General features: G+C 45.6%; 3 protein-coding genes and 1 long non-coding RNA gene across 5 annotated transcripts; 1 reads left to right on the plus strand and 3 right to left on the minus strand.

The window, feature by feature from the left end:
• The first annotated feature begins 5,818 nt into the window (after positions 1–5,818).
• On the plus strand, positions 5,819–11,169 carry RNF222 (ring finger protein 222). 2 transcript variants are annotated; one of them, XR_004691925.3, is made up of 3 exons: positions 5,819–6,066; positions 6,731–7,575; positions 9,321–11,169. XR_004691925.3 is itself a non-coding variant. In XM_035104714.3 (2 exons), exon 2 carries the CDS (start codon positions 6,762–6,764, stop codon positions 7,401–7,403), a length of 642 nt encoding a protein of 213 aa, XP_034960605.2. In that variant the 5' UTR covers positions 5,819–6,066; positions 6,731–6,761; the 3' UTR covers positions 7,404–8,457. The 2 variants fall into 2 exon arrangements, 1 of the variants encoding a protein (XP_034960605.2); XM_035104714.3 differs by lacking the exon at positions 9,321–11,169 and having other exon boundaries at positions 6,731–8,457.
• A 776-nt stretch (positions 11,170–11,945) lies between these two features.
• Positions 11,946–27,395, minus strand: LOC132591742 (uncharacterized). Its single transcript, XR_009557175.2, has 3 exons — positions 27,265–27,395; positions 20,082–20,140; positions 11,946–12,076 (listed from the first exon to the last, which is right to left on the minus strand). It is a non-coding gene; the product is annotated as an uncharacterized LOC132591742 (long non-coding RNA).
• A 15,050-nt stretch (positions 27,396–42,445) lies between these two features.
• Positions 42,446–52,426, minus strand: TMEM238L (transmembrane protein 238 like). Its single transcript, XM_060271784.2, has 2 exons — positions 49,560–52,426; positions 42,446–43,015 (listed from the first exon to the last, which is right to left on the minus strand). The coding sequence occupies exon 1, from the start codon at positions 50,513–50,515 to the stop codon at positions 49,994–49,996; it is 522 nt and encodes a 173-aa protein (XP_060127767.1). The 5' UTR covers positions 50,516–52,426; the 3' UTR covers positions 42,446–43,015; positions 49,560–49,993.
• A 13,469-nt stretch (positions 52,427–65,895) lies between these two features.
• Positions 65,896–74,398, minus strand: PIRT (phosphoinositide interacting regulator of transient receptor potential channels). Its single transcript, XM_035104715.3, has 3 exons — positions 74,260–74,398; positions 69,019–69,086; positions 65,896–66,874 (listed from the first exon to the last, which is right to left on the minus strand). Exon 3 carries the CDS (start codon positions 66,838–66,840, stop codon positions 66,415–66,417), a length of 426 nt encoding a protein of 141 aa, XP_034960606.1. The 5' UTR covers positions 66,841–66,874; positions 69,019–69,086; positions 74,260–74,398; the 3' UTR covers positions 65,896–66,414.
• Positions 74,399–116,965: the final 42,567 nt, after the last annotated feature.

Here is a 116,965-nt window from a genome sequence, read left to right on the forward strand (position 1 = left end):
AACGCTGGGCTACTTTGAGTCCCACAGAACCTTGTGTCAGTATCTAAACCTGTTTGACTGACTCAGATGTATTTCTCAAATTTCCAAATAAGTTGACTAGAGAAGAGGTAGAGTGTATGTATTTATACTCCTGGAGAATGGGGACACTACCCACTCTAGCCTGCAGCAAGGAGGTGCCCACTTGATGTGCCAAAACGTCTCTGTTCCCATTGTTGCTAGAAGTAGCAGGAGCTGACGGGCCTGTTTAGCCGGAGACTATAAATATGATGGTGAACTCATAGTTTCATTTTGGCCTAGTTCTCACTGAGGGTGTAAATCCTGAATCAGGACTGTACCACTTTGGACTGCAAGTGAGGTGCACATGATTAAATGTTCCTCAGCCAACAAACAGACAAAAACAAACAAACCATGCACGTGGAAAATTGGCACGCTGGAGAGAATCACCCTAGTCCAGGCTGCTCCCCAACATGCTAGTTTTCTATGAAGCAGATTACATGGTATATAGAAGCACGGGAAACTGCCTTATAATGAATCAGGCCACTGGTCCACCTATCTCAGCATGGTCTTACCCCAGTGCTTTTTCTTTCTGGGGAGACGCAGGGGGACGCATACCCCTAAACAGTTTGTGAATCTAAGTTTGGCCTCATTGAGGGGCAGTATTTCAATATGAGTAGGAAAATGAGAGTACCCCTAAACACTTTTAAAGGGAAAAAAGCACTGGTCTACCCAGGGTTCCAGGCAAGGATCTTCTTCCAGCCCTACTTGAAGGTGTCGGGGAATGAACTGTGGACCTTCTGACTGTAGAGCAGATGTTCTACCACTGAGTTATGGCCCTTCTCCTTCCATGACTGGATACCCTGGTATTGTGTAGGTATTGTATATCCAGCCACCAGTTTTCCCCAGTGGAGCAAAGAGCAGCTTGGGAGGCGCAGATTAGAAAGGGGAAATGACCCAAGGGAAGCATTAAAGTCCCCTCCCACATGTCAGGATGCTGTCAGCGGCTCCAAGCTAGTTGCCCAGGAAATTATAATGACAAGGAAAAGCTTCTTACAGTCCTTTTTTATTTCAGTCTTTACAGAGAGAGGCTATAGAACCCAACCTCTTGGATAATGGCGTTGTCCTGAGTGAATCTCCACCCCCCCCATCTCTCCCATTTCCTCATTCGTCATCCTCATCCTCTCCTCTATGGGTGCTGCTAAGTGCCCTCTGTCTTTGAGCTCTTTGCTCTCCTACTTTTAAGGCTCTCCGGGTTCTGGGAGATGGAGGGTCTGGAATGCTTTCTAATGACAACGTGTTAGCCAGGTGTTGCTCTGGCTCTCCCATGATTTCCCAACTTTTCCCCTGATCTCCGTCTGAGCTGCAGCCTCCCTCCCTCAAGCCCCTGTTGTAAATCTATTCTGTCTTCCTCCTTCCTGGAAGGGTCAGGGTGCCCAGTCCCTGACCCTGCTGCTTCTGTCAAAACTGGAGCACCTTCATGGGTGCTTCCAACAAAAAGATGAGAAGATCCAATTGCCAATTCCATGTGGGTCATGTAGTTTGACCCAAGGAGGAGGGTCAAAGGCAGCCCTGTTTAGGGAAGTTTTTAATCTGTGATATTTTAATGTATTTTAATCTTTGTGGGAAGCCACTCAGAGTGGTGGGGGAAACCCAGCCAGATGAGCGGGGTATAAATAATAATAATAATAATAATAATAATAATAATAATAATAATAATGGTGGAATATTCCATGCTTCAAACTGTAATTCTGGATAGTCCAGAGACACAGGCTCACAGCCTCTGAGAGAAGGAATAACCCACAGAGAACGAACTTTATCCAAATAATCAGGCAGGCATGCTTGAGTACCACATTTGTAAAAAGGGAAGAAATTGGCTCAAAATGATGTGTCTTCTTTGTGTCCTTCAAATACACATTATTTGGGACTTAGATGGACTGTGGTGGGTTCCATTTCTCATTGGATGACCAATGACCTAACTGTGGAGGGTGCAGGAAAATTGGCATTAGGCTTCAATTAGCTGCAAATCCTGACATGCTGCTTTCCTTCTCTGTGCTTTAAGTTTCCAGGAAACTAAACAGGGTCAAGGATGACGAAGTTATCTCTTCATTCCAGTACCTTCTGGGAGGCTGGAATGCTAAGAGTATTAAGGCACAGCCCTTGCTGGACTGTACCACTTCCGATTGCAGGTCAAAGATTGCTTGTTGAAATGTCCCTCAGAATAAAAGCTCTCTGTACATAGACAATTAGTAGATCAGAGGTGAATGAGTTTATGCTAGCCTTCTTCTGGGCCTGATAGTTTTCAACATGTAGCTTTTTGTGTTGGGACACATTTAAGGTTTTTTTTTAAAAAATTAAAATTTCTACGCCACTTTCCTCCAATGAGCTCAAGATGGTGGACATGGCTCACCCGCTTTCCATTTTATCTTCACAACAGCCTTATGAGGTAGGTCAGGCTGAGAGATGGTGACTAGCCCAAGGTCACACAGTGAGCTTCATGACTGAGGAGGGATTTGAACCCTGTTCTCCCAGGTCCTATCCCAGCATGTCCCACCTCCCATCTGAAGTGGGGCAGTCTAGCAACAGCTGCACCTTCAGATCTGCTGGTCTGGAAGCTTCCCCCCCCCAAAGCAGCTCCCTTTATTGTAGGGCTTTTTGCAGTGGGGGGGGGGTGATAATGATAATTTTACTATTTATACTATTTATATTAAAACTTCCCTATTGCCTTGAGATGGCTTGGGGGTTGCATAACTCCATACCCTCTAACATTTCTCCAGTGGAAATAGGGACATATTAAAGAAAAGAGGGACATTCTGGGAGCAAATCAGAAACCGGGATGGCTTCTCTAAATCAGGGACATCCCTGGAAAATTGGGACACTCGGAGGGTCTGGGATCATCCAGTGCAGACAGGAAGTTTATAATAGTGCCACATTGAATTCCACCCAGGAGTTCGGTTCACCAGAGACAAGCAACAGAAAAGTGGATAAACTACCTTTGAAAATTAGGGACAAGTGGAGCATATGAAGTCACCATAATCCAGGAGTTTCTTTGGTTGAAGCGCAGGATTAAAAACTGAATTGCTCTGAATCAGGGGTTGTCAACCTGGTCCCTACCACCCACTAGTGGGCGTTTCAGGATTCTAGGTGGGCGGTAGGGGGTTCCACGGCACAAGCTGAATCCTCCTTCCATTGAGCACAGGTGGGCGGTAAGGAAATTTTACCATCAAGAAAGATGCATTAGTGGGTGGTAGGTATAAAAAAGGTTGACTACCCCTGCTCTAAATAATAAAATAATTTTCTCTTTCTGAGTCATCTCTTCAGAAGTCCTGATACTGTTGCAATCCTATCAGGAAGAGCTCAGCTATTCTTCGTATCAAAATGTACGCCTTAACCTACATCTCTCAGAGGCAGAACAGACCAGGTATAGCTGGCATTCTGTGCTGTGAACCAGTTTGGTTCTTTGTCAACTAGGTTATTATTATTATTATTCAATTATTAGCCTACCATTGGCATAGTTTGTGGCCTACGAAAAACCTCCCCTCTGAAATATAGGAATACTTTATTGAGTTACCTTCCTGCGTTCTTGTAAGAATGGATTGCAAGATGGCAAACTATGCAAAGCAATTGGAACACACCAGAACCCGCTCTATAAATGTTTTTTTTTAAGATTTAACTTTATTCAGATTTTTTTTTAAGAATACAAAAACAAATATAATGACGTAAATTCAAACTTAAGCCACCCAACATAAAACAATACATAAATTAAACCAATGGAGAATGCACATTGGTTTGCCAGCCTAGTTGCAGTTACTTGCAATTTAATTTAACCTTGATCACTATGTGAATTTAGAGCTTTTTAAAAAGTCAAATTGTATCTTCTCCGTTTGCCTGGGATAACAGTGTTGGAACTATCCTTATTCTTAGAAAATATTATCAACCTAAACTTTTTTTTGGGGGGGGGGTTGATATGCAGAGCAGATCCTCACCAAATGCCAAGGGTGTGGTGGGGTCTACATGGGAGGAGGCAGTGCTTGAGGTAGTCACAGAACTGGCCAATTACAGGGTTAGGGAAGCTTTTAATGTTTAATAGATTATTGTATCTTAATATTCTGTTGGAAGCTGCCCGGAGTGGCTGGGAAAACCCAGCCAGATGTGTGGGGTATAAATAATAAATTATTATTATTATTATTATTATTATTATTATTATTACTGCAATTGTTTGCACAATTACTGCCATTTAATGCTTAAGTGACTTCCTTCTGAGAAAACATGCAAGCAAAACCTATCACTGATCTGTGAAACAAACTGGTAACCAAAATGGTGCACTCTTAATACTGGTCTTATTTGTGATTGGTGTTAGTCAGGTAGGTATATTTTAGACCAGACTAGGAAACCTTTTTGCCCTCAAATGCCATGTGGCAGTGGATGGGTAATTGGGGCCCACATACCACAGGTGTGACTGGAGCTATCAGTGGGAGGAGCCACGAATGCGCACATTCAAACCCACACACATGCATTCACACACTGTTGGGAAGGACACACAGGTGGAAGGGAGGATCAACAGCTGTTTGATGGGCTGAAGGAGCACAATTTGCATGTCCAGGATGGTGGAGCAGGGGTTTCCCATACAAATCAGGGAAGGCTATAGATGTAAATTGGACTGGCATAGCCTAAGTTCTGTTGTCTATGCTCTGGTAGGTTAATTACTGCAACATGTTAAGTGTGGGGCTGCCTCTGAAGACAGCTTGGAAACTTCAGCTAGTGCAGGACACAATGGTGCAAACTCACCAGGGCAAGACAGTTTGTGCATATAGTGCCAATCCTGGCTGGACTTCACTGGCTGCCAGTTGGTTTCCGGGCCCAATTCAAAATGCTGTTTTTGATCTATAAAGACCGCCTCTCCGCATATGAACTAACCTGGACCCTGCCGTCATAATCCGAGGCCCTTCTTTGTGTGCCTTCCCCACAAGAAGTCTGGAGGCTGGCAACACAAGAACTGGCCTTTTCTGTGGTGGCTCCCCATTTGTGGAATGCTTTCCCCAGGGAGGCTTGCCTGCTGCCCTTGTTACATATCTTTAGGGGACAGGCAAAAAAAAACCTCTATAACCAAGCCTTTGACCTTAAACTCTCTGTGGCCTTTTAAAAGTTGATGGGATGTTTTTAATATATTTATTTTTTTTCTTGATTTTTTAAAATACTTTTGTTTATGCATTTTCCATTTTTCTTTTTACACATCATGCTTTCTCATCATACAATATTTCTATGCAGACTTCCCTCTTTCCTCTTAATTTTAATGCATCTAGGCAGGTGGAAGAGGGAGGAGGTGTTCTGCCTGTTTGTAAGTCACTTTGGGTTGCCCTGAGCAAGATAACATAAAGCAACCAACAAATTCAATAAACAACAACAACAACAATCCCTGTGGGTGCTCTTGTAATATAATTGCCTTTGAGATTCTTGAGGACAGTTTGGTATTTCTCCTTTTTGTACATCGTAATGGCAGATCCTCCTGACTATCTCTCTCAAGTAAATTACAGGCAAGGTGAAAAGTTTAATAAACCCAAAAGATCTGCATCTTCATTTCAGTATCTCATTCACTAGGAAGTCCACATGATTTCCATGCATCTCACAGCCTGGCATAGAAAGAGGTTCTCAAGGCGTCTTGGAGGTGCTGTGATTCAGACACTGAGTTGTGGTGACTCCTCCCCAAGTCCTAAATCGGGAAAGAGAAACCTTCGATTCACAAACGAGTTCCTCCACATTCACTCCTCGGGGAACCGCCCTCCTGCCTCCTTAAAGATCTGACGCAAGGCAAAGGCATGGATACAGAGCGAACCAGCCAGCAAACACCCATTGCTCTATAGCTAGGGCTTGTTCACCGTGAGCTTGGGAAGGTCAGAGGCAAAAACACCAAATGTTTGGAGAGGTAGCTCCTGGCTGGTTTTGAAGAAGGGAGGTATGGTGCTTGGGAGGAAAGTGGCAGGATGCTGGTGGGAAAACTCCAGGATCTACGGGAAAGATGGTGTGCTTCAAATGATCTCCATGGACGAGACACCTCTGCAGATCTTTTGACCTGTACGTATCTGTGTAGCATATCCATGTGGTTTTGTTTGTGCTTTTATGCATGTGGTTTTATTGTTGATTTTATACCGCTTGCCACCAAGACTTTTTTCTTACCATGTGTTGATGGCACAGAAATGTTTACAAACAAACAAAACGTTAATGAGGGGAAGGGTTGAATTTTTGTTTTTGTTTTGTGCTCAAAATGGCTTTGCTTCTGCTTCTAGGTGCATTGTGCCCTTATGTTCTTGGATTATTTAACCGCCTTGAATGTGGGATAGAATGGGTTGCAGCGTATTCACATCTAGCTTTCGCAATTTTAAAGTTTCCTTTCCCCAACCTAAATGGCAAGAATCTCTACAATCTCTCTTAAAAGTTAATTTCTAGTCCCCTTGCTTGTAGGAAAATGTTTGAAAGGCTGTTCAAAAAGTGCTTAAAAACCAACAACCAGCCCACTATTATTATTTTTATTATACTTTGGGGGCTTGTTCCTTGGTGTTTCCATACTAAGGTTATTAATTCTGCCCCCAGTCTAAATCTACATGGGCTAATCTATGTATCTGTAGAGGGACTGAAAGGGGCCATCTCCATGTGTATATACAACTCACACTTTCTTCTCCTTCTCACCTCATCTTCTTCTGGAGTTCTTAAAAGTATTTGTGTTCTGCTTTTCATCCAGCTGATGGCTGCATGTGAGCAAGTGGACAAGGATGGCTGTGACCAAAACCAGTAAGAAGATTCCTGCTGCTGCCCCTTCGACGGAGTGCCCTGTCTGTTATGAGCCATTTCAGTCTCCGAAAGTGTCGCGCCGGGTGCTGAGCTGTGGGCATGCTTTTTGCCACGACTGTCTGGTCAAGTGCCTTTTGGTGTCGCGGGATGAGGGCCGGCTACAGAACTGCCTCACCTGCCCCATCTGTCGCTTTGTGACCTTCCTCTGCAGGAAGAGAGCCTCCTTGAACCCTCCACCTTTGGAGCTGCCGCTCTCACCTTCTTTGCTGTCCTCGGGGCTGGCAAACACTTTAGTGGTGCCTGGCCATTTCCTGATGTCCTTGCGTGGCTACGACAGCCACCAGAATGTGTGTGGCTGCCCTAGCATGAACTCGATGGTGGACCCTGGTGGCTTGGAGCGTCAGTCTCACGTCTTCATTATCACTCAGTGTGGGATGCCGCTGATCGAAGAGAACATTGGTGTCACTGCTCCAAACCGCGATGTGGAAGCTGCGGGGTCAGTGGCGTCTCACAGGTCCCTAATAATGGGCTGCTTCCAATCACCCATAGTCTTGGCAATCATCTTGGTCTCCACTGTTGCTCTGTCGGGGGCTGTTCTCCCCTGGCTACTATTTCTGAAATAGAATGAATGGACACGATGAATGGACTTCCCTAGAGGCCTACTCTGCACCCCTCCCCTGCATCTCCTTTTGGGAACTACATTATGAAAAAAGTTATCCCTTTGGCACACCTGCAAAGAATTGCAAGATTCAGGTCGATGGGAGATCCACGAAGGAAACAGAACTACAGGAAATGGTATTTGTACAACCCCCCCTGTCATGCATGATGGTATTGCCAAAGTATGGTTCAGAGGAACAAGGAAGGTCACCTAGACTAGAGACGGGGTCTAAATATCCTGCTGAGGATAATTAGTGTGTTTATTTAATTGTTACATGCATATCCTGCCCTTCAAGGAGCACCTCCAAGGAGCTCAGAGTTGTATTAAAGTTTCCCTGTGAGGTCAGGGTAGATGGAGAGGTGACAACATTTCTCAAGACCAACCAATGAGCTTCACGGCAGAGCAGGGATCTGAGCTCACACCCAAACTCAACATTGTAGCTGCCTCTGGTGCCAGTATTGCATCCAAGGGGATATAAGCTGTGGTGTGCTTGTTTGGAAAGGCTCACTGAAGCGATCCAATGGCATTCCACCTCTTACTTCAACACTCATGGTAATTTAATGCGGCATAGCCTTTGTGATAAGCCAAGGGCGTCTTGGGTGGTTCCAGCATCATGGGAATCCTTGTTCCACCCAGGCAAATCCAAGCTGTTCTGTCAACATTGCTGCACGTTGCTACCGGTAACACAGACGGATTCTCATCCTGCACACCATATGCTCCTATTGCATTTAATTCCGGGCACACTACAGGTGAGACAGACCCTCCCAGCTGAGATGGAGTAGAATTCATTTAGGTCTCCTGCTCCAGTCATGAGCAATAGCTGCTCTTCATCTGTTATTGCTCTATTATTGCTGACCCCCCCCCCCCAATCATCTAGCATCAGTCTTCATGTTGTGAAGATTTCAATCACTTGATGGAATGTGTTGATTTTGGTTTCATTTTATTTTTGTACCTTCTGTCCGGTTTTCTACTTTTGATATTGTTGTCACACTGAGATTAATAAAAAGATTTCATTCCTACTCCTTAGCAAATGGACTTCCTTAGATTTCAAGGGTAGTTTTGTCAGATGGTCTTATTACCTCCCAGGCCTCCTCCTCCTCCTTCAAAATCTGCCCTTGCTTTTGCCTAGGCCTGGGCAGTTGTGCATCTAGCTGATGAGCACACAGGTCACAAGCACCCTCTTCCAGCAATTAGGATAACAAGCAATTTATCATCTGAATTGCTCAGCCTTAGGTAGGGCTGTGGATTTTCAGTGGTGGGTGGGACTAAGCAGAAAGAGTCCAAGGGTGAGTTCTCACAACGTCACCACTATATCAAGTGATGACTAGCAGGTACACAACAGCTATTGCAGGTCAAAACACCACAGGGGTGTGTGCAGTGGGGATTGTGTAATGGGAAGCGAAGTCATGCCACTCATGCATTTATTTAGTTGAACACGACCCAGAGCTTCAATGACACATGGCACCACTCAATACTTTTCAGTGGTGTCCTGTTCACACATTCGGCAGACTGTGACGGAAGAGTGGCTTATGTATGTTCAGACGTGGATCCACTGTGAGAATCATGGTTTCTAGGCAGGTATCCTGGAAGGTGCTTTCAAGGGCTCTAACATTGCCCAGGTTTACATTTCCCTTTTCTTTGCTATAAGGAGTGGCTTGATTTATGTGCTTTTAAAAAAAGTGTTGTGACCTACTTCTCGCTGGTGTGACATGGGGAATGTATCATTGTTATTTCCCATGGGCGGGTATTGTTTTTTGTTTTTTCCTTTTAAAGAAAACTAATTAGCAGCTCTATGTAGCTGCTTCAGATATGAAGTAGTGGCATTCTGGGTGTTGCCTCTCAAACCCTTTTACCAATGAATCTCTCTCTCTTACACTCACAGGCATATACTGTATACACACACGGGCTGCCATTAGTTCCACATGGAGAGAAAAAAGCCAGTACAGATGTTCTCTAAGGAGAAAGAGATAAGTGGAGAGAAACAACAGACAAAAAGTTGTGTGCAGTTACTAAGCCCTTCTGGCTTTTCCTGAAATTCCCAAGGGGCAGAATTAGGCTGCTGTCAAACGGTGAGCATAATTTGTAGTCCAACCAAGTGGGCTTGTCTGAGACTTCCTGGTAGCTTAAAAAAAAGAGAGTAAATATTCATACTAAATTCACCTACAACTCAAGAATTGGATCAAAGAGTGACTCATGGCTACATCCGTGTCACGGTGTGGAACACTAATTTGGAGTGTGTAATCCTGTCTCCCAAAGTGTGCCAACACTAATTTGGAGCGTGGCATCCTCTCTCCCAAAGTGTGCCAACCAATGTTTTGTTTTGAGCAACAACCTCAGCAGCACAAGGGACAAACCAAAGTGAAGTAGGGCAAAGCTAAATGGGGCAAGGCAAGAAGGCCACCATGGACACCTCCATTTGGGATTCAAGCTGGAGACTCCATAAGAGCAGAGCTCCAGTGATATTCTAGGGCAGGCATAGGCAAACTCAGCCCTCCAGCATAGCTGCCAAGTTTTCTCTTTTCTCGCGAGGAAGCCTATTCAGCATAAGGGAAAATCCCTTTAAAAAAGGGATAACTTGGCAGCTATGCCCTCCAGATGTTCTGGGACTACAACTCCCATCATCCCTGACCACTGGTCCTGTTAGTTGGGATGATGGGAGGTGTAGTCCCGATACATCTGGAGGGCCGAGTTTGCCTATGCCTGTTCTAGGGGCACTCATCCTGAGCCTTAAACAGGAGCTGCAGCTCTATCTGTTTAGCTAGTACCACATTCTGTGAGCAAAGCCTCTTCATTAAAGGGGCCTGCTTTAGTAGTCATTGACCCTGATGGAAAGTGGGAGCCATGAAGGTGTCTGAGCTGGAGTCCTCAGTGTCAGAGGAGGGCCCCCTGGTGTCCTCAACCCGGAAAGGTACTGACATAAGAGACTTCTCTTCTGCAAGTACTGTGGACTTCTGGAGGCTGTCCTTAGGGGAAATTTCCTCTCCCACTTCAAATCCACAGCCTCCCGCTCAAATAGGAGGAGCCCCAACCCTGGTTCATCACATTAGATGCCCCTGGGAAGCCCACAAGTGCAACAGCCCTTTCCCACTCAGGTTCCACAGCACCTATGTGATATGTGAAGTATTTCCTTTTGGCTTCTAAGTTTCAGCTTCACTGGATGGCCCCAAGTTCAAGTATTATGAGAGGGATTTTAAACAACAACAAAAACATTATCTACTTTCTCCACACCATGCACTGTCAAACTTCTGTAAAATTGCACATAGTATGGAGGAAGTGGATAGAGAAAGTAGGTACGTGTGAGAGAAGGACTATGAACCTGTCCTGGCTCTGCCTGTATCCAGTCTGATGAATGGAACTATTTCTGGTAATGAAACTAGTGAGGAAGACTAGAGCCAACTAGGTAGCAGAGGCCTTTTCCCACCTGGCCTGGGAGGGCAGGAGTTGGATTGACTCCAACTACAAAAACCGAGGCTGCTGAACCGACTTGTGGCATGTGGTATTGTTTAGGTGAGGTTGTTTCCTGTAATTGATATTAATTTCTTGTATCTTTATTTTAGATATTCTTATGATTTATGTTGAAATGGTTCAATGTGTACTTTTTGATGTTTTTATTTATTGTTCATAACTACTTTTGTTAAGTTTGTAATTATGTATTTTTTTACATGGTTGTAAGCCACCTTGAGAATGGTTTTAAGGCGGCATACAAATAAAATGACTAATTGATTGGTCAACACTAAACATACTATTGCTAGAAATGGGGGTGGCTTCTGGGGGTTCCCAAAACAGCATTGGCAGTGCAACTCCCCAGTCTTGAGTGCCTGCTCTTTGTCACTTGCTTTGGATATCAGCACATTCAAGCCAGCTTTTCCAATGTTGCAAAAGAGCAGACCATCTCAGAATGTGCAAAGCTGGCCATAGGAAAGACTTCTAGATGTTAACCAGTCTTAGAAAGCACCAGCTGCTAGGCTTAGATGAGCCAGTGGGACAGCAGGGGTGTCTATACCTCACCTCCCTGCAAAGTCAAGCTTGGCAGGAGAAACTTCCTTTTTCCTATTGCACTGAGGCTGGAGGATGCACCAAACTCCCACACAACTGCAGTTCTAGAACATCAGAAAGTGTCCTAAACTGAGCTAGATCATTGGTTCATCTAGTTGAGTACTGTTGACATTGACAGGTGCTCTGGCCCTGAGCTCTGGCCCTCCCTCCAGGTTTTCAATGTGTTGTTTCTAGAAGACCAACAATGGGAGTACCTATCATGTTCCAGTGGTCCTCCAAGATTGAATGTGACTTGATACAAAAAGCACAAGCAAAACTGTCTGATTTCATGGCTTTTAAATTACAATTCATTAGCTTCTTCTTCTTCTTCTTCTTCTTCTTCTTCTTCTTCTTCTTCTTCTTCTTCTTCTTCTTCTTCTTCTTCTTCTTCTTCTTCTTCTTGGACACACATCCCCCCCTTTTCAATAAAGGCAGAGGTCAAATTCATTTCCAGTCTGTCCTCAAGTCTTTCCTGCAGGGAAGTTCACGGTGTCACGCACTGACAATGTTTCGCTTAGATTCAGCCTTGTTTGTTTGAGCAGGTGCCTCTCAAGCAAATCGTACAGCCCCATTGCCTCCATTCGGTCCAGACGCTTTTGTGTTCTGTGGGTAGGGTAGAGAGGAAATGGAAGCAGATGAAAGAAGCCTTTTAGGGGTGGGGGACACAGTTCAGTAGAGCTGGATGAACTCTATAGTTCTGGCATTGCAGTGTGGGAGGTATGCAGCAGAAAAGAAAATTTAAACAAAAGATTAAAGCAAATGTTTGACAGGACAGGGAAGGGAGACAGCCTTCCTCCTTTTTTAAAGTTTTGGATGAGCTCTTTATCCTGGTATGCAGATACTATGAACATGTGTGTTCATATGTGTGTACAGCACATTTTGAAACATGTTCTTTCTCTCAGAGGATTCTGGGTACTGTAGTTTATCCCTCACAGAGGTACAATTTCCAGCAACCCTTAACGAACTACAGTGCCCAGAAATCTTTGATGGGGACATGTGCTTTAAAGGTATAGTGCATTCACAGTCCTTACTTAAATGTCTTTAAAAAGTTGACAGAAAAGTGAGTGCCTAGGTTGTTGCAGTTGTGTCTCTTAACACTTACCGGTGCTGGCCAACAGATGTTTCTGATGCTCATGTATTTCCCCTGCCAATGGGAAACGCTTGCTGGGGAAGAAATTCAGTTCCCCAGTAACAAAACAGCGAGCTGGGAAATGCAAAATGTCAAAGAAGTGCAAAAGTTCTGAATCACATGCAACAGACAAGGTTCAACTGTGCATTTATAATGCAATAAGTTGATCACCCATGAAGTCAGAAGGCGGCGGCAGTACATGCAGAAGGGCAGAACAGTGAGAGACTGGTTTTGCTTTCATGCCCTGCCTGTCAGAGTCCTAGAAGCACCTGACTGGACTTCTGAGGCCTTTCGGGTGATCTAGCAGGACCCTTCTTGGGAATTTATGAGAAGAGGAACAGTAAACAGCTAGCCAATCTGGGAGCTTCAGCCCTTTTCATTCACCCACCCACCTACCCAGCGCCCACTTAGAGACATCTTGCTTGCTTTGCAAGTGTTTCGGTGTGAAACAGTTGGGAAGGGAGTGGTTCAGGACTTCGGTTATCACAGCTCCAACCCAAGGGGAAGGTTGAAAAGTACACCGTTATCTCAGAAACAAGATACACCAAGGTGCAGGATGGCAACCTTCCTTTGCTCGGCAAATCATATGACTTGATTGCAACATGGCAGGGAGCCAATGCTAAATCAACTCCTAGGATTGCACGGCATGGATATAACACCCTATCAGCCATCTTCCAGCTGCTGTTATCTGTCTTGTCTCCAGACTACGTGCAGGCCAAAGTCTTGGATCTGATATTCAGATTCTGCAATGCTGGAGTAGCTTTGAGCATGTCCTTTCCAGTCTAAAATATTCCTCCCTCTGATGGATGCATTCTATTTGCTGCATTCATTCTCTGCTTAATCCGCCCAGCCTAACTCAGTCAGCTGTTTTTGCAATACGTGGCTGCAAATACTCCTGGAAGCCACAAGGAGGTGCCAGTGTATTGTCATGACGGCTCCACTGATCCTCCTAAAAGCTTTTAAAAAAAAGAATAGGTACCGGTACTAAGCTGCAAATATTGACCCACAGGCTGATAAATGTAGATCACACAGATCTCACTTATTTTGGAAAACCATTTTCTTTTGGAGGATAATAGTTTTCTCTCCCACATATACAAGCATACAGTACTTAGATGCTACTGACCCTGAGCTGCCTGAGTCTTAATGGCAGCTGCTACAGATGTGAGTGAGTCTCTCAGTTAGGTCAGTTATCAGTCAGGTGGCGCTGTGGGTTAAACCACTGAGCCTAGGGCTTGCTGATCAGAAGGTCAGCGGTTTGAATCCTGTGACGGGGTGAGCTCCCGTTGCTCGGTCCCAGCTCCTGCCAACCTAGCAGTTTGAAAGCACGTCAAAGTGCAAGTAGATAAATAGGAACCGCTATAGCGGGAAAGTAAACGGTGTTTCCATGTGCTGCTCTGGTTTCCCAGAAGCGGCTTTGTCATGCTGGCCATATGACCTGGAAGCAATACGCCGGCTCCCTCGGCCAATAATGCGAGATGAGCATGCAACCCCAGAGTCGGTCACGACTGGACCTAATGGTCAGGGGTCCCTTTACCTTTACCTCTTACAGATGTGAGTGAGTCTCTCAGTTAGCTGCTGTAGGTGCTAATAAGACTAAGAGATGCAAGGCTGCAAAAGCAAAGGTTCCATTGGGCAAGCCAGTGGCAACACAATCTGAGATGGCATTGCAAGCTAAGTCTCTTTTTTTATACTTAAAGTTAAAGGTAAAGGGACCTGTTAAGTAAATGTGCAGTGTTGGTTTAATAATGGAGGGAACTTTGAGAAAACACCCCATTCAGGCTGCACACTGGACTAATGCTCATGTGCGTGTTTGTGCATATGACTGGTACAGGGCCGGATTTAGGTTTGATGAGGCTGTAAGCTACTGGACGTAATGGCGACCTTTATATGTTCAGCTGTCCTTTGTCAACAACAAATTGTCACTGTTTTTTTTGTGTGTGTGTGTGTTGAATATATGTTATATGGTAATTTATGGACCAGTCCATGCAGAATGTAGGCACACTATATACAGAAGTGAGCAAACCAGTGATATTTTAGGGAGCAGGCTAGCAGGTGGGGCCCATTACTTACATTATAGGAGCCTACACAACACAAAACACTGTTGCTTTATTTGTTGTTGTTTTTTATCTTATATTTTGGAAATGTGCATCCAGGTTTTTTTTCTTTAATTTTTTTGGAGGCCCCAAGAGAGTGGGGCCCTAAACTTGTTTAGCTTATACGTAAATATAGCACTGGACTGGTAGCATCAAAGCTCAAGCCCCAATAGCTGATCATTAATCCCAGGAAATGACTTGGGCCTATTCACAGTATTTAACTCAATTGATGAAATGTTTGCTTATGCACCAAGGAAAGGAAGGTCATTAACATTCTGGTAATTGCCTCTCCTAGTCAGGCTGATTGGGTTATCTGCCATCTGCCATAATGGGCTGTGGAACTGATGTTCTTTGCTGGCATACTGTACTCCCTCCAACCAGAACACTGCTGCCCACTCAGACATGGCATGCATTTGTCAAAAGTGGCTTAAAGATGGGCAGTAGTCAGAAAATGAACAGAATCCTAGTGCCCACCTCAATACAAAAAGGAGAAGGTAGCAGATCCACACAGCATCATTCAGAGACAGAAAGCAGCACCGCTGAATGCTGACTTAGGGAACCTTATTCAACTTCTCGTAGATTGTATCTACCTGGAAAAACTAGGGATCGAACCTGATACTTTCTACATGCAGAGCAGCTGCTCTACGCACTGAGCTACAGCCCTTCTTGCCAACCTGCTATATTATATGCTATAGTGTTTTCCTGTTAGGTATTCAGTATAAGACAATAAGCTATTTTTAATATGTGTGTATTCAAACACCAGGGACCCAGGTGGCGCTGTGGTTAAACCACAGAGTCTAGGGCTTGCTGATCAGAAGGTCGGCGGTTCGAATCCCTGCAACAGGGTGAGCTCCCGTTGCTCAGTCCCAGCTCCTGCCCACCTAGCAGTTCGAAAGGACATCAAAGTGCAAGTAGATAAATAGGTACCGCTCTGGCGGGAAGGTAAACGGCGTTTCCGTGCGCTGCTCTGGTTTGCCAGAAGCAGCTTTGTCATGCTGGCCACATGACCCGGAAGCTGTCTGCGGACAAACGTCGGCTCCCTCGGCCTATAGAGCGAGATGAGCGCCGCAACCCCAGAGTCGGACACGACTGGACCTGATGGTCAGGGGCCCCTTTACCTTATTCAAACACATCCACATGTGCAAATGAGCAGCAGGCTTGGATTTGTGCAGGTCAGCAAGAAATATAGAACTACACCCATGTACAGTACGTCAATCAGTTGGCCATTCCTTAATAGAGAATGTGTGGGAACATCTCAAAGCACACTTACTTCCAAAAGGTCCCTGCCCCCTAATTGTTCACAGGGAGTCCAAGGGAAAAGGGCTCATCAGTCATCATAATGATCCACCTATCGCGATTCCCACCTAAAGATGAGTTAGTCTAGGTAGTTTAGGTGGAACTACCAAAACTGTGTAGAACCTTAATTCATGTATGCGACTACAGCGGCAAGAATGTTATTTGCCAAAAAATGGAAAGAAGAAGAAGTCCCAGCAAAGGAAGAATGGATACAAAAACTTATGGGATACTCAGAAATGGCGAAACTTACCGGAAGAATAAGAAATCAAGATAACAGACTTTTTTATATAAAAGAATGGAAATGGTTTATTGAATATTTACAGATATCTGTAAACAGATAAAAACATTGGCAGGATTATTGTAATAACCTGCAGTTTCACAAAAGTATATATTTAAAGAAGATGAATAAATGAGCAAATTAATTAAGGTATACAGAAGATATTAAAAATAAATTTAAGGAACCGCAGATAGATGGGGAAGGAAGTCAAGTTTTGAAATGTCAAAATGATTGTAAAATCAGTGAAATGTATAAATCTGAAAAGTATAAATAATTTTTTTTTAAAAAAAGGCAAATTAGCCAAAAGGACCACAGGGCAAACCAGGACCAAGCAGCAAGTCAGAACGAGAGGTTGAGCCAGGAACAAAGCTCAACAGAAATGCACCAGAGCTCAGGAAGACCTTGTTCATAACGTAAAGCTCAACCCAGCACAGAGAGTATTCTTTCCCGCCCTAAGGGACCCAATAGCCAAACTGGATGGGCAGAGTCAATCCCCAGCTTGGAGGAACATCCCTGAGAAGCTGCCACCTGAACTTCAACGGTTCGCCACACAGTGGAGCTGTACACATACCCAGCAGCACCTGGCAGCTCTTTTTGGCAATTCCTGTTGGCACAGGAAAAACTCCACAGTCTGTGAAAAGCCAGGTGGAAAAGCTTTGCTATAAGCAGCACCTGCAGCAGGGAGGAGAAGGAGTGACATTGATGACTGAGAAATGAGTATGTATGAGAGATACAGGAAGGGAGGGGAGGGACAGGAAATAGATGCACAGGGAGTATGCTTTGGGAAAGAGAGCTGAAGAACACAGGAAGAGCCCTGCTGGATCAGGTCACAGGCCTGTGTAGTTCAGAATTGTACCCCCCCCCCAGTTGCCAGCCTCTTGAACCTGAGCACAATAGCTTTCTCCTGCCGTTGGTCTCCAGCTTCAGATATTGATACTCAAAAGCAGGCTGTTGTTGTAAACACTGTCTCTCATCCTGGAGCAGTGGCGTACCATGGATGCAAAATTTCAACACCTGGTGCTGCCTCAATATTGCTGTGCACTTCCGTTGCTGGGCTCTATTGAAAACAGCTTCTCCATGTGAGCCAGGAAGTGACCTCTCCAGACAATGGAATGGCTCTTCTTTTCTTATCTCTGCAGCTGCAATCTTTTGGGTGATGCGGACACTGTTAGGCGGTTGAATCTGCATGAATACTCCATCTGTTTCCCTCCCCCACCTCTCTGCATGGCCCTGGACACTGGCAACCCCTGCTATGCCACTGTCCTGGAGCCAATGTATAGCCATCATGACCTTTAGCCTCCAAGAATCAGTCTAATTTTGAAGCAGCCGAAGTTGACATTGGTCACCACACCCTCTGGCTGTGAATTGCATAGTTTTAGCTATGTGCTGTGTAAAGACTCGTTGCGTCCTGAATCTTCCACCTTTCAACTTCACTGAGCAATCTGCAGGTTCTACTATTACAGGAAGGGGAGAAAAACTTCTCTCTGCCCATTTTCTTATAAACTTCTATTATTTCTTCTCCCCTCCCTCACCTTTCTTCCTTCCTTCCTTCCATGGCCCATTGATTCAGCAGCTACTTTGGGGTGGAGAGGTGGGGTAGAGTTGTATGGGAAGAAATCTGCAAGGCCAAAACACCAGCTGAAGCATGTAGGGCTTGCATGCTTGTGTGAACAGGCACCAGACCCACAGAGAAATGCATTGCTAATGGCTTGGTACTTGGGGCTCATAATGGAAGGAGTCGACTGTTGAGAAGAAGGCACTGCTTTGCAGCCTGCCAATGGCAGGTCTGGGAATTGCATGGAGCCTGGAAGTGCTTCCTTGCTCACTCAATGGCAGGAGATGCGCTGGAGAGACCCATTAGGCAACACTTGGCTTGCTTGGCTTTACAGCTCAGCTGCTGAATAATTGAGCAGGAGCTCAGCAGGCCCACTAGGCCAGCAGCTCAGCAGCTGAATCGCAATAAAGGCAAATAATTCATCATTTGGCTTAATGAGATACTTCCCAAAGAGCCTCATAGACATCACATGGCTATGCTCTACTAACACAGCCGGAGGCAGCATGCCTTTGAATACCAGTTGCCAGGAAACAAAAGTTAGTTGTTTTGCTCACATCCTGCTTGCAGGTTTCCATACCCTCCAACATTTCTCCGATGAAAATAGGAACGCCCCATTCCATAATGATAATTATACTATTTATACCCCACACATCTTATTGGGTTGCCCCAGCACTCTGGGCAGCATCCAACGTATAATAAATAAATAAATAAATAAATAAATAAATAAATAAATAAATAAATAATAAATTATTATTATTATTATTTATACCCCACCCATCTGGCTGGGTTCCCCCAACCACTCTGGGCGGCTTCCAACGAAACATTAAAACACAGAAATCCATCAAACATTAAAAGTTTCCCTAAACATGTTAATAAAGCATTATAATAATGTTAATAAAACATTAACATTAAAAAACCCTTCCCTATAAAGGATTGCCTTCAGATGGCTTGGGGGGCTAGATAACTCCACACCCTCCAACATTTCTCCAATGAAAATGTTAGGGACACACACCTAAGGAAAAGCGGGACATTCCAGGATCAAATCAGAAACCGGGATGGCTTCTCTAAATCAGGGACGCCCCTGGAAGATAGGGTCACTTGGAGGGTCTGGGTTTCCCACAGGTGTCTGGTTGGCCACGGTGAGAACAGGGGGCTGGGCTATATGGGGCTTTTCTAATGTTCTTAGCCTGGGCCTTGTTCACAAGCTCTTGCCTGAAGCAGTTCTACACTCTTTCCCCCAAGTTTCTGCCAGAGAGAGACAGATCAGGATCTGAATCACTTGGGTGTCATTCTACTGCCATCACAGAGACACGTCCTCACTTATTGCCCTGGCATGACATAGATGATGTCTATGGCACAGACACAAGACTGCAGTCCATTGTCCCTGTGAAATCAATGAGAGACTCACTTGGGGTGTGTCACAGACTTGCAGGTCCTGTCCTAAGCAAAAATGTGGGTGTCACATTTTTGCTATCCTGCCGGGCTTTCTTTCTTTCTTTCTTTCTTTCTTTCTTTCTTTCTTTCTTTCTTTCTTTCTTTCTTTCTTTCTTTCTTTCTTTCTTTCTTTCTTTCTTTCTTTCTTTCTTTCTTTCTGGTATGTATACTGAGCTCTTAACACTCCCACATCCACTCCCTGCTACAAGGTAGGCTGGCAGCTACCATCATATCTGCTGAGCTTCTCTGCTGTCCAGGGATGAGTCTTGCATATTCTTTGCAAACGAAGAGCAATTAGCAGCTGGCATTATCGCCTAAGCACCCATTTGGCTCCCTGCCAGGTTGAGGGCTGCTGTTGTTGCTGCTTCTGGTACTTCCTGGGGGCTCTGCCTGGTGATTAAAGATGCATGACCACCGCAAAAGAGCAGTGATTACCGATGGTGGGCCAACCCTGCTAACTACAATGAGAGTATACGGTGGGGGTGCTCAGTTGCACTGGTGTCATTTAGTCACAGGCACTGAGCTAATGAAGCTGTGGTGCTGAGCTGTGGGAAAGAGTCTGTAAAGGAAAGGGACCAGTTAGCACAGCGAGTTTCTCCTCCTACTGCTGTACAGTTGCTGTTTTGGATGGGGCCACCTTCACAGATCCTGCCGCTGCTCAGTTTCTAGCAGAGATCTACATGAAGATTGCCACAAATTCTAATGTGTTTTTGTTTTTTTAGTACCAGGCAGCACATTACATGTAAATGTGGACATACATTCTAAGTGCAATAGAAGCTACTCTTCCCGAAAATGTAGCAATTCTGTGTTCAAATCATTCTTACCATGTTTTATTCCTGCATTGCAGGGGGTTGAACTAGATGACCCTTGGGGTCCTTTCCAACTATAAAAAAAAGAAAAGAAAGAAAAGGTAAAGGACCCCTGGATGGTTAAGTCCAATCAAAGGTGTTGTGGCGTTGATCACGCTTTCAGGCCAAGGGAGCCAGCGTTTGTCCACAGAGAGCTTTCCAGGTCACGTGGCCAGCATGACTAAACCACTTCTGGTGCACGGAGGACTGTGACAGAAACCAGAGTGCATGGAAACACCACTGCGGTACCTATTTATCTACTTGCACTGGCATGCTTTCGAACTGCTAGGTTGGCAGGAGCTGGGACAGAGCAATGGGAGCTCAGCTCATCACAGGGATTCAAACCACCAACCTTCCGATCGGCAAGCCCAAGAGGCTCAGTGGTTTAGACCACAGCGCCACCTGTGTCTACAGTTCTATGATTCTAGAGAACATGGGCATCTGGTTTCCATGCTGCTCCTGTGTGCAGGTTTTGTGCAGCAGGCACACCACATCATTCTTGTCTACATGCCATCCCGTATTATTTCCCCCATTTAATCCGTATTATTTCCCCCATTTAATCCAGATATATGGAAAACCCATTAAGTTTAACCTACCAACAACACACAGAGGAAAAAGTAAATAGAAATTAAGTCTGTGTTGGGGAGAGGGGGAATCTGGGGTGCAACTCTGATGGGGATGATGTTGTGTGGATGCAGGAGCTGCACCAACAAAGCACAATGTGGAAGAGCCCCATGTCTGTCTTCACTTTGGATCACTGTGCACATGACATGCCACCAAACCTTCATGCAGAAGTAGATGAGGCTTAATGGGAAGAGAGGGTGGATTCAAAGTCTACCAATCTTGAATTGTTGACCAGGTTTCCTGCTTCGTAATCTCTAAGCTTTCATTTGTTATGATCCCAACAGATAGTGAATTACAGCCATAAAATGCTCTGAGCCTTCCAGAGGCCAACCAGAAAGGCCAACCAGAAACATCATCACCAGACACTGGAGAGACCTGTCAGGAGTAAACATGGACCAATGGTACCAAACAGTATGAGAAGCAGCCTTACTAGAAAAGTTAACCAATAAGCTGAAAATGGCAAGGGGACAAACAGAAAAAGACGCCTTCACCCCGGTATGGCTCCCCTTCATCACACATACAGCCCAACAAGACAATGACAAAAATCTACCAACAGCATACAAATCAATACAGTGGTACCTCGGTTTACAAACACAATTGGTTCCGGAAGTCTGTACTTAACCTGAAGCGAACTTTCCCATTGAAAGTTCCAGACGGGTCTGCGGAGTACTTAAACTGAAAATACTCAAACCGAGGCGTACTTACACTGAGGTATGACTGTATCGCTAACCTGATCCAAAACACACACACACCCCACTCACACATGAAAACAAAGACCACCACAGCTAACCGCAAATGAACAACCACACCCTAGGCCAACCCCAACCTCTTTCACGGAAGGAACACAAGCAAACAAGAGAACCTACACAAGCAATGCTGACATGAAACTCTACAAATATTAAGTAAAATAGAAGCATCGACACCCAACCTCCCCCCATCCACCTCTCTTCCCCTCTTCTTCCCAATGTCTCAACAAATGAAACTGATTCGTAAAAATGATAAATGGAAGAAATACGCGAGACAGACATTGCACTTACTTTTGTAAATCAAGAAACCTTTAATAAAAATACTTTTTTAAAAAAAGAAGAAGAAGTGGGGCTCCTCAACGAGACAAGAAACAATGTCTTGTGAAAAATCGCACATTAAAAATGTATAAAGGTGCAAAGGGGGAAACTACAACATAGACAGTTTTTTAAAAAAAATATATATTTGGGCTCACTGTACATTTCCCTCATCCATGTACAATCATGTTCTTATCACACACTGTTGCAAAGTAGAGCATGAAAGCAGGACATGGGCATTTAGGAAAGGAAAATATATCTCTGACCATCTGAATTTTTTTAAAAAGATTTTCAAAAACCAATCAAAACGTTTGTGTGTTCTGTTGGGCGAAGTGGAATGTGATCTTTTTAATCTTTCGATCTAACCCTTATCTGCATACCCAATAAAATAACCCTGGATCGAACTTTGTACTGATACACACCTTTTATTATTGTTGCAAGCTATGCAGCTAGATTGTTTTTTTGTTTTTTTTACAAGGAAATGAATCTTTAAAAGTTATGTATTCAGTAACTATTTTCTCCAGTTGTCAATAAGAACTGCAACTTTGCTCTCAGGTTTCAAATTCAAAACATTCAGATACATTTTTATTTTTATTTTTTTGCTAGTTGTTGCTGAAGACAGAAAACATTTTAGAACTTCAGGGGAACTTCTGATCCAGCAGCAATTGTGAGATAGTTACTAAATATTATGGTGTTTTAAGGGGAAATCTTTTTGAAATAAGAAGCTGGCAACTTGAAATGCAGTGTGCTTGACTCTTTGCACACACGTGTGTACACACACACACACACACACACACACTGCATCTCACTTTCAAAACCGCAACTCCTCCTTCATGCCAAGTCGTAAATAAGTAAACAGAGAAGGGCCGGTGCTTATATACCTCTCTAGCTCATGATTCGTGCCTGGTAATTCCAGATGTATGGGAAATGTCTCAGCGGTAAAGGAAATGCACACACTCAGAGGCTCTGTACACTTAATTATTACTACTCATGATCCAGGACTGAGGGTGTGTATTAAGGGGGACAGTCTTAGCAAGTCCAGGCTCCAAATTAAACCTTAGCCATGAGTATTTATTTCCCAGATGCCAAAGCTTACTCTAAACTCAGCAAGACACCCTGAGCAACAGATGGACAAATAGGCAGATAGGACTTGTTGAAAGGGATTTCTGCATAGTCATACTGTGCATTTTCCTCCTCACACAGCAAGCGTGGCACATAGGGAGGCTACTCACAGTGGCACAGTGAGGTTGAGAGCACTATGCTTATCAAATCAAGCACCAGGTAGCTATTTACATGTCAGGGTGCCGCACCACCTACCTGAGACCGGCTCGGGCTAGTTTTGATTCCATCAGATCAGTTTAAAAGAAAGGAGGGAAAGGTTTGTGGTATTTGGAGGAGAGGCGTTCAGTGGGAATTGTTTATATACATTTAATCAAATTACCATATATCCATTCAACCTTCCCATCCCACCCTGTCTGCCATAGGCCAGAAATTTACAAAGCATTAGTGTCCTGATGGGCTCAGTCTCATCAGAAATATTTCATAGCTCCACAGAGCAAGGAGCTTTGATGCCCTTTCTAATGGAAGCTGTGTGACATTTAAGGCACATGGGACTATCTGTGTATACCATTAGGCCGCTCTCTCCCTACACTTGTTCCTTCCCCATGCAGTCACCGATCTGAAAAGGGAGTTAATCAAATGTTGGTACGTGCCCCTAGTCCAGTGATGGCGAACCTATGACACGCGTGTCAGACGTGACATGCAGAGCCCTCACTGCTGGCACGTGCCCCATTGGCCCATACACACAGTTGTTGTTGCCCCCCCCATTTGTTCTCCCGCTCCTCCTTCCGCTATGGCTTGTCTCCACTGTTATAACCCATTGTCTCCACTGTTAAAACCCTGATCCTTTTGTTGTTGTTGTTGTTGCTGGTAGCCAGAGATTGGTTTTTTAAACCCTTTTTGTGCTGTTTTTTTCTGGCGCTTTGGCAGACAATGATTGGGTGTAACAGCGTTCGTTTTTTAACCTGTTCTGTGCTGGTTTTTTTGGTGCTTTGGCAGACTATATCTGTGCTGCGTGTTAGTTCCAGCTAAGGTATTATTCGTCATTTATTTCTGTTCTCTTTACCCCCCCCCCAAAAGCGCAGCAGCTTTAGGGCACCCCCCCAAAAAAAGCAAAGCAACTTTTGCACACCCCCCCCAAAAAACTCCAAAACTTTGGTCAGCAGCTCCCCCCAAAAAGCTCAACAACTCTGGGCACTTTGTGATAAATAAGGGTTTTTTGGTTTGGTTTGGTTAAATAATTAGTTTTTGATTTATTAAATACAGTTATATATTACAATTATACATTTTTGTTATTTAAACTATAAATATCGCGAAATTATGGTTTTTTTTCTTGAAGTGACACACCACCCGAGTTATGCAAACTCAAAAGGTTGCCCATCACTGCCCTAGTCCTTACATCTATAGGATGACATCTATGGATGTTAAGCACATTCTACATGTAAGGAATGACCCTAGTCTAGAGACAGTGATGCTTAAGTCCCATGTATTTCAATGAAGTTAAGTGCCACCAACTGTCTTTGAATCAGGCCCCTTCTCTATACGTTGCTGTAACTGAGTCTCTGGTAATATGTGAAGAGTTGAAATGCTCAGTATAAATGCTGGTTATTGATACTACCATGTAGTATAACTGGAAAATCTATCCCACTTCCCCAATTTTTATGGGGAGCAAATGGGCCATAAAACGGGCTTGCTTAAGGCCTCAGTATTGCTGCCTGCCCTGTATTTATATTTTATTATTATTTATATCCTGTGGGTAAAGACTGGAATGCTAGTTTCAGTTTGGGACAGGGTTCTTGTGCATCTAGAAGGGGGAATTTTCATAGCTGCCAAGTTTTCCCTTTTCTCGCGAGGAAGCCTATTCAGCATAAGGGAAAATCCCTTAAAAAAGGGATAACTTGGCAGCTATGGGAATTTTGGCAGAGCCATATCTCATTTTATAGGATTACTATTCCAAGGGCTGCTTTACACTGAAATAATTCCTACAAAGACATCACTAGTGTGCAGGAAAGTGGCACATTCGGTGCATATATGCTAACATGCAGGCACATTTGTCCATTTTGTCACCTCTGTACATAGCTGTGTCCGCAGTGGCTTTGGACATTATTGGATTTTTCTTGTACACAGAAATGTACCTTACTTTTCAGGAATCTCCAGTCTTAGGCATGCCTCAGGAGCTTGCACCTATATCTTTAAAAAGGAATTAAAACAGCTGCTGACCCAAGACAGGAAAACCCCTTCACGATATTGTAGGGTCTCATCTGCTCTGCAGTTCTAGCTTCAAGACTTCATTCCCTTCCCATACAAAGCTAATATTTACTTTTCAGAAATGGTCAAAACCGAAAGCACCTATTTTGCAAGGCCATAAAGAGGTACAACAACTGGCTTGGGCCCAGCACAGGTGTGTGTGTTTGCACTGGACGTGGTACACTAGACATTTGTTTGAGCATGGCAGCTGGATAGATTGCCAGAAAATGCGCCCACAAAGCCTATTAATCTCCATGCGCTTGCTTAGGTCTTGGAGCACTGAGGCCTACTCATCCCACCCCCCAAAATGGTTTCCTTTTCTACTACCAGATACACCTGCTTTTGTACGTGTGTTGTTCCTTTTTCCATGATAAAGGAATACCTTTCAGCTTTCAAAATCTCTAGGCAAAACCAAACCTGGCATCAACACGTAGAACCCTGGGCTACAGCTTGAAAACATTTTGTCAGGAGTATGGGCAGGAGTCAGGCTCTGGGGCCTGTAGTGCTTTGCAGGACTGGGGCCTGTCTCAGCTTGTGCAGGAGAAGCAAGGCGTGGCCACTCAGGTGAAGACCTCAGCTTGTGCTGGAGAGGCAAGGAGTGGTCACTCAGGTGAGGCCACTTGATACCTCACTGCACCTGGTGGCAGGAGCTGGGAGGGATAAAAGCTCAGCATTTCCCTTCAGCTCTTTGCCACAGCAACACTATCCCTGCCTGGTTGCCTCTGGCCTCTTGCTCCTTGGACCCTTGCCTTGCCGACGCCTTGATCCTCGACCCTTGGATCTTCGCCTTGCTCCTCGACCCTTGGACGTTTGCCTTGCCGACGCCTTGCTCCTTGACTCCCAGACCTTCGCCTCTGCCTTGTTCCTTGACCCTGCGACTGCCTGCTGCTGGACCCTCAGCCCTGCACCTGCTCCTGCTTCTACACCACCATCTTGCCTCTGGTCCTGACGTCCTTAGCCAAGGCTTCAACCGCCCGCCGACCAAACCGTGACACATTTTTCCTGGTGTTCTGAGCAGTACTGAGCAGCTGGCTCCAGGAGCCACAATGCCTCTAATTTCCCACAATCCCTCTAACATAGTATTACTCCTGAGGCATTGGGCAGATTTAAAATTCCAACTACCCAGGCCTGTACAGAGCACTGCTGTCACTCTGGCTCAGTCACTGCTGCCACATACACCCACTAATTCCCACTGTTGGAAGGGACTCCACAGGAGGGCACATCACTGTAGGCCTTCTACAAAACTCCCATTGGGACTACATTGGATCCTCACCAATGCATTGCAAGCCCTTTAGGTCTTTCTAACTAAGACAATTTCACCTGTCATATGTCCCACACCAAACTTGGGAAGTAAGAACGAGCTAACCTTCTATCTCAATGAAAGCAAGCATTTTTGAGGACAGCTGAGATCTTAACTAAACCCAGAATCTGCACTGTTGCCTCATCCTCTGTTTAGCCAAGATGTTAGCTTCTCCCCACTTTCTGGAGAGGGTTTTGCTTACCTGGAACTTCTCTTACACAAGCCCAAGGGGAGAAGAAAATGGGAATTGATTCACACCAGGATTGCCCCCTCCAAGCTCCAGGTGGATTCTGTCTTAATTTCCCTTTCCCTTCTCCATTAGTTGAGCAAAACTGCCTTTCAGAACTATCTTCCTTTATTTCACCTCAATGAAAAATGATTGTAATGTTGACTGAATGGACAACCAACATATTTTTAAATAAAGGCTGTTTCTCCAAAGGTAAAAATAAAATTAAAAATTGAGAAGCTATTTGTGCTGAGCTGCATCCGACTAGTGTAGAAACCGCTGGGTTCCCGCTCAGGCTGGTGGGGTTTTATTTGAAGGCACACTGTTACCAGTTAAGATGACCAGGCAGGTGGTAGGGACAAGGAATGCTGTGGGGCAGGTTGTGCAGCCAGCCAGCTAGAGACATCAATGTGCAAGATGCTGTAGTGCCCTGTTTTGCTTCATTCTCTTCTAAATGTCTGCAGGGCAGGAAGCCAAACAAGGAAGAGCAGTCCTGGCCAAAGGTGATAACCCCCAATCTGAGAGGAAATCAGCCAAACAAAAAAGAAAGGGCGTGGCAGGATTACTGGCAACGTTGGGGGAAACAGGGTATCCATCTCCTAGCAGCCTTCAGTTTCATAAGATGCCACCCTCTGCACGCACCTGAACAAAGCACACCATGAAATGACATGGGCTTGCTTGGCACGATCTCCTCCCAGCCTACAGCGCTCTAGCATCATGAAATGTTGCACTGCACAGCTTCCTGGAATTGCAGGCATCTACAAAGCTACTATTGATGTGCAAAATGATTAAGCTCTATATAAACTGTTTCCCCAGTTTCAACTGTATAGATTCATGCAAATACAGCACCAATAATATCCGCACGCACATACAGCTCCCCTTGCGGTTCTAGTCAACTTTTAAAATCAAAGTCCATACGTTATTCAAGGACACAGCGTGGCTTGGTGATTGCAGTGGGTAAAACCAGGGCGCCGAATAGCTGTGCAAAGCAAAGGCTTAGAGCGAGATGTTGGTGTAATGTTCAGACTGCATGCGTTCAACCCAATAAGCTGCGGAGCTTCAGACAAGGAGTCTCTGAATGCACAGGACTCGACATAGCCTAGTTTTCCTGGAGGAATCCTGTGAATTCCAAATGTAGGCTGGCATGAGTGTCCATATTCGCTGCATCTTCCCTTCATTCTCATGGGATAATCCATGGTACATCATCAGCTTTTAAGTGCACTGAACAAAAACACAAAAGAAGAAAAGTTGCATTCAATCCACCGCTGAATGAAAGTGGTATCTGGGCATGTTCCAACTCATTCCTCTTTCAGCCCTTCCTTGCTCAGGGAAAAGGCTAATGAAGCTGAACCTGCATCTTTCTGCATATTGTCACATCTGCACAGGAGATAGATGTTTTATATAAACAATGGATTTTAAAGAAATCCTGTAATTAATGGGCTTTGGGGGAAAGAGTTCAATTACTAATCAGGATGCTTCGGCTTTACCACCAACCCCCACAATTGAAATTTAAAACCATGTGCGTTCCAACCAAAGACATGTTTATGAAACTGTTTTGCAAAGATAAGCCGGCATGTTATAGGTAAAGAGACCCCTGACCATTAGATCCAGTCATGACCAACTCTGGCGTTGCGGTGCTCATCTCATGTTATTGACCGAGGGAGCCGGCATACAGCTTCCAGGTCATGTGGCCAGCATGACTAAGCCGCTTCTGGCAAACCAGAGCAGCACATGGAAACACCGTTTACCTTCCCGCCGGAGCGGTACCTATTTATCTGCTTGCACTTTGATGTGCTTTCGAACTGCTAGGTTGGCAGGAGCAGGGACTGAACAACGGGAGCTCACCCTGTTGCGGGGATTCGAACCGCCGACCTTCTGATCAGCAAGCCCTAGGCGCTGTGGTTTAACCCACAACGCCACAGGCATGTTATAGCAAAGGCAAATGGATCAGTTCACAAGGGCTTTTACTGTACCAGCCAGTGTAGTTTGAGAAGCATTCTGGCCTCATGCATTATCAGTTTCATGTTGTTATGTATGCCTGGAAGTTCTCCATCCTCGGAGTGATTGGAGCTGAAGCCCTATAATATTCATCTGGGAGTCTGAATTGAATAGGACCTACTTCTAATAGGATTGCGCTCTGGGATATGCATTAAACACATTCCATATTCTGGAGGATCAGAGTGAGTTTTGTGCCACCTGCCATGGCTACGCCATCTTATAATGCCTAATAAAGAATAATTACAAGCCACGTATCTGGCAGCTGCCCCATCAAGGAAGCTTGTGGCTCTGGAAACTTTATGGTCCACAGTTAATGATTAAACACAGCAGGCCATAGTGCCAGGCTGGTCACTTTATAACTTGCCCGGTTACTTCTCCCTGTTGTAGAGAGACAGATGTTCACTTGCTCTTCCTGCTAGTCTGGGCACGATGCCAGGGAAATGCCAGGAATAATGGCATACGCAGAGAACTCTCTCCTAGCAGACATCCGTATATTTGTTGTTGGCGATACGGCATTGCAGTCAATGTGAGACAGGGAGCAGAAACTAGAAAATGAAAGAATTGGAGGACTTAGAATGCAAGGAATAATCTGAACTGCGAGGACATGAGGAGCTGTGGTCAGGATTCAGGATTTGTCAAAACAAATGTACAGCTGCTGGGGAACAAGGCAAAGCTGGTAGGGGTCACTTCTAGTGGCTACTACTACTTGACCATCCAGGAATAAGTCTTGATCAAGGAGCATTCCTGAGCTGTGAACCTGATTTTAATTTAGGGAGAATGCAATCTACTTCAAAGCAGATTATGCAGTTTGTCCTGTGGCACCAAAAACCCCGAATGTGCCCCACTTCTATTAGCATCTAATAAAATGCATGCTATTGTTAAAGCAGTAATGAGATGCCAGAAATATTCCCTGTATGTTTTGTTTTCCTGAATAATAACAATAACAATAACAATAACAATAATAATAATTTATTATTTATACCCCACCCATCTGGCTGGGCTTCCCCACCAACTCTGGGCGGCTTCCAACAAAATATTAAAATACAGTAATCCATCAAACATTAAAAGCTTCCCTAAACAGGGCTGCCTTGAGGTGTCTTCTAAAAGACTGGTAGTTGTTGTTCTCTTTGACATCTGGTGGGAGGGTGTTCCAAAGGCTACTACCGAGAAGGCCCTCTGCCTGGTTCCCTGTAACTTGGCTTCTTGCACTGGTAGGTAGCCGTGTTGGTCTGGGTCGAAGTAAAATAAAAAAATTCCTTCAGTAGCACCTTAAAGACCAACTAAGTTTTTTATTTTGGTATGAGCTTTTGTGTGCATGCACACTTCTTCAGATACAAGAAGTATCTGAAGAAGTGTGCATGCACACGAAAGCTCATACCAAAATAAAAACTTAGTTGGTCTCTAAGGTGCTACTGAAGGAATTTTTTTTTAAAAAAATTTGGCTTCTTGCAGTGAGGGAACCGCCAGAAGGCCCTTGGCGCTGGATCTCAATGTCTAGGTAGAATGATGGGGGTGGAGACGCTCCTTCAGAACTGGACCGAGGCCATTTAGGGCTTTAAAGGTCAGCACCAACACTTTGAACTGTGCTCGGAAACGTACTGGGAGCCAATGTAGATCTTTCAAGACCAGAGTTATGTGGTCTCGGCGGCTGCTCCCAGTTACCAGTCTAGCTGCCGCATTCTGGATTAGTTGTAGTTTCCAGTTCACCTTCAAAGGTAGCCTTGCAGTAGTCCAAGCGAGAGATAACCAGAGCATGCACCACTCTGGCAAGGCAGCCCGCGGGCAGATAGGGTCTCAGCCTGAATACCAGATGAAGCTGGTAAATAGCTGGCCTGGACAAAATGACTCCCAGGCTACACACCTGGTCCTTCAGGGGCACAGTTACCCCATTCAGGACCAGGGAGTCCTCCACACCCACCCGTCTCCTGTCCCCCCAAGACAGTACTTCTGTCTTATCAAGACATTTCAAGACATGTCAAGAGACATAGCCATACCTGTCAAGTTCCTCTCTGAAAAATAAGGGACCGGACCAAAATTAGCATACCGTAAGTAGCGCGGCGGCCATTTTGGAACTGGGCGGAGCATGCTCAGAAGTGACTTTTGATGCTGCTGTGCCCAGTTCCAAAATGGCTGCCGCACCAGAAGTCGCACTGCAGCCATTTTGGAACTGGGCAGAGCAGCATCAAGTCGTTTCTGAGCATGCTCTGCCCAGTTCCAAAATGGCCACCGCGCCAGAATAAACCGGGGAAAAAACAAAATAATCCGTTTTTTCGGCTGGGGACAGCTGGAAAAATGGGGGTTTCCCGGGGAAAACGGGAGACTTGGCAGCTATGAGTGACGCGGAGCTTTGGTTTGGGGATTTGGTTTCGCTACAGCAGACATCAGAATTCTCTGACTAGAATGCAACAAAAAATAAATAAATGTTGTTTCATCTCTGCGGGAAGCTTGACACAACAACTGAATTATCTAGTAGGCTTTTTAGGCAGCTGACTGCCTCTTCTGCGTTTGAGACTGTAGTCCTGCTCTAAGACACATATTTCATTTTTGCCCTTTTGTATGCAAACGTGGATATATTTGAAATAAAGCTTTTCAGACACCAGACAAGCGTCCAAGGTTGTGTGTGTGTGTGTGTGTGTTTAAATTCTGCTAACAAGATAGGCAAGCATAATGAGCAACACCCCCCCCCAAAAAAGATAGCCAAAACACAGGAACTGGACACCATGCTGAGAACAGATGTGAAACAGTAAAAAATGGAAACAGACACAACTGATCACATTCCCACCACCACCATCACACCGGCCGTTATTATCTGCCCTTTCTCTAATCTTCAAAGTAACATGCAGGCCACTATATTCTATAATGTGCAGTACAATCCTGTGCAGGACCAAGTCCTCCTCCTAATTTCAATGGCAAGTGGGTACAGGATTGCAGCCTTAATGTGGCAATTATCAGAAGCTGGCTTCTATGACACCGGCGATATTAACAATCACAACAAGGACTTGCTTATCTGTGACAACTTTTAAGAAGAGGTAGTTTGAGTTCAGTAACTCAAGTCACAATGGGGTGTGTGCAGATGGACCCTGATGTACCATTCATTCTCTGGAATTCTGTGATCTCTCACACACACTAACCCTTAACCACCATTCCCTTGAAGTACCATCATTCTCTGGAATTCTATGACCTCACACACGCCTCATCACCCTTTCCCATTCATAATTCTGCTAATGTGATGTAACATGTTTTTAAATCACTCGGCTCAAATGTATTTCTCTCAAAGCACAAATGTTGGAAAACTCAGATTATTTATCTGCCTAAAACAGGAGGGAAAAACAGTCTTGGTACATACCTTGCTGTGGGGATGGGTGGGCACTGACTCTTGTCATTTCCTTCTACTCTCCAGGGAAAATTTCAGGTGCCTCCAGGAGGTGAAACGTTCTTCGCTGTAGTTTGACGGTGCCACCTGCACAATCCTCTGGTTGTAGATCGACTCAAACAGCTAGTTCTTTAAGGGAGACTTCAATGTTGAGCGAATACCAAAATGTCCAGAATAGGAGACTAAATGCCAACAGCAGGGCTCCCGAGTAAACAAAGAAATCCCAAGAGCTCAAAAGGCCAAAAATCCCTAGAAGCAGGAGGACCAATCCAGCCAAATCACAGACGAGAGCCAAAACTAATATGAAATAACACCGGCCCACGTATAGGGCAAGGATCGTGGCCAAAGTCTTCTTCATGGGGGGCTATCAGCCAAGAGGCAGACTGAGCTTTGGAAGCCTGTCTTATTGTCATGCTACCTGCCCAAACATCCAGGCTGCCTTGCCATCAGAAGGAAGTAGGTATAAATGTCAGAGCACACCTCTGAGGACACTAAGCAGGTAGACCAGGTAAGCCTTTAACTCCTTCCTGCCCTGTCACTGTCACTCTAGCAGTCAGGTAGCTGTGTTGGTCTGCCGTCGAAACAAAATTAAAAACAAAATAGAAAAATTCCTTCCAGCAGCACCTTGGAGACCAACTAAGTTTGCCATTGGTATGAGCTTTCGTGTGCATGCACACTTCTTCAGATACACCCTAGTAGTGACACACCTTTGCCTGCAAGGTGCCGCACTGCATGGATCTCTCCACCTGAGCTTTGGTCCTCTTGGGGAACTTTTCTTTTTGTACTCGGAAAAACTAGTACTGTAACGGCTTACTTAGCCCATGTCTATTATTTTTTATAGCTTCTACAGCACTTCGAAATCAAGCCTTCTTAGACCGAGGGGGTTGTTCTGTTAAACCAGGAAAACTATCACTAAACATTATTTTAAAAGTGTCAATAAGATCATTCAGCGTAAAGTTGTGTGTTTTTAGATAGCCACGGTAAGTGTCCTTTTAATGCCGAGCTGAGGCACAGGCATGACATACCCATAAAATATCCAGGTGTGGTCTTTACTACAAACTTCAAATTATTATAAAAACTTAATTACACAGCACTTACAAAAAAATAAAATAATAAAAAACCTACAACGATGGAGCAAGATGAATATAACATAGCTTGGAAAAACCAGTTCCATAAATATGAATATTTTATAATGTTAGACTTACCGTAAGTTTTCCTGGTAGGTTACCTATTTCTATCATGATGGAAGCACTCCAAAATTGGCAGGAACTTATTAACATATTTATGCATGGTGGTAAAAGGTCAATATTTTTAAAAATCAAACTATCTGAAGACAGAGGGCTAGGAATACCTCACTTATAATGATACCTTGACATTTTTGAACCTTATGCAGCATGTGCCTTCATTTGTAGGGATTCAGGCAAACAACAGGCACAAATGGAATGCACGGATGAAGAACATGTGTATCTTTAAGCCATACTATTTTAAAAAACAACTTGGTCTCTAACCCTTTCTTGAAACATGCTCTGCAGGTATGGCAAGAGTGGAATAAAATCTACTGTACAATCACTATTAGCCCCTATAATTGTTCATCCTTTGTTCTGTGGAACTGATAAAATTCTGTAATGTTAACACTGGGAGTCTAAAATGCCTCTGTAGGGTGAGGGACCTATCCAATGGGTTAGCCTCATCCTCAAACTAAAAAAGAGTTTCAAAACACACCCACCATGGTTTGAACTGCATCAAATTTTACATTTCAGCAATAATGTCCTTAACTGAAATGGAAAATTCATTAACTGAATATTCTTTAAGTCTAAAAAACAACAACCCCAGTTTCTTCCATCTACAGGATATTTATAATCACAACTCAGAATTATTCTGTTTTTTCTAAATAAAAAAAGTTTTTCTTAACAGATTTAAATACAACCCTTTCAGATGCATAGTGGAATGCTCTGTGGAGTAAAAAGGCACTGAAATCTGTTTCTGCAGGCATCTGTGGAAACACTCTGAAACTGAGTTAAACGTAGAACCTTACACTTGTCTTGTTGAGCAGCATCAACAAAATACTGAGGAAACAATGCTGGAGAGGCTGTACTAACCTTTTGTCACATGTGGCAGAATTGGTCTGAAATTAATCAATTTTGGCAAAAAGTATTTGAAGGCACTGGCAAATTAGTAGGATGTAAGCTTCAATGTACTCCCCTCAGTTGGTTTTGTTATCCCTCTTTGATAATCAAAATGCTGATATTCCTTACAAGGACTTAGTAATATTTTCAATGGTGTCAGCTCATCCAGCTGATAGGTAAATTGGTTCCGGATTAACACTATCTAGTTGGTACACAAACTTTTGGCAAATTGCTTTAGCCAGAAAGTAAAAAGGGAGACTGAATGCTGAAAGGGAAAGGGGGCAGGGAGAGAGATGACTTTGACACTGATTGGTTTTGTTTTATTACATATGTTAACACATCTAGCCATTCTGTAATTCTTCGACCAACGTATGGCGACACTCTTTAAATTAATATACCAGACTTCATAGTGAATACTGTTGCAGCTGGTGTACTATGATTCTGCTTTACATAAGTGCCACCTATACTTCTGCTTGTCCCAGTGGTTCTCTGCTTGTTCTCTGCTTTCTAGGGATGGGTCTGAGCGGTTTTGCCTTTGCCCCGCTGCTTTCCTGTGGAAACAGGGGCACAGGAAGGAGGGGCAGTGGGCACGGGCCACCCCAGGTGTCACCACTGAGGGGGGGGAGGTGACAAAATGCCAGGCGGTACTCACTGTGGGGCCTGCAGCGCGCCTGAGCCACGCATCTCTCCTGGGAGTGACGCAGTGGCTTGGGCACCCGCAGGCTCCACGCTGCCCCAAACGGTCCGCCCACTGCCTCCCCCTCAGCTGTAGGGCGGCTGAGTGGGAGGAGGCAGGCAGACTCCTCGGAGGCCCCGCCCCGCCGGCACCTGGCCCCACCCCTGCTTGCTCCGCCGCTGTGTGGAAAACCCGCTTTTCAGCACTAAATCAGAGCCAATGTCAATCTGGAGAAAACCCAACTGTACGTTTTCCTGGGGGAAAGCAGTGGGACAAGCACAAGTGTGGATAAGCACTTAAGGTTTCTTATTTGTATGTTCAGAACAACATTTAGTTGAAATATTTGGGGGGGGGAGTTGAGGCACAGGCATAAGGTGCTTAATGATGTTTATCTCTATATGATGGAAAGCTTCACCTCGCTGTTTTTTTGCAGATCAACCTGCTGTTAAAGGTACAAGAGCAGCCCAGGCGGGGTTTTTCTTCTCCTGGTCAGTTGCCAGCCATCACCATAAAACTATAACACACAGTCAAGAAACTACATTGTGTTTGCAGTTCCGTAATGTTTATCAGCTGTTTTGCTCCATCCATTTAAAGGCATACTGTTGAAAATCAATATTTAATCATATAGTGGTTGTGAAATGATAATCTAACTGGGTGCAGCCATTTGTCTTCAAAACCTATGCTCTTTTTAAAAACAGCTAGGTTAATAACAGGAGCATGGGAAATGGCCCTATGGAAAATCAGACAGTGTGACTTAGCACGTCTCCAGTGTTTCAGGCAGAGAGGTCTTTGCCAACCTTATCTGCAGAACCTAGGGATGGAGCCTGAGACCTGCCACTGATCCACACAACCCTTCCCCAAATTTTTCCCCTGCTGCTGTTCAAGAGTTTAAATGCTTGTCACTCTTCGTGTCCACCAGTGTCACAGGACTAATTGCACGAAAATCAAATCATCCAGTTAAAATGTCTGCCTGATAAATCAAACCCCTTACTGTTCAGAACATGGATGTGACACTGCTCAGACACCTTCTCTGCTCAGAAGGTTTGCAATATACATTTGGGTACACCCATTTTTTCCCTGGCAGTGCTGGTGTATCAGGCAGAAATTCAACAGGTGAAGCATTTCTCAACACTGCATCTTCATTTGCTGTTGGGGGATCTTTGCCTGTCAAAGAGTGCTGCTAATAAAAGCAGTAAAACAACAACCATCCTTACTCCTGCCCGCCTCCTCTTTGTCTGTCCTGTAAATTCCTTCCATCTCTTCCCTTCTCGCTTTTGCAGTCCTTAATTTTTTAAAAAATTCAATATTTTCCATCTTGCAGCTTGATGCTGAAATTGTGGGTGTTGATTCTTAGATGCCCCAGTGGTTTGCTTTTGGTTTACCAAGCTGCCTCACTTGCTCCACGTCTGCTAAGTGTCAGGCGTAATAAAAACCTTATCTGCTTGTGACGTCAAGCTATGAACCATGCCAAACGTAACGGCATCAGCCATATGGCCAGATGAACCTCCTGCCAGATCGTTCTCCTCTTTTCCTCTCCTCTCTGGATAGCGAGTGTGACTAACATTCCTCAGCAGCAAAAGCCCAGCCCTATTCCATCTGGCTCTGCCATTTGTTAGTCATTGATCATCTTCCAAGGTAACCCCTTTTGGCCATCAATAGGCTACCCAGTAACTGCCCTGCTTGATGAGGACATGCAGAGGCCTCCAGTTTAGCTCCCCAGCTCAGAAAACTAACCAATTTTACTGAACGATTACGATTCCAGTGATGCACCATTCCCAGGGCTATTTATAAACCACACTTGCAGGAGTCACATTCTGGCCTGCCCTGCAGTGAAAAAAGAGTTCCTGTCACTGTGATGACTGGCTGGCAAGACAACCTGTGCTGGAGCACTCATGTTATGTGTGAAGAAACAGAGCAGGCACAATAGTTCTGAAGAGCAAGGACCCCAGCTCTGTAGGAGGCAATCCTTACAGGCTTTCATGGCAAGCTAGAGAAAACATGGGTGCAAAGAAACAGACAACCCTGGTGCCCTGGAGGGGGCTTCTCTGGACTCTGGACTGAATGCTCTTAAAGGGACCCATCCATTAGTAACAAGTTTCACATCACTTCAAAATGTGGTGGGCAAGCTCCGCTGTGTTTGGTGAACTTGCTTCTCCTTCTGCTGCCCTGAGCCAAAGCCCTACCCTGATGGCATCACTTGTTCCTCTTCCTTCACACCCAAACTCTTGAGAACTGCTTCTCAGTACTATGCTGTGGTATGTGTGTGTGAATGTGGCAAGTGCCCGGGCAGGATTGATTAGAAGAGTTGGCAGCAAGATAATCATCCTGCCAGGCAGAAGAACCAGCCCTTAGGGGAGGCATACACGATCAGCTGCACCCATGCCCTTCTGCTGTTCATGCACATGCCATAGTCACGTGGGATAGCAGCATCATTAGGCCCCAATGCCAGGTGCATAGGAAAGGGAGCCTTAAATACCTCCGATGAGGAACTTGCTTCCTAATCCCCATTTCCCTTTAAGTGTTTCAATTATGTGGATCATCACATACTAAATGCAATCTGTCTTCTTAAGGCAGGGATTTATCCCCTTGTTTACAAATCTTTTTGAAGTGCTATTAGTGCATTGGGTTATCACTATTATTACTGTAGTTGTTGTTTTGTGAAACTTTGTGACAAGCTAAAAATAATCGCAGGACTTAGAAACTGCGAACACTTCCCTTGCCAGGAGAATGTTTCTAAAAGTGTCATAAGGGTAATAAACTATGAAAGAAAAACAAAGTCTTTTTATAATTCCCCAAAAGAGAAACAAAACTAAAATGAATTTCGAAACAAAAAGAAAAGCACTTATTTTAATGGAATAGTAAGTTCCCTGGCCAGGAAGAGATGTCAGAGTTGCTCAGCAAGTCTCGGGTTGCTGTTGGGTTTTTTTAGCTTATATTTTACAGGGTAAGTTCTGGGTTAAATCCAAAGCACTGGGTCTTCACTTTAGAGCCTGGGTTCAGGATTCATGAGGGGAAATCTTCCTCCATATATACCTCTCCATCCTTTGAAGGCCAGTAACAAGATGTGTTGTGGGCTCCTCTTCTGAGATTATTCTCAGTACATGGTGTATTCCTCCCCCAAGTGGTTGTATTTGCATTATTTACTATCAGAAAGATGAGGGAATCTGGTCTGTTTTGATGAGAGACCTTCCTGTATAAGTAGACCATTGATCTCCAAGCATTAAGCATGCTAAGAGCAGATGATGCGTGTTTGCTATTGAGTTATGAATTATTATTTATTATAGAGATGTGAAAGTTTTCTTCCAGCTCTAGGGCCACATTCCCTTATAAGCAATCTTCTGGGCGCCACAAGCCCTTTGCCATGGTGGGGTGTGTGTGTGTGTGTGTGTGCAAAAGCAGTGACAGATGTGACTCCACCTTTTGTAGGCTGCAATTTAGTCAGGCAAAGGTAAAGGGTAAAGGTACCCCTGTTCGTTAGGTCCGACTCTGGGGTTGCAGCGCTCATCTCGCTCTATAGGCTGAGGGAGCCGGCGTTTGTCCGCAGACAGCTTCTGGGTCATGTGGCCAGCATGACTAAGCCACTTCTGGCGAACCAGAGCAGCGCATGGAACGTTAGGCAAAAGTTGGAGACATCTACAGGTGCCTCTCCGCATTCAGGCAACAGTCCCAGGGCATATTCCAACCAGGTAAAAGCACCCAAGGAGGATGCAGAGCTGGGCTGGTGAGGGGTGTTGGGCCTGGTGAGAATCCTGGGGGGGGGAGAGAGAGAGAGAGAGAGGGAGGGAGGGAGGGAGGGAGGGAGGGGGGGAGAGGGAGAGGGAGAGGGAGAGAGTGTGTCCTGGAGGGTTGCATTCAGCTCCTGGGCCTGAAGCCTTCCATCCCAGATTAATTGTTGTAACTACATTTGTCTGTTTTTTTAAACATTCTTCTCTGCCTTCAGAATGCATATAAATCGGAAACAATCAGACAGACTATAAATTCTGGATTAATAAATCATCTGCTCTTACTGCTTTGTCCCTTATTTCATGAGCACCTTCTTTCGTCTGTAGGAGGACAGAGGGTTTATATTTACCACACTCTTTCATTCCTTCTGCCTCCCATCCTCCCAACATCCTTGTGGCTTAGTGAATCATTCCTGTTTCATAGGCTAAGGAACTACAGTGGTGCCTCGATTTATGACTTTAATCCGTTCTGAAGGCACCTTCGTAGGTCGAAAAATTGGTAAGTCGAAAAGCGCCATTGGAAACGCGATTCCCCATAGGAATGCACTGGAAACGGAAAAATCCGTAAGTTGAAGCAACCCCATCTAAAATTCCTTAAGTCGAAAAAACCCTATCGGTTTCTGTTTGGATGTCGAAAAAAACGTAAGCGCGTGGCCATTTGCCCCATTCGTAAGTCGAAAAATTCGGTTGTCGAGTTGTTCGTAAGTCGAGGTACCACTGTATGCCTAAAAATTTGGCTTCGAGGCCAAACTGGGATCACACTTTGTGCTCATGCACAGAAATTACAACAATCAGTCATGTGATTTCTAGAACAAAAATCTCCCAACACATGTCCTGAAGAAGGATTCATGGCACTGGTGGTATGAGGGATCAAGAATCTGGAGAAAACATGTCACTTACTCATGAATTCCTGAGTTATGCTGAAACTCATAGAACCCCATAGGATCCTATGGAATGCTGTGGCAGTCTCTCATTTGATGCTGAAATGCCTGCCTGGTGTTTTCTTAATGTATGGAAACAGATAGGAGTGGTGAATCATGTGGAAGACTCACATCAGCCTCACTAGGCGCAAAACTGACATGGAAAAAAAGGCCGGCTCTACCATTAGGCAGAGTGAGGCAGCCTATTTTTAGGACCCACCCTATTTTTTGTGATTGCAGTTTGTTTAAACTGTTTTCAATGTTGTGTTCTAAATTGTTGTAACCTAACCACCCCTGGGACATTAGAGGGAAGAGTAAGTAATAAATTAAATCATTGTTACTTAATAAGATGAAATATGGGGCAGGCAGACTTCGAACTTTGAGGATCTACTGTGATTTCTACGCATAACCTGCAATCCATCAACCGCAGCCAGGTGCAAACATGCTTTGGAATGAAGGAACAGGGTGCCTCTGAGCACTTGCTCAGACCAGGAATTTGTTTTCAGGACTAGAACGAAGGCTGCACACACACCACGTATTTAAAGCACTTGACTTCCCCAAAGAACCCTGTGAACTGCAGTTTCTTAAAGGCTCTGGGAATTGCAGCGCTGCGAGGAGTAAACTACAGTTCCCAGGAACTCAGTGGAAGGCTGTTTTCTTTAAATTTAAGGTATAAATGCCGCCCAGCTCCAGTTTTGTCACACAAAAATCCACTCCTAGTTCCCCCCACTGCGACAAGCTTTCTTCATCTCAGCAGCTTGAGAATAAAACCCTTTTTGTTACTATTGAGGAATAATTGGGAGTCAGAATCCTTGCTGAACTATGGAAATCATTCAGAGAGCTCCCATTTGATCCCATTCTACCTTTTCCTAACCTCTAATTTTCATCGATTCACTGATCATGATTTTATTCTCAGAGTGGGAAAAGAGATGCTTGTTTGGCCTCAAGTGCCAAAATAGCTCAACCAGGCTTGGGTACTATGCAACTTCAGCAGGGGGTGATATACAGGGGAGGGAAGCCAGCAAAATGTTTTGGGTCAGGCCTAGGCATGACAGCTATGTGACATATAAACTGCCTTACCAAGTAGTGAACATAGACCAAGTCAGACATAGTGATGCAGCCAAAATTAAGCACTTTTATGCCCATTTGATTTTAATGGGTGACCTTTAAATTATATATAAGCTCCACTGAAGTAAATGGGGCTGAAAATTGCTTACCTTTGGCTGAATCCTGCCCATAATGTCTTTGTCAAATGAAAAGATTCCAAGAGCTCTGGCCAGGTAGTAGATTTTAAGTTGAGAATAATAGTTTTAAGTTGAGAATAATAAGACAAATTCCAGTAGCAATCCAGTTTTTAGAAATCCAGGACAAGGCCCTGTTTCGGTTTATTCTTCATCAGCTCTAGTTTCATAGTTTCAAGGTCAAAGCGTACCAGTTTCAAGGTCCAAGCGTAGCCAGTTCCTGATACTACTCCCCCAAATAATGTTTAACCATTAGGCAACATGTCTGGAAATATTCATTAACACTACCATGCCCACAAAAAAGAGGTGTGCCCAAGTTCCTCAAATGGTCTGCTGTGCCTGTGATGAAGATGAAAAGTCTCCCTCTACTAAAAGTGAGTTTCAAAGATGAGGTAGGAATCATTTGCAGAGAACCCAGATAACACAGGAGGAGGAGGAGGAGGAGGAGGAGGAGGAGGAGGAGGAGGAGGAGGAGGAGGAGGAGGAGGAGGAGGAAAGGAAACTGCTATTGCAAACATCATTCCAAATAAAGTGTGGTTGTGGGGGGCATATGTGTCAGTCTTCCATACAAACCTTTGCCCTGGCACCTGGCAAATGGGCAGAATTGCAGAAAACCATCACAGAGCTTCTCACCAGAAAGAAAGCAATAGAGGCTAAATAAAATCTACCGGGTTGAGAGCTTTGAGCTGGAAACATTCTTGATGAATGAGTCCTTCTATGGGGTCTTTCAGCCAGGGTTAATGTCACACTGAAGATTCAAAACTTGATCTTCTTTTATTTTTAAATCGAACACTCAATTTGATGGAAGCAACGGGGCTGAGAGGATATATATATATATATATATATATATATATATATATATATATATATATATATATATATATACACACTGTATATATACCTATTCCACCTCCTGCTCTCTCTTTTTTTATATATAAAAATCCTTCCCACCCTTGCAACAGGAGTATATTTTGCTCCCGCAAGGAAAACAGTAGCCTGTAGAGAATAATTTTGATAGCGGAGGAAAGGAAACATTCCCTTCTTCTCCTGGAAACTTTCTCTATTTTCTCTTCTCCCACCACAGGATTTCAGTTTTGAACAAGTGTCAGGAGTCCCTGGTGGTTTAGGCTCACACAATCAATGAATTTTAGGAAGAATCATAGAATTGTAGTGTCGTAAGGGAACTTGAGGATCATCTGGTTGACTTTGATGATTTTGGCATATGAAACTAGGAAATCCCTTTGATCTTCTCGTTATATCTATGTTGTGTGGGTTGTTAATAATGCTAGATGATACATGAGATAGGGTTTTTTAAATCAATAACCATTTTAACTGATATTCAATTAACAAAATGCTGCCAGATTTCAAATCAACCCATTGACCCATTTTCTGCATTTATTGTTTATCATGGTGGAATGTGATTCAGGTGACTCACCCTTAACACAGGGCCACAAGTGTGGCCCTATACTTAACATTATGTATAAATTGAAGCAGAAGGGAGCGGGGGGGGGGGAGAACAAGTCCTAAGTGCTATGTACGCAGATCTACTGAAACCGTAATAGATAAAGGATAATGCAAGTAATCTCTGAGGAATTATAGAGAAGAAATGGAGAGAAGAAAACCCAAGAGTCTAGTCTGAAAACCTGCTCTTGGAGGAAGGGCAGGCTGAGCTCTGCAACTTCACTTCTACATCATAAAGCACAACACTCAAACCCATGTCAGGATACCCAAATAGACCATACAAAAATCAGCCAGGGTACACTTTGGTTTTTTTTTAAAATAAATCTTTATTTATTATAAAAATCTCCGCAGTCCTCACTTTTCTTGTAAACAAGTACACATTTGCACAAACTAACCATACTTAAAGCTTCTTAGAGAAGAGGGTCCAAAAGGAATGCCAGCTTGTTTGCACAGCTTAGCAGTTGTGGATCAGCAATAGTTTTAACAGATTTCTTTTTACTAAGTAAGCCTTACAGGGCAGAGAAGCCATCAGGGAGTACTGAAGAAAACACAGTACAAGACTGGGCTGTGTCTATGAAAACCCAGCACAAAGATTCAGTATCAAAAGTCCCTTCCGCAGTTCAAAGGGCAGCTTGACTCCATTGTGAAGGTAAGTTCTCAAGTCTTTGCAGGGGGCTGTGCAAAGAGCATTCAAAGAGCTGGCAGTACAATACTTTGGCACAGTAGTCTTTGGCAAAAAAAAAAAAAGAACCCCACACACATCCAAGGCTGATGTACATAAAACCAGGCTCTTCCACCAGCTCTGGCACAGGAGGGTGTCCCACCAATCAATGGCAATATGGCACACTCTGGGTTGGCACAGAGACGGCAGCAGACCTAGGAGGAGAAAGAAGAAAGTATCACTGACTCACATCATGCCCATTTCAAGAATGCATAGAAAATCTAAGAAAGCTGAGCACAAGTTTGGTCAGGGTCTAGCAGGGGAGAATTCAGCCTATTATTATTATTATTATTATTATTATTATTATTATTATTATTATTATTATTATTAAAAAGAAGACGGAACAGGTTGTGTGTGCTGCTTGCCCAGAGCAGGGTGGAGAGCAGATGCCCCATTCAGTGCCACCACTGATGCTTCAGTAAACACTCTCAGGAAGAAGACCCCAAGGCTTGGCTTGTTTTTCTTGCTCCCCTGCCTGCCTTAAGCTGTGTGCATCAGGAGTTGGCGTAAGCTGCCTAATCCCCAAAGGGAGCCATAGAGTCCAAACAGTACAAGCGAGAGAAATTTATCCCACCCTAAGTTGAAAGTATGAGAGCAATAGTTTCTAGACAGACAACCCCAAATATTTACACCACCTTCAAATGTTGACTCTTACCTTGGACAGGTAAAAAGTGCACACACCAGCAATTTGGTTTCTATCTCCACCCCCTGCATGCCTTAAAGCAGCACCGGAGAACCTGTGGACTTTCATGTGTTGTTGGATTTCAACTCCCATCAGCCCCAACTAGCTTGGCCAATGGCCATTATGGGAATGGTAAGAGTTCGATAACAACCGGAGGGTCACAGGCTCCCCATGCCTGCCTCAAAACACTTGGCTTTGTGTGCTTATTTATTTATAGAAGTATTTAGTGAGAGCTGGACCATAAAGAAGGCTGATTGCCGAAGAATTGATGCTTTTGAATTATGGTGCTGGAGGAGACTCTTGAGAGTCCCATGGACTGCAAGAAGATCAAACCTATTCATTCTGAAGGAAATCAGCCCCGAGTGCTCATTGGAAGGACAGATCCTGAAGCTGAGGCTACAATACTTTGGCCACCTCATGAGAAGAGAAGACTCCCTGGAAAAGACCCTGATGTTGGGAAAGATGGAGAGCACAAGGAGAAGGGGACGACAGAGGATGAGATGGCTGGACTGTTCTTGAAGCTACAAACATGAGTCTGACCAAACTGCAGGAGGCAGTGGAAGACAGGAGTGCCTGGTGTGCTCTGGTCCATGGGGTCACGAAGAGTCGGACACGACTAAACAACAACAACATACAGCAAAAATAACAAAGGGGTTTACAACTCTAAAAGGATTTTTTAAAAAATACGTACAATAAAAGCACATGAAAATTAAAAACAATTTTAAAACAAAAAATTAAAACAAGCATCAATAAACCACTGTGCGTGAAGAACTCTTAATTGCCTGCATAGACCTGGAGGAAGTTTTCAGAAAGCATTTAAAAGTTGGCACAGAAGCCACCTGCTGAATCTCTATTGGCAGAGTGTTCCACAGGTTTGGTCCGATGACACCCAAGGCTTGATTTCTTGTTGTCAAATGTTAAAATGGCCCAGAAACAGCATAAAGCAAGTTCAGCTCTCTGCCAGAGAATTCTAGGAGGAACTGAAACTTCAAGGAATAAGGAGGTAGCAGTTTAATTAAGGAGGTAGTTTAATTCACCAGATAGCCAACCTGGCAAAAAGCTTATCCGTATCTATGTACCTTCAATGAAAGGGTGTTACCTCGGCGCTGCACTTTATACCAGAGCTGAGAAAGCTTTCCTGATATTGCATTGATGGAGAGCAAACAGTCTTGATTAAAAAAAATGGGGGGGAGCAGGGGGAGGGAGAAAATGATGAAAGGAAGGCCTGTTGCATTGTTCTGGTTGTGGAGAGCCCATGGTGTGCCCAAGTTCCTCAAATGGTCTGCTGTGCCTGGGATGAAGATGAAAAGTCTCCCTCTACTAAAAGTGAGTTTCAAAGATGAGGTTGGGATCATTTGCAGAGAACCCAGATAACACAGGAGAAAGATTGGCACCCGATTCCCTATTGCACCAGGGCTTCTTAGGCTAATATTTCAACAAGTTTAACTCCAAAAAGCTATGCCCAATGCAATGGCTGAAACATTAAAGTTTCCCATTTAGGGGTAGATCTCATCCAAGTGGAGCCATTTCAAGCTGACATAAATGCTTGGGGGGAGACTTAAATGACACATGTTAGGCAAGCATGGAGAAATATGTTACCTATGCTCCCCCTAAAAATCTATTTTGCCCCCAGGTGTTTTTTTCTCGCTGTAAGGGTTTCTTCCCAATTTTTTTGAGCCCACTTGGGAGGAACAAAGCTGGAGCGAAGCAATTTGAGGCTGGAAGTACAGGCAGAGAATACATTCAGCTCCTCTATATCATGCATGCTGGTCTTTAAATCATCTCCAACACACTTCATATGAATTCAGCAGAAACCTGAATTCTAACATAGGGGTCTGTCCCTGTGGTGTCTATTCTGGATGCATGTGGTATTTTGTTACAGGGGGACCAGGAGCTGAAGCGAAGAGCTTTGTGCATTTCAGGAGGATTTTTTAAAAATGGTTGTTTGGAGAACATTACACGCTGCTCAAGGGACAGCGGTCGTGCTCTGTCTAAGTGCTTTTATTCTATTATGTAATTGCAATAGGGTAGTGAAGCAAATGGACAAACACAGCATGGAGCACCCAAGGGACAACTATATCCAGACCCAATTGAAGCAGCAGACTGGCGTCATCAAAGCAGGGGCATGAAAAAGCATTTACCAGCATGATTCCATATCAAGTGTTGAAATCGGCACTGAAATTTGCAATAGATGTCTCTTGAAACTATACAATTTCCTCTATCACTTTGAAGATACATTATACACAGGGGACCTTGTTGTGTGTTTCTATGTATGAGGTGGGATGAAGGAAAATCAAGGATTTGTCTTTTTAGAAGGTATACACAATCAGGCTGTAGTCACTGAAATATATCAAGCCAAGAAGGTGGTTCAAAGTCTGCCTTTTATACAAGTCATGCCATGAGAGGCCGGCACCAGTCTGAGAACAAAGCATAATTTTTGTAGACATCGAGGCCTGGCAAGTGTAAACTTGAAACACATTTCGTGGAACCATGAAAAGATAAATAATTATTGGAAAGGAATACTGGAATGAAGGAATCTGAGTGTTCTACATGTTCTCTTGAAGAAGAAAACACACCAGGAGAACTTTTCATTTGTCACTGGAACGTTACAGTGAAAGTACGTGGAGATATACAATATCATTAGACGTGTGACACAGGCGATTTACTATGTCATTTTATCAAGTGAGTTTTAAATAGTAAACACTTAAAAATGTAATATGCAGATTGGAATGTATGAATAGCATTGCAAATGTTTTTGTTTCCTGACATGTGAACTGAATCAGAAACATAATCCTACACTGAAGTGCAGGCCAGCCCCATCCATACACCACACGTCAAAGAATGCTGGAAGAAAACAGGTTTAGAAGCGGCTCAGAATATAGGCAGACAAACTGACTCGGCGCGTGTCGGAGGTAGTCATCAAAGCAGTGGAGGAAGCATGAGTTGTGCGCTTCCTCCGTTGCCACTTCTGGGACTCGCACAAAGGAAGGACAAGTGCATACTCTTCCTGCAAGAGGGAGGGAGGAACATCTGCCCCCACCCCTCATATAAGAGTCAAAATGCATGGATTTGTCTATTGCCACTTTAGGTGACCATTCACCTGGGTGATCAACCTAGATGGCTTTAAAGGAGGGCTGGACAAATTCAGGGAGAATAAAGCTCCTGGTCATGATGGCCATGCTCTGCCTCCATGGTTGGAGATAGCAATGCTCCCCAGGACCAGTTGCTGGAAGCCACATCAGGGGTGGGTGCTCTTGGACTCCGGTCCCACAGGCACCTGGTTGGCTGCTGTCACAACAGGATGCTGGGTTATGTGGGCCATTGGCCTGATCTAGCAAGCTCTGTTTCTCAAAGAGTTGGCTAGAACCTGCCAGTGGGCTTCAGTTCAGGCCACCTTTTCAGCTAGGCCTCAATGCCACAGCCTGCCCCGCAACTTCTCACTTATCTGCCTCACCCTTAAGCTGCCCCGTAGTCATTTGGTATCAGCGACTCTCTTCATGAGGATAATCCTGGGATGTGAGAAGAAAGAAACTGGCAGTTGTTGGGAGGTGGGGAGATGGGAGGAATGAGGAACAGGTTGGATATGAAAAGAGGAGAAGAAATGAGTAAATATAATTTGAGAAGCATGTGTGGTGGGAAAGGGAAAATGTAAAAGAAAAAGGCATATGGACCAGCAAATTTTTCCTTAAATGGGGAGGCCAAGTCATAGCACCTCCAAAGCAAATATCTGTACTTAGCTTGAGGAAAGGCGAGCTATGGAACTCTTTGTTACAAGGAAAACAGTGTCAAAGAATTTAGCCATTTCCATAGGTGGATTAGATATAGTAGAACTTTATATCACTAACCGCCACCTGATCATGCCAAACTGCGCCAGTCACGATTTTGTGACTGGTGAGCCTCAGTAATTTTCAGCCATCTCAAGTGAGCATGGGAGCAGAAAGTTTGGGAACACCTATCCTAGGAGACTGTGAGTAATGAAAATGAGGTGGTGGTTATAACAAATACTCTCGTGTGTTTTCCTTCTGAGTATAATGGCTAAGCTTCACAATGAATTCTGCCTTGTTCAGAATAGAGAGCTAAAGAGGGATTATATACTAATGCATTTCATGTACGTACATAAGATACAGAAAACATGAAAAAGTCATGAGAAACCACTCACTTCTAGGACAACTGCTTAGTGATTTCTTTGCCAAAGTTAAAAAAAAGCCCAAAACAAACTGAAATTATACTGTACTGAAAGAAAGAATGCTCTTAATGTACTCAAACATGAAGTGGAATGGAAGGAAGAAGGGAGACCAGGATTTCATCCGAGGCTGTGAAAGAGCAAGAACAACACAGTAGACTGACTCCCTTGCAAAACATGTCCAGTGCTTTACCTCTGGGGTGGTACCTGAGAACAGGTGCTTATCTATAGATCACAAGTGATAGAAGTGACTCATATAACCACAGAACTTTTTATATAAAAAAATTGATTATTGTGTTAATGCCACTGAACAAATACCAGCAAAAGAAAGAAAAGAAAAGAAAAGAGAAAGAGAAACATACAGTAAAAGAAAGAGAAATATGATGGATACAAGTTGAATGCACAGCATTTTAAGTCCACTAAAGACTATGGAGCAGATTCTGTGCTGTCAAAAAGCCAAGCCCATTTAGATTTCAGCAGCTTCCCAAAAATAAGTTTATGCTCTAAACATGGTTAAATAACTAAATACTGTACGAAGGTTTCCATGCATCTTCTTAGTCTCAGGATATACTTCCAGAAGGCCAGGGGTCATTAACATGACAGTTGCTTGAGCCAAAACACTCAAGTGTGACATCAGCCATCTCAGTCAACACTCAGCTGGGGAACAGGCAAGGCAAGAACATGTTGTTCAGAAGCAGGAAACTGCTGCCTATGGGAAGCAAACCATTTGCAAAACAGAGCGAAAAGGGCTTAGGGCTTTCTCCCCAGAGGCAATGGAATCTTTCATGCACAGAAAAAGAGTCTAAGTTACCATTACCGTAGCTGTATCATCCAGTTGGGACCTATAGGCATGTAGAGTGCTAGACAAGTCCAGAAACATTCAGCAGAAATGAGGTGCACAAAACAGGAAAGGAAACATAAAGTTACTATAGCAGGGGATCAGACCTTTTTTTTGGTTGGTGTTGCAATCTCCCAGCCACATATCTTACTGTCATAGACATCTGTGTTTTGCACACATTAGTACCTCTTGCTATCTGCTGCACTGCTTGTGGTGATAAAGGACACAAGTGGAGAACTTCACAAGAAAGGGAGCCCTTTCCCTATTGAGAAGGGCGATCCAGCGTGGTGCAGTGATTAAGAGTGCTGGACTACCAATGGGGGTAACCAGGTATCTTCTTCTTCTTCGGTGATCACTCGTAACCAGGTATAAGCCGCTACTCAGCCATGAAACTCCCTGGAAGAGCTTCGGCAAGTCACTATCTCTCAGCCCTATCCTACCTCTAAAGATCTTGTGAGGATAAAATGGGGGAACAGAGAGGAAAGAAATGTAGGCTATAAATACAATAAACAAATGAGATCCTACACATCCACAAGACTTCCAGGAGTCATGTTGAGAAGTGCTGTCACACTTACAAAGCTAAGCAGGGTCTGATATGATTTCAAACTGGATGGGAGACCATGTGTTGAGATTCATGCATTGCAGGGACTAGATGACACTTGGGGCCCCTTCTATGATTCCATGACAGCTACAGTCTACAGCGGCTAAAAGCCAGCCAGGAATCACCTACAGATAAGCACAGCAGGCCTTTCCTCACTCATGTTTTGAACACAGAGCAGCCTCCTCCAACTGGTACCTCCCAGATGTTTTCGCCTACTGCTCTCATCAGCCCCAGCTGGCACAGCTGGGCTTTTCTTCTCTTACAAAGACCATCAATAAGGCTTTGCTGGTGTTAGGCTTGAAAGTGTTGGGCATGATGTGGCTCCAGCCTGCCCAAAGTCATGCCTTCTCTTAATACTCTCAAGAATGTTTAAGGGGCAAACTGCAAATACTCACCGTTGAAGGAAAAGCAGTCGGCACACGCTCAGCAGGGCCATTTATTGCTTTGTTTCTGGACTGCAAAGAGGGTCTTAGCTTGAACTCAGCTTAAGGTCTTCCTAAACTTAAGGAGGACAAAACTGCTTGAACAATGAAAGAACGGGCCCACCGTCTGGCACCACACTTATTACTATTGGGAAGAGAGGTTCCGGCGCTCAGTGTGTCCGGCAGCTGCCCCCCACGTCCTACAAGTCACATACAATTTAATTCCATATATATTAAAAGCGGAGCGAGGCAGTTACACCGCGAAGTGCGGCGGGAGAGACCTGTCTATCCCAGGGAATTTCTGACCACGTGCCTTTTCTTCCATCCTTCCTTTGGCGCGGGTTAAATAAAGGTCCAAGACAGCGAGGACGGACGAAGGAAGGGCAGGTTCCCTGGGAGGCAGCGCTTCACACCAGCCGCTCCTCCGTCCTCGCGGCCCCCTGCTCGAGCTGCGCAGCCGGGCGGAGGCGGCTGAGCTCCAGGGGCCCGGCTGCTGCTCCCGCTCCCGCCGCCGCGCCTCGCGTGGCCTTCGCGGGGAGGCCGGAGCCAAGAGGCGCGCAGGGCGCAGGCGCTGGCCGGCGGCGCTGCGAGAGGCGCTCGGAGAGCTTGGCGGCCAGGCGCAGGAGGCTCTGCCGGCGACGGGGCTGGGTCGTGCCTGCGGCATCGGCGGCATCGGCGACCGGGCGCACCCCGATCTGCAGCTCTTCGGCGGGCACCCCGCGCAGGTTCCCCGAATACCAGAAGAGCCAGCAGAGCAGCGACAGGGCGAGCAGCAGAGACCCGGTACACACCAGGAAATCCTCCAAGGGGCGCCCGTCCACCATCGGCCGCCCCACGGCGCCCGCCAGCACCAGCACCAAGCCGGCCACGTCCATCACCAGCGCGGCCACGAGGAAGACCGCGCAGTGCCCGCAGCGAGCGTGGCCCATGCCCGCACTGGCGCAGCGCCGGCGGGCAGGCGGCAGCCAAAGTCCGGCGAGGGCCACGCCCGCTCAGGTGCCGCCGGAGGGGCCACGCCCCCTCACCTGGCCGGCAGCACCGGAGGAGGCTCAAGTGCAGCGGGGACCGCGCCGTCCCCGGCGGCAGGTGAGAGAAAAGACCCCAAGCGAGCGGCTCGGCTGCGCACGGCCAAGAACTACCACACAGCCGACGGCTGTCGGTCGCAGCCTGTCACCGATTGCTCCCATAAACCGCGCAATCTCGCCGGATTTGGATCTCGCCCTTCGGTTCAAGGACTGTTTTAGCGGTATCGCAGTGCGCTTAATAATCATCATAAAAATCTCCGGTGCCGTCGCACTTGGAATACCGTGCGCCGTTTTGGTGACCCCATTTCACCCTCACGCCACGTGCACAGGTGTACCGGTAGTAGCCAAGCAGCTGCCCCCCTAAATCAAGTAAATAAGTAAAAATACTTAACTAACTCACCAAACCCGTCTTAGATAGCTCGATTCTGTCCCCACGACCCACCACCCCAACGTAAATCCTGCCCCCTTCCCACCTAAATCCTGACTACGCTATGCCCACGTGCTGAAGAGCTGGAAAGGGTACAGGAACGACCACGCAAAATGACCAGGGGATTGGAGCAACTCCCACAAGAGTTTGTGGGCTTTGGGGTGTAGAACAATTGCCAGGAAATTGTGGGAAATCATGTTTGCCACCTTGGAGGAATAGGTGTGGTGTAAGTGTAATAAATAAAGGCTGCGTGGATGCTTCGTGGCGCTCAGGTTCTTTGCTGACGCTGTAACTATAGAAATAACTGGGGAACAGCAACTATTGCTGCCTCATGCCCCGCTCAAAGGGATCTGGTTGGCCACCTGCAGGAAACAGGATGCTGAACTAGATGGGACTTAACAGCATGTCTGTTCTCCTGTTACTATTTTCTTTAGGAGCTCAGGTGGCATGTATGAAGTTTCTCGTGTGCCTGACAAATAGTGATAAATCCCAAATCATTCTGTGAAAGCCAGATTTGGAGCCAAGTAAACGACAGCCCAGGACCCAGGTGGCACTGTGGGCTAAACCACTGAGCCTAGGGCTTGCTGATCAGAAGGTCGGCAGTTCAAATCCCTGTGACGGGGTGAGCTCCCGTTGCTTGGTCCCAGCTCCTGCCAACCTAGCAGTTCGAAAGCACATCAAAATGCAAGTAGATAAATAGGAACTGCTACAGCGGGAAGGTAAATGCCATTTCTGTGTGCTGCTCTGGTTCGCCAGAAGCGGCTTTGTCATGCTGGCCACATGACCTGGAAGCTGTACGCTGGCTCCCTCGGCCAATAATGCGAGATGAGCGCGCAACCCCAGAGTCGGTCACGACTGGACCTAATGGTCAGGGGTCTCTTTACCTTTAAACGACAGCCCAGATTTGAATCTTCAAAATCTCTTTTATTCTTTTTCAACAAAAGTGAGGGGAAGGTTGGAGGGAAACAAGGAGCAAGCAAATCCATGCTTTTCTCATTCTTCGCCTCATCATTTTGATGGTGAAAACTGTGGGATGCAAAGGGTTAAGTGCAGTCAAGTCACAACAATCCCTAGATAGTCCACTTGGAGGACTGAGGAGGAGGATATGACTAAGCGTAGTTTCCTCTTCCTTCACATGCAAATGAGTTGAGGAAGTGGCAGATAAATCCTGAAGGAAACAGCCATTTTCCCTCTCTTGGACCAGACCTCTTGGACTACACACATCTTAGTGAGTCTCTCCCTCAAGGCCTCCAGCCTAGAGAGAGAGATGAGATGGAGTCTCACTTCTTATAAGTGAACTTCACAATGTATATATTACCTTTTAACTAAGCAAGTCTACCTCTTGAGTGTGCTGTACCTCGAGATGCTTGTAAGTAAACATCTTTTATACTTTTAAGAGCATTGTGTTGTGTCTTTTCTTTTAAGAGGGAAAAAGGGGAAATACCAGGAAAATACACTTTATTTTAGTGGCTTAAATCAAGCCTGCGCAAACGTTCTTCTGCTGTGTATTTTGCAAAAAGGGGAATGTTTTACTCTGCTAAAGTTTTGTGCTTGCTAGCGCAAGCGGGGATAGGATATATTAAACAATATCTCCTCATCCACATTCCTGAACATTCCCACATAGGGTTATTGCGGCCCAGAGTTGCGTATTTTGTGTATTTTTGAAGGATTGATTTGGATTGTGATTTTGAACTCTGTAGGATTTTTCCAGTTAGGATTTCCTGGTTGAGCACATGGTCTCTTTGTTCTGCAGTGTGCTTGGGGGATTAACTACCCCTCCCCTCCCTCAGAGTTTACAGCACTGAGAAAGCTCAGAGGTAGTGAAGATATTTTTGAGATTTTGAATTTGATTTTTGAAAGATTTTTGAATTTTGGAAATTTTTGAAGTTTTAAGATGGCAAGCTGCAGTTTTGATAGTGAGGCAAGACCAAGTTTTATGCTGCTGGATGACAATAATTTTGTGCAGTGGAAGCAGCGCGTTTTAGTTTATCTTGCTGCTAGGCGTGTTCTGCAGGCCATTAAGGAAGAAAAGCCTACAGGAACCGATGCAGAAGCTTTAGCTAAGATAGAAGCTTGGAGTATTAAAAATGATGAAGCCAAGCACATAATTTTGAGCAGTTTGAGGAATGAGCATCTATCAATGATAAATTTTGAAGATGATGCATCTAAGATCCTAGAGGACATTGAACGCATTTATGCACAATCTACAGAGAGTTCCTATAGATACTTGTTGGATAAGTTACTCAAGTTGAAGATGAATTCTAGAGAAGAGTTTACAGAGCATTTTAAGAATTTTTCTGAGATTGTTCAAAGAATTGCCCTTACTCCCAGAGCCTTTGATGATGTGACTAAAGTAACGTTTATGCTTGCATCATTGGGACCTACGTTTGCTCCATTTAAAAGTATAATGGATCACACAAAGGATTTAACTTTTAATGAGCTTATCAACCATTTAAGAGAGGAATGCAGAGATAGCCTTGATTCTCAAGAAAGGAATCCAAGGAGGAAGGATAGCAGCTATGCATCCAAGCATTTTGGAAAGTCCAGACAGACATCTAGAGAAATAATTTGTTTTAAATGCAATGGGAAAAACCACATAGCAAGGAACTGCAAGAGTCAAAATGGGGATAAAGTTGAATCCCACCCCTCAAAACCACAAGGTGTTAAGAAGGGGAGTCATGAGCAAACCATGTTGATGCAGGAGAGGAGTTTAGCTGTCCAGGATTGTGAAAATAAGCGCAATAAGTGGATTCTTGACAGTGGAGCGAGTTCTCATTTCTGTTATGAAAAGGAGTATTTTAATGAGATTAATGGGGATGAAACCTCTGAAATTGAGATTGCTGATGGCAACATTGTAAAGGCAATTGGTTCAGGAACTGTGAATTTGAAATTCAACGTAGATCATGAAACAATTAATACTAAGATAACTGAAGTTAAGTTTGCACCAAAGCTTAATTGCAACTTACTCAGCGTGTCCAGTTTGGACAGGAAAGGTTTTAAAATTACATTTGAAAAAGGACAATGTATTGTGACTAAGCATGATGAAGTTTATGTTCAAGGCACACTAAAGGATGGTGTATATGAGCTTAATGTTTCAGAGAACCAGCAGAACCAGTCTGCAAAGGTGGCGCAACCAAGTCAAAAGGACGAAGGAAGTCTGGAACTCTGGCACAAGAGACTTGGACACAGAGACACCAACGTTATTCTGGAACTACAGAAAGGTGATCTTGTGAGAGGTCTGCAGGTAAAGCAAAGCAACACAAATACACCAACATCAAAATGTATAACTTGTGTTAGTGAGAAAGCAACTAAACCTTCTTTCCCACGTTGTGCAGAGAAGAGAAGCACTAAAGTATTGGACATTGTCCATACAGATCTATGTGGACCAATGAATGTGTCTTCTCTAGGAGGTAATAAATATATTTTGATATTTTTGGACGATTTCTCGAGATTCTGCGTAGCCTACTTTATCAAGGAGAAGAGTGAGACAGTGGAATTGTTCAGGGACTATCTTAACATGGTCAAGAACAAGTTCCAGCGAGCCCCTTCCATTTTAATGTCCGATAATGGTGGGGAATTTTGTTCACATGAGATGCAGGCCGTCATGGCTAGAGAAGGCATATCACACGTGACCACAGTTGCCTACACACCCCAACAAAACTCAATTGCAGAGAGGAAATTTAGATCCATTTTGGAAATGACAAGGTGCATGCTAAAGGAAGCTAACTTGTCACACAGGCTGTGGGGTGAAGCGGCTCGTTGCTCAGTCTATCTTCAGAACAGACTGCCCACAAAAGGCGCAGAGCGCACACCATTTGAACTTTGGCATGGAAAAGCCCCAAATTTGTCACATATACGTGTATTTGGAAGTTTGTGCTACTATCATGTGCCCAAGGAGCACAGACACAAACTTGATTCCAGAGCGAAGGCAGGGATCCTAGTTGGGTACGCTTCTGGAGGAAAAGGATATAGAGTCTTGGATCCGCAAACTGGCAAGACAAGTTCGCAGCATGTAATTTACTTCGATGAGCAAGGCAAAGTTGATACAAAGGACACTGCCATTGATTGTTCCAAGGAGCCACAGGATGAGGAATTTGTGATTTTTCCTTTTGAACCAATACAAAGTACTAATCCAACTTCTAGTGTCGTAGCACCCCCTATAGGTGACACCCGAGAAGACGTGGAGGTCCAGGCCCCTGGCAGCACCAGAGACGAAGATGATGACGAGCAGCTGTATGGGGATATGCCACTGCTGGAGGAGGATGAGGAAGCTGATGCGGTCGAAAGACCAGAGGTCAGACGCTCATCCAGAACCAACAGAGGTGTTCCACCATTACGGCTGTCCTACCTTACAAGGTCGGCGTCTCCACAGGAACCTTCCAAATGGGAAGAGATAGAGAGGATGCCACCAGATGAAGCCAGTCTCTGGAGGAAAGCTGCTCAGGAGGAGATAGATGCACTTCATCGGAACAGGACCTGGACACTCACAGAACTACCTCCTGGTAAGGAAGCAATTGGAAGTAAATGGGTGTTCAAGGTTAAAAAGGGTTCAGAAGGGGAGGTGCAACGCTACAAAGCTAGGCTTGTGGCACAAGGTTTTTCCCAGAAGTATGGAGAGGATTACGATCAAGTGTTTGCACCGACAGTTCGATACAGCAGTGTCAGACTACTTTTAAGTATTGCAGCATCTAAGCAAATGTCAGTTTACCATATTGACATTGCGACAGCCTTTCTTCACGGCGAAATTTCTGAGCAGATTTATATGAAGCAGCCCAAAGGTTTCATTAAACCAAATGAGGCACATCTAGTGTGCAAGCTGCAGAAAGGACTTTATGGTTTGAAGCAAGCAGCGAGGGCTTGGAACCAGAAACTCCATGAGATGCTGGTGCAGCTTGGGTACAAGCAAGGGACTGCTGATAAGTGCTTGTACACCAAACAAAGGAATGGACAGTTTTCGTACATTTTAGCCTTTGTTGACGACCTTTTAATTTCTACGTCAAATGAGAAAGACTATAAAGACATAGTCAAACACCTCAACAGGGAAGTAGAGGTCAAGGAACTTGGAAAAGTGAAATACTACTTGGGAATTCAAGTTGAGAGAGAAGAGGATGGATCGTTCTTACTCAGCCAAAGGCAAAAGATAACTGAACTGATTGAAAGCATGCAGATGCAGGACGCACACCCAGTTGCGACACCGATGGCCACAGACTTCTTGAAGAATCAACAAGGTTCGAAGTTGCTGCCAAACAACACGCAATACAGGTCAGCGGTCGGCAAACTTTTGTATTTGGTTACCACATGCAGACCTGACCTGGCAAGTGCAGTGGGGATCCTAAGTAGGAAAGTAAGTTGTCCCACTGAGCATGATTGGGCTGGAGTTAAGAGGGTTGTTCGTTATCTAAAGGGAACCATGGACTGTAAATTAAAACTGCCAGCTGTCAGAGACCCTAAACTGCTTGGGTACACTGATGCGGATTGGGCTGGGGACAATAAGGATTATAAATCCACAAGTGGCTATGTTTTTATGTATGGGGACGGAGCTATTGCATGGGGCAGCTATAAACAGAAATGTGTAGCTTTATCGTCCACAGAATCTGAGTACATTGCGGCTTCGGAAGCTTGCAGAGAGATCCCCTGGCTGGATCAGCTCCTGAAGGACTTTGGCGTGCCAAGAACGGGACCTGTCAGCTTGATGGAGGACAATCAGAGCAGTATGAAGCTGACACAAAGTGAAAAGTTCCTTGCACGCACCAAACACATTGGGGTCAGGTACCACTACATACGCCAGGTGATCGAGGATGGACTTGTTGAAATGTGTTACTGCAACACTGACCAGATGACTGCAGATGTCCTAACAAAGCCCCTGCCAAGAGAGAAGTTCCAGGATCTTCGTGGCAAGCTGGGACTCTTGGGTGGTTGATTAAAGTTATTTATGTATGTTTTTGTGTATGTTGTGAATTGCCTGAGAAGGGGTTTGTGGGATGCAAAGGGTTAAGTGCAGTCAAGTCACAACAATCCCTAGATAGTCCACTTGGAGGACTGAGGAGGAGGATATGACTAAGCGTAGTTTCCTCTTCCTTCACATGCAAATGAGTTGAGGAAGTGGCAGATAAATCCTGAAGGAAACAGCCATTTTCCCTCTCTTGGACCAGACCTCTTGGACTACACACATCTTAGTGAGTCTCTCCCTCAAGGCCTCCAGCCTAGAGAGAGAGATGAGATGGAGTCTCACTTCTTATAAGTGAACTTCACAATGTATATATTACCTTTTAACTAAGCAAGTCTACCTCTTGAGTGTGCTGTACCTCGAGATGCTTGTAAGTAAACATCTTTTATACTTTTAAGAGCATTGTGTTGTGTCTTTTCTTTTAAGAGGGAAAAAGGGGAAATACCAGGAAAATACACTTTATTTTAGTGGCTTAAATCAAGCCTGCGCAAACGTTCTTCTGCTGTGTATTTTGCAAAAAGGGGAATGTTTTACTCTGCTAAAGTTTTGTGCTTGCTAGCGCAAGCGGGGATAGGATATATTAAACAATATCTCCTCATCCACATTCCTGAACATTCCCACAAAAACAAAAGCTGATGAAAGGGTGTGAGCAGGTAACGAAGTCCCTCCCACATTGTTTTACACACAGCCTCAAGAGCTCACCTGCCAGAAACCTCACTCACACCTCAATTTATTTACTGACCCATGCTGCCTACACAGGCTCACACCCTTGCTGTACTCCTTGCTCATTAATTGATGTAGAATGACTTCTCTCTCTGCAAAGAGAGATGAGCATCACCTTGGTCCTCCCTAAACATTCAGCTACAGGGTTCTGAAAAGCATCTCTTTGTCATACTTTAACTGCCCATGTTATGAGTCAAATGAACGGTGTTGAAAAATGAGTAACTTAGGCTAATGCATATTCAATACTTGCTCTCTTCGTCATTTTTAAGCTTTTCAGTGATCAAGTCACTTACTGCTTGGAGACTGAGAGCCTTGGTGCATCTCATTTTAAAATTTACATTTGTCATATTTCTGGAAGTAAAATTCAAGGCACAAAAGCTGTTGAACTTTTTTTGTCATATGGCAAGCCCTACATATATTCAAGGAGGCAGGGGGAAATAAATATCAGGATTGGGGCTGGGTTGGGAGTTTCATAGCAACTCTGAGGAAGTGTTTCATTGAGGCTGCAGCTTTGAAAGAGGGAAGCTCCTTTGCACCCACAGCCGCAATCCCAATTCTCCTTGTGGCTAATATTTAGATAACCAGGTGGCAACCAGACTGTTAAGGTAACATCCACATGGGCCCTAAGACCTCAAGCCTCTCAGATTCTTTGTTAATGGATCAACAGAACCAGCTATACCATAGCAGATTGTGAAGAAGAGAAGTGCCGTATTTTTCCGTGTATAACACACACACCCCGTGTATAATTCTCCTTGTGGCTAATATTTAGATAACCAGGTGGCAACCAGACTGTTAAGGTAACATCCACATGGGCCCTAAGACCTCAAGCCTCTCAGATTCTTTGTTAATGGATCAACAGAACCAGCTATACCATAGCAGATTGTGAAGAAGAGAAGTGCCGTATTTTTCCGTGTATAACACGCCCTCCCCCGTGTATAAGACTCCCCCTATTTTGGGGGACTCAAAATTAAGAAAATGGGAGATTGCCCCGGTGTATAAGACTACCCCCCCCTTTTAACATTATTTTTAAGTAAAAAAAACCCTAGTCTTATACACTGGAAAGTACAGTAATTCCTCTGTTTCTGTAAAACAACAAGGGAAACATTCTGTTTCTCAGTAACATTGTGGTTGTGAAAACCAAATGGCATTATGTGTGTGTGTGTGTGTGTGTGTGTGTGTGTATCTCTGTATGCACACATATATAATCATAGAAATAATTCTTTTGTTTCTTTGGAATGGTGAGAGAGACCAACCAACATAAATTAGCCTGAGTACTAGCCAGACTTTACAGTATATACCCGTGTATTTTTTTATATTTAAAAAGATAGATTACCTATTAATATGCTGATGAATAATTGCCCCCTACCCTTCAACTTTGTGGGCTTCCTTGTGTTTTTCAAAAAGTGGAAGCATCTTGGGGGATGTTCATTTCTAGCAAACTGTTTAAGACTGACTCTAACCAGATGCCACTGGAAATCACAGGAGAAAGCCTGTTTGGTTGACACCCCCTTGCCCAGATTCCAGACAGAAGAGGCTTGCGTGCAAAGAGATAAGATGGGAGAAGTGTTGCTGACAAGTTGAACCCCTGACCCCAGGCTTAGAACGACAAAGCAAGGTTAGGTTCACCCAGGGCACTGGTGGCTTCCAACGGCTGTCTTGATAAGTGCTTCGCAGAGCTGGTTTGTGTTTTGCCAGAAAGCACGCTGACAAATTTCCTCTGTGTTGTTTTCAGCTGAAATATGATCTTCTTGTGCAACTCCATCTCTTACTCTGCTGCCACGTTTCCCAGAAGTGTCTGTATATGCCCAGTGTGACTAGTTCTGTCAAACACAATCCCCTCTCCTACCTTCAAGGCTGTTTTCTACCTCAAGGGCCCTGGGCTATATAGCCTGCCCCAGCATTTATCAGGGAAACACGAAGAACGAGCTTGAAGAACGAGCTTTTCCGGGGGCTATTAAGCTTACTTTGAAGTAAATGGAGAGAGGAAATTACCCAAGCCTTTTGCTGGTTTTAAACAACAATCAGATTTGGGACTCTGGCACAGAAAGGGCTTTTATTAAAATATAAATGCTTCCTGTGCATCCCAGTGTAACTCAAGGCAAGGCTGCACACAAGGCGGAAAGAGGGTTTGTTTGTTTTTCTGGGTAGTGCCAAGGGGCAGCTTCAGGAATGGGTCCATGGAAGAGCTGGAAGGGCGAGAGGTGCACATGGGGACTTAGTTCTCTGCTTGTATGACTTATATAAGTGAGCCTAGCCAAATGCCAAATATAGTATTGATCTGAGGGTGTGTATACAAATTGTGTATCTTCCAGTTACAAGCCAAATAAAGACTTAAGACAAAGGCTGTGGGGACATTTCTGAAGATATTTGACCACCTCCCCCAGTTCTTCTCAGTGACCACGAGAAGTACATGACTCTAAATGCTTCAAATTTTAGGAATAACAAGTGGGGTACTAGGGAATGAGGACCCCCCCCCCAAAGCTTAGTGCCACTCTTCTGAAACGGAAGGTGTGATGCTATGACATCATGAGACAAATATAAAGCTTGATAACAAGGTCACTATGTCAGGGTCATGGGAGCATTTGCTACTGGTTTGGTTCTGTAGAGCAGATCACACTATACAGGTAGGAGTGATGACCGATCTTTGGCCCTCCAGGTGTTGTTGGACTTCAGCTCCCATCATCCCTGACTATTGGCCAGGCTGACTTGGGCTGATGGGAGCTGGAGTCCAGCAACATCTAGCAGGGCTGAAGGCCAGCCTTTCTCACCCTACAAAATGCAGTTGCCTATGTACACAGGGATGTAAGAGAGGAGCCAGGCAGTACTTTCCATACGCGGGTGGCACTGTGGGTTAAACCACAGAACCTAGGGCTTGCTGATTGGAAGGTCGGCAGTTCGAATCCCCATGACAGGGTGAGCTCCCATTGCTCGGTCCCAGCTCCTGCCCACCTAGCAGTTCGAAAGCACATCAAAGTGCAAGTAGATACATAGGTACCGCTCTGGCAGGAAGGTAAATGTCAGAAGCGGCTTAGTCATGCTGGCCACATGACCTGGAAGCTGTCTGCGGACAAACGCCAGCTTCCTCGGCCAATAAAGCAAGATGAGCGCCGCAACCCCAGAGTTGTGCGTGACTGGACCTAACGGTCAGGAGTCCCTTTACCTATGTACACAGGGATGCAAGAGAGGAGCCAAGCAGTACTTTCCATATGGACACCAAGAGTACAAGGTTCATTAGTAAAGGATTTATTAGTAGTCAGGTTCTCAAAACAAAAACTGCAGCAGATACAAAACAATATTTTTTCAGCAGGAGCACCAAATGAAAGAGTTTTAATAGGGAAAGTACATTAAGGGTTTTATGGCTCCAGTTGGGAGTGAGAGTTGGAAGAGTCTGCATTTGGGAGTGGACAAGAGATCAGTTCACTGCAATGTAGGCCACTTCCCGTTGTCCAGACATAAGCTTGTAAATTCAACCTCTGCAGCAATGGCAACTTTGCTTGAAACAGGGCATGGTCTGGTGGGTTTTTGGAGTCTCAGACTCCAAATCACTACTAAGCTATGAAGCTCACAGGTTGACCTTGGGCAAGTGAATATCTCTCAGCCTAACCCACCTCATGGGGTTGTTGTGAGGATGATTTGGGTGAGAAAGGGATGTTCTGCCCCTTGGATAAAAATGGGCAGGCTAAAAAATGCAGATCAACCTTGTCCCGCTGTGTTTCTGTTCTGAGAGTTGTATGCTAAGCTTCCATATCTTTCCAGAGTGTGGAGTGGATCAGAGACAGACAGAAAGGTGCTCACCATAGCTGCCAAGTTATCCCTTTTTAAAAGGGATTTCCCCTTATGCTGAATAGGCTTCCTCGCGAGAAAAGGGAAAACTTGGCAGCTATGGTGCTCGCTATTGTTTGGGGTGGGCTTTCCTGCTTTTGTTTTGGAAGAACCAGGCCAGGTGCCTCTTCACATGCCCACAGCATTAAAGCCAATGTTGGCAAACTGAGGATATAGCACAGAGAGTCTCTCTGGAGGTAGGCACTTTTTGACTAGCCACTCTGCATGGCTTACAGTGGTTTCAAGCCAGAGCTGTATTTCATTTCATTTCAGTTTCCTGCCTGCAGCGGTGCCCGGGCAAATACACAACTCATGGGATCAATGGCCTGTGTTGCCCCCTGGGGTGGAGGAAGGGGGGCATGGTGGGTGCAGGCCTCCGTGGGTGTCACCACTGAGAGGGGTGACAAAATGCCAGGCAGCACTCACCGTGGGGCCTGCAGTGTGCCCAAACCACGCGTCTCTCCTGGCAGGCTCCATGCTGCCCAAATGGTTCGCCCGCTGCCTCCCCCCCCAGCTGTACAGCAGCTGAGTGGGAGGGGGCAGGCAGACTTCGAAGGCCCCATGGTGTGGCCCGCCCCTATGGGCGGCTCACCCCACCCCTGGGTGTACCGCCCCAGGAGCCCGAGCAGCTCCCTCCACTGCCGGTTGCCCCAGCCGTCTTTGGTAGCCTGGCTCTGAAGATGCCAGTTGCCTAGAATTGCCTGTCGGAGTCTTGCCTGCCTGGAATCCATCCTGTAATGAGTCAGACCATTGGTCCATCTAGCTTGGTATCGATAACACTAATTGGTAGTGTTTTGAGTGGGAGACGTTCCCAGCCCTACCTGGAGATGTTAGGGATTGAACTTTGGTCCTGCTGAATGCAAAGCACATGCTCTAGCCCTGAGCTATGACCCTTCCCCAAATTCGGGGGGGGGGTTAGTTTGTTTCCTTCTCATAGCACTGTTCTTATGGCCTGGATTTCTGCAAACCCCAGAAGCAGGGAGCTGTTCTTAGCTTGATACCATAGCAGACTGTGCAAGCTGAAGTACTTAGTGCAGTAATTCGAAAGCATTGATTCCCAGGAGAAGAGCCACCGCTGCCAATGTGGTAAGTGTCAGGAAACACTTAGCATGCTCAGATTTCAGCTGCTGCTCTCCTCCTTAATAGAAACCCGGCTCTCCCGGTGCCAAGTCCCATCATGCTTTCCAAGAGCGGTGCACAAAGTGTACCACGTTCTCCCATTAACCTCCACCCCTCGTGTTCTGCAGGAGGTACGTGCACTCTGAGATCGGCTCCTGTAAGAGACGGTCGTGCCAGCAAGGCTGAGTTCTAGAGCAGCATAGGAGAAATGACGCACAATTACAGAAATGCTTGTTTTTTATTATTTAAAAAAATATCAGGAGGCAAAGAGCCATTACTGGTGTTAGAGGATCCTGTGATACACTGCACAAGTTGTCCCCAACCCCCACCCCACCCCACCCCACCCTCCTGCTCTGTATTCTAAGTGGATATTGAAGGCTGTATGCAACTAAGGGCACTTCCAGACTGCTGCCATTTTCAGGTGGGAATTCAATAGCAATTCAGGCTGTGCAAGGAAAGCTGATTTGGTCACTTGTCTGCAACAAACCCACTTCCCCCAAAGACCAGACTTTTAGCAATATGGAAGGTGACAGGAAAAGTGTGGGTTGGCACTCAACATCGTCTAGCCTCCCTGCAAACAAATCAGAGTAAATGAGCTACTGTCAACTCACATCCCTGCAGACAAGTCAGGATGAGTGCTCAATAAACAGGTTGTCTGGAAACATCCTAAATAACTGTTCTGAAGGAAGATCGTACAGAATCTCCCCGGCTGCTGTTCTGGCTTGGATGGGAGTGGCTGTATTCCAGGTGGGTAGTTGGTGCTGATGCTGCAACCGTAGAAGCGCACCATGGAAACAAGGAGCCATATGCTCTAGTTGTCTTTATTTGTCAGATATTGCCCTGCTCCCCTTTTGCTACCGGTACCTGTCCTTGATAAGTCAACGATGACACATGTTCTCTTCCTCCCCTCTGCCTACAAAGTCAAGGCATTTTCCTTTGAGGCTGTGCTTCTTTTATGGGGATATTACATTGTCCCAGCTCTAGACACACTTGACTCTTCCCCCAGATATCACATGCACTGTTACTTCTACCATCACGTGTTTCCACGAGTGTCTCGGGTGACTTAGAAAGAGTTCCCAATAACACCAGTAACAGTAATCTGCCCCGGCACCATCTCAATGTACTTTTTATTTACATTTCCTTTAAATACTTTTACTAGCTGCCACACCATGCAATCGCATCACTACAGTGCACAAACCATACCTTTTTTTTTTAAGGACTGCCCCCTTGCACTGTGTTACAATTATATATTTTTTTTCAGAGGTGCTTCCAGATGAGAGTCTATTGTGGAATTGGTTCTGCTCTCACACACATATTTCTTGCACCCTCCACATGACGTTATAATAAAAATGTCAGCCCATAGTTTTTCTTCGTTTAATGTGCATTTACCCATGATGTGGAAAACCTGGTAAATAAAAATAACCTTTTACACACATCTGCAGTAAACTGTATGGAATATTTTTAGATCATTTTAAAGAAAACGAGCACTTTGTCTTGTAATGTTTTGGTGGGTGATGACTAATGGTGACCCCTAATACTGATGTGTGTGCATATAAATGTTGGGAAGGAAGGGGGATTCTCTGTTCCTTCCTCAATGAATGGACTAAGGCATAATCTGAACAGGAAGTGCCACGGTCTTATCAGTTTTTGAGAAACACAGCCCGGCATCAAACACTGAAGCCCACACTGAATGGTTGACTCTGCAGAGAACTGAGAACTGAAACGAACCTTAAGAGCACATCCCTATCTGAAATGAATTAGAAATGCAGGAGGGTTGTTTGGAACCAGCTATCCTAGTGCCAGGAAATAAAAAGCTCTGTCTCTATGTGCCTCTTCTACTGGTGTCAGCAGGAATCAGCTGAGGGTTGCCATTTGGAGGGGGAAGAATGCACTGGTGAGGAGGCACTTTGGGGTTGAGAACCAATTCCAAAAGGCAGCTTCTGAAAATGGTTCAGAATGAATGAATCTAAGGCCTCTATAAGGCAGAATCTAAAGCCTCCTGGTTGGTTGCATCGCTAGTTTGTTCTATGTATAAAAATCTCTACACTTCATCCTAAGGGCCATATAACCAGTACAGCCCAATAGCCTTCGAAGCAGTTTCTCAGAGAACCCCAGTGCAAATGTGTACGTGATCTAGCAGATCTCTTTCCACTCACATTTTCCAACTGGAGCCCAAATACTTTCAATTGCCTGCCTGCCTGCCAAGACCAATGCACTGCTAACTCACAGAGCCTGGCCTTGGCATGCAGTGGAGTCTTCCAGGACCAAGAAACTGTATTTGATCATAGTTTCAATAGGACATTCTTCTCACTGCGTCACAAGAGTGTTGCCAGTTGTTCTCCCTGACCAAGGGGTAGTTTCCTGGACAAACAGCAATGTAATATTGTAGACTGCCTTGGGAGGCGGCATATCAGTTTTTTTGTAAAAAGTGCAGAACACCCATACTACATACCTCCCCAGGTGTTCATATTTTCAAAAGCTGATGTCACATTCATAACTATAAACATTGTTCCTTAAACATAATTCACTATACAATACTTGACAAGTCCCTGATCTTGGCTAGTTGCCTTGAATTCTATATTTTAGTCCATCCATGTTTGTCTACAACCATTGACATAATTTTGAGGATTGCATTCTAACATGGGGCTCATCCGGGCTTCCTTTTGTGCTGTGTTTATAAACTTTAAAGCACCGTGTCTCTGTGTTTTGTTTTGCCCCAGTGCTTTCCCTGTGAAAGCCCACTCTTTACCGCTGAAATGGAGCAAATGGCAACCCATGGAGAACCTAAATTGCCATTTGTTCCAATTCAGCATTAAAGAGCAGCTATTCTCAGGGAAAGCACTGGGGCCCAAAAAGGGGAGCACCTGACACAGTGCTTTAAAGTGCCCTCCTGTCTAGCAAAAGGGAAGTGTGGATGAGCCCAGGGTCTTTTGTTCAGGCGCTTTGCTGAACAAAGGAGGAGCAGGATAGAAAAGAAAAGCAGTCACAAACAATAGCTGCAGTAGCATGTCATAGACAGTGTGACAGCTCTCTAGGCAGATCCCATTTCCTTACACAACAGTCTGCCGTCTCTTCTACGATAGTACAGCTCCATGCCCCTCTTTTTCAAAGTAATTTTACAATGACAACCCCTCTTTTTGAGAGCATTTGAGAGCCTGGATCCTCTGAGACCCTACAGACATAGAAACCCTCTCGCCCCGAACCTGAGACTTTTGCACGATTAATATTTGTACTCACACACAGTTGTTTGCTTGCACAATGGCTTATTTCCTTGAACGTTTTAATTGAGGTTGAAGCAGAGGGGTTTGGGTTTTGTTTTAAAAAAAAACCCAAACCAGTTGTTGGAATAAAAATATCAATCTGCTTTCCCACAAAAGCTTGTGGCAGTTATTAGTCCCAGTGGAGTGTCATGGGAACAAGTCTCAACTTTCTTGTGAATACAGTCTGAAAATCAGGCTCTTGAAGATACAGATAGCATATCCTTTCAAGCAATAACGAGTATGAGAAATCCACTGTTCTGGGATCTGATCTGCCACTTTTCACACTCTCAGCATTAGAAAATATATTCACTGGCTAAGGACACAGTGTCACCCAACAGTGTCTCTCCCTGGGGATGGAGAAATCTGTTGCACACAGGAAGAAGAGGAGGGGATGGGAGTGAACTCCCCTTTAGGGCAGTGCTGATCTGTCCTTGTAGGTCCAGGGAGAGAAAGCCAGAGCCCTGTCCTCTGTGACACAGTCCTCTTCGAATCTTGAGAGCTGCCTTCAGCGGTTGAGGAAGAAGGACTTAATGCTCTGGAGGATGTGGTACTTCTGCTTCTGCCTCAGCTTTTTGCGGATGATGGGGATCCAGACAAGGCCGCACACCAGCAGCATGAGGCCAAGCGAGAGGAAGGCTGGCCCACACAGTTTGAACACCTCCTTGGTCGTGTTGTTCATGCCTCCTCCTCTTTGGTCTCCGGTGAGGCAGGTCAGGCTGGTGAGAGCCACTCCAAAGAGGAACACGGCTCCACCCACAGAGATGACGATAACGGGCTTGTGGTAAATGTCCCACTTGTTCTGGTGAGGAGCGTTCCAGGTGGACTCACTTCGCGAGCTGATGCACAAGGTGCTGGCTGTTTGGCTGGGCAGCAGGTCCTTGTACTCGGGGGACTTCTCTCCCTCCTCTGTTTCTTTTGGCTGGGTTTCCATGGTTACCTGTTATGCAGACTCAGGATGTTAAGGCCTATAGGGGAGAAAGAGAGAGAAATGGACCAAGGAACAGGTTTTTTAATGGCTCAGGGAGCTGGGTATGTTTAGCCTGGAGAAGAGAAGGTTAAGGGGTGATATGATAGCCATGTTCAAATAAATAAAAGGATGTCATATAGAGGAGGGAGAAAGGTTGTTTTCTGCTGCTCCAGAGAAGCGGACACGGAGCAATAGATTCAAACTACAAGAAAGAAGTTTCCACCTAAACATTTGGAAGAACTTCCTGACAGTAAGAGCTGTTCGGCAGTGGAATTTGCTACCAAGGAGTGTGGTGGAGTCTCCTTCTTTGGAGGTCTTTAAGCAGAGGCTTGACAGCCATATGTCAAGAATGCTTTGATGGTGTTTCCTGCTTTGCAGGGGGTTGGACTGGATGGCCCTTGTGGTCTCTTCCAACTCTATGATTCTATGATTTGGATAGCTGTATGCTTCACTCTCACCCAAACCCTTGGGCTATGGTTTATCTACATAGCTAATGGGTGTGACTGGCTCACAACCCTGGATGTTCATTGTGTCTGTCACAGGCCCAGTTTAGACCATGAGGGAAGGTCAGCCTCACTAGTTCTGAGCTTCCACATGTCCTTTCTTGGTAATAAGGGCTCTGGCCTCAGCTCCTATGAGGACAAATGTACAAGTGGTGGTGAGCCTGCTGTGGAAATCCACTCAACACATTTCTGGTACCATACTATTTTCCTTCCCAGCTGGTGTCAATGAGAACCTGTCATTGCGAATTAGGAGCAGAAGCCAGATTTGCATAGTCCTAAATGGAAAGCCCTTGTGATAATGATGGGAAAATCTTATCCCATTCTGAAGCAAAACTGTTTACAGAGCTGACCAGCTGGCTATCGTAGAAATCCTCATGGAATTGCCCCGCTTCATTCACTCACTTTTTATGAGGCACCTATATGATGCTGTAAACCAAAAGTTGTCATTCTGTTTCTTTCCCCTCTGTGGTTCTTCTGTCTTTTCTGAGACTGCAAAAAATGCTGATTTCCCCCCTGCCTCTAGAAGGATGGAAACTGAGCTCAATCTCCACAAGTGTAAGTGCCCTTAGCACTATTCCTCTGGCTTTCTGAAAGGGCAGGATTTTGACATGGGCATTGGAGTAGACCCAGGAACCGCCCACCTGGAAGCAGCCGCAATGAAATCAGATTGAAGCATGAGCATCCGACCTACATTGATCTGCTAGACTACAGGCAGGATTAAACTAAGGGCCCATTTCCACTTTCGTTCATCCCATGATTTCAAGTCACAAATCCAAGAAGTTTTAGTTTTGTCTCACCACTTTCCCCAGGGAAAACCCACTGTTTACTGCTGAATCAGAACAACTGCCAATTGGGCTTTCTGCGGGTTGTTGTTTGCTCCAATTCAGCAGTAAAGAGCAAGTTTTCGTGGGGAAAGCTCTGGGGCAAAAAAAATAGCTCTTAGACACATAGCTTTAAAGCACAGACCATACCTGGAAAGCACGGAGGAAAGGTAATCATGGATGAGCCCTTTCTTGTGCGCAGAAACCTCTGTTTTTTGCATTGCTGTCATCTACATACAAAAAGGGACGCAGGTGGCACTAGGGCTTGCTGATCAGAAGGTTGGCAGTTCGAATCCCTGTGACAGGGTGAGCTTCCGTTTCTCGCTCCCAGCTCCTGCCAACCTAGCAGTTCGAAAGCACGTCAAAGTGCAAGTAGATAAATAGGTACCGCTACAGCGGGAAGGTAAACACCGTTTCCGTGCGCTACTCTGGTTTGCCAGAAGCGGCTTTGTCATGCTGGCCGCATGACCTGGAAGCTGTACGCTGGCTCCCTCGGCCACTAGAGCAAGATGAGCACCGCAACCCTAGAGTCGGTCATGACTGGACCTAATGGTCAGGGCTCCCTTTACCTTTACCTTTTTACATACAAAGGTAAGAATCAAATACATTGCCCTGCCCACTTTTGCCTTCGGCTACACACCCCAGCACTGGCCTGTGGCCCCCAGAAGGTTGATCTCAAGAGTATGTGGCCCTTGGGCTGAGAAAAGTTCTCCATCCCTGCCGCAGCCCATGAAACCAATTCTTTCCTGCTAGCCTTTTGCCAAGTGAAGTTTCAATCTCTTTTGTTAGTGGTGTGTAGGTGTTGTAGATTAACTCACCATGGGTAAGGATGTTGGCTTAGTCAAGTCACTGTTGGGCTGAAGTTCAATTCCTGGCCTCTGTGCTTCTGGGGAGACATAGAAACATATACAGGGAGCTTGATATGCAGCAGAGGGCTGTTACAGCTTCCACCATCCATTCCTTGATAGCTGTGTAGATATTGTGAGTCACAGCCAAAGCCAACTTCACACTATCTTCTAAAACTGCAGTTCTGAGCAGCCCTGCCCTGGAAACAGAATGCTACGTCCAGCTGGTGCTGGCTTCAGGTGTTGGGGGCAAGAGGTCCTCCTCAGTGAGCTCCCTTAAAATGTGAGGGGTAGTGCCTTTCATTCATCTGCCCATCCCAGTGGGTTGGGGTGCATGGTGACAGTGCGACTGGAGTGCCAACATGAATAAAATTGGGTGTTTTTTTGGGGGGTAAGTAAGCCCCACCCCAGATAATCAATCACAATATCTGGTGTACACACATCATTTGAATGTCAATGCGCATCAACTTTCTGTGGGGAGCTGGCCCCCTCAAATATTTTTGGGGGGACGGGGTGAAGTGACCTCAGCCCCTAGGAGCTGTCTCCTATGCCACAGGAGGACCAAAATAGAGCACTCCTTTTCACCCCACCTGCACTTACATGCTCACTTCAAAGCACTCAAGAGCATTCTTTGCTCTCTCACACTGGAACATGATAGATTGCCCCAGCAGCCCCTATATCATCATCATCATCATCATCGAAGCCTGTGGGAGCTCCCATTTTCCAACAGAAGGGGTACTTAGCTGCTCCAAGACAAGCAGACCTGCTTGAGATTGCAAGCTGTGAGGAGCTGGCCAGGTTTCTTGGGGGGAGAAGTGGTAAGTTCAGCATTCTCAAAACAGGCAACAGCAGTGATTGGGTAGAGCAGTCGCACTGGCTGGGGCTGATAGGAATTGCAGTTGAAACATCTGGAGGGCATCAAGGGGACGAAGGGCAGGCGAAAGGCTTTCTCCGACAGTCACAATGGGGCCACCCAAGCCTGCCCCAGAGCCATATGTGCACTGGTGTTCCACTCAGGGCTGCCACCCAGAGGTGGTGACAGGGCTTTGCATGGCTTTGCCACACCTGGGTCTGTCTCACTCTAATGATGCAGCTTGCCAGGTGGCTGCTTTGTGCCTTGAAAAACCGAGGGAGGAACGCGCTGCTTACACACCGCACATTCAAAGCAAATTCAAAGCGCATTTCCCTCCAAAAATCCTGGGAACTGGGATTTGTCAAGGCTACTGGAAACCATTGCTGTGCGAGGGGTGGAATTACAGTAGCAGGGTTCTTTTGGCAATGGGAAATGTTATTTAAATATATATTGCGTACGCAGCCACACAACTCGGCAAGAGAGCGAAAGGGAGGACCTGCTTCTCGAAAATGCCCAAGGGATTCTTCCCCATCACTGCTCCCCCCACCTGCTGCTCTTCTGCCAGGGCACACACAATATCCGTGATATAATTAAGATGATTATACAGGATAAGGGAATGAGAAACCATGATAGGAACAAAGATGATGACGGTGGCTTTAACAGGGAGCTGGTGTTTTGAAGTATGTTTCTGTGGACCAGGAACACAAAAGATCTGTTCAGTCCGGTTGATATGCATTGTACTCTTTGCTCTACTGAGCCTGCATTTGCACTGCAAAACGTTCCATTTCCTGGACAATCCCTGCTTATGAACAGGAGATCCCTCCATTGTCCATTCTAGGTAAGGGAAGTCTCCCATATATCACAGACATATTTTGGCTTATTGGTCTGTCTGCTGCTCGCGTTTTATACCATATTGTGCTGTCTTTTATCCCCCCCGACTCCTGTTTTAATATTTTTTGCTAAGTTAGCTGCTCTGAAAGGGCAGGATAACAAATCCTCAAAGAAGTAAATATCCACAATTTGTAGCCCTTCTTCTCAGCTTGTCTTGGGGAACTAGAATGAAACACACCGAGAGGGAACTTCGGAAGAGTGGGGGGGGGACATAATTCAGGGGGACTAGAGCACAGAATTCCGACTATTGATCTTTTTTTTTCATTTAAATAGCCTGGCACCAGTTGCCTCTGCCCTCATTAATTCAGTATCATTGCAGAGCATGAGTTGTTCAGTGCCATGCAAAACAGTTATGCAAAGAGGCTGGCAAGGTTGGTTTCTATCAGCAGGAGACTGATCACACAAAAACACACCCTGCACACGCTGATCAAAGTGGTCAAGTGGGCACATATGGGGTGAGGCAATTTCACAGGTAAACTGGCCCCAAGTTGTTAACATGCCTTTACATGGCATGTGTAGTTCAACAGCCAGCCCTTAGTGTGCCCCGGCAGTTGTACTTGCGAGCGATTTGCCTTTTCCTTTGTGGGGATCAGCAAAGAGTTGGTTTGCGATCCACTCCTATTCTTTATATGTTGCTGGTGTGGTGTCTGATAACCAGCCGAGAAGTGTCAGACCACCTTGAAAAACGAGGGGTCTCCTTGTTGTATGGACTTGATGTGCCAGCCACGAGATTATAAGAGACATCCATTTATATCAGGGATGGGGAACCCACGGTCCTCCAGATGTTGTTGGATTCCAACTCCCACCAAGCCCAGGCAGCTTGGCCAGTGGTCAGAGGATGATGGGAGCTTTAGCCCAGCATCATCATATGGAGGTTCAGAAGCTCCCCACCCCTGACTCACAATGCATGGGACTGTGACTTTCACCAGTGACTTCCCTTCTCCCCTTAGCCTCCCTTGGCATAGTCCACTCTCAGTTTCCACTCTCATCTCATTTTCCTAGCGGTAAGTTGGGCAACAAAGGACACAAATTATGCAAAAAGCAAGAGACCCATCTTAGCTGCACCCCATCCCAGTGTGAATGGGCCTCAACTTCGTCTCCTGCCAGTTTCCCCATAGGAAAGCCAGGCAGGGAGATCACACCACCCTCCTCTCAGCCAGTGCAGCCCAGCCTTGATCTTCTCTTTGATCCTGGTTTTCCTGGTAGAAAGAAACTACCGTAATCACCCAGATTCCTGATCTTCCTGGAACTATTCTCGCTACACCTCCCTTCCCATTTGCCTTCTGTTTCTTGAAGGAAACAGGAAAGAACTGAGAGTAAAATTCCTCCTCTAGTGGTCAGCACAAGCCTCTGCCTCACCTTCAGCTGGATTATAGCTTTTGGGGGGTGCCTACCTAGATCCTTTTTGAGTAGATCTTGTGGGCAAATTTGTAGATGTCGGCTGCCCAGTGGCACCTCGCTGGGAAATCTACTGTTCTTGCCAGCTCTGCTGCAGTGGTTGAAGAAGTGTGCACTGTGCCTTGGGTATGTGTGTGAGAACGGCTTGAACCGAGCCCCAGACACTTGGACAATTGAGAAGCGTAACCCCTTTCAGGATTCGGGATGCAGGCCTCTTGAATCACACAGGCCCTGCAATTATTTGCAAGACTTTTTTTCAGTAATGCAAAGTTGTGAAATATGCAAAAACCTTGCCTTGAGACTGGAAGCAAGCCTGCAAACTGGCTTCATTAACTGGTGGCGAGCGGGAGAGGCAAGCCACATGAAGTGGGCTAGTGCTTCAAAAAACCCCTCTCTCCCTCTCCGCTTGGCACTTTACACTCCCACAATCTCATAAGCACCTAGGGAGACAGGAAGCAGCAAGAGTCTCTCTTGTAGCGTTCTGACCTTTCCAGAAACCCTTCGCAAGATGAGAATGCCTGGTGCCCCCCTCAAGCCTTCTAAATGGTGTGTTTGTGGGTCCCCTTAGTGGCCTGATATTGGCCTGATCCTGATGACTTTCAGTGCTGCTGGCCATGCCCCAGGGGAGGTTTTTGTAAGAAGTGGGGGAACGGGACCAGGGGACTGGCTGAATCTACCCTCACTAATTCCACACCCCTTTGGGAGTCAGAAAGTCAAATCCGCTGACACCCTGCTGCCCTGTGTAGGTTTCTCCATAACTAGAGCCAAAGAGCGAGGAAGGACCAAGTTTCCTAACGCATCTGCCTTGGATTTGAAATGGTTTTGATTTGTGAAACTGCACTATATTTAGATTGTTGATATTTTTTAAATTGTTAAATGGCTTCAAGTTGCTTATTGGAAGTGAAGAAATGTGGGCAAGTGGCAGCGTAACAATCACAGAGATGCCCGCCATGCACCATCCCTTATCCTGGCATGTGTGGCCTGGCCCCTGCCAACATCTCCCAGGTAGTGTTGGAGAGGCCCCTGCCTGGAACCCATGAGAGTCACTGCCGGTCAGGGAAGACGATAGTCTGACTCATCAGGCAGCTTTGTATATTCCTCTGTGTGAAGGAAGTAGCAGCTCCGGTCCACTGAGTTCAAAGGAAAGAACCATTGGCTGGGATGAAAGTGGGCGAGGATGATCTGAGCAAGGCCAGGATGCCCTGGAAGTCTCCCCTCCCCCCCCCTACACAGAACACCATCATGGGAGCCAAGGCTTTCCCACAGGGAGTGCCCAAGTCTTGGAGCTCAGGAAGCTACCCGCCCTGGTCATGAAAGCAGCTGCACCATTCCTCGCTCTCCAGCCCAGGATGTAGCATCTCACTCCATTCTGCTGTGAGAGGATGATATTTACATCAGGCAGGATTAACCTGACTCTGCAGTTCTTGCCTGGCAGGGGACTGAGCATCTGAGTCTTGTCTCAGAAGCGGGGCTGCCACAGACCCACCCCAACCTGTGCAAGTCAGACCTGCAATTCTGTGCTGGTTTTCTCCCTCCCTCCGACCCACAGATCCATGCAGTCCCCACGCATCTGCTGAGAGACACAAAGGTAGGCTACATGGCCAGTCTGCTAGACTCCCTTTTCCGGGTGCCTCGAGAAAAAGTGCTCATGCCTTTCCTAGGGAAACTTCATGAGTTCCCAGCTCCCATCACCGAGTCCTTTTTATGTGGGGTGGTCACTCCAGTGCACAAAAGGTTTTGCCTCTGATTACCAGCTGTTTTGCCAGAGAGAAAATGGGTGGGACTCACTCAGACCTGTTTATTGCATTCCCAGCCTCTTTCAGCCTGTGCAGGGAGTGACTATTATGCCAACTTCAAGGTCCATTTATTTAGCTCCAGGCAAATGTGAAAGAAACCGCCCAGCGGAGAGCTATTCTGAGGCGGTAGGCACCACCAGCTCCTGTTGGGTACTGAAAATTCAGAGCTTGGGATGCAAAGCTCAGCCTCTGGGATTCAGGGTGCCCTCCCTCCAGCTCCCTGCCACAAAAAGAGCCCAGGCACCCAGTTCCAACAGAGAAAGTATTCCTACTTACATGACCAGAGGCTCCCTGCAGTTGGCTTGCTGCTCTGCTAAGGCATGGAATGTGTCCTAAGTGGATGTTGCGATTTCCCTAAGTAGCTTAGCTTCCAGGCTCAGATAACCCCCCTCTGATATCATCTGCATTGAGTGGCTCATAAAACCTGGAGCATGTTCCAGCTCAGATGAGCTCACTCACTCAGCAGCCAATGGCTTGCCTTAACCCCTCGCTGGCCAAAGCTCCAGCACATGGGATGAGCCTACAGGACGAGCTGCTTTTGTTTAGCAGACAACAGCTGCATGAACCACGGATGCAGTGCAAAGGAAGGGCAGGAGTGGATTGTGGTGCCGGAACAGGTTGGGCAAGAGAAGGAGCATCAGTAACATTGGGGGGGGGGAGTTCTGACAATTCAGGATCATTGACTGAGAACCCCCATTCTCCCCTTCCTTGCATGTATTCTAATCTGTGGCTTTCACCAAATAGGCATTTTTCCACTTAAACCACTGAGCCTAGGGCTTGCTGATCAGAAGGTCGGCAGTTCAAATCCCTGTGACGGGGTGAGCTCCCGTTGCTTGGTCCCAGCTCCTGCCAACCTAGCAGTTCGAAAGCACGTCAAAATGCAAGTAGATAAATAGGAACCGCTACAGTGGGAAGGTAAACGGCGTTTCCATGTGCTGCTCTGGTTTGCCAGAAGCAGCTTTGTCATGCTGGCCACATGACCTGGAAGCTATACGCCGGCTCCCTCGGCCAATAATGCGAGATGAGCGCGCAACCCCAGAGTCGGTCACGACTGGACCTAATGGTCAGGGGTCCCTTTACCTTTACCTTTTTACCTGTTTCACATACCTGGGTTCAATAACTAGTGTTTTGAAGCTATAGGAATATGGATAGGTTCAGTGGCATCCAAAGAAATTCAGTTCAGTCCAACATACCTGGAACAGAACCAAGCAATTATGTCCCTCTCTAATCTTTTTTAAAATTGATCTGAAGTATTTACAAGCCACCTTTTAGGACAAGGGTGAGTAATCCTTTTCAGGCCAAACTTAGCATGCATTCCCACATGCTAGGATCAGGAGGGGCCAGAGGCTAAAGTAGGTGGAGCAATGAATGCAATTTTTACCTTTGTCCAAGTGTTGACTTGTACTCACACAACCATCTGTGTTCTCTGTCCAGACAAGCAAGATGCCTTATCAGAGTTTAAGGCAGGCAAAAGCATTTGGGGGCAGAGCTAAGCCTGTATGGGATGCAGTCAGGGGAGACTTGTAGGACCACATTTGGGCCTCAAGCCTGAGGTTCCCCAGCAATTTTCGGATAGGAGTGAAGTACCTGCAGCTCTCCAGGTGTAGTTGGTTCTGCAACTCCCATCAGTCTCAGACAGCATGGATAATGGAAAGGATCCATGAGAGCTGAAATCCAACAACATCTGGAGGGCCACAGGCTAGTTGCCTCAATTTTAGGGTAAAAGCTGTCCAAGCTTCATTGCGCCCTCCAGGGCTATCCCACAACATGCCAAATGCGGTTGGCCCACTTCAGTTAACGTCTGAATAAACCCTTCCTTTCCTTCCCCCCCTTCTTTGTTATTAATAGAATGAATGGGGGTGTGTGGATATATAAAAAGAGGAGGGAATGCTAATGCAGGGAGGGAAAGCTTGTTTCTTGCAGTGAGCCCTGTGGGCCAAAATATGTGAAGAAACATTGCCAAACACATTCAAACCCTACTGGGATTCCTCTTCATGTTAACAGCTCACTCGCTCAGGTACTAATAACTTCTGCTTCCCACTTCAGAACTTTAGGCACCAGTTATGTGTGGAAAGCCAGCCGTCTCCTGTTTGCTGAACATCCAATTTATTGGAAAGTTGGCCAATATTATGTCACGAAATAAGAAGCTACAAACTGAATACAGAAGCAGATGAATATGACTAATTACCTCCTGCCCCAAGGGAAGCCTGTAACAAATGTAATTCTTCTCTACTCTTCCAGAGAAAAGTTATATGGCTAGTTGTGTTGGTCTTCCACAAACTGGGGACAATTTTATGATGTATCAAATTCATCTACGATCAAGAGATGGGAACATGATATCCTCTTAGGATATCTTTTTGCCGATCTATTCTTGTAGCCATTTGCCTGAAATTTAAACTCGTTGCTTCTCATACAAGGGACAAATTAGACTTGATGCCAGAGGTGAGTGAATGCGTATTGATGCACTTTTCAGACACTTTTTGTTGTTGTTGCTAAAAGCAGCGGGGGGGGGGGTATCATTTGTGACAGGATCATGACAAAGGAGGGCACTAATTTCCCAAGTGTGAGCTGCTACACACAGCCACAGCTACTATTAGCTATTAGCTGAGTGTCAGGGGCTGGCAGGACTCTGAAGTGTGTGGGGCAGGAGACCGGGAGAGTGAACCAGGAGAGGGGACCAGTGATTTATGGGGCTGGATGCAAGGAAAGAGCCTGGGGAGGAGGGTCAGGGTAGTCCGAGATGGAGAAAGACATGCCAGATGTGGGAGAAGAAGACAGGTCAGTAGACTCCTCCCTTTTCCCTGCCCCACTGTCTCCTGGAACAAAGAGGGGCAAGGGACGCGGGTGGCGCTGTGGTCTAAACCACAGAGCCTAGGGCTTGCCAATCAGAAGGTTGGCGGTTCGAATCCCCGTGATGGGGTGAGCTCCCGTTGCTCAGTCCCAGCTCCTGGCAACCTAGCAGTTCGAAAGCACATCAAAGTGCAAGTAGATAAATAGGTAATGCTCCACATGCCCTGGAAAAACTGTCTGTGGACAAATGCTGGCTCCCTCAGCCAGTAAAGCGATATGAGTGCCACAACCCCAGAGTCATCCACGACTGGACCTAATGGTCAGGGGTCCTTTACCTTTTATCACAACCCATAGATCTATCCAATGCTCTTTGCTCTTTCTTGTAGGCTAAATGCAGTCAGTTCCTCCAAGATCTCTTCTTTTGACTTAGGGCTCATTCTGTTTGTTCCGTGCCTAGAAGCATGGGTCTGAGTGGTTTTCGTCTTATCCCATACTTTCTAGACACGAGTCTGAGCAGTTTCCCGTTTTTCCCACCTGCTTTTACTGCTGAATCAGAGCAAACGACAATCTGAGGAATACCCAGTAGACGTTTGCTCCGATTCAGTGGGTGAGGAGCAGACTTTCCCTGGGGAAAGTGGTTGGAAATGCGGAGGTGTGAGGAGTGAGCTCTCTGACGGAAATGCTGCAAGGGTTTGTAGGCCTTTCCCCACAGGCAGCAGGTTGTAATGCAGTAGTGTGCGCAGGTGTCTTTACAAGAAGAAAAGCAGATGTCTTTTCACAAAGAGGAGATCGGTTTATGAGAAGAAGAGGGGGGCAGATAATCTTTGGAATGCTGTTTTTCTGGGAAAAGATATTCTTCTTTGGCGATCACTCGTAGCCGAGTAAGATTGTCTTCCATAAACACAGTTTTAACAATGGGTCCGTAAGTGACTGTGGAGGCCAATTCTGGATCCACACGTTCTTCCACAGGACATTGGTTTCCGGGCGGGAGTTGATCACGGTGTGGATTTGCCAAGCGTGCCTTCCTCTTATCACCTCAGCCTTTGCCAACTATTCTAGCTGGGGATGGTGGGAGTTGTAGTCCAAAACATCTGGAGGGCACCAGGTTGCCGAAGACAGGTTTAGATAGTCCTTCACTGTGGCAGCTATAAATAGCCCCAGTTAGCAATAGTAACACACTTGACGGACTGTTGCCTCCTTTAAGAGTGGTCTCATGGGTGCAGACCTGTTCGCTTTATGGGCCTGGGGTTCATGTCATCACCTAAGCAGGGCCCAAGGATGGACTCTTATCATGGTCATTGTATTGTGATGAATCTGTGGGTGAAAGGCACTTTAAATTCTGGATCAGGTTAGTGTTAGAATTTAATGGAGGTTGGTATGTTAAAACTGGTTGCTAGACCTGTGTATGGTAAGCTGTATGTTAGATGCTTTTAATTCTCCGGAATTAACATGTGTGAAAGAACTAATTTAGCTAGACAAGCTTCCCAAAGACACCTTGCTAATCCCCTGGTGTGTTGGAAACTAATCAACTCAGACTACCGTAATTTCCATGGAGGCGTGAGCCTGTGGGGCAATGAGCCGTTAGCACAACAGTGGATCAAAGGCATGACAATGGGGTGGGGTCCCTTTCATTCCACAGATACAGCAATACGGGTTAGAAGCTAGGAGGAGGATGTTGCATACACACGCACTAAATCCTGTCTGTGGTGCCTACCCCGTTCCCCAATAAAGAGTCAAGAGTATGGATTAAAATTGGCCACAACTTTATTGAACTTCAGAAGTGGGAAACTTGGCCCAGGCCTTGGCAGGTAAACCTCTCAGCCCATCTAGCTGAGGATATGCAGGCTGATGAGGCCAGTGAGAGGGGCCTGTAAAGCGCAAACTTACACAACATGCCCTTCCACTAACCCCATCTGGGAGTTTTGACCTACGAGCTGCCGCTCCAGGGCCAGGGACTCCTGATTTTAGCCCTTTCAAATGGGCCCCAGCAACGCTGCCCCATGGGAAGGGAGCCTGATTGCATCCCTCCCAACTTGAAGATAGACAAAAGGAAACCTTGCCAAGGCCTAAAACCACCAAAGTTGTGGTGAATTGCTGCGGGGAAGGCGAAACCTGCCGATGCAGGGAAAATTCCTTCCCGGTTCGGAATACAGCAACCATCTTATGACCGCAGCAGCGCCCGCTTACCTGCAACACAGAATATTATGCTCTAAAGAAAACACTGTTAACCTGATGATCACTGACCTAGGAAGGAATTTTTTCTCCACTGTGCTCAGCCTCCTTTCTTCGGCCTTACTCCACCCCCCCTTCAGCCAGGCGTCCTTTGTTCTACCTGGCCGGGTGGCGGGTCATAGGCCAACTCACACAGGTGGGTGGCACCGGCCAGGTAAGCCCCGCGCGGTGTCGCAAACCCCGCCCACCTGAGGGGAGGGGTGAGGGTGGATATTATGTGACAAGCAGAGAGTAGGAGGCAGAGAAAATGACTGGTATCTGTTTGGTTCCAGTACTGTGCTTATGGGGAGACAATATCCTCTTGGAGTGTAATGTTGGGGGACCCCTCCATCATAGGCTTGGGTTGTATCTATGTGCATATAAACCATATAAACCGTATATCATAAAGACACCACAGTCCCCGCTGTGCCTCATTTCCAAAATGAAACAGGGATCCTGGATAAGCACCAGGAGCTCCCTAGAAACTCACACTGCTGCGGAGATTGGGAATGGGATGTAACACATATGACGAGGCCTACTGGTTCGGATCAAGCATACATCTAATTCAGGATCTTTTTTACCACAGTGGTCAAATATATGGTTCTGGGAAATGAAAGCTGACAGCCTTCTCTAGCTTTTGCTGCGCAATAGCTGGGATACAGGGGCACAGGGCTTCTCTATACTTCCTCTCGTCCTGCTGCTTTTCCCTGGAGAGAACCACTCTTTAGTGCTCATTTGAAGCAAATGGCAATTCACGTTTTCCTCGGATTGACGTTTGTTCTGGTCTATCCCTAAAGAGTGGGCTTTCCCTTGGAAAGGAGCAGCACAAGGGGAAAACTTCTTTCTAGGCACGGCACAAGAAGAACTGTGGGTGAACCCACACCGTCTCTGATTTCAGAGGCTGCACAGATACATACAGAAAGCCTCAGCCTCCAAGCAGCGCCACACACAGAAAGGGACCAAGACATGGGAGGGTCTGACCATGCCTCCGCATCATGGCTGCTCCAAGCAGAGCTGCATGCTCTTTAGAGCTACTCACCCCGTGGATCAGATTTGCCCCAATGGGTCCTTTCCACATTAGAAGCAGTTGTCTGCTGTGGTGGCTGGCTGGCCAAGGGGGGCTGGTTGGGCGGAAGGCAGAGAACCAAAAAGCAGGTGGAGCCTGAGCCAATGAGACAGAAAGCCAGCTCCATCTAGTTTTGTTCCCTGCTGAATTCTACAAGGGGAAACACTGAGAAGAAGGAGGAGGAAGAAAATGACAGTCAGTGTTACCCTCTGGGACCGGTTGGAAGCAAAAGGGCAGACGGGCAGGCAGGGGCTGGCTGAGGGAGGTTGAGGTACCCTGCATAATGGACTTGCCTCCCCTGGTTGTCTTGACTCTGGGAAACTACATGGATCACGGAGGCAATCCATGGGGGGTCAACATACCTCTCGCATGCCTTGTGAAGTAGCCCCCTTCACATCCAGAAATTCTGCAAGGCCACCACCCAGTACATGACAATCAGATTTGGCTCCTTCGCTTAGTATTTAGGCTGTACCTTTAAAGCACATTCAAAACACATTTCCCCCTCAAAGAATTATGGGCGCTGTAGTTTACAGCTCACAGAGTTAGAATTCTGAGCAACTCTAAACAAACTCCAGTACCCAGAATTCCCTGAGAAGGGATATGCGCAGCACCTTGGTCATATATCGCCTCTTCTTACGGCTGGTTTTAGAGTGCTGCTGCCACCTAGTGGTAAGTAATTGAACAAAACAATAGTTGCACTGGGTGTGGGTTGGGTGGAATTTTCCCTGCCTAACTCTGCCTGTGAGGAACACCCAGGAAGCAGAGCAGCTGAGTGGAGAATTCAAAGAAGGGGCCTGGAATATCCCTCAGGGAGTCCTGCACCCAACCCCTCTGCACAGTGTGACTGTGGCCTTGCAACATTTGCAGCCAAATGTTTAGAAACACAATTGGTTCCGGAAGTCTGTACTTAACGTGAAGTGTACTTAACCTGAAGCGAACTTTCCCATTGAAAGTAATGGAAAGTGGATTAATCCATTCCAGACGGGTCCGCGGAGTACTTAAACTGAAAATACTCAAACCGAGGCGTACTTAAACCGAGGTGTGACTGTAGAGGCTGAGGATCAAACCAAATGGCACGATAACCAGAATTCTGAATCCCAAAGTGTTTCTGGAAAGCTTAACCCGCTTCTCAGGCATGCAAGATTGGGGTCTCCACTGGCTCCTCTGTCCCCTTCTAGCACGGAGGGCTTTATAAAAGGGACATTTAGAACCGCCTAGCGGTATGTGATCATAATTTGTATGCAAAGCCCATGCTGCTATACCACACCCATGCCTTTCCCTTGCACGTGCACACATGCTTTCTCACTTAATTATTTCTCCAATGAGCTCAAGGTGGCTGACATGGTTCTCTCTCTGCTTATTTAATCCTCACAACAACCTTGTGAGGTAGGATAGGCTGAGAGACAGTGACTAGCCCAAGGGGACCCAGAGAGCTTCATGGCTAAGGGGGGATTTGAATCCAGGTCTCCCAGGTCCTAGTCCAGCACTCTAACCACTCCACCACACTGCCTCTCCTTAAACAACTGGAAGGAGAGTCACATTCCATGATGTTTAGAAGCCTACACAGAGAGGGAGGCAATCCTCAGAACTGGGAGTTTGTTAGCAGAAGAGTGTTATAGCTGAACTATTGATTTTTATTTTTTAATGGAAGGTTGTTTTGTAAAGGGGAAAAATGGGTTTGGGCTTCTAAATGTTTGTTTTTAAATAGAAATCACTGTGTAGGTGGGGTAGAGATCTAAGACATGGCTGAATTTTACTGGTGAGGAGAGCTTGTTTCCTTCTAGAAGAGAAATCTTGGGAGGCTTGAAAACATACTTCCTAAGTGCCTACCATATATGATGTCAATATGCGGCTGACCCTCATTGCAGTGATAAGTCTAGATAGAATATTTCTCTCCTTATGAAGCTCATATTCAATGATTTTGTGCTGCGGTGACACTTTCAGGCACAAAAGTTTCATGTAGCTTTGCTGCACTAAGAAAGTCATATTTAGGGCTGCCATATGTCTGGAATTTCCCAGACATATATAGAATGCTGCAGTCAGAAACAGTGCCTGGGCAGAAATTGCCCCTCCCCCCCAAAAAAATTGTCTGGGAAACTCTGGATGTATGGCAACCCTCTCCCACCCTGATCTGGCCACAGTGATCCATGCGACGGTCACCTCCAGGCTTGATTATTGTAACTCGCTCTACGCGGGGCTGCCCTCGAAGCTGACCCAGAAACTCCAGCGGGAGCAGAATGCTGCGGCGAGGCTCATTACAGGGTCCCGGCCACGGGATCACATTCATCCAGTGCTTTACCAGCTGCACTGGCTCCCGGTGGAGTACAGGATCAGGTTTAAGGTGCTGGTTTTGACCTTTAAAGCCCTATGCGGCTTGGGACCCTCGTACCTACGGGACCGCCTCTCCTGGTATGCCCCGCGGAGGACCTTAAGGTCCACAAACAACAATATTCTGGAGATCCTGAGCCATAAGGTGGCTAGATTGGCCTCTACTAGGGCCAGGGCCTTTTCAGTATTGGCCCCAACTTGGTGGAACGCTCTTTTACAGGAGACCAGGGCCCTGCGGGATTTGTCATCTTTCCGCAGGGCCTGCAAGACAGAGCTGTTCCACCTGGCCTTCGGGTCGGACTTAGTCTGACCCCTGTGTTTTCCTCCCTCATGGCTGGATTTATGGACTACGTAAAATAAGGCTGAATTTTAAATTTTAATATTGTATTTTAATCTGTATCTTAATTAATTGCTTTTTATGTTTTATTGTAATTTTATTGGTGTTAGCCACCCTGAGCCCGGTTTTGACTGGGGAGGGTGGGGTATAAATAAAAAATTATTATGATTATTATGATTATTATTGGTGATTTTCCTTCAAAAACTTGTGAATTTGCAAAAAAAAAAAGCTTTGGGCAAAACTATCATATCAGATGTTTCTGACATTGCTGCCCTTTCCTATCATTGGCAACCTCCCATGACTTGTTAGTAAAAATATGTCCATGTTCAACAATTATGTCCTTCATATTAGAAACATTGGTGAATACCCTATGGAAAGTAGCAGGGAAGTCTGCAAGGAGTGTCTTCCACAGAGGGATAAGAAATGGGTATAACTGATCAGGGAATGAGATTCTAGGGGTGTGTGCGGATTTACTTAATTTACTTTTCACACTGTTATCAGTCACTTTTACCCCACCTAACATAATGCAACTTTTGCGTGACTTGAATTGTTGAACTACTCAAACTGCTCATTCCCTCCCTTGAACTGCTCGAAGAGCCAGTGTGGTGTAGTGGATAAGAGCGGTAGACTCGTAATCTGGTGAACCAGGTTTAAGTCTCTGCTCCTCCACATGCAGCTGCTGGGTGACCTTGGGCTAGTCACACTTCTCTGAAGTCTCTCAGCCTCACTCACCTCACAGAGTGTTTGTTGTGGGAGAGGAAAGGAAAGGAGAATGTGAGACTTCTTCTGAAGTCTCTCAGCCTCACTCAACTCACAGAGTGTTTGTTGTGGGAGAGGAAGGGAAAGGAGAATGTGAGACTCCTTCAGGTAATGACAAAGCGGGATATCAAATCCAAACTCTTCTTCTTCTTGAACTGCCCACTTTTGGTCTGGCTCCCCATTTTCAAACGCTCTGATAGCAAATCCCAGCCATAGCAGCTGCCACCATTACAGCCATTGCAACCACCACTGCTATAAAAGACTTGCCTCCCTTTTGGGGACAGCGCTTCTGTGCTCCTGTCCTGCTTACAGGCTTCCTATAGGCATTCGGTTGGCCACTGCAAGATCAGGATGCTGGACTTGATTGGTCATTGGCCTCATCCCAGCAGGGCTCTAATTATGTTCTTACCTTTGATGCCTAGCTAAGCCTACAGCTGGCCATGACAACACAGTGCAAGTTTTGAAGGAAACCTGTGTTTCAATTTTCATGTTGTTTCAGAAAGTGTGCATTGTAGAATCATAGACTTGTAGAGCTGGAAGGGATCCCTTTGCAATGCCACCTGGCCTTTGCTTAAAAACCTCCAAGGAAGGAGAGTCCACAACCTCCCGAGAGAGACTGTCACATTAAAATACTAACCAAAGCAAATTTCACCCACATCCCTACCTTCAAGACTTTACATCAGTTTGTGCAGCGAACTTACCTTTCTGGCGAAGCAACCTTCATAAAGGAAAAGAAAGCAAAAGGAAAGCCATCTGCTACCTAGACACATGGTGGCGGCATTGCTCCACTGAGAGGTTTATGATGTAAACGATGGAGCATTCCTCCTGCTTTGTCTGCCCAAAGCTTGTTAGGTCACCGTAACACTGGCTGCCTATTGAGCATTCATTCTGATTTGTTTTCGGGGAAGTTATATGACGTTGCACCAAGCAATTGTTGGCCCACACTTTCCAGTGCCTTTCCTCACTGCAAAAAGTCTGGGTGTTTTGGGTGCTGGTGGTGGAATCCACTTTAACTCCACAATGGAATTTGCCGGTATGTGACTGCATTGCAGGGGGTTGGACTAGATCATAGAATCATAGAGTTGGAAGAGACCACAACTCCCTGCCAAACAGGAAACACCATCAAAGCATTCCTGGCATATGCCTGTCAAGCCTCCGCTTAAAGACCTCCAAGGAAGGAGACTCCACCACACTCCTTGGCAGCAAGTTCCACTGTCGCACAGCTCTTACTGTCAGGAAGTTCTTCCTAATGTTTAGGTGGAATCTTCTTTCTTATAGCTTGAATCCATTGCTCTGTGTCCGCTTCCCTGGGGGGTCCCTTCCAATGATTTGAGGATGCTGTGGCTGAATCCAACCTGGAAATAGTGGCAGTCTGGAGGTGCCTAAAGAGTTTTGTGCTCCCTCAATGTCTTTTTTTTAAAAAAAATCACAAGCTGCTACAGGATCTTCTTGTTTTTACTGCAGTGCTTGTAGATTTGTCTGACAGACTCCATATTTGGAGGCTCCTTATCTTTATGGATACAGGTAGGTAGCCGTGTTGGTCTGAGTTGAAGCAAAATAAAAAAAATCCTTCAGTAGCACCTTAAAGACCAACTAAGTTTTTATTTTGGTATGAGCTTTCGTGTGCATACCAAAATAAAAACTTAGTTGGTCTTTAAGGTGCTACTGAAGGAATTTTATTTATTTATCTTTATGGAGTGAGCTATGGATTTACTGCCCATGCCTTGCTGGTCCCATAGAACAATATGCCACCTTGATTCAAGCTGATTAGTGTTTGAAATGCAGGGTGAAAGTTCCACAAAGGTTCTAAGTCTCTGCTTATGCATACAACAAACTACAGAGATGGCTAACTTGCCCACTGCTCTGTATGTCTACAACAGAACATTTTAAATCCCAGAGCATTAAACAGCGATGTCATAAAGACAAGGTCTCTATCTTGCTATGAGGTGGGAGCAAGAGCTGCTGTGAGCTGCAGAAATTCCCTGCTTTTCACCGGCACGACCGAGATGTTTTCATGTCTTGTCAGTTCCAGTTGTGGAGAGACACATTTTGCTATGTGCAAATTATACTCAGGCATTACATCAGCCGTGTCACAAGGTGCTGCACTGCCACGCAGGCCAGCATTGCAATGCATGTGCAAAGACAAAAAATTTATGCACTGTCACATTGGAGTCCCTTTATTTATTTATTTATTTTTAAAGTCTGGGATTTCCAGAGGCCAGTCTCTGTGGTGGTGAGATCATTCCTGCCCACTTGGTTTTCACCACTGAGCCGGACTCAATTGGTTCTGGATGTCCCATGTATTTTATCTCTTTAATCTCTTTTTAAAGTAACCATGCTTTATTGCACTATTGATCAGGCAAAGCCGAGAATAATCAATGAGGCATAAAGAATTCTCCCCAGATGACAGAAGAGCAATTAACTAAAGTATATGGCCAGAGCGTTAGCCCATTTAATTAATTAATGAGGTCACTTCGTCAAGTGTTTCATAAAACCCTTTGGGAAGGAGGCTGCAATTCTCAGGATCCCAGGAGAGAAGCCGTTTCCCACAGACAGATTCCAGGCTCTCAGCCCTGGAGCAGAGACGGCTGCTGAGTCTTCCCTGACATTCAGCTGTCCTTCAGCACCATCACAAGCAAGAAGGAGGAGACCAGTTTCTGAGAGTGGGAAACTGTGTGCTTATCGTATTCTAGTAATGAAATGGAGCCCAAATGAGCACAACAGGGTTTCCCCCCCCCCCTGTTTAAATAAAACTTGCAGGTGTTATGCAGAACTTCAGTGGCACCAGCGTAGTGGCTGCAGCGCATTTCTCCCCTTGGTGTGCTGAGTGTAGTGGGGCTGCAGAAGTTTTTCCAGCCCAAGAGATGCATTCCCTCATCGTGGGCAACCTTCCTTGGGCAGGAGGTAGGCAGAGGCATGCCAGCAGCAGGTGGGGCAAGAGACAAAAGTGGGTAGAAGAGATGTGACTCTTACCTTTGTACAGTAGGTGGCATTCCACCCAAGCAAAAGTCAGAGGCTTCCATAAACCAATCCCTCCACGCCCCACCCAAAGAAGCAGGATGAATCCAAGAACACATCCCAGCCAGGCAAAAGCACTTAAGGGGGATGTGAGCAGAGCATGCGAGGAGTGCAGCCTGAGAAGTGGGATGGCCTCAGAGAGGACCAAATGCAGAGGCTTGGAGGTCTGCATTTGACCCCCTGGGTCTGAGGTTTCCCTCCTCTGGAGCAGGCATCCCCATACTTCAGCCCTCCAGATGTTTTGGACTACAATTCCCATCTTCCCCAACCACTGGTCCTGTTAGCTAGGGATCATGGGAGTTGTAGGCCAAAACATCTGGAGGGCCGCAGTTTGGGGATGCCTGCTCTGGAGCTCTGCCCATCATGTAGATTTGCCACCAGGATCACACGCTTATAGCCCAGAATCTCCCATTAAACCCAACAAAGAGTTTCTGAAAGACTAGGACATTTATTATGGCATCAGCTTTCAGGGACTACAATCCCACTTCATCAGAGGCTCGAAATGGACTCAAGTCCATAAAAGCTTTTGATTTGTTCGTCTTTCAGGTGCAACAAGACCCGTTGTTTCTGCTGCAGCTGATCAGCACAGCGCCTGTCTGGATGTTGTTATAATTAAATCCACTGGTCTTGGACTTCAGAAATGGAGTGACACTTGCGTTTTGGGTAATTTACCCTTGCAAATGTTGATGGGCATTGCCATTCACATGGTGTTTGCACACTGCATCATGTGATTGCTTATTGGGGGGCAGAGCTTAACCCCCACAATGTTTTATTCAGGATGGCACCCCTGCCTGCAAGGATGGGAGGTGTGGTGGATAAATAGCCAGGAAGCACAGAGTGAGGCCACGTCCAGGACACCCTGTTAGCCAGTCCTGCTCAGAGGTGGACTAGCTGCATGCCAGAGAGACCTTCCTGGACAATATTTATGTCAACATTTTATTTATTAATACTCTAAAAGTGACTTTTAAGGCCCCGCTGTTGCCTAATGAATAATGAAGGATGTCCCATTAAGGTGTATACACAGACACCGAATGCCTTTGACTGGCAGCCTGGCTGATGGATGCTGTGTATTACAACCATCCCGTGTGCGGAGAAATCAATCCATCTCCTTGGGGAAATTAGCTGTGTCAGTGGAAAGAGGCAAGGTGCAGGCAGCATCTCAGCAGGAAAACAGGCTTCATCCCGCCATCCATCTCAGGGATGGGTTGGGAAGCAGCAGTGGCGGTTTGGCTGGCCTACAAAAGGCTGGGAGGAGCAGGGGACCTGGGAGCAGTGGCGGATACTGATCAGTAAATAATCCAGGTGAGCCAATAGCACTCAGAGGAGAGGGTCCACACAGTCTCTGGCACCTGTTAGCTGACCTGCTAGAAAGCTGGAAGGGGCCAGGGCAGCTGGGAAGGAGTCGCCAAAGAAAGAAGCAGGAAAGAGGGAGGAGGCCAGATGAATGAAGAGAGGAGAAAGCCAGAGGAGAAAGGTAAGGGAATCAAAAGCAGAGTTGTGCAAGAGCAAGAACTGACCAGGTGAGAAATCACATTGTAGGTAAGCATGAGCCAAATCTCTGAAGCAGTAGCATCTTAAGCTTGTCTCGTGCCCTCCACCTCAGCAGAGCCATCGCCACATGGAGAGCCGCAGGGCCAGGAAGGGGAGAGCGTGGCCTCCGGAGACGCTTCGCCACCAGCGCGCACACAGCGTGGGGAAAAGGAGAAGGAGGCGCAGCGTGGCGGCGGGACCAGCATAGGGCTTAGTGGCTGGTTGTGCCCTGCCAGCGCCCCCCAGAGGCTGGCGCCCTGGCGCAATGCACCACTAGGCCCTATGGCAAAGACGCCTCTGCTCTGAAGCAAAGCTTGCAGTGTTTATGCCTTTCTCTCTTTTTACATTTGCATCTGCAGCATGGGGGCCTTAAGGTGTCACCCGTTCTGACATCCTGTGAAAACTCCTAGACTTTTAACCTGTGTGGTGTATTGGTTAGGGGTGCTCAGGGAACAGAGAGTGCTTTCCAGGCCATCACTTTTTGTGTGAGGGAGGGATTCAAGTGCACACCAGAAATTTAGGCTCGTGAAGTTGAAGTGGATTAAAGCGCCCTGTCACTCTAGTACAACAAATCCACTTGACAATGAAACAAAACCTTCTCTGAGTTTAGGAAGCTGATAGAGAAATGCAAGGGAAAGTGTGAGGTGGGTGAATGATGAACGGGAAGACATGTCAACACCCTGCAGGCAAATCAGGATGAGTGCTCAGTAAAGAACAGGCATAGTGTAACCTCCGCATAAGCAAGTCAGGATGACTGCTGGAGGAGCCCTATGAAAGTACTGAGGTGGTTCAGGGCCTGTTTTTTCGCTGGGATCTATCTCATACCACTAGAACTCATTAGACAAATCATGGAGGATGAGAGTATCTATGGCTTCTAGCCACGATGGCTAGGCTCCGCCTCCGCAGTCAGAGGCAGTAATGCTTCTGAATACCAGGCGCTGGAAACCACAGGAGGGAAGAGTGCTCTTGTGCTTGGGTCCTGCTTGCTGCGAACAGGATGCTGGACCCGATGGGCCATTGGCTTGATCCAGCAGGCTCTTCTTATGTTTTTAATCTGAAAGAGTCAGATTCAATCATCACAGAAGTAGCACATTTGGTAAAAGGTAAAGGGACCCCTGACCGTTAGGTCCAGTTGTGGACAACTCTGGGGTTGCGGCACTCATCTCGCTTTACTGGCTGAGGGAGCCGGCGTACACCTTCTGGGTCATGCTTCCAGCATGACTAAGCAACTTCTGGTGAACCAGAGCAGTGCACGGAAACGCCGTTTACCTTCCCGCCAGAGCGGTACCTATTTATCTGCTTGCACTTTGATGTGCTTTCGAACTGCTAGGTTGGCAGGAGCTGGGACCGAGCAATAGGAGCTCACCCCGTTGCGGGGATTCTAACCGCCGACCTTCTGATCAGCAAGCCCTAGGCTCTGTGGTTTAACCCACAGTGCCACCCGCATCCCTTGTAAATATTATCGCACAGAGCAGCCATATTTTCCTTGCAATTTACTATGTCACCAATTACATCCATCATCATGGCCATTTTTGTCCCAAGGTGCTAGGAGTCACTGTCATCTGTCCTGGGTTTTCACTCTCCCTCCGTGACATGAGTGTAAGTGTCTCTTGTCTTACAGGGAGGAGAAACCCAAGAGGGTCATGCAGAAAAATGCCCAGAAGGACCCGAGCGAGTGTGTTAGACCAGCATTCCTGCAGTGATTAGCTCCTCCATTCAGGCTTTGTGATAAGTGTCTAATCACCTCTTATCCCTCAGACATTCTCTCCAATAACACGAGCCGCAATCAACTCGTTTAGCTTTACTGTGCCTTTAATATCTAATCCGACAGCCCTTTATGAGAACGGAACAAAAGGCTTAAACGGGAGAACGGTTAGCCCTATTTTATGCATCGCTTCATTTGTGCTTTTCTCCTTTTTAAAGCAAAAATAAATAAAAAATACCCCACATGGTGACCTTTTAAAATTAATTTATTGGGTATTGGAGAACTATAAAACTCCATCTCCAACACACAGGCCTGTTTGGGGATGTGCTCAGCCAGAGAAGGAGTGGGACGGTGTAAATACTGAAGACACAGTGCATTGCCTGGCTGGGCAGCACCACAAGGCCGTAGAGTTAGTGCCCGCCTACTTCTGTTATGGTCCTATGACGTCAACATTGCGCTATAGCCTTGCCTGTCCCTGCAGGGTGAAGAAATGGGAATGAGGTGGATAATTGAAGGTCAAAGGCCAGACCGGCAGCTTCACTGCTACATTTCTGTGCACTTTATCTGTGAACAGGACATGATATATTTTAAATGCTTCTATGATATGGAACTGGCCAGTAAACAATAGGTTGCATCTGACATTGCACATACAGTCTTCCACTCATTCAATGGGATTTCCACATCTTCTCTTCTCCCTCTCCAGAATAAAAATCTGCTCAGCAGGGTCTCCCAAATCCCCCATCAAAGATTTGGAGGGTGTATGGGGAGTGGACTTGCTCTGTGCAGTTCTTGGCTTGCAGGGAGAAGGGAGATGTTTCAGAGCGAGCAGGTGTGTTGTGTGTTGCCCACAGGCCTGTCCTTGCAGGGACTGCTTTGCTCTTAAGATTTATTATCCACGTAGCATTTCCCGTCCAAGGTCTGAGGCTGCATTTTGCTCAGGTTTCCGTATTAACAAGCATTCCCAAGCGACCCCTGGCTAATTGGTGGATTTAATTAGGCTTCAGTGGATGCCTGCTGTTATGGGGAGAGAGGAATGTTCCTGGTTGATGAATTCTGGCCACTGAGATGTTTCTTCCCCTGATTCCTCTTTCCTGGAAGTGGGTGGCCAAGGCAAGCCAGGAAATCCCAGATTTTATTCTGCCAACTGAGGGGTTACAGCAACTTTGAGGGCACCTCGCCAGGTTGTGTGGGAGGCAACAGAAGAGCCTGTACAGGGTTCATTTTAATGTCAAGAGCAAGCTAGGGCTGGTGTCAGCACCCAGCATGGCTAGGCAAACTCCAGGCTACAGGAGGTCCACTGGGGCTGTAGTTCATGCCCTCTTTTTAACTTTTAAAGAACACAATTGCCCAGAATTGTTGGGTGATGCAGTATCAGTCATTAGTGCTTTGGGTGAATGATGATGATGATGATGATGATGCAATTTTCAGTGAATGCTGAAGACAAACCTCTTTACCCTGACCTTTTTAGAACCCACTCTGTTTTTGTGATTGTAAATTGTTTTTTATCATTGTATCTTAAATTGTTGCAACCCACCCTGGGATTTCAGGGTAAAGTGTGGGTAAAAAAACATCATTTTCTAATGATGGGTAGGGTATAAATAATAAAATTATTACCACTACTATAACTACTATTACTACTACAACAACAAAAAAGCTGCAGGGACCACGAGTACATGGCATGGGAAGAGAATTGGGAGGGCTGCATCAGCAACGGGGAAAATGCCTACTGTGCTTTTTGCCTAATTTGACTGCACCAGGAGGTCCAGAGATTATATACTGTACATCCAGGCTACACTGGAATTGCAGGTTTTTCCTCTTATTGCCAGAAGCCACTCCTTCCCATTATTCGCAGCAGCAGCAGCAGCAGCAGCAGCAGCAGCAGCAAAGTCCTTTTGGGTGACGTTATTTCTTTGCTAAGCCAAACATTTCCCAGATCGGGATTACAATACTCACGGCATGCATGGCACTGCTTGGGTTATTGCTTCACTTAAGCCAAAATCTATGAGCATCACAATGTTGAGCCATGCATCATAACATAAGGATGGATTTATTTCAGATTGTCAGGATCCAAATGTAAGCATTACATGCTCTGCTGGATTCCATCAGCTAGGTGTGGCCATTTTGGCATCGTTTTTTTTTAAAAAATACAAATGAATTGATTTTTTCCCAGCTTGCCTTTTATGCTTTTCAAACAATTAATGAGATTCTCATCAGCCCAAACCAATTTCACGTTCTTGCATTATTAACGGGGAACATACATTATCCTCTTGGGTGATGAGTCCAAGGCAGACTCCGGTGAAATTGATTTTCCTCGAGCTGAGAAATGTACAGAACGTAAAAATGCAGGACATATAAATCACGTTGTTGGTTAAATAGCAGAGGCTGTTAAGCCGTTCCATTGAATAAGGCTGATGTCAACCTCATGGGCTTCCCAGCGTAAACTCAGAATTAAGATGCTTTCAGAGACGGAACTATATCAGGCATTCTCTGAAGGAAGACTCAGGCTGGCTAAAGATGAAAATTTATTAAGATCAGTGCAAGCAAATTTGTATGGCGTAATTCCTGCCCCACACTAGTAGCTTGAAAGTTATGCAAATGAGATGGAAGTGATGGGGAATAGAGAAACTTGTGAGTTCATAAGTTAATCACAGCTGCTTGCTAGGGACTTATATGAGACAATGAAGTAGTAGACTTGACTGGACCAGAACACAGAGAGCTTCTGGTCAAGTTAATTTCACACATAAGGAAACAAAAAGAGAAGGAGGAAGAAAATGTTCTGGAATACCTCTCCTCCCCTTTTTTTAAAAATGCATATATGTGGAAAATACCCTGATGTTGGGAAAGATTGAGGGCACTAGGAGAAGGGGACGACAGAGGACGAGATGGTTGGACAGTGTTCTCGAAGCCACGAACATGAGTTTGACCAAACTGTGGGAGGCAGTGCAGGACAGGAGGGCCTGGCGTGCTATGGTCCATGGGGCACGAAGAGTCGGACACGACTAAACGATTAAACAACAACAAATGTGGAGAACTGCTTATCTATGCAATTTTCTACGCCTTCAGACAACCTGTTTATGGACCATTCATCCTGATTCATTTGCAGGGTCATGAGATGATGTTTGCTATTTAATGGGTTTCACTCTGATTTGTTTCTGGGGAGGTCAGCGGTGGAGTGTGCTCCCACCACGCCCGAGGGAAGGGGGAGACAGGGTGCAGAGGGCAAAAGAGCCCACTGTGCCTGGCCAGCCCTCGCCATCGGAGCGACCCCGCTCGGGGCTAGTAGCGCTTCAGTGGTGAGAGCTGGCTTTGTGCAGTGGGCTCCATACGCCCTCCCAAGCCACACCCAAGCCACTCAAGAAGTGTTTCCACAGTGGGGCGCGGAGGGCAAATGGAATCCCCTGGCCCCAGGCCAACCCTCGCTGCCTTAAGTGTCAGCAGCTGTCCCCCTGCTTCCATCCATCATGGGACCTTTTTGATTTCATCTGTTGTTGTTTTCTTCTAGCAGCAGGTGAACTGAGCATGTTCCAAAGTTCCCCTCCTAGTTTCATTGTGGTACTTGAGCATGCGCTTAAGCTTCTCCCAATAGAACAGATTGATTTAACTTCAGCCAAAGTGTGTCCCTGCCTACCCTGTGAACCCTCTTTGGTTGCCTCTTTTCCCCAGTAAATTGCATCAAATTAATTATGGTATGGGTTTATACTGGTTTGTGGGTGCATAGATCCCATGTCTGTTAAGAGGCTGAGTTTGCAATTCTCAGAGGAAGGAAGGAAAAGTTGTTGTCTGCAACAGTGATGGAGAAAACTTTAATGAAACGGTTAATAATGTTCATAAAGGTGGGGGCCCACCCCCCTCTACTCCCTGACTTGCTCTAATTTTAGCCAAATCATTTCCCCACCACTCCACAGCCTTCAAAAATTCATACCTCAGGGGACCCTATCCCTCCTGATTCTTCCCCAGCTAACATGGGAAACAACAGCAATGTTTAGTATCTGTAGATGGAAAACATCAAAATGACTTCTATGATGAAAGCCATAATGTGCTGCAGGGGGGGGGGCTTCCAGAACTACAACTCCCATCAGCCCCAGCAAGCATGGCCAATTGGGAGGGCCAAAGGTCCCCCACACCTGCCATATAGTTTGCAGTACCTACAAAGATGCTGCCCATTCAACATTTCTTGCCTTTTTAGATGCTGGGCTCTGAAAGCCTCTGACCTTTGAGACTTTATGGAACAAAAGATGCTGCTACTCTCAAGCCAGAATTACGAGGAGAGAGTGAGTCCAAGCTTCTCCTTACAACCTGTGCTTTCCACATGAGGTGCTTCTCTACAGGTCCAGTATATTTATTTCCTGCCCTTTTGCTTGAAATGAATGCTTTTAAATTATGGGATTCTGTTCCTTAACTTAAAGGTATTTTGCTGTATTTTGTGGAAATATACACTTAGACAGAGGCAGTGTTCTGACAAAGAAAACCCCAAGAGAGCTTGTTGTAGCACGTTGTCAGCTCAGCGTGAATTGTGAGCAAATAAGCACGAAGCTGGAGTGCTGGGAGGAGGAGGGGGGGAACCAGGGAGGCTTTTCTGAAGTGAATATTGGCAACAGTGTTGGTGACAAGGGAAAAAATAGGTTTTAAAATGAGAATTCCCTGGATGCTAAGATCCAGGTTTGGAACAAGTACTCTTTGGTGAGAGATCCCAACAGAGATTTAAAATCAGCAAAGTAAAGTGTGGAAATGTAGGCTGTTAGTCCTTTAAAATATGCTCTTCTAAGTTCCTTCCAAGGTTCCCCTCTTTCCCAGCATAGAAAAAGACCACATGTTTGGTAAGTTAAAACTGGCCAGATTCATGTGGTGTTCCACAGAGCAACCAGAAAACACAGACAGTGAAACTTGGCTTAGTTGCAGTGGTGCAAGTCCCTAAATTATTTGTAAAGGTAAAGGGACCCCTGACCATTAGGTCCAGTCGTGACCGACTCTGGGGTTGCACGCTCATCTCGCATTATTGGCTGAGGGAGCCGGCATATAGCTTCCAGGTCATGTGGCCAGCATGACAAAGCCGCTTCTGGCAAACCAGAGCAGCACACGGAAACGCCGTTTACCTTCCCGCTGTAGCAGTTCCTATTTATCTACTTGCACTTTGACGTGCTTTCGAACTGCTAGGTTGGCAGGAGCTGGGACCAAGCAACGGGAGCTCACCCTGTCACAGGGATTCGAACCGCCGACCTTCTGATCAGCAAGCCCTAGGCTCTGTGGTTTAACCCACAGCGCCACCTGGGTCCCTTAAATTATTTGTATAAGAACATAATAATGGCTTGTTAGAGCCATGTGGTCTGAGCTGCAGAAACCATCTCAAAACCTTTTCTCTGGTAGACTGAGGTACAACAATAGGCTTGATTACCTTCTTCCCAAGGTGAGGGGGAGTAACCCAGCTAAGCCTGGCAGGACAGGTTACTCTATGGCATTAACCCCTTCATGCATTAGCATGGTTTTATAAGGCTGGTTATTCCACAAGCTGGCAATGAGGGCTTCTTCCTGCCCCTCTCCCCTCCCCCAACAATCCACTCTTTGAGCTAATCATACACAGAAAACAAGCTCACAAACTCCCCATGGATACAAAAGTAATGCTGTGTGTAAACCTCTCTACTTCTGTAGTGGCTTCATTGCATGTCAGCCATAGTCCAGTGGCAGATAATCTGCTTTGCATGCAGAAGGTCCCAGGTTCATTCCCCAGCATCTACAAGTAGGACTGGGGACAAGTGCCACCTGAAACCCTGGAGAACTGCTGCCAATCCATCAACAACAATGCTGAGCTAGATGGACCAATGGGCTGGCTCTGTAAAAGGAAGTGCCGCATGTTCCTAATGCCATGTTCCTAATGCAGGGTCAGTAGTGAGAAAAAGGTGCAATTCTGAAGAAAGACCCAATACCATCCCTTCTTAAGCACACACACACACACCCCGTGGTTTTTTTTTTTTTTGTGGCACTGCAGTTAATGAGGATCGATGATCACAAAGCTCCCAAGGCCCATTTGCAATGTCCTATTTGGAGCTCTGGCATTGCTGATAGTCTTCTCTCATATCCTCTGGTTTATGTACCTGCAAACCAGATGCCAAAAGCTAAGCAAGCCTCCTGATTCATACACATTGAGACCACCTTGATGTTACTGATTTCCACCTGCATTTCTCAATCCAATTTCCACTTTCCACAGGAAACCAAAACACAAAGAGCCTTCGCTCTTGGTACTGGTGTCGTTTTCCTAGCCACTTCAGCCCAGACATTATTATTATTTTTAAAATATCTGCTTAACCAAATGCCCATTTCTCTTCCTCTCTCCCCATCTCCCGCTGTCAGACCCTATAAAAGTAGCCAGCCGCTGATTCTCCCATAGTTCAGTAGGGGGAGAGCTTGAGTCGCCCGTTGGCTGTAGCCTCCTCTTTCAGCAGAGCGCACTGGAGAGGTTTGCTCTGCATCTCAAACTGATGAATTTTCAGATACTCTCTCAGATCTTTAATTTTCCTCTGGGATACACAGCCTGCTTTGCTGGAAACATATGGGGGCTGACAGGAAATAGTTCTTTTTGCGCCTGCCACTTTTAGAACATTCTGTAGCTGATTTTTTTTTATCATCTAGTGACGATGAGAGAGTGAAAGAGAGAGAGACATGAAAGAGCATTTGCTTAACAAACCGATGGGAAGTAATCCAATAGTGTAAACAAGGATGCTTTGCTGAGAACAAATTACTAATGGACCAATCCTGAATATCTCAGCATCCGAGAATTACTTTAGCAGAGGTCTGTATAACCTACCAAGCTCTGGATTATGGTGTTTCCAGGTGCTTGATAAAACCCTTCCTAAACTCAGCTTGCAGTCCCAGGCCAGATAGACAGCAAAAAACAGAAGTTTATCCTGGTGGACCACTGTAAATGGCTGCTGGACCGTGCTCTGCTTGGTGGGTCGCAAATTGTGGAGGTCTGCTCAAGGAGGAAGAATTTATACCAGGCTCTAACACGAAACAATGCCCAGGACGTAATTTTCATTTCATTTGAAACAACTTGGTTTGATTTTTCTTTTGGATTGCCCTTGCTGAATTTTTAAAGACGAGCAAAGCACACGAGCAGAACTGGCTTGAGATAAAATGGCTAATTGCACACTATACGTTGAAAGCACATGTGACACACATTTAAATCACACAGCTTCCACTAAAGAATACTGGGAACTGTAGTTTATTAAGGGTGCTGGGAATTTTAGCTCCAAGGGGGAGGGGGTAAACTACAGTTTGCAAGATTCTTTATGGGGAAGCCATGAGTTTTAAATGTGCTCCAACAGGTGAATGCATTCATCTGTCCACAAAGCTAAGCAATTACACAAGGTGTGCATTTTCTCTCACCAGAAACCCTGAAATAATATGGGTAGCCCTGTATCCAGATTCCATCACAGCTGAATGAGAAGGCTATGAAAGCTATTCCTGTTAATTCAAAACTAAGTGTTATTATTGCACTAACACCCACAAGCAATGACCCTCATGGTCCCTTCAAACTCTATGAAATATTGTGTGTGTGTGTGTGTGTGTGTGTGTGTGTGTGTGTGTGAGAAAGAGAGAGAGAGAGAGAGAGAGAGAGAGAGAGAGAGAGAGAGAGAGAGAGAAGGAGGAGGAGGAGGAGAGAGAGAACACATATTAGAGAGGTGATTTTCACCTTAAAAACCACCTATTTTTAATATAAATGCCCCATAAACTGGCAGGAATATTGCTACAGGTGCTGCTGCTAAATTCTACCAATTCCCCCTTGGGAATCCTATGCCTTAGCAGGAAGACTGACAAACTAGGCCAATGAGGATAGAAGTTTATACCTCTAAACTGCAAAGAACAGACTTTACTACTATGGGCTCATCCACATCACCCAAAATATTGTCTTGTAACTTGAATGTCCTTGCCTTTTTGAGCAAGGGAACACACATGATGTTCCCAGTGTTCTGCTGACATTTCATATGTCTTGTAGAAAAAAATGCTTTTAACCTAACTGGTAGTAACGCAAAAAAAGTTTGATAACAGTGACATGTTGCTTCCCCTGTGGTGTTCATTTGTCATATCATGGCTCTGGCCTTGAACCGGGTTCCCCCTGCTTCTACTCCCCACCTAGGGTTGCCAGATTCAATAGAGGACAGGACTTCTGTGCCTTTAAGTGCCCTGCTCTCTTTTGAGTCTGGAAACCTTAAAGAGAAACCAGCAGACCCTTTGCTTGGAAATTAAACAAAGGGTCTGCTGGTTTCTCTTTAAGGTTTCCAGACTCAAAAGAGAGCAGGGCAATTAAAGGCACAGAAGTCCTGTCCTCTATTGAGTCTGGCAACCCTACCAGAGCCCCAGGAGAACCCAGAGGGCAGCCTCCGCCATTTCCTCTCTGCAGTTGGGAAGAGACCAGCAGTGCTTCCTATTCATTGAGAGGCTGTTGTGGAGGTGGCATGAAGGGGGCAGGCTGCTGAGGAGGCAGCAGATCTGGCCTCCAAGGAGTGTGCTGCAGCCGCCGCGGTCCCTGTGGATCTGCCATGTGAGGCACCTTGCCTCTTGGGTGGCCAGCCTTGCCTCCACCCAAGCATATCATGTTTTCCATGCCTCTCCCTGCCTCATTATCTGTTTCTGCTGCTCTTGGTTCCCCCCACTGTGGAATTATTTGCACTCAGTGTGCCTTACTTCTGAGCATTGGGCCTGACTGAGCTGCTAGTACACCAAGCCCAAAGCCCCACCCTCTCTCCCAGGCTCATCCCCGGCTCATCCACAAGGCAGAGAGAAGCAGCTGCCTTGGGCAGTAGAAGCCCCAAAGGCGGAGACCCCATGCTTGCCTGCCCTGCCACCTCCGCATATGAGATCTCACCATAAGCTGCCACTGCTGCTGTTGTACAACCCAAGTTAGAGAGCTGCAGATGTGGTGAGTTGGCTGTGGGACAGCAGGGAAGGGGGGGCAGCATGTTCCCATTTCCTCTCAGGCTTTCTCCCTACACTTCTCCAACTTGCAAAAGCTTTGCTGCTCACTCGTTGCTTCAGCATGTGTTGGTAGCTTCTGCAGCCCAGGTGCCTGCATGGAAGAGGGCTACAGGCAGGAGGAACTCCCTTTGCACAGAATAGGGCTTACTTCTGAGTAGGTAAGGGCAGTGGTAAGTGAGCAATTAGATAGCCATTAGAGCTGCAATGTATACTCAGAGGAAGCCACCTGCACGGCAGAGAGAGCTGGTGCCAAAAATGCAGTGCTAGCGGCAATGTTTAGTCAAAGCGCAGCAGTAATCAAATGATGCCACGGAAATACAGAAAAAGCAGGAGGAGAGTGCAAGCTCTTTCCTTCTTTCTGCTGGAAACAGTGACAGAAGGGGCAGGGTTCTCAATAGGAGCAGCAGGACACTAGATCTCATAAACAAATGAGAAGGATGTGTGGTCCTGTTTACAATGGGATGTGAGATCAGTTTACAAACATCAGTGGTGTGGCTCTAAAGAGGCTTCAGTGCGCCAATGGTGCATAAAATGGTTTGGGGAAAATGAAGCATTTTCTAGGGATGTGCAGAAGGGCTCCTGTGTTGTATCTGTGACTCAGGCACTTTAGACCTGAGTGCCTGGGAAGTATTAACCCATTTACACTTGCTATCGTTTATTATTATCAGAAAATATCTGACAGGAAGGGAATAGGGATGGTGGGAAAACTACAAGTTTCCAAATTTGCTCAGGTATCTAATAGACTGCAGGGAACGAGACCAGAGCATAGTGGTTTGCCACCCAAAATTTGCAAAGGTGAAAATGGGGTTCTCTACAGTGACTGCATAGGAAAAGAAACAAACACCACAAACCAGAAAAAGGGGATGGGGACAAATAAAAGAGGATGCTTTCACCCCATATGTCTCCCCTTTATTACACACATTACTTACATACAGGACAAGAAGACTCCACCAAAAGCATAAAAATCAATATGGCTAACTTGACCCAATAATCTTCCCCACTCCACACATGCAGACAACTCTCACTGCAGTCCAATAAATACAACCTGCCCTGTCCCCGCCAAACCTCTCACTGCCAAGGGAAAAATAGTAAATGAATAGAATATACATTGTTTTGAATTGAATTGTTTTATTGTGCTGTTATTTATATTGGAATTATCTGTACGTTTTAAATAGACCTCATATATAGATAGATGGTTTTAGTTCTATTAATGTTTTTTTTTGGAAATGATTTCTTTTCTATGTTTTTCACTATTCCTATTTTATCTGTAAGCTGCCTTGAGTTCCTATCAGGGGGGAAAAGCTGGATAAAACTAAATAATATTTATTATTATTAAGAAAAGCAGTATGTAAACATTTTGCATAAATAAAATAAACCAGAAGGGGGAATAGTGTGAATACTTGAGAATAGTGTGGAACCATTGACTGGAGTTGGTTTGAGCATTACCCCTCAGTGATTGGACAGACCCAATATCTGACGTTTTATTCTGAATTGTAATTTTATTGTATTTCTGGGGATTTTGTATACTGCCTTGTTACTGCATGTGAAAGCTGGTTGCATAGAAATATTTATCACCATCACCATCATTATGATTAATGAGATGCATTATTATCATTATCATTATTATTATTAATTATTGTCAAATGACACTTGACCAGAGCTTATGCCCCGAACTTGGAACCTCCTCTGGGTTGCTGATGCTCCAAACTGGTCCCACCAACACAGATTTCCTATTTAGTGCAGAAGCACTTGAGCACCTGCACTTTGCCTTGAGGAATCACTTTGGAGAAAGATATTTCTATAACTGCACTTAAACTTCTCGGCAGGAGAGAAATGAAATTACTTCCCATTTTCTTCTCCTCCCTCCTTCTCTCTTTTTTTTACCCTTTGGGAAAGCGCCTGAAATTGACACTAATGTGCTTCCTGGAACAGCGAGAGCAGGGAAATTACTGCTAGTGTGCGAAACAGCAGCTGAGGATCCTGGATGGATGGTCATGGTTAGTGGAGCCTGCCAGTCCCACTGCTGGGATTTGAGGAGTACCAATCTCTATGCTGCTGGGCTCAGTCCAGAACGGGGGGGGGCAGTGCAAAAGGCGCCTGAGAAACAGATTACTCATGCCTTTGTGAGTGATAGCAAAGGCGTTAGGAGAGGTCTTGCAACCTACCCAGAGTTGCAGGCAATTATCTGACACACACACAGGCAACCTGGAGTTGCTGTCAAGCACAGGGGTCAGGTGTGTTCAGAGCCAGAAATAATTTGCTACTTACCAGAGATGGACTGTGTCAAGGTTTCCAGCAGGCATGGAGAAGAGTGATTCAAAGGGTGTTTGCTGTAATAAGGCAGCGTGATTGTTGCAGGTGGCAGATAAGAAGAAGAGGGGAAATAAACTTCACTAGGTGGTTGATATATAATAGGAATCTAGCAATTAGGGAACCAACCACCTTGGACTTAATCTCACTTTTAATCAGACTGTAGAAGAAAACAAAGTTCAGGCTGGCCAGAGAGAGGCCTTCCAGTGTGTTTCTTCCTCTGCAGTGTAGTTTTGCTAATTGTCAGAAAGTGCCTCGGTTGTCCTGTGGGCTTAATCACAGCTGTTCTGCTGGGAAGAGGGAGGAAGGATGTGTGAGCTCTGAATTGCATTCACAAGTAAATGATTGCTCAGTCACCACCACCTATTCAACATAGCCCAGAGCCCCTCAAAGACTGGGGATGGAAAACAGCCGATGGGAAGCCGATTAACCTGCCTCAGTAGAGTTTCGTCTACTCCCTGTACCATGCTTGAAAAATGATAATAAGAAATCCATAAAGCAGTACTCTGAAAAACAAGTATGATGTGATACAGGGGTGTGGGGGCAGAAACAGCAGCATCCCCTGTGTGGAGTGGTCCTCTGCCTCACTGCGTCAACTGTGTGAACGAAAGGGAACATCTGTATGGGCTATGAAAAGGAGGGAAAAGTTAGTTGTTTTTAGATACACCTGTGTAGTTAATGCAGGATGGGGGCAGAGCTTTGGATCTAATGGATTTGATATACATGTGAAAAAGCAAGTTGGATTGGAAAGACACAGAGTGGATATGAAACAGATTGGGTTAATTCTTAGTACAGTGGAACTCCCGAAACCAATCAAAAACCAAGGCGCTGCCTCTGATTGGCTGCAGGGACTTCCTGCACTCAATCGGAAGCCACGCCAGACGTTTGACTTTAAAAAAAAAGTTCAAAAACAGGAACACTTACTTCCAGGTTTTCAGCGTTCGGGAGCCAAAACGTCCCCATACCAAGGCATGACTGTACTGCAGAAACAGATTTAACATGAATCTTGCAGCTGTTGCACATTCCTAATGAATGATACAGGTTTTATTTGTAACCTACCCCTTTCTTGGAGGAGATCAAGGCAGTATACATGGTCCCCTTCCCACCCACATTTCCCCCTCAAACCTAATCTACCCTGTGAGGTAGATTAGGCCAAGAGACTGCACCTAGACCAAGATAAGCTTCATGGCTGAATGGGGATCTGAAGCCATGTTCCCCCAGTCTTAGTTCAACACTCTAACCACTACATCACATTGACGCTCAAAAGACTCTTCTTATTGCTTCAGTAGAGCAAGCCCTTGAATTCACACAGAAGTCATTTCCAAGCCAGTACTCACACAGGTGAGTCTACCTGACACATTTTTGCTCTTGTAGGCCTCTCTCATCACTGGACCCACGTAGCCAAGAAGGTTTGCTCACAGCCCAACCTGGGGTGATGGGGCAGGGCAGGGGGAAGGTCTCCAGGGAAGCCAGCTGGAAAGGAACACTCATTTCCTGGGTGTCTACAGCTTAATAAACATTATAACAATGTTACAAAGGGCGGCACTAATGCACGGAGGAACCTGCTGTGTTTGGCGCTTCGGACAGCAGGAGGTGATGCATTTGCTTAAGCAGGCAGGAAATACTCTCCCACCAAAACACCCACTTTCACACAGCTAATCTGTAGATAGGAAAGTAAGTGATCCATCCACAAAGGAAATTAAAACAAGCAGCAGACCCAGCCTCCTGAATATTTAACAGCCAGGAACGTGCTGTGAAGGGCATTGGCTGCGCGGCTGCACAGAGGCAATGTTAAACTCCTGCCTGTGTTAGGAGGAGGCTTCAGCATGTACTTGAAATGGAATAGGATAAATGGTGGAAGGAGAGAAGTTGGTGGCTGACAGGGTGTGTAAGATAGATATCGGAAACTGGTCGAAAGCCAGGGATCCGAAGACATAATGCCAGTAGCATTTCATTTAGGAGCCTTTACTCCAAAAGAAATAAATAGCAGCAACAAATCAGGGAACACAGCTTCCTCCTCCTAACTCTTGTCAACTACACCGACCATTTCTCAAAGCTTTTTATAAATCTCGAACAGCAATCAAATTCCACTTCCTTAAACCATTCCCCTTACTCAAACCTATATGTGTAAACATAAAATGCACTTCTTGCTTAGCTACGTAATGCAAGACACATTCACAAGGTAGGCAGGCTAGTAATGTTTGCTTGTTTATTGTATTTAGCAATCCTATACGCAGTTACCTGGGAATAAGCTGCATGGAACATGATGGACTTCTGAACAGACATGCATAACACTGCACTCTCTACCAGAGCCCTCAGTTTACTTTGCAGTTTAAAAAAATAATTGCACAAGGAGGTCCATCACCGTTGCTGGGAAAAGACTGCCTAGAAAATGAAGCTCAATGTAGCAAAGTGAGTAAATGCCACAGCAGCAAATTTCTGGCAAAGCAGCTTTAATGACAGATATGAGGGATGTGTTGAGAAGCATACAAGGGTTGTGAAAGGAAGAAATGAAGAAAATGTCACAGCTGCCTTGGGTGAGTAAACTCAAAGCTACAGTGAACATCCAATTGACTCAGCCTTGTCAAGAGGCACAGTTAAAGAATGGATGGCTTCGAATCACAAACTTCTCGATCCGTTTCAATGATAATTTAATTTCAGAAGGTGGGCACACACTGAAAGATGCAGCCACAGGATGGAACCATAGTTATTTCCTGAACAAGGATTCAAGGGTGAATGTGATACATGTCTCCTGTGGCTTCTGCCAAAGAAAAAGAACAGGAACAAAAAAATTCTCCATGGAAATAATATAATAATGCCAACTAAATGAGTGTGTAATGTCAACTGAATGGATTTTTCTTCTGAAAAAAATTACTGATCTGATCAAAAACTCTTGGATTCCATCAACATATTTTGCCTGTTGAATAACTCACAAATTTGCTTTGAAGGTCTACTTAGACAAAATGTTGCTGGAACTATAATTAAAGAAGAAATGAGTATCTCTTTCCTATGCAATCACTATGCACTTTCCTAATAATGAACTCCACTATTCTTCGTCAGATCAAAGTCTGTTCTTTCCGATCTCCCCCAGTGCTCCTTCTTGCATAATTTTGTATTCATTTCCTTTAAATTATCCACTATGCACCCAGTCTTTCTCCTCCCTTGCTGATCCTTTATTTTTGTTATCTCTTAATAACTTCTCTTATAACCTGTACCTTACGATTTGCCTTATCTTTCTTGTTCCTCTGTTATCTCAGATAAGAGCTCAATTAGTGCAAGACTTCCCTTTCTCCTTCCATCCTTGTCTATCAGTCTAGCTGAGCTCTTCCCAATCTGTTGGCATCCTGCTCTTTCAACAACTTCTCCAACAATCTGGAGCTAGAGCTGCTGCAGAACCCCATTGCAGGTACTGCAGAATGCTATGTGAAGATATATATGGATGGATGGGAAAGAGACTGTCATGCTCCCTTGTGCTTATCCTAATAGTGGGATACAAAAGCCTCATATTCAACAATTACATTAATTGTAAAGCACTACAGGTCTATAACCTGAGATACTGGCAGGGATGCATGATCCACTGTGCAACTGACAAATCTAATACATTTCGAGGAGACTTGTGCATGGAAACTTCAGGGTGGATTGCTCTTGTGTGTGTTAACACCAATATGGGCTATGTTTCCTTTTTGGTCCTCAGGCCATCCCACTCTGGCTTGCAGCCATGTTTTTGTTCTGTGATGTTTCCATTCATGCTCTGCAGGAGCATTTGTAGTAATTATGTATCCAGGATCACTTCTTTGAGAAACTACCCAAACCTCTTGAGCTTCTCCTCTGAGTCTCAGTTAGACGTGGGGGAGACTGCTTGGTCGACTGACAGTTAATTAAAAGGGATGTTTAGATTTACTGGCCTCAAGACACCCATTGTGCCAGGGCTCTACCAAACGGCAAAGAAGCTGTTTGTATGTCACCATAACTACACAGAACCACACATGTGTTTTGCAGCAAACACGATGGGAATGAAGAAACTAACTTGTTCTTTCAGATGAGAGTCCAAGTTCAGGCAGGCCAAGTTCAGAACATGATCACCCACCAACTTGCATGGCTTTAAAAGAGGACCAGACAAATTCACAAAGGATAAGGGTGTCAGTCACTACTAGCCCAAGTGGGTTGTCCCAGCCTCTCTGGGTGGATATGTTTTGCCTCCATGGTTGGAGGTAGTAATGCTTCGGAATACCAGGTTGCTGGAAGCCACAGGAGAAGAGAGTGCTCTTGTGCTTGGGTCCTGCTTGCAGGTTTCTGGGTGACCACTGTAAAAAGAAGGTGCTGGACTAGTTGGGCCAATGGCCTGATCCAGCAGGTTCTTTTTATGTTCTTCTGATCTCCTCTAGTGAAGAATGACTCATCCTAATTCAAGGAAAGCCCAGACCCTTCAAAATTGGAGCTCAGGTTCATATGAGCCCCATGGAGGTTTATCCATCACAACCACTGCTGTCTGGCAATTGGTCTTCCTTCCATTCCTTCCTCCCTTTCCTGCCACCTTTCCTTTCCTTCAGATTTACCTGATGGGCAACCAGCAGTGGTGGCATCAGTCAAGCTTTCAGTCAGGGTGCCAAGAGTGCTCTGGAACAGTAGTAGCTGGTGCACATTGGGATTGGTAGAGTGGAAAGCTCTAATGACAGGTGGAAACAAAACCCATGATAGGCAGACCCAACTAATTCTAGCTTTCTGGGGTTTCCATGTTTCAAAAAGTGAAAATCCATACACAAAAGCTGTTGAGCTATTTTTTTTTAGGAAAATCGGCAAAAACAACACTGTCAACATGGCTTGCCATATGTGTGGATCTTCCCGAACTTTTCCTGCTGAGTTTTGCCCAGACACTGCTTCTGAGTACAGTATTCTAGGTATGTCCAGGAGGTTCTGAACGTATGGCAACCCTAAAAAGCTGTTTTGCCCCCATCCTATTCTCTGCTGTGTTCTGCAAAGGCAACACTATGACTGAGGCTTCATTCACATTACCATTTACTCTGGCTCCAATGCACTCCCACTGGTGGCGTTTGAAGCCCAATATTCATGATGTTTGCCACAATCTCTTTGTGTCTTGTAGTTTCTTGAGAAATACTGCTGATTGAGGCGCTTTCCCTCAGCCCAGCTTCCATTCAGTTCAACAGTGTAAGCCTTGGTAAAGCTGAGGTGTGCACATTTTAGACACCCATTTTGCATGCACAGATGACAGCTCCATTGAATGGGTGTGGGTGGGTGTTGTAGGGGCAGGGAAACAAATCAGGTACAGTAATCAGGTCATGGTGTGTCCAGCAATCTAAAATGTGACTTGAAATGCAGTGGGAGGAAACAAGCTCATTTAAGCTGCAAATGTGTACATGCCCCAAGGAGCAGGAAGTTGACAGGCAGTGCCACCCTTCTCAACTGGTTTTAAGTAAGAAACCAGGCAGGTGGGGACTGGCTGAGGGCAGACTGAGGTTGGTAGGGCAGGGCCCCATTTGCCCTAATGGGGAGGAGCCTCCACTGATCAGAAGACCCAGATAACCATGTCACTGAGGCCTTCTTGCAGCTGGGATCCCCTGCTGAAATGTTTCAACTTCTCTAGAGGGAGGGAGGGAAGGAAAGCAAGTCAACCAACTTCTTCTTCTTCTTCTTCTTCTTCTTCTTCTTCTTCTTCTTCTTCTTCTTCTTCTTCTTCTTCCTCTTCTTCTTCCTCTTCTTCCTCCTCCTCCTCCTCCTCCCTGCCTTTGGGTTAATTTGGGGGAAGCCGAAGGAAGGAAATGGTGGTGAGGCTCCTTATAATTCATGGGAGTGAGGAGTCCATGAAAGGCTGGCAAAAGGGGATGGCTGAACCCATACACTTTTTGTCATTTTTTCTTGCCGAAATAGTCAAGCAGTGAGGGTTTTTGTTTGTTTGTTTTGTAAGCACTCACAAGGAAGAGGAAACAGAGGCAAACCAAGGGGAGTTTCTCCACCCACCATGAGTTACTGCAAGCTTATCAGGTTTATAGGCAAGTGTGAAAGAATTACCCAAACACATACATTATAACTCCTCTCCAAGGTAGGGAGAATGGGTTGTTGCTCTTAGTCCAATAAATCTAAAAGCACTTTTTAATTAACTGTCAACCAAATAGACAGTTTACCCCATTTCCACCTCAGGCTCTGAGACAAACAGGGAAGAAGTTTGTATAAAGGTGATTTATGAATGAAATATAGTGATGGATGATAACAATAATTTGTAATTAAAAAGTGCAGGCAATAAAAACCAGAGCAGATGAAGTGAAAGAACCGAGGTTGAGGCAGGCTGGGGGTATGTCTTTGTTTCCCCCAGGTTTGCAATGGGGTATTGAAGACTGGGAGGGCTTCTCATCAAAGGGTGGAATTTCACATGGCGAATTTCCTACCTGCAGGGCAGGGCAGTCCAACTCCCAAGAGACTGCAATCTACTCACAGTATAAAAAAAAACTGGCAGTGATCTACCCATTGTCATTGGAGACAAAAGTTATTGAGCTTTTTCAGGGAACCAGAGTTGTTGAGCTTGCCCTCAGGATGCCACCCAGTCAACAGCTTTTCCTCAGCCACACCCCTCATTGGCCCAATTTTGCATCTTCCTTGAGTGTTTTTTGCTTGACTGGAATGAGTCCTTCAACTCTGATAATGCCTCTTGCTTGCCTGGATGGATGGCAGAGATGTGTTTGTGTTTTAAAGTAGCCTACAACATGAAGGCAACATTTGCATTGTTGTTCTGCATATTTTAGTCTCCTGGCCCCACCCACCACTGGCATGTGAGTCCCAGAATGTTTCCCAGAAGGGAATGCAGGTCCTCAGGCTGCTGTACAGCCCTGCTGCAAATTATGCATCTGCTCAGGGAATACCACTGAAGAGGATGGAGTTTAGAATCAAAGCAGATTTCCAAAATTCTCACCTTTCTATATAATTGAAGACCAGAACCCAGAATAGGACTATGAAGAGAGAAGGGTCAGGTCATTGCACACAGAGAGCAGACTTTGCCCTGAAGCACTCCCATACAAATGAATGAATGCACATTGTAAGAACTTTGAAGTGGAGGTCAATTCTAACCCTTGTCCCTGAAGAGTGGGTGGCCCAGATGTCATAGGGCACAGTGCTTATCTATGTGCTGTGCAAAATACCGGTACATGTCCACATGGAAATACTGTCTATCAAAGGAACTATGCTAAGATTCAAAAGGTATTAGCTTCTAGAAGAGTTCTAAAGCAAGTGGATAGACTTCACCTGATTTGTTGGTGTGTTATTTGCTAGGAATATGATCCAGGAATATAGCATTACAAGTAGGACAATGATGGACAGTTAGCTTACACCAGAAATTTAGCAGGTCAGGCCCCTGGACACTGTTGATCTTGCCCTCTGAACTTTAGCCTGATGCACAAATTATCTGACTGAAGGTGAGTTCTATTTGCATATGCTTGCAAATCGTTTTTTCATTTCGTTCAGACAGCCCTGTGTTGCCCCCCCCCCACAAGTAACACTTGCCAAGGCCAATCTTTCCCGTCTTCAAAGTATGCCCTTTGCAAAAGCACCTTTATCTTCATGTAACTTAAGTTTGGAATCTAGTAGTACATTCTGGAATAGGTAGAGCACATTCTTTGCATGCAAAAGGTCCCAGGCTAAATCCCTGGTGTCTTCAAGTAGGTTTCGGAGATACCGGTACTCCATCTGAAACCCCAGAGAGACTCTGTCCATAGTGCTGACACTACTAAACTGAATCAAGGGTTTGGCTTGTGGCACTTCCAGATGACATGTTTATGGTGCATTCATCCTGATTTGTTCACAGGGAGTTTGGACGATATAGGTCTTTTTAATGAGCATTTGTTCTGATTTGTTTGCAGGGAGGTTAGATGGCATTGTTTTAGATTATATGTTTTCAACATGTTTTCTCACCTGTTCGCAGTCCCGGGCTTCTTTGGGAGGGAGGGTAGTGTATTATGACACATAATAAATAATGTGTCAAAGCCACTGTTGTTGTTGTTGTTGTTTAGTCGTTTAGTCGTGTCTGACTCTTCGTGACCCCATAGCACGCCAGGCACTCCTGTCTTGCACTGCCTCCCGCAGTTTGGTCAAACTCATGTTCGTAGCTTCGAGAACATCACTTTCCTTATAATAATAAAAATCTTATCTTTTTGAAAAGTGGGTTTGTTACACAAGACCTCCCAATCAACTATAATTGCAGAAACTGGACTGAATCCCACCCCAAAATTGTTAATGCTCTCCTGAACCAGCACATTTTTGTACTGGGAGGAAGCCTGCACTGATGCAGGCCTGTAAATCCAGTGGCTCACACTCCCTGCCTCATTTGAAAATCTTGGGCCCGCTTGGCTTGACTAAGCTGAGATTTCCTCCAGAAGAAGCTTCACTCCTCTCTTTTCTGCTACCTCATAACCCAGAGGCTAGATGATAAACAGATTTTTACAGCAGATACCCAAGAAAGCATAGGGTTTTTCCATATAAGAGAGAGAAAATTAAAGGATAGACCTCTTTGAACTATTTAAAGCTAGACTGAACCCTTGCAACTGCAGTTGCCAGAAATCACTTCAAATGAATGTAGCCTAAAGGCACAGCATTTGCTGGCGAGAGATACAACAATGTGAAGTAGGGGGAATTTCACACTTCTGCTGTTTAGGGTGCTGCAACACATTCCAGCCTTGTCAGTGATCAGATGAAGGCAAGTGCCTGACATGCTCTTCTGGTTCTTTTATGTTGAGCTGAAACAAGTTCAGAAAAAAATAGGTTTCAGCTCAGTGTCATGAGTTCAGATGCCACAATGGGAGTCACCAACCCCCCAAAAAACAAACAAAAAACAAACAACCCAGGAGATACATCAAATTGCAAGATCTGTGTTATGAACATTTGTAATCAAGGGCAGACTCTTTGATCACATTTTAAGAGCAGAAAACCATGTTTGGCAACAACAGATTCAGATTCAGATTCCCAGGTCTTATGGGATTAAAATTCATTTATCTCATTTCAATGTACAGGTAGTCATTTCAAACACATTAAAGACACATTTTTGAATACATTAAAGGCATATTTTCAATCTACAGGCGCTTCCTTCCACACTATAGCCCTTTTAGGTAAGGTATTATTTTCCACAATTAGCTGGAAATAGAATTTAAAACTGCTCTTTTTTCTGACCAGGAGCCTCTTACAATGCCTATTTATCCAAGGTCCTTTCTTATGCTAATTGACAGCTTCCAGTTTGCAGTGCCAGTCCATTTTATTGCTTTTTGTAAATCCAGGATGGGGGATTATTGATGAATAGTCTCTGATTTGACCCTTAGCTTGTGAACTTGAGGCAACTTGAACTAGACTATGACTGACAGAGTCTGTTAAAGAGAAAACTATCTCCACCTATGGCCATGGTTAAGATGACTCTGTAAAACATTATTTATGTGACCCATCCGCACATCCAATCTACTTACAAAATCTGTCAGGATCGCTATTAGCAGAATTGCCATTGCAAAATTCCATTCTGTCAGGAGGTCAGTGTGATGGCCTCAGCAAGGCAGAGCCAGGTACATCAAACAACAAAATAATATTCAAGCAAGGAGGGAGTTAGGCGAATAAGTACAACAAGTATTGGCAATTGGCAAACAGCCAGATAACTGGAGTTCACCCCTTAGCACATGTTAGGCCGCACATCTGTTGGGTCAGCCAAACTTGCATCCAACCCAGACTGTGGCCCAAAAGATGTTGCTGGACTACAACTCCCATCATCCCTGGCCATGGACCGTGGTGGGAGATGGAGTCTAACAGCATTTGGAGGGCCACAGGTTTCCCAGCTCTGATATAAATCAATCTTCAACTTTATGGCTAACACAACTTAACAGCCAATAAGTCATAAATCCAAAGATGAAGAATTTAGCTGTAGAAGAAGGACAAATAAAAGGTTGGATCAGACTGAGTTAAAAGGGACTGCATTGTTGAGGTGAAAAACACAGTGCAAGGTCACGCTATTTGGCAATAACTCAGAATTGCAAAGAACAAGTCCTAAGGTCTTTTTTTTCTTCTGAAGAAAGCTGGTCTAAGCAGGGAGATAAATAGGAAGGGGGGCAGCAAGAGGCTCAGGCAGCACCCCCCCCCCCTTGTCCTTGCCTTGAAGGTTAAGCAGAACTTCTAGCACTGCAGCAAAGTTATGGAAGTACATGTGCTTTCCTGGGCACGTTACATGGAATGCCTTACTCTGAGGAAGGGCCCCTTTGGCCTTTTCTCTGAGGGAGGCAGGGAAGACGTGGAGGAGGAAAGCCAGCTGGCTGCTCATCATATTCACTTGTCTGTATAGTTATTTTATGGAGCAGTGTTAACACTTGATAAAAGTCTAGTCCTTTTTTCTTCTCTTTTTAGTCCAGTCCTCCTTAACATAAAAACCAAAACAGCCAGAATTCAAACCATTAATAACTTTAAAAATTGAGTTTCTAAGGTTATTTTCAGTGGTTTTGTCAAAAGATAGGCAGAGTTCTAGCTCAGTTTCAGATACTGAGATCTTTTCAAGGGTAACTATAATGAGATGAGTGTGCTTTTAAAAAATATACAAATGTTTTAATTTCAGTTTTGCAATAAGAACGGATATTTAAAAAGAACAAAATACAGCAATACAATAGAGAGCAGTCATGTTATTTCATTTCAAGATTAATACATATTGCATTGGATCAATTATATAATGAAATACAGTGCAAAGTGTAAGAGACATAATTTAAAATTTATATATATGTGTGCGCACACACACACACAGAGAGAGAGAGAGAGAGAAGAGTATAGGAAAACATAAAATACTGCTTTGTAGAGTTGCTGCAAAAAGGACAGAAAATGTTACCACCTATCGCTGGGAAGTGAAACCTGGCATTTCTCCATCATCTGAGTTTCTGTGTCATCTTCATCCCAGGTTTAAACCCTATGCAACTATGAACCTTATTGGGTAACCTTAAACCAGTCACCATCTTTCAGCCAAACCTACCTTATTGGATTGTTGTGAGAATAACATGGTAGAAAGTGGCCAGGGGAGGCACATCACACACTGAGCTGAGCAATTTGTCAGAAGAGTGGGATTAAAAACAGAACATGGAATAGATTCCTAGGGCAGCCCCATGTAAAGCACATTTCAGTAGTCAAACCTCAAATTTCTGAAATCACGGATAAGCATGCTGATTGTCCTCTCATTCAGAAATGATTAGAGCCTGTGCAACAAGTGCAGCAGATAAAATGAGCTGCCTGTTTTGCTAGGTGCTAGCAGAATCCAGGATAATTTGTCTCCTGGCCTTGAGCCTGTTCCGGTGAGGGTGAGTAACACTCTCCTGAATGCAGGCATAACAACTCCTCCAAGCATGAGGCTACTGATGCCAGCAAAGCCTCTTCTCCCTTCCAGCAGTCGTCCTACCTTAGCAAGCCAGCCCCCTGACAAGCACATAATCCAATTAGTTTCCCTTATTCCCTCTAATTCACTGCGAGTTTATAACGTGGCATGTAATTTGTCCATCATAGAGACAGAGACCATAATGCAATCACATTTCATGGAGGAGGCTACTCCTCTTCGTTCGGCCAAGAAGCTGACATCTGAGATCATCAGAGCTGTCAAGAGCTCGGCTGCAGCATCTATCCTGGGCATGCTGTCACCCCCGTCGATGGAAAACTTGTGTGTTAATTTCACGATCTGAAGACTTGTACACAGCAGTTAACCATTTCTGCTGTGCTTTGTTTGAGGGTTTCCTTGGAGGTGATCTTGTCCAACTTGAGGCAGGAATGCCATATGTCACAAAAGGGGTAAATTAACAAACGGACACTATGAGATGGCGATGGAGGAATGAAACGTGTGTGATGTTTGCAAGCTAATAAATGATCCACAAAGATTTGGATTAGAAGGAAAAACTAGTTAGCTACTTCTTAGCTTCCTTTCCTTGCTGGTCTCACTGAGAACTGATTCCCCCCAACCAACCATTTCTTGATCACTTTAGTTCCCATTATAGCATGCCTGCTATTTTCAGCAGAGTCATGGCTTAATGTAGCATATACCGGTAGTCCTGACCAGTGTTGAAACTGTTTTCTGCAATGAATTCTGGCACCTCTCCACACCCCCCTCCAAAAAAGAAATCCTTTGATAAGTTGGGAGAGGGGTTGGGGCGGGGGGGGGGGGGTGAGGCGCAAGAAAATTCGCTTGAACTTCATTAATCAGTGTATCTGAAGAAGTGTGCATGCACACGGAAGCTCATACCTATGACAAACCTAGTTGGTCTCTAAGGTGCTACTGGAAGGATTTTTTTTATTTCATTAATCAGGTTAATGGGCACATCTTGCTGGTAAGTTCCTGTCACCCCTTTGGCTTTTCAAAACGTCCTCTGTTTTACAAGTGACTTTGGATCGTCCCCAATAGATTTCTTGTGAAAGGGAGAACAGTGTACACAAACAGCTGTCTTATAAAATATGTCCTGCTCTCATAAAATATCATTACACAAGCATTTGACTACATTAGTTTACCCTTTTGACATAATAATGTGAGGTGCATTGCTGTCAGTGGATTATAATAATCTTTCTGTAAATACTCATGCTGGCTTTATAATTCCGGGTGCAGTGAAGTAACACTCTTCAGTTCTGGATATTAATTCCAGGTCTGTAGCAGCAGATTCAAAGGCTTCCAGAGCTGAAGGAGCCCAGGGGGATGGAGTCTTACCTGACACCCACTGCACTGTCCTTCAGGCATCAGGACAAGGCATTTTTAATTGGTTTATACTTTATATTCTGAAAGGAGGCTCTGCTGCAAACCATGGAGAGAAGAAAGGTTTCACTCTGCTGTCCTTTATTGCTATGCAATTGTATTTTCTGCTTATTGGTTCTAATTGTTTCATTGCATATTTTCTTGCCGCTGTTTTGTTTTTAAGTTGCATTGCAAACCTCTCTGTTATGAAGGGCAATGTATAAGCGCCTTAAACATTTTTTTTTTAAAAAAAAAAAGCAAAATGAGTAATAGCTGGCCTGGACTTCCAAGTATTATTATCAACCTCATGTTTATTATTAATAGGTTTTGAGACAGGGCAGCATGCAAACAGCAAGCAAGAAAAGAGCAGATTATCACAAGATTAAAAGCAGAACGTTCCATCACTAAATTGCTTCAGCAGCAGAGGTAAACGTAGCTCTAACCCTGAACTTTCCCACACCACAAAAGCCTTTGTGAATTAGCTGCTGCCAAAAAACCACTAGTAAGGGAGACAGCCAAAGGGAAGGAGGTCCACAAGACATTTTGCTCTCTGAGGCAAATGACAAGATGCTGCTCCCCAGCCCCCATTTCATGGCTAGAAGCTGACTGAGCTGGAATCGAATCTTCCTTCAACACTGGCAATGAGATAGCACCCTCCATTGCGCCTGAGGGCAGTGGATTGGTTAAGGGGTGAATGATTAGACTGTATGGAACACAGAGCTCTGACCTCCAATAGATGGGGATGGGAGGGGAATTTCAGGAGGATCAACCTAGAATGCTGACTGTCAATTTTGCTCCTCAGTATCTGCTGCCAGAGGCAAGTGCCTCACTCTACCACAGAGAAGGTTGCTGCAGAAGAGGGCCCTGTCTGTCAATGGGATCATGAGCATGGCCTCCCTTGTGAATCACAAGGCCTAGGCTAGTCAATGTGGGGGAAAGGCTCCCTTTGGTATCTGAATCCTAAGTCACCCAGGGCTTTGCAACGCCTGTAACTGGTCCTGGTAGCAATTAAGCAGCCAGTGCAGCTCAATTGAGAAATCGCTGTGATCAGATTGTTCCATGCCATGCAACTGCAACTTCAGCACTGTCTTCAAGGGTTGCCCCCTGCAGTGTATTTTGCAGTGGTCTAACAAGGAGATTTTTAGGGCTTGGATCATCACGGCCAGACTTTCCCAATCAAGGAAGGGCCATAGCTGGTAAACCAGATGGAACGGGAAATAGGCCACTTAGGACTCAGATAATAAAGTTGAATCCACAAATGCCCCCCCCCAAGCTATACACCTGTTCCTTCAGGGGGTGTGTGTGACTGTATGCTTCAGGATGACCACCTATGGCACGGGTGTCAAACACAAGGCCCGGGGGCCTAATCCGGCCCGCCAGACCTCTTCATGTGGCCCGCGTAGCCGCCGCCGCCAATTTCCGCTGACATTAGTTCTGGAGCCTGCGATTGGCCGAGGGTCAAAACCGGGGGCGGGGCTGCAGGCGGAGGCCGGGGCGCTGGAGCCGCGCTGACGGCCTTGGCCAGGGAATTTAAATTTCGAATGAGGCTGAGGGAGGCGGTGGCACAGCGGCCAGATGGGGAAGTGAGATGCAGGAGGAGGAGGAGGAAGCCCGCCGAGGAGGTAGGAAAGCCCTACAGGCGCCGCCGACAAAGTTGGTGCCGGGACGGAGCAGCGCTGGATTTTTTTTGGGCAGGCTTTGCTGTTGTCTCTGGGAGCGAGTGAGGCGGCACTGGGGAGCCGCCGCCCGCCGCTTCCCTTCCTCTCCTCGGCTGCATCCGGGAGGTGGGCAAGCGAGCGGGCGAAAGGGACGCGGAGTAAGCCTGAGGGGGAAGTAGGCGAAGCGCAACAGCGGCTCTCTTGATGGAGCCGGGTTTCTCTTCCCTCTTCCCCCGTTTTCTCCTCATAGACACTTGGGAGGGTGCCTGGCTTTTGCTCTGCCCCCCACCCCTGAGCCGCCCTTTGGCTTCTCAGTTCCGGCGGAGCAAAGCAGGGAGTCGGCGCTGCACCGCATGTTCCTGCCCCTCTCCAAAGCATGGGGTGGGTTGCAGCGTGTGGCATCCTGCCTAGCGGGGTTTGGGTGTGCGCAGGGCGGGAGAGGGAAGCCCTCTTTCCATCTGCAGGTTTTTAATCCCAGCAGTGGCTTTCTCTTTCCTGCCGAAGGTTTAGTTGACCCCCCCCCCCCCGCCCGGAAGCCGCCGATCCCAACCTTTTGTTCAAATTCCCCTCGTTTACATCCCCTCACACACACACGCCACGACGCAGGAATGTGATCCGCGTGGGGGCGGGAATGAGCTTACATTATTACAAAAAACAGTAATAATTGAATGCAGTGACAATAATTTATGATAATAAAGAGTGGACACATAGTCCTACAGACACAACCGGCCCTTTGAGGGTGACCAAACTGCTGATGCGGCCCCCGGTGAATTTGAGTTTGACACCCCTGACCTATGGGATCAGGGGTAGGAGACATCCAGTATATTTCACAGAAGAATTCCATGAAGAAATATGTGGTACCAAGGTGTTTTAGAATAAGGAGCACCTATTTAGAACATTGTAGCTGTAATCCTTAGCAAATGATACCTACGTTCTTGTTCCTAGTTCTTTTCCTTGATTCAAGTCCAATATAGTTATTATGAATTCTGAACAGAGCAGTCATTTCTTCCATTTCAAATCTCCACAACACTCTCTCTCTCTCTCTCTCTCTCTCTCTGAAACATTTTGTTTCAAAACAAAAAAATCAATGTTATCTGTGTTTCATATCTTTGCTTTTATTCTGCTGCATAATCAGATGTCTTATGTGGTCGAGAGAACAGAAGCCCAGAGGCCAAGCCATTCACACAGGACATAAACCTTTTCAACTCTTTGGTAGTCTACTCTGAATTACCCTGTCAGAACAATGACCATTTCCCTTCCCTATAGAAGTTCTCTGCACCAATTTATTCCACCTGGATGAAGATATCCATGAAGATGGCACCCCTTGACTTCTCATCTTCCAAGAACCAGAAATATAGAAGCACTCTGGGTACACAGGTACACAGGCAGAACATCTCTATACATTATTTGTTGATAGATCTAGCCCCCACCAGAATCTTTCTGCAAACAGGATGAAGCAGGTCTACAGGGCTGTTCTGTACTGGTCCCTGCTCAAATACTGAGCAAATATGTGGCAATATTTTCAGGATTAAACCTCCGAAGCCCTACATTTCAGCTCACACCTATTGAGCTGAAGCCTAGT

The sequence above is a fragment of the Zootoca vivipara genome, chromosome 2, assembly GCF_965207765.1.
Source record: "Zootoca vivipara chromosome 2, rZooViv2.hap1.1, whole genome shotgun sequence".
In the NCBI taxonomy this organism is placed as follows: Eukaryota; Metazoa; Chordata; class Lepidosauria; order Squamata; family Lacertidae; genus Zootoca; species Zootoca vivipara.

Bases quoted from the DNA above. Each gene is read 5' to 3' on its own strand.
- TMEM238L (XM_060271784.2), bottom strand. From the start codon at position 50,515: ATGGGCCACGCTCGCTGCGGGCACTGCGCGGTCTTCCTCGTGGCCGCG.
- PIRT (XM_035104715.3), bottom strand. From the start codon at position 66,840: ATGGAAACCCAGCCAAAAGAAACAGAGGAGGGAGAGAAGTCCCCCGAG.
- RNF222 (XM_035104714.3), top strand. From the start codon at position 6,762: ATGGCTGTGACCAAAACCAGTAAGAAGATTCCTGCTGCTGCCCCTTCG.